At 46.2% G+C, this 144,179-nt stretch overlaps 2 protein-coding genes and 1 long non-coding RNA gene across 3 annotated transcripts; all 3 read left to right on the top strand.

Annotated features, from left to right (window-relative positions):
• Positions 1–9,313: 9,313 nt before the first annotated feature.
• LOC119965155 (grpE protein homolog 1, mitochondrial-like) lies at positions 9,314–22,759 on the top strand. The gene is made up of 4 exons (XM_038795502.1): positions 9,314–9,455; positions 12,713–12,908; positions 15,716–15,797; positions 20,936–22,759. Exons 1-4 carry the CDS (start codon positions 9,385–9,387, stop codon positions 21,301–21,303), a joined length of 717 nt encoding a protein of 238 aa, XP_038651430.1. The 5' UTR covers positions 9,314–9,384; the 3' UTR covers positions 21,304–22,759.
• Positions 22,760–82,636: 59,877 nt separating this feature from the next.
• LOC119965154 (prenylcysteine oxidase-like) lies at positions 82,637–126,368 on the top strand. The gene is made up of 6 exons (XM_038795501.1): positions 82,637–83,070; positions 84,318–84,524; positions 102,011–102,185; positions 104,372–104,583; positions 117,673–117,813; positions 125,555–126,368. Exons 1-6 carry the CDS (start codon positions 82,980–82,982, stop codon positions 126,211–126,213), a joined length of 1,485 nt encoding a protein of 494 aa, XP_038651429.1. The 5' UTR covers positions 82,637–82,979; the 3' UTR covers positions 126,214–126,368.
• A 12,100-nt stretch (positions 126,369–138,468) lies between these two features.
• On the top strand, positions 138,469–142,480 carry LOC119965153. The gene is made up of 2 exons (XR_005460442.1): positions 138,469–138,960; positions 141,781–142,480. It is a non-coding gene; the product is annotated as an uncharacterized LOC119965153 (long non-coding RNA).
• The last annotated feature ends 1,699 nt before the right edge of the window (positions 142,481–144,179 follow it).

Here is a 144,179-nt window from a genome sequence, read left to right as displayed (position 1 = left end):
ATGAATACAGTGACTCATGCTGGGGCACAGTTCTACAGGTACTTTTGCATCTCTTGCGAAATGGCCAATTTTCATCTCTTGAGAATAGTGGTCTTGTGGCACAATGATAGTATCCCTACCTCTGGACCAGAAGCTCCAAGTTCAAGTCTTATGCCAGGACCTGTTGGCCACAGAAGGATGGAACATTTCCTCACTGTCTCCAAAGGGGGAAAAAAGTATGAAGATAGCATCAGCAGATTGTTCAACCATGGGAGTGTCACAACCAGCCATTACCATCTATACCAGGGTTTTTCAAACTCCGAGTCACGACTCATGGGTGGATCGCAGGCGGGTGTGCAGAGAGTTGCGGAATGGTTGGACGTGGCTTTCCTGATCACGGGAAAAATAGCCCAACAGTCGTGACCGGCTTTTACGGATGCCGACTGCGGACAGTGCCCAATTGGCTCCGGCGTTCAAGGAGGCGGGCTGGCTCAAGGCTGGGCTTTGTGCTGGTCATGGCACGCGTGGGCAGCAGGGGCTGATGTACATCCAGGTGGCGGCACGATGCTACCTGTGGTGACTCCAGCTTGGAGCTCTGCTCTGGGGCTTTTCCTCTGCGCACTGTTTGGCTCATCTCCCACCCACCGATCGACAGTATGTGAGACAATATCTGCTTGCACTCCCATGATGTAAAGTACGGGTCAAAATTGGTCAGCAGTCTGTGCCTGTGGTGGATTCATCTGACGACGGTAACAGCAACTGGACAGAGGAGAAATTATTCAATTTTGTATCTGCCAGCAAGTAAGCATCAGGCCTGAGTGAAGGACTGGAGAAGGATTATTTTTTAATAAGGAAGAGAGGGCCAGAGACACAAACAGGCCAGGATCTAACAACTGAATCTGCTGGAGAGAGCTGCAGAGGAGAGTCCGCGACAGGATAAAGCGACAGAGCTTCAGGGCCACTGGTGAACAACCAATTAAGAAGAAACTGAAATCGAGAACAAAGCTGTATATAGATGATTTCTTGAGATATGGCTTGGTTAATTCACAGAATCACAGAAAAATACAGTGCAGAAAAGATCTTTCGGCCCATAGCCTTGGATGTTAAGATGTGCCAAATTTTCATCCATGTACGTTTTAAACAATATGAGGTAACCTGCCTCTACCACTCTCCCAGGCAGTGCATTCCAGAATGTCACCACCCTCTGGGTAAAAAAGGTTTTCCTCAAATGCCCCCTGAACCTCCCGCCCCTCACCTTGAACTTGTGTTGTCTCGTAACTGACCCTTCAGCTGCTCCCTATCCACCCTGTCCATGTCCCTCATAATCTTGTACACCTCGATCAGGTCACCCCTCTGTCTTTTCTGCTCAAGCAAATTCAACCCAAGCCTTTCCAATCTCTCTTCATAACTTAAATGTTCCATCCCAGGCAACATTCTGGTGAATCTCCTCGGCACCACCTCCAGTGCAATCACATCCTTCCGATAATGTGGGAACCAGAACTGCACACAGTACACCAGCTGTGGCCGAACCAAAGTTCTATACAGTTCCAATCAGACCTCGCTCCTTTTGTAATCTATGCCCTGATTGATAAACGGTAAGTGTTCCTTATGCCTTTTTCACCACTATATTAACCTGCCCTTCTGCCTTCAGAGGTCTAATTACAAACACACCAAGGTCTCTTTGTTCCTCAGGACTTCCCAGTGTGGTGCTATTCATTGAATATTTCCTTGTCAAAATACACCTGCTAAAGTGTGACACCTCACACTCTTCAGGTTAAATTCCATCTACCACTTTGCTGCCCATTTGACCATTCTGTTTATATCTTCCTGTAACCCAAGACATACAACCTCACTGTTAACCACCCGGGCTATCTTTGGGTCATCCGCAAACTTACTGATCCTACCTCCCACATAGTCATCTATGTCATTTATATAAATGACGAATAATGGGGGACCAAACACTGTGGTACACCACTGGGGGCGCCATGGTGGCACAGTGATTAGCACTGCTGCCTCACAGCTCCAGGAACCCGGGTTCAATTCCGGCCTCGAGTGACTGTCTGTATGGAGTTTGCACTTTCTCCCTGGGTTTCCAGTTTCCAGTTTCCTCCCACAGTCCAAAGATGTGAAGGTTAGGTGGAATAGCCACGTTAAATTGTCCCTGAGTGTTCAAAAGGTTAGGTCGGGCTACTGGGTTTATGGGGATAGGGTGGATTGTGGGCTTAAGTAGGTGCTCTTTCCAAGGGCCGGTGCAGAAATGATGGGCCAAATGGCCTCCTTCTGCACTGTAAATTCTATGATTCTATGAAACTAGCTTCCAGTCACTAAAGCAGCCACCTGTCATCACCCTCTGTTTCCTACAGCTCAACCAGCTTTGAATTCACAAGTTTCTCTGTATCCCATGTGCATTTGCCTTCTTTATAAGTCTCCCTTGTGGGACCTTGTCAAACACTTTGCTGAAATCCATGTAAATTATATCAACTGCACTACCCTCATCTACACAATTTGCCATGTGCTCAAAAAATTCAATCAAATCTGTTCAGCATGACCTCCCTCTGACAAAGCCATGCTGACAATTCCTAATCAAACCTTGCCTCACAAAGTGGTGATAGATTCTCTCCTTCAGAATTTTCTTCATTAGTTTCCCCACCACTGACATGAGACTCACTGGCCTGTAGTTCCCAGGCTTAACCCTACAGCCTTCCTTACATAGTGGGACAACATTTACAGTTCTCCTGTCCTCTAGCACCTCTCCCATGGCCAGTAAAGAATTAATAATTTGGATCAGGGCCCCTGCAATCTCCTCCCTCGCCTCCCACAGCAACCTGGGACACAATTCGTCTGGATCTGGAGATTTCTCCACTTTTAAGCCAGTCAATACCTCCAATACCTTGTGCCTCCTTATGACAACTTGCTCAATAACTTCACCGTCTCTCTCCCCAAGTTCCATATCTGCCTCTTCATTCTCTTGGGTGAAGATAGATGTGAAATATCCATTTAACACCCTTCCAATATCGTCTGGCTCCAACCACAGATTTCCCACTTGGTCCCTAATGGACCCTACTTTTTCCCTAGTTATCTACTTCCCATGAAATGAAAAATGAAATGAAAATTGCTTATTGTCACGAGTAGGCTTCAATGAAGTTACTGTGAAATCCCACATTCCGGCACCTGTCCGGGAAGGCTGGTACAGGAATCGAACCATGCTGCTGGCCTGCTTGGTCTGCTTTAAAAGCCAGCGATTTAGCCGAGTGAGCTAAACCAGCCATTGATATACTTATAGAATATCTTGGGATTTTCCTTGCTTCAGTCTGGTAGAGATTTGTCACAATCCCTTTTTACTCTCCTAATTGCTTTCTTAAGCTCCATTCTGGACTTTCTGTACTTCACTAACATCTCTGTTGATTTGCTCCTCCTGTACTTAATAAAAGCCTCTCTCTTCCCTCTCATTGTATTCTGAATATCTCTGGTCATCCATGGTTCTCTATGCTTGTTACTCCTTCCTATTACCCTAGGGGAAACATGTTGGGCCTGTACCCTCCCTATTTCTTCTTTGAACACCCCTGCCCACTGCTCTTCTGTAGGTCTCCCCACCAGTAACTTGTTCAAATCTACCTTAGCCAGATCCTGCCTTATTTAATAAAGTCTGCTCTCCCCCAATCCAAGACCTTTTACTGCAATTTGTCAAAGGATGTAGTGAGAACTTAAATCATCAGTTGAAGTCCTTAGTAGATATTTGGGCAGCAGGGTAGCATGGTGGTTAGCATAAATGCTTCACAGCTCCAGGGTCCCAGGTTCGATTCCCGGCTGGGTCACTGTCTGTGTGGAGTCTGCACGTCCTCCCCCTGTGTGCATGGGTTTCCTCCAGGTGCTCCGGTTTCCTCCCACAGTCCAAAGATGTGCGGGTTAGGTGGATTGGCCATGCTAAATTGCCCGTAGTGTCCTAATAAAAGTAAGGTTAAGGGGGGGGTTGTTGGGTTACGGGTATAGGGTGGATACGTGGGTTTGAGTAGGGTGATCATGGCTCGGCACAACATTGAGGGCCGAAGGGCCTGTTCTGTGCTGTACTGTTCTATGTTTCTATATCTAACATTGAATGACAAAGCAAGTGACATTGTGAGGACCAAGCTGACTCATCTGTCACATTAAAGGAATAAAGGCAGCATGGTGGCTCAGTGGCTAGCACTGCTGCCTCACGGCGCTGTGGTCCTCAGTTCGATCCCGGCTCTGGGTCACTCTGTGGATTTTTCATATTCTTCCCGTGTCTGCGTGGGTTTCGCGCCCACAACACAATGATGTGCAGGGTAGCTGGATTGGCCATTATCAATTGCCCCTTAATTGGAAAAAATGAATTGGATACTCTAAATTTATTTTTTAAAAAGGTAAGGATTAAGGGTGTGTTGCAAAGGACAACCAGTGATGGTTGCGAAGGTCGGCCGGCATGGAAAGTTTTGAGGATTTTAGACTTTCATTTGGCATTTCTTACTGGTTCCCCTGCATTGACCTATTAAAACCTTCAAGTCATCTCCTTCTCCATTCTCACGAAAAGCACTTACTTCCTAGTTTCCAGAGAGTGGTGACACAAAGTGATTGTGTAGGTTTCTTCCAGTGTTGACATGTGTCAGCCCTACTGACTGGCCTCATCTGATTGGTGATTGGTATTCCTGGCTGACAAAACTGGCCTGACTTCCCTTTCACTGCCCAGTAGCTGTTGCTGTTGTCAGATGCATCCAGCCCAGTCACAAATTGCTGACCACTTCCCGACCCATACTTCACATCGTGGGAGTGCAAGCAGATGTTCCGCCGGCCGTTGAGCAGCTTGATGATGGAGCCGCAGGTCACATACTGCCGGTCGGTGGCGGGGGATGAGCCAAGCATTGCGCAGAGGGCAAGCTCCAAGCTGGAGTCACCACAGTTAGCATCGCGCGCCCACTGGTCGCTCATCAGCTCCTGCCTCCCCCACAAACGGTGACCAGCACATAGTCCAGTCTTGCACCACCCCACACCCTCAAACCCCGCAGCAAATCGGATACTGTCCGCGGCCAGTATTCGTAAAAGCCGTTCATGGCCGTTGGGCACTTTTCTCCGAGATCAGGAAAACCACAGCTGTCCACTCCGCGCCCCTCCTGACACCACCCACAAATCGCGACCCTGAGTTTGAAAAATTCTGTCCTAACTCATTCATAATCCCATTCATCCATCACCACACTGATACACATTAACTCCTTCAAAATAATGTCTCAATTTTTAAAATTCTTGAATAAAAACAGGAAGTGCTGAAAATAATCAAATATTCAGCAAATCTGGCAGCATCTGTGAAGAGCAAAAAATAGAGTGAACTTTTCAAGTCCAATTTAACTCTAAGAATGATAGAATTACGAGTGTAGAAGGCCAATCAGCCCATTGAATCTGCACCAGCTCTCTGAAAGAGCACCCAGCCTAGGCCCACTCCCCCACCCTACCCCCGTAACGCCACCTAACTTGCACTAAAGGGCAATTTAGCATGGGCATTTTTCCTAACCTGCGCATCTTTAGACTGCGGGAGGAAACCGGAGCTCCCGGAGGAAACCAACAGAGACACTGGGACTGGAGAACATGCAAACTCCACACAGACAGTCCCCCAAGGCCGGAATTGAACCCGGGTTCCTGGTTCTGTGAGGTAGCAGCACTAATCACTGTGCCACCATGCCACCATCACTTCTGACAAAGTCATTCAACTTGAACTGTTGATTCTGTTTCTCTCTCTGCCAGTTTACATTGAATAAATCCTACACTCTCTTTTTATTTCAGATTTCCAGATCCTGCAGTATTTTGGTTTTACTTATAATTCTAATCTTTGTCTTCAAATCACTCCTTGGCCTTGCCCTCTTCTCTCTCTCTGTAATGTCCTCCACCCCCACAATCCTCTGCGATATCTGTGCATCTCCAATTCAGGTTTCTGTGCATCCTAAATTATAATCGTTCCACCATTGGCAGTAATGCTTTCAATTGCTGAGATCTTCAGAGCTCTGGAATTCCTTCCCTAAACTTTCTAGCTCTCTATTCCTTTCCTCCTTTAAGATGCTCTTTAAATGACCAGGTACCTGGTCATCTGGCTAAATATCTTATTCTATGACTCGGTGTCAATTTTTGTTTTATAACACTGCTGTGAACAGCCTTGGGACATTTTACAATGGTAAATGTACTATATAAATGCAAGTTACTGTTCAGTATGAACTGCGTGAGCCTCCGTGCTTCTGAGTTGAGCTGGTTTTATTATCCAGAATAATCACATGTAGAATTGGGGAGACACAGAACTGTGGGTCTATGGGTCTTTTGCCAATGTAAATAAAGCAGGTTATGGTTTTGTAGATGCCTGGAATTATACCCGATCTACCAGAATATGAACAAATACAGCGACAATATGAAAATGTTTAGTGGACAATGCAACAACCTGGACATCCATGGTTGCTGTTACTGTTTTACTCTGCAATAACCTGTTCAACCTACCTGTGCCAAGTCCCTTTTTAAGCTCTTTCCCAACCAGCACCTTTGATATTTTCTTGCATCATTGTCATGTGATGAAGAGCTCAGCACAAGTGTGTCATCGCCCTACCCTCTGTCGGCTCTCTGTACTTTCGGCCAGCAGAGTTTGCTCTGGTGTAACATCACTGAACCATCTTCTCTTGTTCTGAGTGGGTATAATCACTATTCAGTAACGGGCTAGTGTGAATGTTGGAAATAAGTAATGAAAATAGAAAATGCTGGAAATAATCAGCAGCTCAAGCAGTTTTCACGGAGAGAAAATGAATTAATGGTCTTGATTTTCAATCTGAGGTCAAGAATTCGATACTTGGATAATCTTCGGGTCCGAATTCCGTGCCACATCAGCATTGTTCCTATGACACAATCTTCAAATGTAATTGCCCTAATTGGGTCAGAGGTGACCACATTACCCAATTAATTAGTGGCATCATCCATTACCAGGATCCAGGAGGTGGCAGCCACGATGGGACTTGCGGAACAGAGGATGCTGCACCTCAGAGAGCCAGCAGCCTGAACACATACAAAAGTGTCAAACAGCCAAATGAAAGGTACCGTGCACAATTCAGCACAAGATACCCACCTCATTTTAATTTTTGAACAGAAAAAAATAATTAAATTCTGCCTGAATTAAATCCAATGGCTCTGCACTAATGTGCAGCAGACTGTTTGGATTTGGTGATTTTCAAATTGGAGATGAGCAGGCTGCCCATTTCCCCCTCCTGCCTTCCCTTTGAAAATTGTGTTGTGTTCCGGAGACAGTGGGTTGCAATGATGCTCCCCGGGAATATTTTCAAATCATGCCCAAGGCAATTGAAAGTCCAGCCCAATGTTTCAAAACTGCAAGAAGTTAAAGGTTTAAGCCTTTAAGCATGCAAAAAGTGGGTGGTGAGGGAGGGAAGAAAAAATGGAAGGCTTTTGATATGTTGGATGGCAGATGTGATTAAATGACAAAAGGGATGTGGGAGCATGACATAAAGTGGGTTAGAAGTGAACAATCAAGAAGATAAAAAAACAAATGACAGAAGGTGTGAATGACAACTGGCAGATTCTGCCTGAGAAATAGAAATGCTCGTGTCACCAAAAGTTGTTAAACTCAATGTTGAATCCAGAATGCTGCAAAGTCTCACTCTGAAAGCCGATGTACTGTTTTCTGGGCTTTTGCATTGTGCATCTTTGGAACAGTGTATGAGGCCGAGGAGGACAGAGAAGTCGGAGCTAGACTGAACAGAAGTGCTCAGCAAAGTGATGATTAAATCTGTGTTTGTTCTCTCTAATGTAAAAGAGACTTCACTGTGTGTCTCAAAGATAGCAATATATATTGCTGCATGCTGAACAGAATCGTTTTTTTTTTCAAAACGGATCCATAGGCCAGTGGCATCCTCTTAAGTTCATAAGGCCAACATTTCACATTATGAATCCCAATAAGAGAGATCCTATGGGAAGGAGAGAGGACAATAGAAGTGTGTGTGCTTGTATGTTCTAGGTCCATATAGCAAAGCCTGTTCTCCAATCATCTTGCACTGTGTCAAGGCCTTGCTCCATCAAACCTATGTGGTGGCTGTTGTGCAAAGGCCACCCTGGGTTAAAAAACTTCATACACAAACTAGAACCAGAGGACACCATCTCAGACTAAAGGGACGATTCTTTAAAACAGAGATGAGGAGGAATTTCTTGAGCCAGAGGATGGTGAATCTGTGGAACTCTTTGCCGCAGAAGGCTGTGGAGGCCAAATCACCGAGTGTCTTTAAGACAGAGATAGATAGGTTCATGATTAATAAGGGGATCAGGGGTTATGGGGAGAAGGCAGGAGAATGGGGATGAGAAAATATCAGCCATGATTGAATGGCGGAGCAGACTCAATGGGCCAAGTGGCCTAATTCTGCTCCTATGTCTTATGGTCTTATGATCTTCCACCCCTTAAAATGAAGTTCTGGACTTGAAATGTCAGAACCCTCATGGACACCCCAACAGTGACTGACCTGCACTGCTGTTGCCTGATAGCTCAGCACAAGCAAGACCTGATGGACAGGGGTAAGTTAGGTCAACAAAAAGGGTGATAGTTCCGCCTTTTTCTGCAAAGGTAAACCAGAAGAAGATTGCTGCATCCATGGGTTTGGCTTCACCATTTATAATGAAGTAGTTGTTGTTGCGGGATCAACGAAAGCCCCATGAGCCTTTGGCTCACCCTCACCCAGAATTAATGCATTACATTCCTCATACGCCCGGCACTGGAAGCTGCAGACATGTCCAAAGAAGAATTTTACTTCAGACTCTAACAATCCTCATATTTAATCTCTGATAGCAAGCTGAAACCAAGTGTCAACAGCGAAAGGAGCCATGGTAACCCCGGACACCCCACTGACCCACTGCTCCAACCACCATATCTGCCCCACCCGTGACAGGGTTTCACATTGGACTTCTCAATGACCCGATAACTCATTTTTAGTGTGGCAGCAAGTCACCCTGGATTCTGAGGGATTGCTGAAGAAGACTGTGAACCAAATTGAAAGAAGGACAGGTTGAATTGCTGTTTCGCCGGGAAGGAATGTTTGGGGCTCTGGACCCCGGGAAGGAGAATGTGAAAATAAAAGGCTGGAAATGTTCAGCATCTGTGAAGAGGTAAATGAGATTGGGGGGGGTGGGGGGTGATGATAGCTGACACGGCCGAAGGGAGCTTGTTACCAGGGATGGAGCCTGCTGCAGACGCCCGTTGCCAGGAGGCGGAGCCTGCGTTTCCTGGGGCGTGGCCTCAGTCGCTGGGAGCATTTGCGGCGAGGGCCGGGACCTCTGTCGCTAGGGGCGGGGCCTCTGTCGCTAGGGGCGAGGCCTCTGCCGCTCGGTTTTAAAGTGAGGACCGGGAGGCTGGCTCGGGGAGTCAAGATGGCGGCGACGTACCTGTCGGTGATGAGATCGAGTTGTGAGAAAGCGGTGATGTGGGTCTCGCGGAGGAGGTGAGCGACCGTGTCGCCGGGGAATCACGGAATCGGGTCGAGGGTGCGACAGCTCGGGATCCCGGCTTCTCTCCCGAGCATTGGCCCCGGGGGAAGAGATGGAGCAAGCGGGCGTGCATCCCTCGTCCAGCTCCGGGTAACCGGAGTGGGTGTCTTGTGGGGGGAGGAGGGAGCAGTTATTGCTGGGGTCTGTGTGTACTCGGAAAGCCGCCCGTGTATTTCTATCGGAGGGGTTGGGATTCCGCCTTGGCTGAGAGGAGTCAGCGGGCGGAGGTGTCAGTTGGTGAGAATTGAATTGGGTGAATTATTTTGTAAGACCAGCCTGTAGTGAGTGAGCGAGTGGTTTCCCCCCGCCACTCCCCCGCTCTGTGACCACAGGCGCTTCAGTGGGGTTTTTTGGCAGTGATCCTGCTGCAGCTGCTGCTGCTGTCGTGCTGCTCCTCACGTAGGCGCTTCAGACTCCTCCACCAGGCGGAAACCAGTCCATCCAAACGGGGGAAACAGCATTTCCCCCAAATCTAGCCCCTCGATTTCAAATTTGTTTCCATATTGCATCCTACAATTTATCCTCCGGTAACTTTGCGCTTTGCAAAATATACTCTCAAAAGTTCGACTATATTCAAAAGTTTCCTTTTGTGGGTCAAACATGGTCAATTTCTCAATACGAGCGTGTTGGCCAAATTAACGAGTAGATGGGGAGATACATACACACTAGGTCAGACCAGACATGCAACGGCTCAAAATTCCCTTCGAGTAAGCAGACAGATGTTTGTGACTGAGACTCCCTTCTGGAGCAAGTGGAGCGAACAGATAACTGTGAATGCACTGGATGTTTTTTTTTCCGTGAGCTGTTGGGGTTTTAGTTTTAGTAATTTCTGACACCAACACGTCGGGTTTTCGAATGCTCCGAAAGTTTCAAATTGAAGTGTAGATTTTGTTCTGACGGTCACTGCAGCATATCAGGGATTACGTCTGATGTGCAGCTTTGTGGTGAGATAGCCATGATATCCTACAACTAGGTAGTGGCATGGGGTCTCTTGTCTATTTGCCTTTCTAGATAGATGCATAATTCTTGCACTCAAATCTGTCTAGATTACGTACTTGAATCTTGAGATGGCTGGGGAGTGGGCGGTGGAGGAAATGTAAAATGAAAATTGCTTATTGTCACAAGTAGGCTTCAAATGAAGTTACTGTGAAAAGCCCCTCGTACCCACATTCCGGTGCCTGTTTGGGAAGGCTGGTATGGAAATTGAACCCGTGCTGCTGGCCTGCCTGGGTCTGCTTTAAAAGCCAGCTAAAAGCCCACTGTGCTAAACCAGGTTACAATTGCACCCTTTGGCTCAAGGCAAGAGCACTACAAGCTGCCGTGCAGCATGTATTTGAAGGAGAAAGCAAATTTGACAGTGTGCCCCCACTCCACCTCACCTCACATTCTGAGATCACCTAATTTAATTTAGCCTAGTTGCGTAGAATGTTCCTATCTTGTAAAAGCCATCTGTGTAGTACATTTATCAGGTAGTAAGATTCCAGTATGTGAATTTGGCACAGATACTAAAAGCTCTGATTACTATTTGGGTCAGAGGAACAACTCAAAATCTAGCTGTTTAATACCTTATAAGGCATCTAATGGTGTAAAATTACAGTGGCAGACATGGTGTATGTACATGTTTGCACGTACTTTAAAAGTCATAGCTGGTGGATGGCTCTTAAAATAAAACCAGGATATTCCAGATCAGTTCTGTTCTAACTGATTTTTAGGTGTGAAAATTACTTGTTCTCTTCTGCTGTTAAGATTTTGCTTAAATGCCTTTTTTATTTTGAGTATCCATTGTAGCTTTTTCGAACAGCAGGAATTTTTTTCTGAATTGAAACTTTAACAGCAATACCTAACACTAGTCTGTGCTGTCTGTCAGACACTTGTTCTCTCCAAATCCTTTGCCTTAATGCAAGCAGGATGTTGATATGACCCCTACAAGACCAATGTAAGCAGAAGTTTCTAATTGAATAGTAGTGAGAAGTCCAAAGAACCCATGCAGAAATAAAACTTGTTTTCAGCCGGGCAATAATAGAACTCATTGCAGTGAAGTTTTCAGCCGGACAATAATAGAACTCATTGCAATGAAGTTTTCAGCAGGAGTTCTGATGTTCAGGGTGTTGTGAATTCTTCAAATGAAAATTAATACAGGAATCCTCTTGACAAGATTTCAGCAACTGTCTGCATATTCACTCAGGAAAGGATGAGATGTTCATCAAATCATTGCAGCTGCCGGACAGCACAGTGGTGCAGTGATTAGCACTGCTGCCTCATGGCACCGAGGTCCCAGGTTTGATTCTGGGTCACTGTCCGTGTGGAGTTTGCACATTCTCCCCATGTTTGTGTGGGTTTCTCTCCCATGACCTAAAGATGTGCAGGTTGGGTGGATTGGCCATACTAAATTGCCCTTAATTGGAAAAAATAATTGGATACTTTAATTTTTTTTTAAAATGCATCCTTAAGGCATTCAATCCTAGAAATTTGTGCAATTCCAAGCCGAGGGTTGTTTTCATTAATGTTCATTATTCAAACTGGCCAGGGGCAATACTGGTTGTACTCTGGTGACCCTGAAGAATAGAGGCTGCATTCAATGTTAATGAGCTTTCAAGTGGAACAGACGGGTTGCTGGAAAATGTGGCAGTGTTTTTAACATTGCTGCTCCCTTCCCTAACTGTCTGGTATTGTAGGAATGGTGGCGAATCAAAGGATATTGACTTCCTGTGGTATGTTTCCTTCTGAATTGCCATTAAGGTAATTCAGCTCTTCAGACTTTGCACATAGCTGGGCTCTTGTGTATTTAGAAAGCAAAGGAGGTGAAATCTTTGTTCGCCTGTTAAAACACATGCGCCAAAGAGAAAATGCTGGAAAATTAATGTGCTGTTAAAACACATGTTCCCCTTCCTGGAGAAGATTTTTAAGTAAAATTACTTGGTAAGTTGAGCTACCCACATTCTCTTTAAGCGTATTGTCAAAATTTTCACAGTGATTATTGAAGTTAATTAAACACCATTTTAGTTCATATTTTTCACATGAGACTTGATTGTTCTTCATTTAAAACACATCTGTTAATATGCAATATACAACAAGCCAGTGTTGGGCAGTAAACTGTGATATTCAGACTGGTCAAATGGTGCAAGCATTCATAAAATTCAAGAACAAAGGCATAATATCAGTGAATATTATTTTAACGTCAGTTAAGTGGAATGATATGTTTGAATTCTAGGGGCTTCTTGACACTCTGTGGTAATCCTATTCAACACCAGACAGAAGAAAATCAAGATTCGGTGGATTCTGCCAAACCTCGCAAGTGTACTGCTGAAAATGCAATGCAACACAAGATGCCTTCTAATCCATGTGCTAGTCAAAAAATGCTGCAACTCCAAATGAATGAATTAGCTAAAGAACATCAGACCCTGCAGGTAAGTCTCACTTGATAGTGATTGTGACCAAAATAGAATCTGCAGCCAAGCCTCTATTTGCTACCATGTTTGTCACCTATGTGCACACACTTTTCAGTAGTGCTTAGAAATTGCTCACCTGGTGGAAAATGCAAGGCTCAACAGTAGTTTTTTCTAGAAGCTATTTGCTTATGAAGCAGTTCAATAGGTAAATTTCAAAAGTAAATCTGTCAAAGCTTAAATTTAGATATCATTTATTTAACCTATAAGTAAATGCATGAATATGTGTATGTATATATCCTTAATATAATAGTTTGCAGTTGTACTGGCTGTAAAACTGTTGACGTGGCTATTATTGCAGCTGCAAAACTGATAGCAAAGTCCGGTGTCTACATGCCTGCAGGTAAACACATCCCAGTTGTTGATTCCCTGCTCCAAATAGGGTGTACTGTTGAAAATTTTCTCCGATCTTCGAAATCACTTGATTTCCATTTTTACGTGTTTTCAAGGGCTTTTACAATGAAACTAAAGTTTCACTTTATCAAATGAGGTACAATTGGGGTTTTTGTAAAACGTCTACATTTGATTCTTCAGCTTCCACCTTAATCCCATGTGTATGTCCCAATATCTTGTTTCGCTGTCTAAAATTACCAGGAGTGCAGTATTTAATTTCTTTTACTATGAACTGAGAATTCTTCATTGTGACTTGGATTCTTGGCCTACATGATGTAATCACTTGCTGAATGCCAGATGTCCTCCTTTAGTTCACACTGTAATTAAATTAGCTTCAGGAAAGGTGAAACCCATGCCATAGATTGCTACATCTCTTGTGAGCTGATTTCTTTAATCAGTGGTGAATTCAGTCACTTGGTCACAAACCGCAAAATCCTGACGGTATTGAACAGTGTTGTATAAACAAACACCCACTATTGAACTTCCAGCCAGTGCTAGGAGTAAACCCTCCAAGATAGATTTTATTTTCAGAAATGCAAACAAATAACCCTATGCTCTTAAAATGATTTAAAGCTCATGGAGTATTCTGAGTGATATTTTATCCATTTTAGTAGTGTCGTTTTTTCTGGCTATTATGGATGATTGCCACTTTGTTAATCATCTTCCAGTGTGGACACATCTGGGGTGAGATAGAGCCTGAAGGAGAATTTGGTCAGTCAGCACTAAATCTGTGTTTTCATAATTTAATGCATTAATGGGGAACAGTTTCTTCCAAGCCTGGAAGAAATTGTCACTGCCATTCCCCCAAGCAGATTCTGAGAAATTGAAACAACTGCTTGGGTAGAAGCAAAAGCTGACCACTAGTAAAGCTGGAATGAGCAGTGGACTGAAGAGCTGGTCAAAATTCTGCACAAATTGCTGTCAAGATGTGACTGGAATTTGCAACATTAGTAGTGGCTAGGTAGGAGGGAACTGGTCACCATTATCACAGAAATTGAATCCCCAGACATGGTAGTGTTTAATTTGATCAGCTACGCATACAAGTGGCCAAGGAGATTGACTGCGATAGTAGCATTCAGTACAGTTGACCATGAAGCTTGTTTTAAATCAGTTCTTCATAAATTTTTGGCCAATAACTGGCCATAGTAATACTACTACCAATAGGAATACACAACTTTGCCCTTTTATTGTTTTAGATTTTGATTCATCTTTATTGGTATTTAGTTGCCACATGATGAATTTTGATCTATAGATCAGAATTTAAATTGAGGGATTGAAATGTAAAATTAATTTGGAAACGTGTAGTATGTTAACTATCAGCTTCCAAATATAGAAAGTGCAGATGATTTTTAACACTAGTGTGAGCAAATGTTGTTTATGATTTAAGTGTGCTGGATTATAACCTTGCATTCTAATAATTGTATTCCTGAAGCCAAATTTCAGGCCTGTATGGAACATCGGAAGTTTGGATTCTGCACCGGACCATCCGAATGCTCATTGCAGGTGACTTGCAGCATCAAGGTGGATGAGCGAGCAGGGGCTCTGATTCTTGAAGTTGAAGGTGTGTTGTCAGGAGTTTGTTGAGAACAAGCTCTTGATTCTAAACAAAGTGAAAAATGGTGGCAAACTGGGAATTGGTTGCAATCTTTTAATAAGCTACTGAATAATTGAAGTTCATCTTTGAATGGGTAGCTTGTATACTACAGCATTAATTTGTTAAATGCTCATAAATTTGTTAATTGTTCATGACCAGTGGTGGTTGATTTTTGTACATATCCCTGAATTTTCACTTGCATGCATTCTCATACTGCCCAACTTCAAAATCTCTTCCACATGGCCATTTGCCAGCCTGAACCTAACAATTTGACTGTCAGCAGTGTGGTTAAACTGGTGGAAGCCACGATCTGGTACTGTACTTGCTTAACATTCAGCAGGAAGCTGCTGGATCTGGAGCAGGTACTTAGACTTGCATTTCCTCTCCTCCACTCTGGATGCAAAGATCACTTATCCTTACAGTAGCTGTGATCAGCACAGGCAACAGATTATACATCAGATCATTTTGGTTCTATACTCCGCTTGCTTCCTAGTCATTTTGATAGTTCAATAAATTTTCCGTTTGGGCTTTCTTAGCAGCAACCTGATTTTACACTTTTATTGTTGTTCGAATATATTGTGTCCACATTCCCAATTTATCTACATAAATAATAGCTGTTTTAAAAGATGCTCAGTAAGCACATTTTTTGGAGGTGTATGTAATGGGCCTATACAGATCCTAAGTGTAATTGTTATGAAAATGAAACAATTATGCAGTTCTAGTTGTATAGTTTGAATTATTTTCAAAAATGTTTAATTTGTCTCCTGTTTGATTTTTATAGGAGAACTATAAGAAAGTTGTCGCCAGGGTTGAAGATGACAATAGAAGAATCAGAAAGTGTGTTGAAGATGCCAGGTTATACGGTGAGCAGATTTTCTAATGTGTTTGGAGTACAGTGATGAGTACAGCCTGCTACATGATGCAAACAACTCCAACCTGAATAACTTGATCAATCTTACCAAGATATGAACATTGCAATTCTTTATCATCTGTCTATCCTGGGTGGGAAGTTTGCTCTTCGGAAGGGTTTAAACTAGTTTGGCAGGGGGATGGGAACCAGAGCTATGGATCAGAGGATAGGATAGCTGTTGAACAGGGAGAAATAGTATGTAGAAAGTATATGAAGAAGGATAGACAGTTGATGGGGCAAAGTTGTACTCGGTGGAATGGGTTAAAGTGTGTTTGTTTCAGTGCAAGGAGTGTTGGGAATAAGGGAGATGAACTTAGAGCATGGATCAGTACTTGGAACTACGATGTTGTGGCCATTACGGAAGACATGGATTTCACAGAGACAGAAATGGTTGTTAAATGTTCCGGGTTTCAGATGTTTTCAGAAGAATAGGAAGGCAGGTACGAGGAGGAGGAGTGGCACTGTTAATTAGGAGAGCACCACAGCTGCAGAAAAGGAGATAGTTGAGGAGGGTTTGTCTACTGAGTCAGTATGGGTGGAAGTCCAGAAACAGGAAAGGAGCAGTCACTTTATTGGGTGTTTTCTATAGACCCCCAAATAGCAGCAGAGGGATAGAGGAACAGATTGGGTGGCAGATCTTGGGAAAAGTGCAGAAAAGTAAGAGTTGTTATCATGGGTTACTTCAACTTCCCTAAATTGACTGGAACCTCCTTGGTGCAAATGGTTTGGATGGAGCAGATTTTGTCAGGTGTGTACAGGAAGGATTCCTGACTCAATATATAGATAGGCCGGTAGGGGGAGGCCATATTGGATTGGTGCTTGGCAACGAACCAGGCCAGGTGTCAGGAGTGGGATTCTCCCAGCCCTGGACCGGGCCGGAGAATCCCCGCGAACGGGCCACGCTGCCCTGACGCCGGCACGTGATTCTCTGCAGCTGGCTCCGCAGGCTCTACGCAGCCGGCATGCCGATTCTCCGGCCCAGGTGGGCTGAGCGGCTGTAAGAAAAGCGCCAACGCCGTTCTATCCTGTTCTGGGCCGGTGGGACTTTGGTGTGGAAAGGTTGGGTGATAGCCCGGGAGGGGGGGGGGGGGGGGGGGGGGGCCTCTGATGTGGCCTGGCCCATGATCGGGGCCCACCGATTGGCGCACGGCCTCTGTGGCAGGGGGCCTCCTTTCCTACGTGCCGGCCACCGTAGTCCTGTGCCATGTTGCGTCAGGGCTGGCGCGTTGAAGGAGGCCATTGCGCATGTCCTCGTTGGTGCTGAGACAACTGCGCATGCGTGGTGCACAGTTTGCGCCAGGATCAGCAACTGGAGCGGTGTGAACCATTGGCGTGCTGGCCCCCTGTAGGGGCCAGAATTAGTCCTGGGAGCGGCCAGTTAACGCCATTGTAAAACGCAACGCCGTTTACGATGGTGTGAACACTGCCGCAGGATTGGAGAATCCTGCCCCAGATGTCTCTGTGGGAGAGCATTTCGGTGACAGTGACCACAACTCCTTGACCTTTACCATAGTCATAGAGAGGGATAGGAACACACAGTATGGGAAGGTATTTAATTGGGGGGAGGGGAAATCCTTCTGCTATTCGACAGGAGCTCTGTAGCATAAAGTAGGAACAATTATTCTTGGGGAAATGCACACCAGTAATGTGGGGATTGTTTTCGGAGCACTTGCTGCGAGTGCTGAATAGTTTTGTCCCACTGAGACGAGGTAAGGTGAAGGAGCCTTGGATGACGAGAAGTGGAGCTTCTAGTCAAGAAGAAGGAAGCTTGCATAATGTTGAGGAAACAAGGATCTGACTCGGCTCTAGAGGGTTACAAGGTAGCCAGGAAGGAACTCAAAAATGGACTGAGAGCTAGAATGGGGCATGAAAAAGCCCTGGTGGGAAGGATTAGGGAAAACCCCAAGGCGTTCTACACTTATGTGAGAAATAAGAGGATAATCAGAGTGAGAGTAGGACCGATCAGGGATAGCGGAGGGAACTTGTGCCTGGAGTCTGAGGAGATGGGTTGGGGGGGGGGGGCCTTAAGTGAATACTTTGCTTCCGTATTCACTAGAGAGAGGGACCTTGTTGCCCATGAGAACATGTGAACCAGGTTAATAGACTCAAACAGGTTGATATTAAGAAATAGGCTGTGCTGGAAACTTTGAAAAGCATCAGGATAGATAAGTCCTGGGCCTGATGGGATATACCCAAGGTTACTACGGGAAGCGAGGGAGGAGATTGCTGTGCCGTTGGCGATCTTTGCGTCCTCACACTCCACTGCAGTAGTACTGGATGATTGGAGGGAGGTGAATGTTGTTCCCCTGTTCAAGAAAGGGAATAGGGAAATCCTTGGGAATTACTGACCCATCAGTCTTGTGTCTGTGGTGAGCAAAATATTGGAAAAGATTCTGAGAGATAGGATTTATGATTATTTAGAAAAAAATAGTTTGATTTAACATAGTCAGCATGTCTTTTGTGAGGGGCAGGTCATGCCTCACGAGCCTTATTGAATTATTTGAGGATGTGACGAGACACATTGACGAAGGTCTGGCAGTGGCCGTGGTGTACATGGAATTCAGTAAGGCATTTGATAAGGTTCCCCATGGTAGGCTCATTCAGAAAGTTAGTGGGCATGGGATACAGGGAAATTTGGCTGTCTGGATACAGAATTGGTTGGCCGAAAGAAGAAGACAGCGAGTGGTAGTGGATGGAAAGTATTCCGCCTGGAGGTTGGTGACCAGTGGTGTCCCGCAAGGATCTGTTCTGGGACCTCTGCTCTTTGTGGTTTTTATAAATTACTTGGATGAGGAAGTGGAAGGGTGGATTAATAAGTTTGCCGATGACACGAAGGTTGGTGGAGTTGTAGATGGTGTTGAGGGTTGTTGCAGGTTACAACAGGACATTGACAGGATGCAGAGCTGGGCTGACCAGTGGCAGATGGAGTTCAACCGTGATAAATGTGAAGTGATTCATTTTGGAAGGTCGAATTTGAATGCTGAATACAGGGTTAAAGACAGGATTCTTGGAAGTGTGGAGGAACAGAGGGATCTTGGGATCCACGTACATAGACCTTCAAAGTTGCCACCCAGGTTGATGGGGTTGTTAAGAAGGCATATGGTGTGTTGGCTTTCATGAACAGGGGGATTGAGTTTAAGAGCCGTGAGATTTTGCTGCAGCTTTATAAAACTCTAGTTAGACCACACTTGAAATATTGTGTCCAGTTCTGGTCGCCTCATTTATAGGAAGGATGTGGAAAGGGTACAGAGGAGATTTACCAGGATGCTGCCTGGACTGGAGGGCATGTCTTATGAAGAAAGGTTGAGGTAGCTAGGGCTTTTTTCACTGGAGCAAAGAAGGCAGAGAGGTGACTTGATGGAGGTGTACAAGGTGATGAGAGACATGGGTAGCGTGGATAGCCAGAGACTTTTCTCCAGGGTGGATATGGCTGTCAGGGGAGGACATAATTTTAAGGTGATTGGAGGAAGGTATAGGGGAGATGTCAGAGATAGGTTCTTTACACAGAGCTTGGTGGGGTGTCTGGAATGCACTGCCAGCAGAGGTGTTGGAGTCAGAGTCATTAGGGACATTTTAAGCGACTCTTAGACAGGCACGTGAATGAAATGAAAATCGCTTATTGTCACAAGTAGGCTTCAAGTGAAGTTACTGTGAAAAGCCCCTAGTCGCCACATTCTTATTCCGGCGCCTGTTCGGGGAGGCTGGTATGGGAATTGCCTGGGTCTGCTTTAAAAGCCAGCGATTTAGTCCTGTGCTAAACCAGCCCATTTACAGCAGTAAATTGAAGGAGTGTAAGTTAGGTTGATCTTAGTTTAGGATAAATGGTCGACACAACATTGTGGGCTGAAGGGCCTCTACAGTGCTGTACTGTTTTATGTTCTATCTATGTTAGTTGGTTTTTGTGTTGACAGTTTGAGGCATTTAAACATATTGAGAATTTATTCCGGAACTGCAAGTTAGCATCTTCAACAGTTAATGACTGATCTATCTCTTTGTACAATGGTCAGTGCAACACAACGCAAGTAATCAATTTGTGGTAATTATAACTGTTACCAAAACCCAGCCAACTCCCAAATAAAGTGCATAGAACTCATATGATTAAACACTTCTGGATTACTTTATTGCTAAGGTTCAGGCACTGTTTTATGTATTTTAAATCAAAAACCACTAGGATTGTGAAATTATATTCCATTGGGGAATTCGGATCATGATATCAAGTTCACAAAATTTGAATCTCTTCTACCCCATTAAACTTTACCCCATAATCAATTATCTAGAACTCTTCATCCAATTCACTTTTTGGTGCACTCCCATGGCCATTCCTCTGCTTGTAAAATTGGCAATTCTTCAGCTGTAATATGGTGCATGTTTTACTACAGCAGTTCTTCAGATGTTGGTTTTGCAGGTAAATATTCACTGGCTATCCAGAGATCCTGCTCTACAATAGGGGAAACAGTGGCGTAGTGGTATTATCACTGGATCAGTAATCCAGAGACGCAGGGCAATGCTCTGGGGACCTAGGGTTTGAATTCTGCCAGGGCAGTTGGTGGAATTTGAACTCAATAAAAATCTGAAATTAAAAGTCTAATGACAACCATGAAACATTATCGATTGTTGTAATGCAAGATAGCAACGGAGCATGGCAACTCTGAGCTCTCTCCCACAGATCCTCTTCCTACATTTCTTATAACCATACTAACATGTATGGAATGATCTATCTGGCCTATGCAGAACATACCCCTACCTCTGTATACTTCACAACAAATTCAAATCCAACTTGATGCAGTACAAGCCTATGTTAGATACTCTCAGTACAGTTGAGTAAATTGAATTGGTCTACTTTTGGGGTTCTAAATTTCAAGGCTATCTTCCTGAAGAATACTCCTTTAACCTGAAGGATTTGTGCTCCTGCAGTTGGATTTGATGCATTATTTTTAGGTTGGTGAGAAATGATTTCTTGGAAATCTGAGCTTGTATTCATTACTTCCTAATTGTGGCAAGTCAGAGCATCTTGAGTGAATTTAAGTATGAAATGGAAGCTTCTATTGAATTATAATTCATATTTGTTAAATGCATATTTTTTTCATCTAGGTATTCAGAGTTTTTGTAAAGATGTTGTAGCAGTGGCTGATATATTGGAGAAGACAACAAAGGGTGTAACTCGTGAGGACCTTGCTAATTCCAATCCAACTTTGAAGAACCTCTATGAAGGCCTATGCTTGATTGATGAGAAACTGTGCAAAATATTTTCCAAGCATGGGTTGGAGAAGATGAATTCCATTGGCGTCAAGTACAACTCAGCTGAACATGAAATTGTTTTGCGTGTTCCATCTGTGGAAGCATCACCTGGTACTGTAGTAAAAATAATGAAAGAAGGGTATAAACTCCATGGCAGGATTCTAAGAACTGCACAGGTTGGGCTGGCCATTGAAGCTCAACCACATTTTAAAGAAAGATAAAACTTGACAAAACAGTCATAATGTCTATAATCTTAATTTGTAATTTATGAGTACTTTATATTATTGGATATCTTACACATCGAAAGCTATAGTATTTCCAAAAATTAAATGGCTGCTAAGATTTGAATTTGCTACAGTGCTGGGTGTGTTGGGGGGGGGGGGGGGGGTGTGGAGAGAGAAAAGAGCTGTGAAATGTGTGAAGTACATTTTCACATGAGGAAAGCTATTGGACCAGGTATTCCTATTGTACAGAAAGTTCAAATCTGTCTTGCCTAACACTGCCAAAGAACTTGATAAAAGCAAATTACTGCGAATGCTGAAATCTGGAACCAAAACAGAAAATGCTGGAAAATCTCAGCAGGTCTGGCAACATCTTCAGGGATAGAAAAGAGCTAACTTTTCAAGTCCAGATGACCGCTTTGACAAAGGGTCACCTGTACTCAACATTAGCTCTTTTCTCCCTACTGATACTGCCAAAGAACTGCTAGCTGTCACCATCTGAGTATGAGGAGTAAAGAAAGAAATTTGAGGTGGGTGCTCCTCTGTTTGTGCCTGTGCTTGGACACCCCGGTACGTTTACTACAATTTGCCACAGTGACCTGTTCTTTAAAGTGAGAAGTGGCTTGAATGCCCATTCCTGACCATCCAGAAATTCTCACTATGATGGTTTTAGATTCAACCAACTGGCAATTTCACCGTGTGGACATTATATTCGAGGCTCTCAGCAAGTATTCAATTTGCAAGGGTGTCTGGAACTATAGCTGAGTAAGGATGCTGAGAAGTGTTAGATCTGGTCAGTTAGTGACCTTCCAGAACTGTTATTAAGCCTGTGTTACGGTTTGGTAATTTTGCATGCAATGTGCAAGAGTCACCTTGGCTCTCTAAGATTGCTATGGGGAGGGGGGGGGGTTTGAAGAGGGGAAAGACTATTGTTTAAATCTATTCTGCTTCACCATGTGACTTTCATCATCTGTTGGCTTCCTGAGCTCTTGGACCTACTGGAAGCAGTCTGATCAAGAACTGGAAAATGAATCTGTCGAGCCTTTTGTCATCTTTGAGGAAATATTGAACCAGAGTTGGCGAACTTGAGTACTTCATCAGTTTTTTTTGTGCCTATATTGTAATGTTTCTGTTAGTTTCAGAGGACAAAATAATATGTTTATTACAGTATCAAACTGTAATTCTATTTATAACATACCATGACATGCAAGATTTTATTTTTTTGTAATCTTTAGTGCAGGTATGCTAGTGAAAATTGTAATATATTGGTTTGTGCATTCTTTTGTTACACTTGTCTGGACCGTCCGAGAGCCCAAAATTTTATAGAGTATGCATTATTGTAAATGAATGGAAGAGCTGGCAAAACAGTTTTTAAAAAAATGTTCACCAGAAAATGTTACTTGCAATAAACAGAAGATTAAAAGTTCTGCAATAAACAGACAATTCTTTAAAAGTTCTGCAAGCTCCTTTTGGACTTTCTGTTTTGAAGACTTGTGCTACTTTTTTCAAATATCTTAAGTAAGGAAAAAGTAGACTTTTTACTGTTTCTATTTCACCTCCATATTTTTATGCAAATTGAGCAGAATTTGTGTAATAGTTCAAGGTGATCTTTCACTGAAAACACCTGGGAAAATGACTCGTGAGGTTTGAGGGGGCAATCCTCTGCTGATTTAGTCTGACTCACCACAAAGGAGATGTTTGTGGTGGTTCGTGGTCAATAATCTGAGGTTTCAGGGCATCACTGCAAGAGTTCTTTAGGGTAGTGTCATAAGCCAAATCATCTCTTCAGCTCTATCATCACTCCTTCCACAATGTCAAGTGTGCAGTCATCACCGAATATCCCCAATGTTTAGCACATTCACAAACTGAAGCAGTCCATGCCCAAATGCAATAAGACCTATTAAGTGGCAGGTATAATTTGTGCTACAAGTGCCAGGCAATGACCATATCCACTAAGAGAATCTGGCCATTGTCCCTTGGCATTCAATGACATTACCATTGTTGTACCCCTCACTATCCTTTTTTAAATACATTTAGCGTACCCAATTCTTTTTTTTTTCCAATTAAGGGGCATTTGGCATAGCCAATTCACCTACCCTAATTTTTGGATTGTGGGGGATGAGACCCACGCAGACACCGAGAGAATGTGCAAACGCTACACAGACGATGGCCCGGGGCAGGGATCAAACCTGGGTCCTTGGTGCTGTAAGGCAGCAGTGATAGCCACTGTGTTGCCCAAGCATCTCCAGCTCTCAATATCGTGGGGTTTACTATTGGCCAGCACCTGAACTGGAGTACCCATACTGCGGCTGCAAGAGCAGGTCTGAGGCTACAAATCCTGCACAGTGAATGACTCCCAAATCCTGTCCACAATCCAATACACTACACTTGCTTGGGTGAGTGAAGGCAAAGATTTAAGGTGATTCTCAAAATCACAAAATCAATGAGCTGATGCGAGAAAACGTCATGCAGTTGGAATTTAGAATGGCCTGTCAGCCCAGGGAGCTGTAGTAATGGAAACAGTGCTTTAAATATAGGGTGTAATTTGTACTTTAAATTTTGGGTGCAATTTATCAACTTATTTAAAAATAATTGAAAATACCTTTAGTTAGGTATATAGCATTGGGTCTCAGATTAGCCATGATCATCATCATAGTGTGCAGCAGGCTTGAGGGACTGAATGGCTGCTCTCTCCCTTGGAAAAATTAGTTGATTCGGTAGTTACTTTCACAAGGCAATTAAGTAAATACTTAAGAAAAAAGTGCTAGAAAATAGGAAAGAGCCAAGGCGTGGGACTTGAATTGCTCTTTGCAAAGCTGGTGCAGGCTTGATAGGCCATCCATGTATCAATCTAGCTGCGGTGTAATATATGACTTCATATGCCATCTTTGCCTTTTCACACATGTTGGGTACTGTGTAGTTTACCCAGAAGGGTGGTATGGAGGCAGACTGGTAAGATCTTGGATCACCAGTTTTGGTCATCCACAGCCACTTCCCTAGTAAACACCAGTGACAGTCTTATTCCTTGTAACGTTAGTGGAACATATTTTGCATCTCTGAGGGGGATAGCAAAATACTCTCTGTCTATTAAAAGACTGTCATTGAAGTGGATGAAAAACCCTGCAGTATCTGTAAAACTATTAGTTCATGTAAAACCAAAAGCCACATTAAAGTGATGTGATAAAGAGATGGACATTAAAGTGGTAACACTTTTTTTTCATAATTTTAGAGTATCCAATCTTTTTTTTTCCAATTAAAGGGGCCAATTCACCTACCCTGCACATCTTTTGGGTTGTGGAATGAGACCCACACAGGCAGGGAGAATGTATAAACTCCACATGTACAGTGACCCAGGGCCAGGATTGACCTGGGACCTAAGTGCTGTGAAGCAGCAGTTCTAACCACTGCACCACCATAAAATGGTAACCCTGTTACACTTGATACACTTGCATTCCCAGATGGAAACCTAGATAAGCACTGTTAATGCTATAGCTGGCAAATTATAGACTACATCTGGGGGAGTGAGATTAGCTGCTAATATCAAAGCAGAACACCTGTCAATGTAAGGGAGTAATAGGTGGGTTGATGTTATTTACATGCCAAAACCATAGCCATGCAAATCATCGTAGAAAAGGTAGTCTGTGTTCTGTAACACGTCACTGCATATGGTGCTTTCTGAAAAATGAAAATCTTTTGTCACAAGTAGGCTTCAAATGAAGTTACTGTGAAAAGCCCCTGGTCACCACATTCTGGTGCCTGTTCGGAAGGTTGGTACGGGAATTGAACCCGCGCTGCTGGCCTGCCTTGGTATGCCTTAAAAGCCAGCTATTTAGCCCTTTGCTAAACCAGCCCCTTTCTCCATTAGTAATTGCCAATAAATATGTACGGCTGGTAAGTGAAGGAGTGAAAACATTTATACTTGTCTTTGAAAATGGTCTGGAATCCTCTGCAGGCTTTCCATTTTCTTCACAAACTCTCAAACCTGGCATATTTGTAATGGGTTTCCAAAGTGCTGACGATTGAATGAAAATGCTGGCCTGCACTAATTGGCTACCCTGTGATTGTCACTTTTGTTATGGCAAGAGATCAGAGCCCCAGGCTACTTATGGTCATATTGAACTTTTAATAAGATGAGTTTTTAAGAATAGGACATACTCGCTGAGACCGTAAAGTAAGCACTTGCTGGAATTTCTATTAAACTTGATCAACTGGTCCAGAGAGAATGGAATGTTGTACTATTTTCAGGCACAGGTTCTTCAAATGAAGAGGTGGACTGCAAAAATTGAACTGTAATCTATGGTGATAATAGAGGCTAATTGCCAACTTTGAAGATATCATATTCTGTGAGTTATATCCCAGACTCTGGACATGATGTGTGTTGAAATAAAGCAATTTCTGGGCAGACCAGTTTGTTATTTCCCTTCCTGAATACACAAGGGGGTAAAGCTCAACTGCAACCCTGGTCTGTGTGTGCTAGTCTGGTGTTGCAGTTCTACTGTACTCGTGTGTGTTGTGAAAGTCATAGCTGAAGAACATCCACTAGGCATTCCTGTGCTTACACGTATAAAGTCTCTATCTCTGATTGCTGGAAGCAAGTCACAAGGTAGGAAAACATCAGTCATAAAGGCAACCACACAACTCCTAAGCTAACTTGCAGAACCAAGAGCCCCCAAACCAATTGCTCAGCTGCCATAGTCAATGCTACCAGAATTACCGTCTAATCTTCACAGACAAACCAAAGACTTTGTATATTTTTATTTAATTTTTATTTTTGGACTCCTGTTACAGAGCAGGCTGATGTTAAATGTGAAGGTATTCCAAAGCTCAGAAGGTTAACTTGGAACGCCAGTTCCTAATGATGTCTGCATTTTTTCTGGTACAATATGAGGAATGGTGTACAACTCAGCGAGGAACAGTTCAGTTCTTGAGTGAATGATTAACAAATACTTTTTATTAACTTAAACAAAACACACAGCAAGAAGGACTATAATGCACTATGACGCTTGAGTAGACTGATGACTATACACACAAGTTTACATGGACCCCAAATACCTACTTTTACCTGAACTTTGAGACATCCCTTTTTACAAACAACGTCCAATTTTAAGTAACTTCATGAGCTAAATCCAGCAAATAATTACCACAACCAGGTCTGGGAAGTAGCCTTTCAGTTCAACAAAGGCGGAAAATGGTTGTTTCTTTTAGGAAACTATATCTGCAACTTAATAAGTTCTGATGTTAGCTGGCTCTCTTTCCTTGGCTCATGTTCTATCGATACACTATTTCTTTCCCTTTGATGTTATTCACCCTGTGAAGTTGGCTTTTGGCAGGTAGGTGTCCATTTCCTTACCTCTCCACTTTGAAGTTACCACTTCTATAACCCCATTGTTTTCTCCAGTCACATATGTAAATACGTGTTTGCCACTGATAGGTGAATTTACATCTCATCATTCCTCTGGGCATCTGCCTGTACTTTTTTTTTGTAATTTAATTTTCCACATTCTTAACACTTGAGACAATAAGCGATTTTCTTTTCATTTCATTTCACGTTCCCTCTTTTCAAAAATGAAACATCTTAATTTGTAAGATGGTTTCATTTCTCAACCATTTCTTATTGGTTCTATCTGTCAACTATCACAATTATTTAAAAACATTCATTAACATAAAATATGCCCAAGAGTATTTTCACCCAATGTTCCCAATAGTCTCTTTTACACTCAGGATAAAGCTTCTGTGATGAAATTTTGGAATGCAGTTTGACAGTCCTTCAGTTAACTTTCTTGTTCTTCAAAAGTTCTGTCAGTGAACCTATCAAACTGCTGAAGTTCAGCATGAAGGTACAATAAAACCCACTCATTCCCAGAAACCATAAAATCTCTTTTCTTCTTGTAAGTTCTGAAAAATCCCAAATAGCCTGTATGAATCTTATGGGGCCATTTGATCATTGTTAGGGCTCTCATATGAAAATTTGCAATTTGGAAGACTGTGATGGAACATGACTAAACCACAGGAGTGATAACACTGACCAATTGGTATCCTTTATGTTAAACAAACTTTAATTCAAAAACAGAATCAAGCAAAGTAATAGGATTTCAATAAAAAAATTTATAAGTTCTTAAGTAAAAGGGAAAAAACTTCAACTCGCTATCTGCATCTGCCACTGTATATTTAAATTAAGCAACCCAATACAGTTTAAATGCCACTTATAAATAAATTTAACCTAGAGTTACTTGCTTATTGGTGCAGACCTTTGGAGAGAGAGATCCTTTCAGGAACAACCTGAAAATCCTCTGTTATCAGACTAAAATCCTATAGCAGACAGCTGTTTAACTTAAAATCTTATAACAGACTGCAAAACTACAGGCAGACCTGGCTCCTCTCATCAATTACATAATCTTTATCCAAAAGTATAAAGCAGTCTTTTGCCTCCTCCCACTATGATGTACCATGACTTGTCTAGCTAGGGCTAAACAGAATCACTCCTAAATGATTTACACCTCAGGGAACATCCAAAATTTAAAAAAATGTTCCATTAGCCATCTCTCCATAGACAAGTGTATGGTTAAATTCAATGATCAACTTTCCGATGCCCTTAATCACAGCTTTAGCAGCCACACTGTCCGTATGCAACTTGCTTTTAATATTACTGCAAACAATATAATGGACAAAATATAACAATTTCTTACATTGATCACATCTCCCCCTTTAAAAAAATGAGCCAGTCATATGAAAAGTTGACTTCATTTTCCAAAGCTCTTTCAACTTTAAGCACTACTCATTGCTAAACACTATTACCCTATATGATACATCTCTCATCATATGCATGCAAATTTAAACATCAGTGTAGTCCATTAAAGGGCAGCACGGTAGCATTGTGGATAGCACAATTGCTTCACAGCTCCAGGGTCCTAGGTTCGATTCCCGGCTTGGGTCGCTGTCTGTGCGGAGTCTGCACATCCTCCCCGTGTGTGCGTGGGTTTCCTCCGGGTGCTCCGGTTTCCTCCCACAGTCCAAAGATGTGCAGTTTAGGTGGATTGGCCATGATAAATTGCCCTTAGTGTCCAAAATTGCCCTTGGTGTTGGGTTGGGTTACTGGGTTATGGGGATAGGGTGGAGGTGTTGACCTCGGGTAGGGTGCTCTTTCCAAGAGCCGGTGCAGACTCGATGGGCCGAGTGGCCTCCTTCTGCACTGTAAATTCTATGATAATCTATGATCTATGATTTCAGTCTTTCCTTCCCAACTTTGAACATTCCATTCTTCTCACATCTCAAAATCGTGACAAAGCATTGGCAATAGCATTTTCTCTTCCTGCTACGTGTAGAATTTTCAAGTTAAATGTTTGCAACAGGAAGCTCCAAGTACATAGTCTTGCGTTTCGATCTTTTAAACTTCTCAAGATACTTCAAGGAATTATGGTCTATATAAACAGATGTTTCTGATGAATTGTTAGCAGCATAAATGTCAAAATGTGCAACGCCAATACCAAACTCAATGTCTCCTTATCAATGGTCGAGTACTTCTTTTGATGAACTTTCCGTTTTCTGGAAAAATAACCAACCCATCTTTCTATACATTGGATACAGGGGAATTTTGATTATGTGAATTCAAAATTGGTTTAGTTGTAAGAGACAGAGGGTGATGACAAATGGCTGCATAAGTGACTGGAAACCAGTGTCCAATGGCATGCCATGGATCTGTGCTGGGTCCCCTATTATTCGTCATTTATATAAATGACATAGATGACTATGTGGGGGGTAAAATCAGTAAGTTTGCGGATGACACAAAGATTGGTCAGGTGGTAAATAATGAATAATATGATAATATGCTGGGATATGAATTAATGCCTGCTTATTTTCTGCTGAGATGGTGAACTTTGGACTAATAGTGACTAATAGTGACTAATGTATCTTCCAAAGACAATGGGACGAAGGGTGGCCTCTACATCCACATCTCGGACTGGCATCTCATGACCTTATGACTGGCAACTCATAACCTTATGACCTTATGTAACACGCGCAACATATGGATTGGACAAAAAGTAAACTACTGTGTAAAGAATTGATAACTAAACATGATATGAACTGCGATACTAAGCGAATTGATTGGCTGTATGTAAATGAAAATGCAAACTAATTCTGCTTTGAAAGGGTATATTAACACAGTTTTAAGCCACAGCTCAGAGAGAAAGTGTGCCGGCAGGACTAAGGAGTCCAGGGCCTTTCTCCCAGAGCTTTGCACAATAAATTGCTTGTTTTGCTCACGTTAAAGTCTACTTGTGAATATTTTTACCCAACAGTGAGGTTGAATGTCTTGGGCTACAGGAAGTTATAGATTGGATTGTCAAATGGGCATGTAAGTGGCAGATGAAATTTAACCCTGAAAAGTGTGAGCGATACACTTTGCAAGGAGTAATTTGATAAGGAATTCATTCAGTGAATGTAATGTCACCAGGAAGTTCTGAGGAACAAAGGAAACTTGGCATGTTTGTCCATAGATCTCTGAAAGGGGAATGGCAGGTTAATAGGATGGTGAAAAAGGCGTATGAGACACTTGCCTTTATCAATCAAGGCATAGATTACAAAAGCAAGGAGGTCATGTTGGAGTTGTATTGAACTTTGGTGAGGCCACAGCTGTGCGCCATTCAGATCTCCGCGTTATGGGAAGGATGTGACTACACTGGAGGGGGTGCAGCGAAGATTCACCCGGATGTTGTCTGGGATGGAACGTTTAAGTTATGAAAAGCAGTTGGACAGGCTTGAGTTGTTTTCTTTGGAGCAGAGAAGACTGAGGGGCAACCTGATTGAGGTGTACAAAATTGAGGGGCATGGACAGGGTGGATCGGGAGCAGCTGTCAACCTTAATAGAAGGGTCAGTCACTAGGGTACACAAATTCAGGGTGAGGGACAGGTGGTTTAGGGGGGATGTGAGGAACAAGCTTTTTACCCAGAGGGAGGGTGGTAGAGGCAGGTTGCCAATAAAAAGTACCTGGATGAGCACTTGGCACATCATAACATTCAAGGCTATGGGCCTAGTGCTGGTTAATAGGATTATGTAGGTAGGTCAGGTTTTTTTTCACGTGTTGGTGTAGACTCGATGGCTGAAGAGCCTTTTCTGCATGTATTTTCTGTAATTCAGTGATACTTTTGTTGTCTTCTTGTAATAGGACAGCACCGATGCTCGCATCACTCGCATCAATGGCCACCTTAATTTGCTTGTCATTATTCAATGTCGTCAAAACTGGTGTGGTGATTAACACAGTTTTCAGATTGTCAAATGTCCCTCGATATTCTGGTGGCCACTGAAATTTCCTGTGTTTTTTTTGAAAGATCACTTGGTGGAGCAACCACGTTACTAAATTTGGCACAAATGTTCTGTAGAAACATGCATCGAAAATAAAAGGAGGAGTAAGCCACTCGAGCCAACTCCGCCATTCATTATGATCATAGCTGATCATCAAGTTCAATGCCCTGATCCCGCCTTCCCCCCATATCCCTTGATCCTTTTAGCCTCAAGAGCTATACCTAACTCCTTATTTTTTAAAATATAAATTTAGAGTACTGTACCCAATTTTTAAAAAATTCCAATTAAGGGGCAATTTAGCATGGCCAATCCACCAAACCTGCACATTTTTGGGTTGTGGGGGTGAAACTCACGCAGACATGGGGAGCATATGCAAACTCCATACGGACAGTGACCCAGGGCCGGGATTCTAACCCGGGTCCTCATTGCCGTAGTCCCAGTGCTAACCACTGCGCCACATGCCACCCATCTAATTTCTTCTTAAAATTACACAACATTTTGGCCTCAGCTACTTTCTGTGTTAATGAATTCCACAGATTCACCACTCTCTGGGTGAAGAAATTCCTCTTCACCTCAGTCCTAAAGGTTTACCCCCTATCCTCAAACTAAGACCCCTAGTTCTGGACTCCCCCACCAGCAGGAACATTCTTTCTCAATCTACCCTGTCCAATCCTGTTAGAATTTTTTAGGTTTCTGAATTCTCCTCTCACTCTTCTAAACTCCAATGAATATTATCCTAACTGATTTAGTCTCTCCTCATATGACAGTCCCGCCATCCCAAGAATCAGCCTGGTAAACTTTTGCTGCACTCCCGATAAGGACACCAAAACTGCACACAATACTCCAGGTGTGGCCTTAGCAATGTCCTATAAAATTTCAGCAAAACATCACTATCCCTATGCTCAAATCCTCGCGCTATGAAGGCCAACATACCAGTTGGCTTCTTTACCGCCTGCTGTACCTGCGCGCTTACTATCAGCGACTGGTGCTTGAGGACACCAAGGTATTGCTGAGTATCCACCTCTCGCAATTCAAGTAATAATCTGCCATCCTATTTTTACTACCAAAGTGGATAAACCACATTTATCCACATTATACTGCATCTGCCATGCATATGCCCACTCACGCAGCCTGTCCAAATCCCACTGAAACATCTCTGCATCCTCCTCACAGCTCACCCTCCCACCGAACTTTGTATCATCTGCAAATTTGGAGATAATATATTTAGTTCCCTCGTCCAAATCATTAATATATAACATGAACAGTTGTGGCCCGAGCACAGATCTCTGCGGTACCCCACTAGCTACTGTCTGCCAATCGGAAAAAGACCCATTTATTCCAATGTTTTGCTCCCTGTTTGCCAACCTGCTTTCTATCCATCTCAAGACCTTACCCGTAATCCATTGTGCTTTAACAACTCATGCCTAGAAATCTTAAAACTTCTATTCTCATTGACGGTATTGGAAACTCCCTAATAACTTTAATTTTCACATTCCGTAAGCCCACCTGACCATGTCCAACTGTATGGCTTAAGAACGTGACTTGGACTTTCGCAAACTCACTTTTAGTCAAGTTTGTCACCAAGCCAGACTCCTGTAGTCAATCAAACAGTTCCTTCAAATGTCCCAAACGCTCCTTCCACGTTTGAATGAACACCACCAGGTCGCCTAGGTACAATGCACAATTCTTTAGTCCAGAAATGACCTTGTTGGTTATCTTTTGGAATGTTGCTGGCACATTCTTCATTTCAAATGGAATAGCTTTAAACTAGTACAAACTATTTGACGTTACAAAAACCAAAATTTCCAACACCATTTGGGTGCTTGCAAGTATCCTTTTAGTAAGTAAATTTTGGTAATGAAATTTGCTGCTCCCACCTTTTCAATACAGTCTTCCAAACGGGGAATAAGATACAAATCTGACTTTGTAATTGCAATGACTTTCCATAGTGCACACACAATTGTTGCAGTCAATCTGGTTTTGGTACCATCACAATAGGTGAACTCCAATCATTGCAACTCACTACAATGACATCACTCTTCAGCACGCTTTCAATCTCCTTTTAGACCTATGCCAACCTGAGTGGATACGGTCTGTATGGATGTTGGTTAATTGCAATAGAATTTCCTACATCTACATCATTGTACATCCTAGATTGTTCCCACATATAGCTCCATGAGACTGTAATTACTCTGTCAGAACACTCTGATTTTCTTCTGGAACATAACTCAGTAATTTATCCAAATTTATTATTACTTCCATATTATCCATTTGTAGCCACCTAAGATGGACACTGGGCTACAAAATGGAGAACTGCTAAGGCTGCAGGGAGAAAACAGTCTTAGCAAGGACAAGCAGTTTGCAGAAGGCTAATTAGCATTCTGCACGTACAGAAACCAGTTTATGGCCAGGTGCAGGATCTCAGCTAAAGGTGTAAATGGCAACAACGATTTGCATAGTAATGAGGTGATCCAGATCTAGGCCCACACAATAGAAACATTTGAGTTTGAATGGATACTTTGAGTGGACACCCAGACGAAACGGCACCATAAGTATCCATCACAAAGCACCATAGAGACCGCCCCACCCATCGAGAAGCGACCCTCAGATTGGGAGGTTTGGAAAATATCGATTGGGCGAAGACCCAATCGATACCTAGCAGGTGAAAGAGCCCGCCCCAAGGGGCACGGACCTCTTACCTATAAAAAGAAGGTCAAGCACATGATTCGGTCTGTTGCTTCCAGACTCCGGCCTAGGCTGTTGCATCCTGACTCCGACCCCAGCCTCCAGATCCTGTCTTTCATCACCGGCCGTTGAGCACCAGCCATCGATCAGTAAGTGCCAAAACGACGCTCGCTACGTGACCCCGGCATTGCTTATACTCTAGCCAACTATTAGTGAACAGAAGGTGCAGTCCAGAAAGGAACAAAAGGCCTTGTCCCCTGACCTTGCTGGTTCCTACTTAGATAAGTATTTAGTCGTTTAATAGTAGAAATAAGTATTAGTCTTTAGCGTATGCATGCGTATTTATTATATTGGTTATAATAAATATCAATCGTTTGAACTTACTAATCGGTGTACAGTTTTATTACTTTGAACCTGACCTTGATATACTTGTGAGGTGTCTAAATACGGCACCTGGCGACTCCAAGCAGAATTACATACACAGAGCTGTAGTAGTGTTAAGCACACGGCCTTTAAACGGAGGCGTGTTAATACACTCCAATAAACGCGTAATACACTCAAGTAAAACGTGCAACATTTAGTGGCGACATCCTGACGGGACGCGGTTACAAGTGGCACCCCCACTCCGTCGAGGACCCTGAAATTTGAATTAGAAATCTGAGTAAAGAAAAAGAAAAGAAATCACAAGTTATCAAGGTGTTCAAACGAATAAACGTAATTCGGAAGTGCGTTTAGTGCATGCGTACTAACAGGGTTGTAAGGAAAACCTGAAAGCATTTTTGTTGCGACAAACTTTCGGGAGTTTTGTGAACGGAACATAGCGTAAGCCGTACCCGTTTCGTGAGACATAACCTCAACACCCCCTGTTCCAAATTTAAGTGAGTCAGAGAAAATGGCCATGCAGGCAATGGAACGCCTCATGAATCCAGAACGGTTTGTGGTCGCAGCGACCAGCAGTAGCCGAGTAGGTCAGTGTCCCGTGTGGGAGCTGGAACTCCGCAAGTATCTGCAAGGAAAGGGATGGCCCCTTTGGAAAGAGTTCTGTATGAATGAGGAGACAGGTCCCGGAAGTATAGGACATACTTGGTAGGAGAACCTCTCTCAAATTCATAAGAAAACCCTTAGAAAAGCACGCAAGCCGATGGCAATCGTGTCCTGTTTGGCACAATTGCGAGGCACAGAGGAGGTCGTTCAGAATTAGAAGAGAGAAATCGGATGAGTAAAGTGGATGTCAGGGACATCGAGAAAGAGAATATGGAACTTAGAGTGAAGCTGGCAGAGAAAGGTAGAGAGGTGGATGATGCCAAGAGAGCACATCAGTCTTGTCTAGCCCATCTCAGCAGTTCCCAGACCCAGTACGAAAAGGCCTATCAGGACGTGCAACGTGCCGTCCTGATAAGAGAAGAATCAGAGAAGCAGGTAGAGGCTTTGCAGAGGCAATGCTCTGACCTAAAGGCAGCTTTAAGAGCACTCCATGCTGCCACCACAGAACAAAGACAGAGTACAGTAGACCATGCAAAATGCAGGAAGCAGATTGCGGAGCTGCAATCGCTGCTTTCAGTGCAAAATGGGTTCCAAAGCACCTTTGGAACGCAGTTAGATGAGGAGAATGCCCCAGACTGGAAGGAATTAAGCGAGACAGCGCAGCGTTATGTTCAGGGAACATGTGCGCCAGCAGCGCAGCAGAAAAGACAAGCACCCCAACACCCCACAGATCAGATAGTTACCGCACCAATGAATCCAGTCACCACCCAAAGGAAAGCGACCGCAGAAGGCGCACCCGATATTACCTACACCACCCCCTTAACTGTAACCCAACTCAGGGACGCGTGTGAGAAGATCACTCCGTTTCTCCCCACGAATTTTTCGCGAAAGTAAAACAACAGGCAACCATGTACGGCCTGGACGAGAGAGAGCAGGTTAAGCTCACGGTTCTGAGCTTAGACCAATCGGTTGTAGCAGCCCTCCCCGACCCACAGAACGTTGGCGGAGGCACCCTAGAGGAAATGCACACCTCCATTTTAGATGCCATAGGGTATAACCGAGGTGACCCAGTCGAAGGACTTAACAAGTGCCGACAAAAGAAAACCGAGCACCCCACAGCATTTGCAGGAAGGCTGTGGATCCATTTTAACGCAGTTTTCGGCGATTTAAATAGAGCCCATTTGAACCGTGAAAACATGGTTAAATGGATGCGCACCATAATTTCCCATGCCAAAGATGCAGGACAGTTATGACCCCTCAGAAGAGGCCCACAATGAGAAATGGGTCCTGAAAAGATTGTCCCGCGCTTGGGAGCAATCAGTTCAGGGCAGAGGCAAAGTAAAGTCCCCAGAGGAAGCTCAGGCTGCAGTGGACATTCAGGCAGTGAGAGCGCACCAAAACCCCGCATGGGTAAATGAAGGAAAGAACAGCCCTCCACAGAAGTCGCAGGAATGCTACAACTGTGGCCAGTTAGGACATTGGGCTAAGGAATGCAATGCACCCCAGAGATCACAGAGAGGCCAGCAGACAGGCACTCTGAATAGAAACAAAGCAAAGCCGATCCATAGCATAGGGATACAGTCAGGACAGACCAATGTGGACGGGACGGACTGACGGTGTTCGGGCTCCCCCACTTGGGTCTGTGACACTCTTTGGGATCAATCCGGAAGACCGGTAATCACAGCTAAGGTTAGAGGGAAGCCCATAGAGTTACTTTGGGACACAGGAGGGTTCCGCACCACGATTAATTCCACCACCACGGCACAGGCAGACACGTGGCCAACCACCTCCACCATCACACTTAGCGGTTTCACAGGACGCTTGCAGCAGGGACACATTACAGCACCCGTAGCAATCCAGCTAGGGAACATTTCCACAAAACACCCCGTCGTTTTAGTAAATCTTCCCCGGAAAGCAGAACACATACTGGGGATAGATTTTATGAATGCCCATAGCCTGTCGTTCGACCCAGTTAACCAGTGTGTCTGGCGAATGGCGAGATCAGACAGGGCACCCGCTACTCTCACAGTAGGAGAGTACGCTAATCGGATTAGCGCAGTAGGCGACTATTCATTTGACCTGACTGCACTAAACACGGACAGACAAGTAAAGGCAGTATTACACAAACACAGGACAGCATTTGCCAGTCACCGGCACGACTGCGGCAGAATGACTGGACAAATTCACGTTACCGGACCCGACCCCCGACCACAGAAACAATACAGATTTCCCCTAGAAGCAGAGGGAGAAATAGAGACGGTAATAGGTAGCTTATTGGAGCAAGGGGTACTTAGAACAGTAGCCTCAACCAATAATGCCCCTATTTGGCCAGTGAGAAAGCCCGACGGATCATGGCGTCTGACCATCGATTATCGGGAGCTCAATAAAGTAACCCCAGCAGTAGCCCCCACGGTAGCAACAAGTCCCGAGACCATGCTCAAACAGGGACTCAACTCCAAATATTTCACGGTATTGGACATTAGCAACGGCTTCTGGTCAATCCCATTGGCAAAGGCGTGCCAGTACAAATTTGCCTTCACTTTCAAAGCACAACAGTATACGTGGACATGCCTCCCACAAGGATTCCACAATTCCCCCTCCATTTTCCACCGACAGCTGGCGAATGGTTTAGAAAAATTTTCCCGCCCCGAATGTCTGGCACAGTATGTGGACGACCTACTACTGCAGACAGACACAAAGGCAGAGCACATTACGCTTCTGGCCGAGCTCCTGGAACTTTTAACCAAGATTGGATGTAAAGTTAACCCAAGAAAGGCCCAGATTTTGGAAAATAAAGTGATGTATTTGGGTACAGTCATCACACACGGCAAACGCGAGATCAAATTCAAAAGAATTGATTTGATTGTCAAATTGCCCCTTCCCCAGAATGTTTCAGCCCTCCGGTCGTTCTTAGGACTGGTTGGTTATTGTCGGAACCACATCGACGGATTCGTGACAAAGGCAGCCCCACTCTCAGACCTCCTTAAGAAAGGAGCCCCCTGGGAATGGCTTCCGCAGTATACAGCGGCTGTGGGGGAGTTAAAGAAAGCCCTTAGCGCAGCACCCGCGCTGCAAGTCCCAGACCACCTTTCCCCCTATGCAATAGAGGTAGCGAGCACAGATCTGACCCATCGGCCGTGTTACTTCAGGAACGGCACGAGCAACTAAGACCAGTGGCTTATGCCTCCCGACTTTTAGACCCAGTGGAACAAGGATTTTCAGCCTGCGAGAGGCACCTCCTTACAGTTTTCTGGGCAGTGCAATACTTCTCCTACATCACCGGACTCAACCCCATCACCATTTTGACCGAGCACACCCCCACACAGTTACTCCTAGACGGTCGACTGAAGGACGGTTCAGTTAGCCAGATTAGGGCAGCTAGGTGGACACTACTTTTACAAGGATGTGACATTACGGTAAAACGGACCCGGACACACACATTTTTAGCCGACAACCTCCAATATCCAGGACAGCCCTATGAATGTGAAATTGTAGCACCCCTACACAACACAGGACCCTTCATAGCGAAGACACCCCCCAGGAAGATAGGGAACCCAAGACAAAGCCCCCAACACACAGACACGTGTGGCCCACTACGGATATACGTGGACGGTTCATCCACGCTTTTAGATGGTGAGCGTATCACTGGATGCGGCATCTATGTCGAGGACGCGCAGGGTCGCGCACTCGAAGAAATAGCTTTAAAATTGCCAGGTCACTTAGGCGCGCAGGCAGCAGAGCTCGCGGCCATAGCTTATATAGTGGACCACCCCGATTCTTTCCCCAGCCCGGCGGACATATATTCGGGCAGTCTATATGTCTGCAACAGTCTAACAGATTTTCTACCCCTGTGGAGGACACCCCGCAGACGGGAAACCCCTTCCACCAGCCCCTTTACTCCGCCACATCCTAGACAAAGCAAAGGATAGGACTTTTGGCATTATAAAAGTTAGAAGCCACCATAGGTCATCCCCCCCGGGGAATGTAAAAGCCGACGCACTGGCTAAGGCAGGTTCCAGGCGAGGACACTTGTGGACACCCCCAGCTAGCGCACCAGCTAGTGCCCCTGTGAGCGCAGTTCAAGTCTCACAGACTGACATTAAGGATTTAGCACAGTGGTTCTCAACCGGGGTCCACATGGACCCTGGGGGTCCATGTAACATTACTGGGGGTCCACACAAAAAAAATACCGAATTGGGGGTCCACGGTGATATTTTAGTGGTCCATAGAGCAATTCTACTTCAGAACAATTGTTATTACTGAGAATTAAATTTTTACAGTAATCTACGCCATATTAAAATACTAAAAGTAGAAAAATTCATGTAGCTATGAATTTTTTATGGCAATCAAATAGAAGAAAAAAACTTTACATTTGACAGTGTTGTAAATTTAAAGTTACCTAGAACAAACGGAGTTGAAAATCACCCATCTTTTCTCAGGTAGCAGGCAGCGACCTTAGATGTTTGTTTTCATGATGAATATTCACCTTTCTCTCTCTCTCTCTCTCTCTCGCACTGACAAAGGTCAAAGAGAGATTATAATCTATCTAATTTACCTTGAACGCCTTGTAATGCATACTGAGGTGGTTATCAAAGGGGAATTGCCTTCATCGTTTTACTGAACTTTGGGACTCTATTGTCTTATTTCTGGCTAACACCCAGCTTGGAGAACAACTGCTTGCAGCTAAATGTGATGTATTTTACTTATCTGATTTATTTGAAAAAATCAATTTACTTAATAAACAGCTCCAAGGAAAACATTCTGATCTCATATCCAGTAAAGGTGCTATTACTGCTTTTCTGAGAAAACTGCAGCTGCACAAAATTAATATCAGACGTCGTGCATTTGAACAGTTTCCTTGTTTGACCTCGATTAGCAGCGATTTGCACGATGATGACCTTGCATTGTCAATTTGCAATTGGAAAATTTGCATGAAAATATGCAAGCTCTGTTTAGTGACCTACTTATGATGGATATACCAACTTGGGTGGCAATTCCTTTTGAAGTTAATGCTGCCGATGTAGACATTTCTTTACAGGAGACCCTCATTGAATTACAAAGTGATGAAATATTGCACGCAAAATTCAAAGATGGGAAGCATAATATATGGAAAACAAATGACACTGCTAAAAAGTACCCACTACTCTGGGATAAAGCTACGTTATAGCTTTTCCATCATCTTACCTTGTTGAATCAGGATTTAGTCGTGTTTTTCACTTATTTTTCTGTGGAATGGCTATGGGAGTCCACAAAAAAAAATTAAGAGGAAAAGGGGTCCATGGGTTAAAAAAGGTTGAGAACCACTGATTTAGCAGAAGCACAGAAACAGGATGAGGATCTCAGGGAGATTTTTAAAGGCAACTTTGTGCCTCAGTTTGATAAGTTTAGACACGCTCTGACCACACATGAGGGTGTGATCATCAAGGACCAGCTTTATGTGGTCCCGCAGCAGGACAGAAACCAAATGATTGCCTTGTTCCATGACGGACACGGACATCAAGGAATCGACACGACCACGAGGCACCTCAGGCAGCTCTGTTGGTGGCCTAACCTAAGGACCGATGTAACCTATTACATTGAGAATTGCCTTATTTGCGCCCAGAATAACCCGGAGAGGTATTCCAAAAAGGCACAGCTTCGGCATACTCGACCAGTTAATGGCCCCTGGACAAACCTCCAGATCGACTTTATAGGACCATTGCCCCCTTGTAGGAATGGCTATAAATACGTGCTGGTAGTAATTGATACCTTTACCAAATGGGTAGAGGCATTCCCCTCACGAACAAATACAGCTAAGACAGCTGCAAAGATCCTGACCCACCACATCTTCACGAGATGGGGTTTACCTAGAAGTATAGATTCGGACCAGGGATCTCACTTCACAGGACGTGTCATGAAGAACGTCCTGACCATATTCGGCATCAAACAAAATTTTCATATTGCGTATCACCCACAGTCCAGCGGGATTGTGGAGCGCATGAATCGGACACTAAAATCGACCGTTAGGAAAATGGTTCAAGAGAACAATTCTACATGGGATTCAGTACTCCCATTTGCACTCATGTTTATCCGAAATACGGTTTCCACATCTACAGGTTTCACCCCACACACACTCATGACCGGACGCCCTATGAAAGGTACAGAATTCCTTTTAGGACTGGACATGACTAGCCCCAAAGTGACGGCCCTCACCCATGAGAAAGCTGTTAAAGACCTAGTTGAGACTGTGAGGTCTGCACAGATCGCAGCCGCAGTTCAACTAGGGAAACGGCGCAGACAACGCACAGCCTGCTTTAACAAGAACGTACACCCCACAGAATTCCAGGTTGGGCAACAGGTAATGCTATCTGTATATAACCCCAGCAGTTTTTTGGCACCAAAATATTCCGGCCCGTATTCAATTTCAGACAAAATTAGCCCCTCAGTTTACAAGATAAAATACCCCAATGGAAAGACCGCGTGGTTCCATATTAACCAGCTAAAGGCATATGGAACACAGTCTAACCATGCACACCATGTCCTGCTAGACGCAGCAGAACACCTCGCCCCGCCCACTAGAGACACGTTTCCACCATCCCCCTCACAGACCAGTTCTTCATCGGACTCGCCCACGACTCCGCCCACTGACCACAACAGACCACGCCCTGAAACGCCCACAAGCTGCCGCAGCAGAGACAGCGATACTGACACTGACTCTGAGGACAGCCACAGCACACAACCCTACAGCCCACACTGCAGCGACTATGACCCCGACTCCAGTGACCCCATGGAAGTCACCTATATCAAATATCCAGACCCACCACCCGACCCCGACTACCCTGACAATGCCCATTCAAGTTTAGACCCAACACTTTGGCACAGGGACAATTCGTACAGACTTGTCCGTAATGACGAAAGTGACCCCCGGTCACATAATTACAAAATTGCATGCCTGATCCACACAAGGGTGTGGGATCCGGGAGAGCAGGACGACACGGTGTCTGAATCCCGATACGGCAACCCCTTTGTGACCCTGTTCACAGAGGCAGAGAAAAAGTGAGGTGTCCAGATGATGTAAAATAGGAACCGCTTGAGGGAAGCGATATCCTTTCTGATGGAACCTGCACGTATGTTTTGTCCGTGAGTTTATGTTTGTTTGTTTTAAGGTTATTGGTACAGTTGGAGGTTGGACACCTTCTTTTCAGCTGAAAAGATTGTGACCACCTCGCACGCACTTTAGCTTGTCCGCAGATACCTTTGAGAACTTCGGTTCCCAACCCAATGGTTTGATTGTGCCCTCACACGCACACTAAGTTTATCTGCAGATATCTCTGAGAACTTCAGTTCACTGTTTTCAGATGTTGGAGCATCTTGGCTCCTCCCTTGTTTTTAGGTGCCCCTCTATTCGGTGAATAGAGGCTGCAAACCCACGGTAAACACATTCTTGCCCGTTTATTCCAGGTTACTCAGGCAGTGGACAAACGGCACTGAGGACCCGCCCTGTCTGAGAACCCACTTTGGTCAGCCAAGCTCGGGTACGGCACAGCACGCCTTACCTGGGGATCCCATTCAAATCTTACCCATACGCAACCCATTCGACCTTTTGTTTCAAATTTGTTTTCATTTTTCGTTAGGTAGCCCTTCGGCCGCCATCCCACATGCTATTTACATCCAGGAACATTCAGATGGTAAATTAGCAAAGCCTGCGAGACGGCTCGCAGGAGGAAAGTTGTTAGGTGTATTCTGTTCCTAAAATTCGCTTTTGAAAAAAAAATGAGGGGAGTCACAGGGTGTGACTTGGCCAGTCATTTTAATGGGTCAATTGGAATTAGAGGACAGATACACTAACAAGTACGGATATTAAACTGTGTATTGACAGATACTGTGCTTGATCCCATAGCTTTCGAAGGACGAAAGAGGGTTCACAGCAAGGATCGGCCATACAGGAGGAAGAGAAAGAGAACGAAGAGAAGACCATGATGGAAGCCTACCTATTACTGTTAAATGTTGTATTTCTATGTGTGGAAGCAAGGCACGTTTCCCCCACAACCCCCGCCGTCAATGTTTCCCTCACACCAACTCCCCCGTGCTCAGCTCTGATCAGTGAAGTTCAGACCTGGTGCACAAAATTTATGACATGGTACTCCATGTCATACGTGATTGAATCACTGCTAGTGATTGCAATCCTCTGCATAATTGTACAGACCCTCAGGTTGAGGAAGTGGAAAAGGAGAGCCTCCCGTTCCTGCCCCTCAACCGTTTATGGAGTTCGATCCCCTATTTTTCGGTTTCATCAATCCCCCTTGCCCCTTGATGAATAAAGCACTATGTTAATAAAGGATACCCATGTATTATATTGTCCTGAACTCGACTGCCGAGTCAGGAAGTGATATGTAATGTGGTGTGAATGGATAAGGTTTTTAGACTGTAATAAAATGTTTAAAGTAAGGATAAGGATAATAGTTGTGATAGGTAAAGGTTCCCGGTTTTGGTAATGCATGTCCCCTTTGACATAGCGCCAAGTAGAGATGTCAGATTTTAAAAAATTTCTTCCCATAGTCAAGGACAGAGTAGACGCCCAGGAACTTGCTGAGGTCAGGGAACCCAAAGAGGGCACCCAGAAGCACTCGAAGCAACGTGCATAGGTGATCCTTCACAATTTTATTGTGAGGATCACAAGGAGGGAATGTAGCCACCTAAGATGGACACTGGGCTACAAAATGGAGAACTGCTAAGGCTGCAGGGAGAAAACAGTCTTAGCAAGGACAAGCAGTTTGCAGAAGGCTAATTAGCATTCTGCACGTACAGAAACCAGTTTATGGCCAGGTGCAGGATCTCAGCTAAAGGTGTAAATGGCAACAACGATTTGCATAGTAATGAGGTGATCCAGATCTAGGCCCACACAATAGAAACATTTGGGTTTGAATGGATACTTTGAGTGGACGCCCAGACGAAACGGCACCATAAGTATCCATCACAAAGCACCATAGAGACCTCCCCACCCATCGAGAAGCGACCCTCAGATTGGGAGGTTTGGAAAATATCGATTGGGAGAAGACCCAATTGATACCTAGCAGGTGAAAGAGCCCGCCCCAAGGGGCACGGACCTCTAGGACCTATAAAAAGAAGGTCAAGCACATGATTCGGTCTGTTGCTCCCAGACTCCGGCCTAGGCTGTTGCATCCTGACTCCGACCCCAGCCTCCAGATCCTGTCTTTCATCACCGGCCGTTGAGCACCAGCCATCGTTCAGTAAGTGTCAAAACAACGCTCGCTACGTGACCCCGGCATTGCTTATACTCTAGCCGACTATTAGTGAACAGAAGGTGCAGTCCAGAAAGGAACAAAAGGCCTTGTCCCCTGACCTTGCTGGTTCCTACTTAGATAAGTATTTAGTCGTTTAATAATAGAAATAAGTATTAGTCTTTAGCGTATGCATGCATATTTATTATATTGGTTATAATAAATATCAATCGTTTGAACTTACTAATCGGTGTACAGTTTTATTACTTTGAACTGTTGCACGTTTTGCTATGGGTGTAAAACGCGTTTATTGGGGTGTATTAACTTGCCTGTGTTAAAGGCCGTGTGCTTAACACCACTAGGCTCTGTCAATGTATTTTCAGCTCAGGAGTCGCCAGTTGCCATATAGACAACTCACATATATCTCAAGGTCAGGTTCAAAGTAATAAAACGATACACCGATTAGTAAGTTCCAAACAATCAATATTTATTATACAATTAGAATAAATACGCATGCACACACTAAGGGACTAAGCTATGACTAAACTAAGCAAACAGAATACTTAACTACACAGGAACAGGCAAGGTCAGGGAGCGAGGCCTTCGTCCCGGTCTTGGGCTGCAACCTTCAGAAAGCGTGCTGGTCACTGGGGGTCTAGCGGGCTTGGTTCGCGTAGCGAGCATCGTATTGGCACTTACGGTTCGGCGGCTGGTGCTCAACGGCTGGAGTCAGGATACAGGTTCAAGTTCTTGGTCAGGGCCGGAGCACGAAACAACAGACAGGACCATGTATGGGGGTCTATATTTATAGGGGTCCCCAATGTCCTTCCCTCTTCCTGATACCTCTAGGTATCGATTGGATCGCTTCCAATCGATATCTTTTGAATTCCTCCAATGTAAGGGTCTTTCTCGATGGTGGGGGCGGTTTCTATAGTGGATACTTCTGGTGCCGCTCTGTCTGGACATCCACTTAAAGTATCTTATTCAAACCCAAATGTTGCCATTGTGTGTGCCTAGATCTGGACTGCCTCATTAGTATGTAGAACGTTCTGCCATTATCACCTTTGGTTGGAGATCTTCCACCTGGCCAGAAACTGGTTTTGCTGCTTGCAAAATGCTAATGAGTGTTTGCAGGCTGTTTGCCTTGGCTAAACTGTTTTTCCCTACAGTCTTAGCAATTCTCCATTTTGTTTGGTTCAGTGTCCATTTTAGGTGGCTACAGTGGCTACAGAACCTGACCTTGATATACTTGTGAGGTGTCTAAATACGGCACCTGGCGTCTCCGAGCAGAATTACATACACAGAGCTGTAGTAGTGTTAAGCACACGGCCTTTAAACGGAGGCGTGTTAATACATTCCAATAAACGCGTAATACACTCAAGTAAAATGTGCAACACATTCTAATTTGAGGAAAGTCAAATTCAGAATGGTCTGGATTTATCTTTTCTCCCGTAGTTATAACTATAAACACACCCTCCTGTTTTCCTTCCCTGTCATGATACTTTTTGAGCATATTAACATGACAAATTCTGAGTTTTCCATCTATCTGGCATTCTTATCAAATAATTCACCTCACTCAATTTCCTTTCAATTTGATAAGACTCACTAAATATTGCTTTTAATAGTTCACCTATAACTGGTAACAACACTCGTACTTTCTCCCTGTGTTGTTCCTTGTGTCTTATTAAAGCTCGTAGTCTCAAAGTTGGAGAAGATGCTTTATTGCGAATTTGTTCTGTCTTCAGAGCTTAACTTACAGCTACCTCAAATGCTGCCTGCCTGTGTCTGTGTCCTGCTCCCAGTTCTGCCTTCCGTGAAGTGTGTCCTCACTTCCTGTCCCGGTGTATTTATAGCTCTCCCGTGCTCCCTCTAGTGCTTGTTCAGTTGTATTGCATCTACACTGATACACAATCACCACATTTCCCCTTTTTTCTTTACTTATTTTCTGTACATCGTTAAAGAAAATTGTACAAAACAGTTAGATTACTTATGATATGTGTATCTATACAAGTGATGGTGCTATTGCATATTTTACACAGCCAATTTATATTTATGAGTCCAATCTTAATAAAAACATTTATGAGTCCAAACTTGATGAATTTGTCCATTGAGTTTTTTTCTTTTTTGTTGTTGACGTGGTGATGTTGCAACTCCGTTGTGAATGTTGTCGGTGTTGTTGTTATTTTACATAACCAATACATCATCCCGAGGTGTTTGCATGGCCGAACCACTGATGTTGACTGACATGGACTTTTTTTCTGTGCTTGTGATATCGATTTAGTATGTCATCTGCCTTGAAAGCTGGTGCGCTTGCTTGTTCTGGAGCAGATGTGAGTTTGTGGGATTCCTTGTCATCCCATGGCATGTTTGTAGTCTTGTCATTGTTTTGCAGTGTGCAGTGGCATTGTCCTTCATGTGCAGAGTTGTACCATTTTGTACAAGTCGTTGTTTCATTGCTGTTGTTTCTATCGTTCCTGTCTTTGTTGTTTTCGTTGCCGTTCTTGTTGCTGTTTTTGTCGTTTCTGTCTTTGTTGTTGTCGCTATCTTTGTTATGCTTCTTGTTGGTTTTGTTGTTCTTCTTGTAGCTTTTGTCGTTGTGCTTGTAGTTTTTGTTGTTGCTGTTGTTGTTCTTGTTTCCGCAGTGCTTCTTGCGATTTTTGTTGTTCTTATCGCGCTTCATGTTGCTTTTGTTCTTGCTGTTGTTGTTCTCGTTTCTGCTGTGCTTCTTGTGGCTTTTATTTTTCTTGTTGTGCTCAATGAGTGTCCCGTGTGGATAATTTGAGTCATTGTCACAGTTATTGGCGCGAGTGTCCTTTGTGGTGTCTGTTACATTGAACGTTTCATCTAGAGAATGGTGAGAATGATCTGATGTTGCATTAATGCTGGTGACATCGGTCATTTGTGGTGGATTTGCTTCCTCTTCCTTGCTTCCTTGGTGCTCCTCTTCTGGAGTAATTTGTGGTGGATTTAATTCATCTCCTTTGCTTTCCAGGTGCTCATCTTCTGGAGTCAAGTTCTTCACAATTTAATTTTCTTGTTGGTCTTGGTGCTCCTCTTCTGGAGTCAAAATCTTCACGATTTCTATTGGCGTGGTCTCTCAGGATTCTTGGTGCTCCTCTTCTGGAGTCAATATCTTCACGATCTGTATTGATGTGGTCTCTCTGGACTCTTGGGTGGCCCTACTCTGTGCTTCTGTACAGACGAGCTGAGATCTGTCAGTCTCGCTGTGATCCTGCACCTCCTGTATGTCGAGTGTGATCACCTTGTCACTGTTTTCGCATGCAGTGGGTAGATTTACATTGTCTTCTTGATTATGTGAGCTTGGTAGACTTTCATAGCCTGCTTGCGGTTGCTCAGAAACAGCGGGTTGACCTTCATGGTCTTGTTCATACATGGTGTTCGCTAGGGAGTGTTTGCTTGCTTCCATGTTGGAGTCTTTCAACAAGCTGTCTGTGGAGGCTTGCGTCACTCTCTTTGTGGAGTCATTCTGTGCTCTCTGTGTGGCGTCGTCTTCGTCTTGGGTATTGCTGTCATCCAATGTATCGACGATCTGCCATGGCACCATGGTGTTGGATTCATCTACCACGAGTAGATTCGTGTTGAGCTTTGCAACCGTGACGCTGACGCTGTGATCAGCATATCCGAATAACTCAGCCATGTCTGAGTTGTATTGTTCGAAAAACAAATCATCTTTTTTTGTTTCGGATATTTTTTTGTTCTCTTCACTTTGGGTGGGGCAGACTGCTTTTTCCAGGGTGTTGTGAGAGTTATTTTCAACTGCTGGTTTAAGTTCAGGCGTTTTTTTGTCTTCTGAGGCAAGAAAATTTGGTTTTACAGCTTTAAGTATCTTTTCAATTTTTGGGCATTTCCCTTTTAAGTGGGCGTGGTCTGGATCCTCAGACGTCATGACGCTCGTGACGTCATGCGTAGGAATCAATCGCGCATACGCAAATCGGCCTTCCTTTACTGTGCGGTTTTGTGTCCACTGCGCCTGCGCGGCTTGTGCATGCGCATAACGATCGGCGACCAAAACGTTTTGAGACTGCGCATGCGCATAACGATCAGCAACAAGAACTTTTTTACACTGCGCATGCGCGGCTTGCGCATGCACAGAACGCCAAATGGGTGATTGTAACTGCGCATGCGCGTCTTCTGTTTCCTGCGCATACGCAGATTTTCGTTCTTTGTTCCCCAGACTGTAAAATGTGCTCCAACGCCATTTTACAGCGGATTTCAGCATTCTTTCCCTTTGAAAAGTGTAAGTTACCTTTTCCTTTCAATCTGAACTGGACCTCAGCGTTTTGTCTCTGTGAAAAATTCAAGTTACTTCTTCCTTTTGATCTCAACTGGATTTCAGCGTTTTGTCTTTGTGAGAAGTTCAAGTTACTGTTTCTTTTTGATCTGTACTTTTCACTTGCGATTTCTAGACTGAACCCTTTCTGTTCTGATAGTGATTGTTTGAGTTTTGCATCACGCAGTCTCTGTGCAGTTTGGCCTCTGAGCATACAGTGCTGTTCAAATTCCATACAGTGCTCTTCAAATTTTTTTTGTATTATTTGTAAGTTGTTGCTGTCTTCAGCTTTCGAGTATTTAAAGCCATTATATACTTTTCGAGCTGCATGTCCTGCGATGAGCAGTGCTATTTTCATTTTGTCTGAGGCTGCTGCTAAATCATTAGCTACGATATATATATCGAACACTTGTTTAAATCTTTTCCCGACATTACTTTCATTACCGGTTAGGTCCAGCTGAGGTGGGGTTCCAACCCACATCATCGAATAAGCGAGGTCTTCACAAGTCGAATGCCCGGTAGGAGTTCTTCTTGCCATTTTGGTCTTTCTTGTCTGCAGCTGAGTTGTCTTGTAGTAAGCGTCTGAAGTCACTCCTTGGTACCATGTGTTGTTCCTTGTGTCTTAATAAAGTTCGTAGTCTCAAAGTTGGAGAAGATGCTTTATTGTGAATTTGTTCTGTCTTCAGAGCTTAACTTACAGCTACCTCAAATGCTGCCTGGTTGTCCTGTTGCCAAGTCCCCCTTCTGTGAAGTGTCCTCACTTCCTGTCCCTCTGTATTTATAGCTCTCCCGTGCTCCCTCTAGTGCTTGCTCAGTTGTATTGCATCTACACTGATACACAATCACCACACTCCCCACAAATAAAATTAGGAATTTTTGATTTCTTATTCTTCCCTTTTTTATCACATGCTGTGACAATTGTACATGCTTTTTAGCCAACTCACCAGCCCTATTTAATCGCTCCCTAATGTTTGACACTTAGTCCAACAATGTAATATCAGAATTGTGACTCACCAATTTCTTCTTAACCAATTTAAATAATCCTTTGATCTCATGATCAAAAATCAATTTGAACAGACTAAATTTAGTTGATTCATTAGGTGCATCCCCATTTGCAAATAATACAAACAGAATTCCTTTATCCTCTGGATAATCCCGACCACAGGTCCTCAACAGAGAACTATAGAATTACCATAGAATTCCTATAGTGCAGAAAGAGGCCATTTGGTCCATCGAGTCTGCACCAACTCTCTGAAAGAACACCCTACTTAGGCCCACTCCCCCACCCTACCCCTGTAACTCCATAACCCCACTTGACCTGTGTATCATTGGACACTAAGAGGCAATTTAGCGTAGCCAATCAAACTAACGTGCATTTCTTTGGACTGTGGGAGGAAACCGGAGCATCCAGAAGAACACTACATAGTCATGGGGGTAAAGTGCAAACTCCACACAGCCAGTCACCCAAGGCCAGGATTGAACCAGGGTCACTTGTGCTGTGAGGAAGAAGTGCTAACCACAGTGTCATCATGCCGCCCCTATCTTTAAAGATCTTTAAAGCTCCCTGCGATTCTGGGTGATATGCAATTGATTTAAATCGCTTTACTCCAAAGTTATCCAGAACTTCAGTGAATAACTTTGATATAAAATTGGAAAATTATCTGTTTGGACTTCCTTTTGTAGTCCTTAAATGCTAAACATTTAGCTAACTCTTTTGCAGCCCTCTTAGCTGTAATATTTTGCAATGGAATGTCCTCCAGCCATCAGCAAATACTGATTCCCAGTTTTTGTCTCAATTAGTGGATTTAGATTTATCGTCATGTGTACCAATGTACAGTGAAAAGTATTGTTCTGTGCACAGTTACATTGTACCATATATGAAAAACATAAGCGATATGATAGATACACAATGTAAATACATGGACTTAGCGTGAAGCATACAGAGTGTAGTGTTACACAGTAGAGGAGATGCGTGGAGAGATCAGTTCAATCCATTAAAGGGCCATTTAGGAGTCTAGTAACAGCAAGGAAGAAGCTGTTTTTGAATCTGTCAGTGCGTGCTCTCTGAATTTTGTATCTTTTGCCTGATGGAAGAGATTATTAGAAGGAATACCCCAGATGGGAGGGGTCTTTGATTATGCTGCCCACCTTCCCGAGGTCGCGGGAGGTATAGACAGAGTCAACGAATGGGAGGCAGGTATTCGTGTGATGGACTGGGCTGTGATCACGACTCTCTGTAGTTTCTTACAGTCTTGGGCAGAGCAGCTGTCATACCAAGTTGTGATGCAACAAGATAGAACCCTTTTTATGGTGCATCTGTAAAAAATTGGTCAGAGTAAATGTGGACGTGTCAAATTTCCTTAGTTTCCTGAGGAAGTATATGCGTTGTTGTGCTTTCTTGGTCATAGCGTCGATGTGGGTGGACTAGGACAGATTTTTGGTGATGCTTCCTGAAGTCAATGACCAGCTCCTTAATTTTGTTGACATTGAGGGAGAGATTGTTGTCATTGCACCGTGCCACTAGGTTCTCTATCTCCCCTTTGTACTCAGACTCATCATTGTTTGAGATCCAACCCACTACAGTCGTGTCATCAGCAAACTTGTAGATGTAGTTGGAGCCGAATATTGCCACACAATCGTGAGTGTACAGGGAATATAGTAGGGGGCTAACTACGTAGCTTTGTGGGGCCCTGGTGTTGAGAAATATTGTGGAGGAGGTATCGTTGTTTATCCTTACTGATTGTGGTCTATGGGTCAGGAAGTTGAGGATCCAGTTGCAGAGGGAGGAGCTAAATCCTGGGTTTTGGAGTTTGGATATGAGCTTGGCTAGGATTATGAAAGGCTCCTGAAATGCTGGAACCCATATTTTATTTATTTATTTATTTTTTTAATTTAAAGTACTCAATAATTTTTTTCCAATTAAGGGACAATTTAGTGTGGCCAATCCACCTACCCGGCATATCTTTGGGTTGTGGAGGTGAGACCAACGCAGGCACGCACAGAAGGTACAAACTCCACCCAGGGCCGGGATCGAACCTAGGTCCTCAGCACCGTGAGGCAGCAGTGCCAAATACTGTGCCTACCTGCTGCCTTCGGAACACATATAAGGGTCCTGGCTTGATTACCGCTTGAGCTTATCCTATCGCCTGACATGTGTGACATATATGGCAATATTCAGTTACATCCTTATGCAGGCTAGGCCAATAAAAATGTTTTTAAATTTTTGCTTGAAGTTTCCTTACACCTAAATGCCCCCCATTGGAACCTCATACGCTTCCCGCGAAACCTCCTTTCTATAACCCACCAGGAATGCAACTTTGCTAAACTCTTGCCCTTTTCTCTTTTGCCTGAATAAGTAAAGGTCTCCACTTTATCTATTTTTTTATTATAAATTTAGACATTTCCCGCTTTTGTCTTTTCTCGCACTTTTCATTTTCTATCTTTGCTGGATTTAAAAGTGTGTTGAAAAAAGGCTTTGACCTATGAATCAACTCTTTGTCGTCAGCAAGCTCCATGGCTTTTCTTGCAGTTTTAACTCTTTGAGCCTCCACATGAGTTCTTATCACTGCAGGGAATAAATGTTTAAATTCTTCCAACAGGATTGCTTCTCTAAGGGCCTCATAGGTTTCTTCTATTTTTAATGTTCTCAACCACTTATCAAAATTATTTTGTTTAACCCTTTTAAATTCAATGTAAGTCTGTCCAAACTGTTTTCTTACATTTGAAAACTTTTGTCTGTCAGCCTCCGTGAATAACTCATAAGCACTGAATGTAGCTTTCTGCACTGTATTGTAGACCTTTCCTCTAACAAAGACACAATTCACTCGCTCTATCTACAAGTTTAGTCTGTAAGAGCAGTGTCCAAATAGCTTGCAACCAATGTATGGCTATTTTCTCAAACGTCTCTTTGGCATGATTTTTGAAATACTTTTTCTGCCTGACAATTCTTGTACATTTAAATGTGTTTCTATTTCTTCAGACACCTCAGCTTTTTTAATACCTGGAGGCAGCACGGTAGCACAAGTGGATAGCGCTGTGGCTTCACAGCGGCAGTGGGCCAGGTTCGATTACCTACTGGGTCACTGTCTGTGCGGAGTTTGCACGTTCTCCCCGTGTCTGGGCGGGTTTCCTCCGGGTGCTCCGGTTAGCAGGAGTTATTGGGTTTGGGGGGATAGGGTGGAAGTGAGGGCTTAAATGGCCACTCTTGGCCACTGCAAGAGCCAGTTTTGCAGTCACCTTATTTTAAATCACACACCTCCTCACTTGGTTCCGTGCTTTCCACACTTTCGGCTTGTTGAAAAGTCACAAATTCCCTTTACCCAAGGAATTACGCTTTTTAAGATCCCGGATGAGCTCCCAATTTTTGGTACAAACCACGCTGATACTAAATGTGAGGGTATCTCAAACCCAGAAGGGTAATTTGGAACATCAGTTCATAATGATATTTGTGTATTTCCTAGTATAATATGAGGAACAATGTAGAACCCAGTAAGGAACAGTTCAGTCATTGTGTGAACAATAAATAAAGGATATTTATTAAATTAAAAGAAAGACAAAAACACACATGACAAGAAGGACTGTCATGAAAGGCACGTGTGTATAAAAAACTCTCCCTTGGTCCCCAGCTACATACGTTTACCTGAACTCTGAGATACCCCTTTTTCCAAACAATATCCAATTTTAAGTAACTTTATCAGCTAAATCCAGCAAATAATTACCACAATCAGTTACTGTGGCCACATCTGCAAAATGTTCTTCAGGTTCAGCGAAGGTGGAAAATGGCCGTTTCTTTTGGAGACTTTATCTGCATCTTGCTGAAGTTCTACTGTTACTGTCTCTCTCTCTTTCCTTGGTTAGTGTTCCAGAGATATCTTATTTCTTTCCCTCTGATGTTATTCCCCCTGTGGAATTGGCTTTTGGCAAGTGCATGTCCATTTCCTTACCTCCCCACTTTGATGTTGCCAAGTCTATAGCCCTATTATTTTCGCTAATCACAGATGTAAAATGATAGGCAAATTCACATCTCATCATTTTTCCAGACACCTGTCTCTAATCAACTCTATGTTTTTACATTTTTTTCTTTTTTTTTAATCGTAATTTTCCCCTTTCTTAACACTTATGATTTTTCACCTGTGTATGAGTGTTGTGTTTTTATATTTTTCCCTTTCTTTTAGTAACAAATATCTCACTCTTTCTTTACCTTAAGAAAGCCTGGTTGAGTTGGTTCTTTTTAAAACATTAATACATTTGGACTGGGGAAAAGTATCCACGAGAGAAAGGGTCCTTTTTAAATTAACTTTGTTGGAATCAACCAAGAGGGTTGAATCAAGAAAGGGAGCCAGTTCATCTCTCCTCATCTGGGAGCCGAACAATTTGGTGGTATCTTGTCTGGAATCAGAACAAATTGAGAGACTTCACTTGGACACCGGTTGCATCACTTTACAAAGCATTAATCATAGAATTACCTTGATGGCTGAAAATCACACTCATCTACAATCAAATGCTCTCCTGCTCATGGTTAGCAGGGAATTACTACTGGACCTTGAGAGTAAGAATTGATGAAATAATGGCAGTGAGAGTTTTTCTCAAAATGTCCCCGACGAGCATACTCCTTGCACTCAGCCCCGCAGACAGGGCCACACATGCTGTGACATTGCCAATGCCCCTTGTAGCCATCTGGGATGGCCATTTTCAGAACACAAAATGGACGCTCACAGAGACTCTAGGGAAATGTGGACAATACTAAATGACAAGCAGGCACAGAGCCTGAATGTATATTTGGGAAGCAGTTACCAGACGGAATCGAAACCCTGGGTCGATTAACATATTGATGGCCCATCTCCGAGGAACAAAGGACTAACACTCAGGTAGTTGATACTGTTACAGACATCCCGGCGCCAGTACCCCAACCGAAAGACAAAAACAGATCAAGGCCAACGGCCACCTAAGACACGGCCAGCCATCAGGGCACCCACCCCTTTATTGGTTAAGATCAATAACAATGATCGAGAAGCTGCCCAATTAATTGGGACCAAGTTTAAGGCCCGCCTAAAAGCACGCAAATCACCTCCAAGTATAAGAAGGAACACCCACGAGAGATTTGCTCTCTTGGATTTGGCTCTCAGGCAGAGTCCCATCCACGAGCACCACAAGAAGCAAGTAAGTTCAAGGTCAACGCTCACTACCAGATGGACAACCTTAGCTGTTCTCCTGTATCTCTTCGAACCCAATGGCCTCAGGTCCGAACAACGGCCATTGTTCCTCTGACTAAGTGGGCACCTGAAGTTAAGTATAGGCGTTAGCGTTAGAGATAGTTTAGTTTGTAGTACTGTTGTGCATGAGTAGATCTTTCTGTGTGTGTAAATAAATAGTATTGACTTTGAACTAACTAACTGGCGTATTGGCTCTTTGATTGGTATTCGGGTTGAACCTTGTGGCGGTATCGAGAGATACCTGGTGACTATAAAGCAAACATAATTAGGATTAAGGAAGGCGACCATATTGACCACCATATTTATAACCAGATAAACAGAGCAACACCCTGCACATATGCTGATGGAGTAGTCTTTGGTGGGGCCCTTACGGGTTCAAAAATCTAGAGGATGTCTGTCATGGGCATCTCCTATCAGAGCAGAGGAACAAGCAGCCTACCCAGCTCTGCCAATGCCACAGGGGTAGAACCACATAGAAGTAAGAGAAAACAATTATAGTTGCACAAAGAGAATCAGAAGGGTTCTCATTACAGTTGTTACCATGTGGATTATGCTTCTTTTAATAAAGGCATGATTACATGTGACATGATAATGGTCGTGGTATTGATTGTGCTCTATATCACATGGATCCCGGGCAGCTAAAGGCTAGTGACTACCTGAAGCTCATTTAAGAGGATATAAAACTCTGAGAGACTGTAACGGGTGGATGCATGTTTGTATTGAGCAGGTTTGTTGGCAGGGGACAGAGGTTGCCTCTGCAAGGGTTGTGATGGAACAGGCAATGCTTCACCCACAGAAGTGCCTGTAGAGTAATGCTATCACCTGCCCCAAGAGCTGCAGCTTCAGAAACACTACTGCTCAGAGATGTTCAGAACATAGATGTTGGGCCTACAGAGCTTATGCTGAGAGAATTAACTCCTTCTAGGTGCTGCACTATGACTAACCTGTCAGCTCCATCCAGTTGCATGGACCCCATGGCACTGGGTAATATCACAAGTGAGATGATAGGATGATTTTCCCCTTGAAGATGTCCAAGACACTTAAAATAACTGGCACTAAGTTCCTGACCTCACACAGAATGACTGAGTTTAGGTTAAATGAACTGCTGCTATCAACATTAGACTCCGCCTTTGACTGATCTTAGACTTGCTGGTGTAACGTAAAGGGTCCATGTGAATATGTAAATGAGACAGCTCACACCATCTTGGGGAAGTGAGATAAGATCACATGACTATCATAATCAGGTTCTCTAGTAGCCCCATGACAAGGATGAAGTCTCATTCAAGATGTAGTTATTGTTTATGATTGAATAAAGTTGACATTGTTGGAGAAGATTCCGATACCCAAAAACCACCATCATTGGGTCAGATTGGGCCTGACCTCCACCACCACAATTTTGAACAACATCTCGAACACCGCTTCCCAGTACGTCTCCAACACCTCACAACCCTGACACATTGCACATGGTTTGCCGACCCCCCGCCCGCAGAGTTTGATTTTTGATTTTCATTAAGCTAATTGTGGGTGTTGGCAATTACCCATAGATGAGAAATGCAAATTATTTGAAACCTTTATTACTCCATTTGGGAGTTATTGTTTTTCAGTATCATGTCTGCACCTGAAACCTTTCACTGAATGACGACACGTATCCTGGAAGGAGTAATTTTCCACATGGATGACCTCCTAATCCATGGTTCCACAATGACAATGCACAGATGTCAAATGAAGAATATGCTCAGATCCATGAGTACTGCATCAGAGGATGGCAGGAATCCACACCACAAAATCCTATTCTGAGATAATATTTTGAGCGAAGAAGACATATCAGTGTCATGGGTGACTTGCTGATTTATGATGAGAGACTGGGTGTACCGTGTCTTCTACACCTCGAATCACTTCAGAGGTTACATCAAGGTCACTTGGGTATCACAAAGTGACATATCAGAGTGAGAACTTCTGCCTGGCAGCCAGGGCCCTTTCAATCATTACAAGAGATGATGTCCAATTGCACCATGTGCGCTATCCATCAGCAGGAGTGGATGGTGGCATCCTGATTTCCATCCAGACTGGGAATATCTCTGGATGGAGCTTTTTGAGTTCAGAGGGAACGCTTCTTAGATTGGGGTTGACTACTATTCAAGATATTGGTAAAACATCTGCATAGTCACACATCTGAGACTGTCATTACGTCATTGAAATACATTTCTTGCCACACACGGGATTCCAGGCCTTGTAATGTCTGACAACGAATTCATCAGGGAGTTCACTGAATCGGACGAGTTTATCTACATGACTAGCTTGCTGAGATGCCTGCAAAAAAACGGTGAGGCTCAAAAGGAAGTTCAGACGGTAAAGTCTGTATTAAAAAAGAACATTAAAAAAGGCATTAACCTGGCACAGCTAAGTTATCGTTCAACCCCACTCTAGAATGGGCTGGCTGCATGTAAGTTTTTAATAGGAAGGAGGCTGAGCACTCAACTTCTTATCCCTCTGGACACACTGATGCTGTATCCGACAGCAGCAGATTTGGACACGGTGAGAGAGGAGAATGAATTCCATTCTAGTCAATTGCAGAACTATAACAATAATAATAATCTTTATTGTCACAAGTAGGCTTACATTAACACTGCAATGAAGTTACTGTGAAAAGCCCCTTAGTCGCCACATTCCAGTGCCTGTTTGGGTACAGGGAGGGAGAATTCAGAATGTCCAAATTACCTAACAGCATGTCTTTCGGGACTTGTGGGAGGAAACCGGATCACCCGGAGGAAACCCACGCAGACACGGGGAAAACATGGAGACTCCACACAGACAGTGCCCCAAGTTGGGATACTGGAGCTGTGAAGCAACAGTGCTACTCACTGTGCTACTGTGCTGTCAACAGGGTGCACACGCTACCAGACCTCCAGCCTGGAGAGTCAGTGTGCATTTGTGATCAAGCTTGTCAAAGCCAAATTCTTGAGAAAACTTCACGCCTGCGATTCTAGCTTGCAGAGACATAAACAATATATACTGCCAAGGAATAGGAGTGTACTAGCTTCTACAAGGAGGCAATCTGCTGCAGTGCTGACCCATTGTTCAAGAACCTTGGAAGAATTTCTGGACGGCAAACTGGTATCCTCAGACAAATCTCATGCTGCCCAACAGAGTTTGAGAGAATGCATGGTGAGTTGGAACCCTTGATAACCTCCGAAAGAGCTGAGAGCATAGTCAGGTAGACTGGCAAAACTGCCACAGTGGTTGGGCGGAATTCTCCGCAGGGGGCCGAATTCGTGAAGGCCGTCGTGAACTCGGCCGAGGTTCACGACAGCCCGTTACGGCCCCGCTCCCGAGCTATTCACGGCCCGGAAATGGGCTAGGAGAAGGGCTGCGGGTGACACGCGTCAAATGACGCAAAAAGGCTGCAACGCCCGAATGACGCCACAATGACGCAGCTCCGCATATTAAAAACGCGCCGACTTCCGGTTGCGGCTATGACCAGCTAAGTCGCACGTTTGGCTGCTCCTGCTACAAAGGTGTTTTCGGGCCGATTGGAGGGCCCCAACGGCGCTGTAAGGACAAATCCCGGTGGGGGAAGGCTCCCTGAAGAGAACCAGACCAACTTTATGGTCGGTACCCGGAGTGGGGTGGTAAAGAGAGCAACAGCAGCTCCCAAAAAAAAGCGGGGGAAGAAGACCAAAATGGCGGCCAGTGGTGCACCCGAGGAATGGAGGAAATGGGCGGAGGAGCAGCAGGCCGCTCTCCTGCGCTTCTTTACGGAGCTGAAAATGGAGCTCTTGGAGTCAATGAATGCGACGACCACCAGGCTGATGGGAGCCCAGGCGACCCAAGAGGCGTCGATTCGGGAGCTGCAACAGGAGATGACTGCGAGGGAGGAGGAGGCCACGGTCCTCGTGGGAAAGGTAGAGGTGCACGAGGCACTCCACCTGAAATGGCAGAGCCGTTTTGAGGAGCTGGATACCCGAATGAGGCGGAAGAACCTGAGGATCTTGGGCCTGGCAGAAGGCCTGGAGGGGTCAGACCTCCCGGGATATGTAGCAGAAATGCTGAGCTCCCTGATGGGGGCAGGGGCCGTCCCTTCGCCCCTGGAGCTGGAAGAGGCCTACAGGGTCATGGCTAGGAGGCCAAGAGCAAATGAGCCCCCGAGGGCGGTGCTGGTGCGGTTCCAGCGACTCAGCGACCGTGAAAGAGTGCTGGAGTGGGCCAAGAGGGAAAGGAGCAGCAAGTGGGAGAATTCGACGGTGAGGGTCTACCAGGACTGGAGTGCGGAGGTGGCAAAGCGGCGGGCCCGGTACAACCGGACGAAGGCGGTGCTACATGCAAAACGGATCAGGTTCGGAATGCTGCAGCCAGCGCGCTTGTGGGTCACCTACAGGAACCAACACCACTATTTTGAGTCCCCAGAGGAGGCGTGGGCCTTTGTACAGGAAGAGAAACTGGACTCGAATTAGACCCAGGGGATACTTGGCGGCCGTAGCCGCTCGGGTACTTTCAGCTGAATTCTTTGTTTGGATTTTGAACTCTTGCTGTGGTTTTTCTTCTGATGTTTTTTCCCCCTTTGCCAACTTCCCTTAGTTATTGTTATTGTGGTTATTCATGGTTATTTATGGTTATTTATGCTGTTTGGTAGAGGGCGACTGTTAAGTACAATGTTATTTGTTATTTATCTGTTATTTATAATGTTAAGTTGGGGAGGCGGGACGGGGGGGGAGAGCAGATCGGGGATATGGGCTCCTAGGGGGGGTTCTTTACAGGCATGGACGGGGGTGGAACTGAAGATGGCGGGGTGGGGTGTGGCAGGGCGAAAGCGCGGGCTTTCCTCTGTTTTCCCACGCGCGGGGCAGAGGAGGGGGGGAGGGGAGGAGTGCGGGGCGTGGCTAGCAATGGCGACCTTTCCCGCGCTGGAGCGGGGCCAGGGAGGAGTGGCAAGGGGGGGAGGCCCCCCCCCCCGAGCCGGGGGGAGTCGGAGTGTGGCAGGAGCAGCCGGGTCAGCGTGAACCAGCTGACTTACGGGAGTACGATGGAGGGTACATCGCGGCTAGGAGGGGTCCTAGCCTGGGGGGGGAGGGGGGTTAGGGAGGGACACCGGGTTGCTGCTGAAAAGACCAGAAACGAGAAGTGGAGGACTGGAGAGGTGGGGGGAGGGGGACATCGCCATGGGGAGCGGGTCAGAAGGGGAGGGTCGACCCGGGGCGAGCAGGGAACAGGACATGGCTAATCGGCAGGGGAGGGGGGCAGGTCGTCCCGCGACCCGGCTGATCACTTGGAACGTGAGGGGGTTGAATGGGCCGGTCAAGAGATCAAGGGTATTCTCACACCTGAAGGGACTGAAGGCTGATGTAGCAATGTTACAGGAGACCCATTTGAAGGTAGTGGACCAGGTTCGCCTGAGAAGGGGGTGGGTGGGACAGGTGTTCCACTCTGGATTGGACGCAAAGAACCGGGGGGTGGCGATTCTGGTGGGAAAGAGGGTGTCGTTCGTGGCGGAGGAGGTGGTGGCGGATAAGGAGGGTAGGTATGTGATGGTGAAGGGTAAGCTGCAGGGGGAGAAAGTGGTGATGGTCAACGTATATGCCCCGAACTGGGATGACGCGGGTTTTATGAGGCGCCTATTGGGCCTCATTCCGGGACTGGAGGCAGGGGGCTTGATCATGGGGGGGGACTTTAACACAGTGCTGGACCCCGGGCTAGACAGATCGAGCTCAAGGACCAATAGGAGGCCGGCAGCGGCAGAAGTGCTGAGGGGGTACATGGAGCAGATGGGAGGAGTAGACCCATGGAGGTTTGGTAGGCCGAGGGCGAGGGAGTATTCCTTTTTCTCCCACGTCCATAGAGTGTACTCCAGAATCGATTTCTTCGTGTTGAGCAGGGGGCTGATCCCGAGGGTACGGGAAGCTGAGTACTCGGCCATTGCGATCTCTGATCATGCACCACATTGGGTGGATGTGGAAATGGGGGAGGCGCGGGACCAGCGCCCGCTGTGGCGGCTGGATGTGGGGCTGTTAGCGGACGACGAGGTGTGTAAAAGGGTCCGGAAGAGCATTGAGAGCTATCTGGACTTGAATGACACGGGTGAGGTGCAGGTGGGGATGGTCTGGGAGGCCCTGAAGGCAGTGATCAGGGGAGAGCTGATCTCCATAAGGGCGCACAGAGAAAGAAAGGAGAGGCAGGAGAGGGAGAGGCTGGTGGGGGAGCTATTGGAAGTGGATAGGAGATATGCGGAGGCACCAGAGGAGGGGCTGCTGGGAGAACGGCGCAGCCTGCAGGTCAAGTTCGACCTGCTGACCACCAGGAAGGCAGAGACGCAGTGGAGAAGGGCACAGGGCGCGGTTTATGAGTATGGGGAAAAGGCGAGCAGGATGCTGGCACACCAGCTTCGCAAACGAGATGCGGCTAGGGAGATTGGGGGAGTGAAGGAGAGGGGCGGGAAGGTAGTGCAGAAGGGGCAAGAAGTGAACGGGGTCTTCAGGGATTTTTACAAGGAGTTGTATCGGTCTGAGCCGCCGACGAGGAGAGGGGGAATGGAGGACTTCCTAAACAAATTGAGGTTCCCAAGGGTCCAGGAGGGGCTGGTAGAAGGGCTGGGGGCGCCAATAGGGCTAGAGGAGCTAGTCAAGGGAATAGGTCAGATGCAGGCGGGGAAGGCGCCGGGGCCAGATGGGTTCCCGGTGGAATTCTATAAGAAAAATGTGGACTTGGTGGGACCGGTACTGGTACGAGCCTTTAATGAGGCGCGAGAGGGGGGGGGTTCTGCCCCCGACAATGTCGCAGGCTCTGATCTCCCTGATATTGAAGCGGGATAAAGACCCCGTGCAGTGCGGGTCCTACAGGCCTATCTCGCTTCTGAACGTGGATGCCAAGTTGCTGGCAAAGATCCTGGCAGCTAGAATAGAGGATTGTGTGCCAGGGGTAATCCATGAGGACCAGACGGGGTTCGTGAAGGGGCGGCAGCTCAACACGAACGTGCGGAGATTGCTGAATGTAATTATGATGCCGGCAGTGGAGGGGGAGGCTGAGATAGTGGTAGCGCTGGACGCGGAGAAGGCATTCGATAGGGTGGAGTGGGAGTACCTGTGGGAGACGTTGGAACGGTTTGGGTTTGGGGAAGGCTTTATTAAGTGGGTGAAGCTGCTCTACTCGGCCCCGACGGCGAGTGTAGTGACAAACGGGAGGAGGTCGGAGTATTTCGGGCTCCACCGAGGGACCAGGCAGGGATGTCCCCTATCCCCCCTACTTTTCACACTGGCGATTGAACCGTTGGCGATGGCACTGAGGGGTTCAGGGGGGTGGAGAGGACTGACTAGGGGAGGGGAGGAACATCGAGTATCGCTGTATGCGGATGATCTACTGCTGTACGTGGCAGACCCAGAAGGGGGAATGCCGGAGATAATGGAACTATTAGCAGAGTTTGGGGACTTTTCGGGGTACAAACTAAATTTGGGCAAAAGCGAGGTTTTGTGATACACCCGGGGGACCAGGGAGAGGGTATTGGGAGACTCCCCTTCAAGCGAGCAGGAAAGAGCTTTAGGTACTTAGGGGTGCAGGTGGCAAGGAACTGGGGGACCCTCCACAAGTTGAACTTTTCCAGGCTGGTGGAACAGATGGAGGAGGAATTTAAGAGGTGGGACATGGTACCGTTGTCGCTGGCGGGGAGGGTGCAGTCAATCAAAATGACGGTCCTCCCAAGGTTCTTGTTTTTATTTCAGTGCTTGCCCATCTTCCTCCCTAGGGCCTTCTTCAAAAAGGTGACGAGTAGCATCATGAGCTACGTGTGGGCGCATGGCACCCCAAGGGTGAGGAGGGTCTTTTTGGAGCGGAGTAGGGACAGTGGAGGGCTGGCACTACCCAATCTTTCGGGGTACTACTGGGCGGCAAATGTGTCAATGGTGCGCAAGTGGATGATGGAAGGGGAGGGGGCAGCTTGGAAACGAATGGAGAGGGCGTCCTGTGGCAACACAAGCCTGGGGGCCCTAGTAACGGCACCATGGCCGCTCCCCCCCACGAGGTACACCACGAGCCCGGTGGTGGCGGCCACCCTCAAGATATGGGGGCAGTGGAGGCGACATAGGGGGGAAATGGGAGGTCTGTTGGCGGCGCCAATAAGAGGGAACCATAGATTCATCCCGGGGAACATCGACGGGGGATTTCAGAGCTGGTACAGGGTGGGCATACGGCAGCTGAAGGACCTGTTTATAGAGGGGAGGCTTGCGAGCCTGGGAGGGCTGGAGGAGAAGTTTGAGCTCCCCCCGGGAAACATGTTCAGATATTTACAAGTGAAGGCATTTGCTAGACGGCAGGTGGAGGGGTTCCCCCTGCTCCCCAGTAAGGGGGCGAGTGATAGGGTGCTCTCGGGGGTCTGGGTCGGAGGGGGGAAGATATCAGACATCTACAAGATAATGCAGGAGGCGGAAGAAGCATCAGGGGAGGAGCTGAAAGCCAAGTGGGAAGGGGAGCTGGGAGAGCAGATAGAAGACGGGACGTGGGCGGATGCACTGGAGAAGGTCAATTCTTCCTCCTCGTGTGCGAGGCTGAGCCTCATTCAATTTAAGGTGCTGCATAGAGCTCACATGACGGGGACAAGGATGAGCCGGTTCTTTGGGGGTGAGGACAGGTGTGTCAGATGTCTGGGAAGCCCAGCGAACCATGTGCATATGTTCTGGGCATGTCCGGTGCTGGAAGGGTTCTGGAAGGGGGTGGCAAGGACGGTGTCGAAGGTGGTGGGGTCCAGGGTCAAACCAGGATGGGGGCTTGCGATCTTTGGGGTCGGGGTAGAACCGGGGATACAGGAGACTAGGGAGGCCGGAATACTGGCCTTTGCGTCCCTAGTGGCTCGACGAAGGATATTAATTCAATGGAAGGACGCGAGGCCTCCAAGCGTTGAAACTTGGATTAACGATATGGCTAGCTATATTCAGCTAGAAAGGATCAAATTTGCCCTGAGAGGGTCGGTACAGGGATTCTCCAGGCGGTGGCAACCTTTCCTTGACTTTTTAGATCAGAGATAGACGTTCGGGGTCGTGGCAGCAGCAACCCGGAGGGGGGGAGGGAGGGGGGGGGGGGGGGAGGGGAGGGGGAGGGGAGGGGAGGGGGGGGGGGCAGCAAGGGTCGTGGGGGGACATGCACGACTGTAACGCGGGCAAGTCTGCTCGCTGCTCATGTCTGAAACTGTAGGCTGCCTTGTTTGTTAAGGTTGCCTGGGGGGGGGGGGGGGGGGGAGGACTGGTGCGCGCGAGAGGGCGGGCGAGGGAGGGACATTTGCCTAGAGGGATTGTGTTGTAAATAATTTAAAAATTAGTAGGGGTAAATGTTTGTATGGAAAAACTCTTTCAATAAAAATTATTTAAAAAAAAAAAAAAAAAAAACGCGCCAGCGGTCAGAAGAACGGAGGAAGCGGCGAGGATGGTCGAGCCACGGAGGTCCGCCCCACGATTCGAGGAGGCAGACATGGAGACCCTCCTCGATGCGGTTGAACACAGGAGGAGCATCATCTGCTCCAGAAGAAGGCATCGCCACCCTGCCAGTGTTGTGCGGCGGGCCTGGCGCGAGGTGGGCATGGCAGTAAGTGCTGTGGGCCACACTCATCGGTCTGGGGAGCAATGCAGAAAAAAGCTGCACGATCTCATCAGGGCTGCCAGGGTAAGTGCCAAGACGGTGCCCCCGGGTCACAACATCCCCCCCTGCCCAAGTCCCTCATCACCCTCCTCCCCCCCGGGGCACGAGGGGGAGGGCGAGGGCGAATGGGGAGCGAGAGTGAGTGGAGGGTGGTTTACAAAGTTGGCACAGACCCACGTGAGTGCTGCGACCCCCCTGGAGAGGTGCAATGGTTTTGTTACAACTTTACCCCCCAACCTTTGCGAATATGTGAATGCCCTGATGATACCTGCCAAATTGATGATCTTTCAATGCCCCCCCCCCCCCCCCCCCCCCGCAACAGGACAAGACTGCTCACAATAACCGGAGCGCAACAGGACCAGCGGGGTTCACCCATATACCACCCTCTAACCACGTTTGAACAGAGGGCACTGGACCTTGCTGAGGGGTCTTCCACCCGGGAGTTTGCGCAATGCGAGGTTGGAGGTGCAGAACCAAGTGAGACAACCTTGCATTACAACCCCCACCCCCCATCCTCTGTCCCTTCACACTCTGCACACCCCCCACCCCCATCCTCTGTCCCTTCACACTCTGCACACTCCCCCACCACCCCCAATATCATCTGTCCCTTCACACTCTGCACACTCCCCCACCACCCCCAATATCATCTGTCCCTTCACACTCTGCATACTGGACCGCCCTACGCCCGGCCGAACGTTTCTAAATAACCCCGTTTCATTCTCTTCCCTAGGACGTGCAACTGAATGACCAGCGCCGTCTACATCAAGGCACAGACCAGCATCTGCCACCACCAGCACCACCGCACCCAGGGCCGCACGCCAGAGGGTGCCAGGAGGACACATAGGGGTTAGATCCTCCCAAACCGAATCTGTGGAGCAGGAGGCGCTGAGGACGCTGACACAGGGAGAGGGAGACATGGCCTGACAACGCCCTGTGGTCGCTCATCATTGGAGCCATGACCTCGTCAATATGTCTCCAGACGAGGACCTACAGCTTGCGTCACCGCTCTCTCCAACACAATCCACCATCCCAGAGACACTCACCTCGGTTGGCCAATGTAGTGATGAGGCTCCTGGGTTACAGTCTGGTGTGCACCACACAGCTGAGCTGACACAGCAGGTGGAGGTCGGAGCAGCCGAGGGCCCGGACTGTCGGAGGGCAGGCCAGGCCCAGCATTCAGTTGGCTCCCAGATGTTTTCCGGGTTCCTGGATGTAATTGACGCACCCGCACAGCCGATGCATTTGCAAACCCAGGGACACAATGACGGATGAGGGCTGTCTTTCAGAAGCTGCAGACTCAGTTAGAGGAGTCGAACCACGTCCAGGAGCAGAGAGTGGTGCCGCTCATGGCAGCCACCCACGCCGACACCGGACGGGTGGTATCCGCGGTCGAGGCAGTGGGTGAAACGGTTTCGGCCATGGATCAGGTTCTGCAAGACGACTTCCGGTTGCAGCTATGCGGAGCTAAGCCGCACGTTCGGCAGCTCCCGCTTTAATAGGACTTGTGGGCTCTTTTAAGGGCCCCAAACGGCGCTGATTCGACGATTCCCGGTAGAGAAAGGGGTCTGGAGCAAAACCCCCGGGATTTATTGTGCGGACTCTAAGTGGGGCGAGGAGAAAAATGGCGGCAGCTCCCCTGGAAAAGCGGAGGAAGGTGGACAAAATGGCGGCCGGTGGAGCCCCTGAGTAGTGGAGGCAGTGGGCTGAGGAGCAGCAGGCGGCCCTTCTGCGCTATTTCACGGAGCTGAAAGGGGAGTTGTTGGAATCCCTGAAGGTGACGACGAGTAAGCTGCTGGAGACCTAGACAACCCAGGGTGCAGAGATACTGGAGTTGAAGCAGCAGGCCTCTGAGCGCGAGGAGGAGGTTTCGGCCCTCGTGGGGAAGGTGGAGATACACGAGGCGCTTCATAAAAAGTGGCAAGATCGGTTCGAGGAGATGGAGCTTCGGGCACGGAGGAAGAACCTGCGGATCCTGGGCCTCGAGGAGGGGCTGGAGGGGTCGGACCTGCCGGCCTATGTGGCCGTGATGTTGAACTCGCTGGTGGGGGCAGGATCCTTCCATCTGCCCCTGGAGCTGGAGGGGGCCACAGAGTACTGGCCAGGCGGCCTAAGGCGAATGAACCCCCGCGGGCGGTGCTGGTGCGGTTCCATCGATTCAGTGACCGGGGGTGTGTTCTCCGATGGGCCAAGAAGGTGAGGAGTAGTAACTGGGAGAATTCGGTAGTTCGTATCTACCAGGACTGGAGTGCGGAGGTGGCCAAGAGGAGAGCCGGGTTTAACCGGACGAAGGCGGTGCTCCACAGAAAGCAGGTGAAGTTTGGCATGCTGCCGCCTGCGCGCCTGTGAGTCACCTACAAGGACCGGCATCACTACTTTGAGTCCCCGGAGGAAGCGTGGGCCTTTGTGCAGGCTGAAAAGTTGGACTCGAACTAGAGATTGGGGGCTGTGGGAGTTTCTCTATTTTTGTATCATTTTTTATGCTGTAGCGGGTTATTCCGTTTGTTTCTGTTTTTTTTCTCGCTTTCGGACGATGTGGATTATGGTTTTGTGTTCTAAGGGGGGTACTGGGGTTTGTGGTTGATCTGTGTCTTTGTTTGTACGGAGTTGGTGGTTGGGTTGGGACTGCTGTTTGGGGGCTGCATTGGTGGGGTGGGGCAGTGTGAAAGCGCGGGCTTTTCTCTGGTTTCCCGTGCTGCAGGATGAGGGGGTGGAGCTGGTGGCGAGGGGCGTGGTTATTAGACCGGGTTTCCCGCGCTGAAGCGGTGCCAAGGAGCTGATGCAGGGGAGGAGGGGGGGACCTCATATCGGGAGGGGTCGTAGTTAGAGCGGGAGTTGCCGGGGTCAGCAGTAGTCAGCTGGCTCACGGGAGTACAGTGGAGGGAGAGTCGCGGCTAGGAGGGGTCCTAGCCAGTGGGGGGAAGGGGGGGGGGGGGGGGTATACCGGGTTGCTGCTGGATTGGCCAGGGAGGAGTTGGTGCGGGTCGGGGGGTCGGGGTGAGGTTCTATCGCCGTGGGAAACGGGCCGAATGGGTGCTGGCCAGGGGCGAGCAGTCGATGGGCTATGGCTAGTCGAAGGGGGAGGGGGGCGGGGTGCCCCCTGATCCGGCTGATTACGTGGAACGTGAGGGGGTTGAATGGGCCGGTTAAGCGGGCCCGGGTTTTTTCGCATCTGAAGGGGCTGAAGGCGGACGTGGCCATTCTCCAGGAGACCCACCCGAAGGTGGCGGACCAGGTCCGTCTGAGGAAGGGGTGGGTGGGGCATGTTTTCCACTCAGGGCTCGACTTGAAGAACCGGGGGGTGGCGATCCTGGTGGGGAAGAGGGTGGCGTTTGAGGCGTCTGAGGTTGTGGCTGATAGTGGCGGCAGATATGTGATGGTGAGCGGTAAGCTGCAGGGGGAGAGGGTGGTGTTGGTTAATGTGTACGCCCCAAATTGGGATGATGCTGGTTTTATGAGGCGTATGTTGGACCGCATTCCTGGCCTGGAGGTGGGGGGCCTGATCATGGGGGGGGGGGGACTTCAATACGATGCTGGATCCCCTACTGGATCGTTTATGGACCAGATGGGAGGAGTGGATCCCTGGAGGTTCGGCAGGCCGATGGCTCGGGAGTACTCTTTTTTCTCCCATTTGCAGTGTTTATTCCCGTATTGATTTCTTTGTTTTGAGTAGGGGACTGGTCCCGAGGGTGGAGGAGGCCAAGTATTCGGCTATTGCGATTTCGGACCATGCTCCGCATTGGGTGGATCTGGAGATGGGGGAGGTGTGGGACCAGCACCCGCTTTGGCGTCTGGACGTGGGGTTTGTAGCCACCTGAGATGGCCACTAACGAACACAAAATGGAAGACTGCAAAGAGTGCAGGGAAAACGGACATGTTAAAGAGCAAACAGCTTGCAGAGCAATTATGTATTGAGACAATTGCAGAAACCGGTTTCTGACGGCTGCAGAGACCAGGCAGCGCTGTGAATGAGAAGTCGTTAGCATATTAATGAGGTGATACCGGGCAAGTCCCAGATACAATGGACACAAATTAAGTATCAATCGATACATTCAATAGGAGGCCAGACCCAGTGGCGCCAGAGAAGCCCAGGACAATAAGTCCTAAGAACCGCCCCAGCAATCAAGGAACGGCCCTAGGATTGGGGAGTTCAAAACATATCGATTGGGAAGAGGCCCAATCGATCCCAAGCAGGTAAGGGAGTCCGCCCAAAGGGGCGCGGACTCCCTGGGACCTATAAAAGAAAGGTCCCACACATGGTTCAGTCTTCTGTCTCCGGCCTCCGGCTCCAGCCTCCAGACCCCTGTCTTCTACATCAGCCGTTGAGCAGCAGCCACCAAAACATAAGTGCCTAAACAACGACCGCTACCTGAAACCGGCATTACTGACACCCTTGCCAACTGATTCGAAGCCTGCAGACCAGAACAGAACAAAGGCCTTGTTCCCTGACCTCGCAGTTCCTTCTTAGCTAAGTATTAGTTGTTTAGTGGTAGAAGTAAGTTTAATCTTTAGCGTGTGCATGAGTGTTATTATAATTGTGTTATAATAAACTCTAATTGTTTTGGACTTACTAATTGGTGTACAGCTTTATTGCTTTGAACTTGACCTTGAAACCTGTAGCGGTGTCTTTACGGCACCTGGCGACTCCAGAGCTTAGAACGTGAAACAGAGCCAAGTGAGTGTTAAGCACACTCACCCAGAACGACCAACAGGTTGTTGGCTGATGAGGAGGTGTGTAGGAGAGTTTGGGGATGTATCGAGAGGTACCTCGAGGTCAATGATACTGGGGAGGTCCAGGTGGGGATGGTCTGGGAGGCTCTGAAGGCAGTGATTAGGGGGGAGATGATCTCCATCTGAGCCCATAGGGAGAGGGGGGAGAGGAGGGAGAGGGAGAGACTGGTGGAGGAGCTGTTGAGTGTGGATAGGAGGTACGCGAAGGCCCCGGAGGAGGGATTGCTGGGGGAGTGGCATAGCTTGCAGGCCAAGTTTGATTTATTGACCACCAGAAAGGCGGAGACACAGTGGAGGAAGGCGCAGGGAGCTGGTCAGTGGGATTGGTCTATGAGTATGGAGAGAAGGCGAGCAGGATGCTGGCGCATCAGCTTCGTAAGCGGGACGCGGCTAGGGAGATTGGTGGAGTGAAGGATAGAGATGGGAATGTGGTGCGGCAGGGGGCAGAGGTCAATGAGGTCTTTAGGGACTTTTATAGGGAACTGTACCAGTCGGAGCCGCCGGCGGTGGGAGGGGGAATGGAAAGTTTTTTGGACAGGCTCCAATTTCCAAGGGTGCAGGAGGATCAGGTGGAGGGACTGGGAGCGCCGATCGAGTTGGAGGTGCTGGTCAGTGGGATTGGCCACATGCAGTCGGGGAAGGCGCCGGGACAGGATGGGTTCCCGGTTGAATTTTATAAGAAATACGCGGACTTCTGGGCCCCCTGTTGGTTAGGACCTTCAACGAGGCATGGGAGGGGGGTGTTCTGCCCCCGACGATGTCTCGGGCGCTAATCTCCCTGATCCTGAAGTGTGATAAGGACCCCTTGCAGTGCGGTTCATACAGGCCGATTTCACTGCTGAATGTAGACGCCAAGTTGCTGGCGAAGATCTTGGCCACTAGAATAGAGGACTGTGTGCCGGGGGTGATACATGAAGATCAGACGGGTTTTGTGAAGTGGAGGCAGCTGAACACTAACGTGTGAAGGCTGCTAAATGTGATAATGATGCCGGCAGCAGAAGGAGAGGCGTAGCTTGTGGTGGCATTGGACGCGGAGAAGGCCTTTGACAGGGTTGAGTGGGGGTACTTGTGGGAGGTGTTAGAGAGGTTCGGGTTTGGGGTGGGGTTTATTAAATGGGTGAGGTTGCTGTATGAGGCCCCGATGGCGAGTGTAGCGACAAATAGGAGGAGGTCCGAGTATTTTAGGCTCCACCGTGGGACGAGGCAGGGGTGCCCCCGTCCCCCTTGCTTTTTGCGTTGGCAATTGAGTCTCTTGCCATGGCTCTCAGGGAGTCGGAGAGGTGAAGGGGTTTGGTGCGAGGTGGGGAGGAGCACCGAGTGTCGCTCTATGCGGACGACTTGCTGTTGTATGTAGCAGACCCGGTGGGGGGAATGCCCGAGGTGATGGAGATTCTTGCTGAGTTCTGGAGTTTCTCGGGATATAAATTGAACCTGGGCAAGAGTGAGCTGTTTGTCGTACACCCGGGAGATCAGGAGGAGGGGATTGGTAGGCTCCCGCTAAAGAGGGCAGCGAGGAGTTTTAGGTACCTGGGGATTCAGGTGGCTAGGAGTTGGGGGACTTTGCACAAGCTTAATTTTACTAGGTTGGTGGAGAAGATGGAGGAGGAGTTTAAAAGGTGGGACATGCTGCCGTTGTCGTTGGCGGGTAGAGTACAGTCCGTTAAAATGACGGTGCTCCCGAGGTTTTTGTTTGTGCTTCAGTGCCTCCCCATTTTCGTTCCGAGGGCCTTTTTTAGGAGGGTGAACAGCAGCATTCGGGGATTTGTTTGGGCTCCGAGGGTAAGGAGGGTCTTTTTGGAGCGGGGCAGGGATAGAGGGGGCTGGCGCTGCCCAACCTCTCTGGGTACTATTGGGCGGCTAACGTCTCGATGGTACGCAAGTGGGTAATGGATGGGGAGGGGGCAGCATGGAAATGGATGGAGATGGCGTCCTGTGGAGGCACGAGCCTGAAGGCACTGGTAACGGCGTCGCTGCCGCTCCCTCCAACGAGGTACACTACGAGCCCGGTGGTGGCGGCTACCCTCAAAATTTGGGGGCAGTGGAGGCGACACAGGGGGGAAATGGGTGGCTCATTGGAGGCCCCGCTGCGGGGGAACCACCGGTTTGTCCCAGGGAACATGGATGGCGGCTTCCTGGGGTGGCACAGGGTGGGCATTAGGAAGTTGGGAGACCTGTTTATTGACGGGAGGTTCGCGAGCCTTGGTAACTGGAGGAGAAGTTTGAGCTCCCCCCGGAGAATATGTTTAGGTACCTTCAGGTCAAGGCGTTTGCTAGGCAACAGGTGGAGGGGTTCCCTTTGCTGCCCCCGCGGGGGATAAGGGATAGGGTGCTTTCGGGGGTCTGGGTCGGGGATGGGAAGGTGTCTGACATCTACCAGGTAATGCAGGAGGTGGGGGAGGCATCGGTAGAGGAGCTGAAGGCTAAGTGGGAGGTGGAGCTGGGGAAGCAGATTGAGGAGGGGACATGGGCGGACGCCCTGGAGAGGGTGAACTCCTCCACTTCATGTGCTAGGCTTAGTCTCATCCAGTTTAAGGTGCTGCACCGGGCCTACATGTCCGGATCTAGGATGAGTAGGTTCTTTGGGGGCGAAGACAGGTGCGTCAGGTGTTCGGGGAGTCCAGCGAACCATGCCCATATGTTCTGGGCATGCCCGGCACTGGAGGAGTTCTGGAAGGGGGTGGCGAGGATGGTGTCGAGGGTGGTGGGATCCAGGGTCAAGCCAGGCTGGGGACTCGCGATATTTGGGGTTGGGGCGGAGCCGGGAGTGCAGGAGGCGGAAGAGGCCGATGTATTGGCCTTTGCGTCCCTAGTAGCTCAGCGGAGGATCTTGCTGCAGTGGAAAGATGCGAGACCTCCGAGCGTGGAGACCTGGATTAATGATATGGCGGGATTCATTCAGCTGGAGAGGGTCAAATTCACCCTGAGGGGGTCAGTACAAGAGTTCTTTAGGAGGTGGCAGCCTTTCCTTGACTTTCTGGCTCAACGATAAGGTGGTAGGTCAGCAACAGCAGCAACACCTGGAGGGGGTGAACGGGGGGGGGGGGGGGGGGGGGGGGGGGTGTTTAGGGGGATAGTGTTTAAGTTAATTTGCTTATTGTTAATTTATTTTGTTGTTTATTGGATTTGGGGGGGGTGGGGGGGTTTGTTATATGCGTTGTTACAGGTGCCGGGGGGTGTTTATTATTATTATTGTTGTTGGTATTATTGTTCTGTTGATATATATTTTTCAAAAAATTCCAATAAAAATTATTTTTTTAAAAAAAGGTTCTGCAAGATGTTGGGCTTAATGTGCACGCGTCATCCATGGCCCTGGACAGGGTTGCCCTCTCACAGGCAGCAATGCGCCAGAGCCAACATGATCTTGCCGGCGCGCTGTGGGCCCTGGCCGAGTCTCACCAGGTCATGGCCCAGTCGCAGCACGCCATGGCACAGTCCCAGCAGTCCATCGCACAGTCCCAGCAGTCAGTCGCGGAGAGCATCGACCGCCTGACACACGTGCTGGATGGCGTCGCGCACTCACAGGTTGAGGTCGCACAGTCCCTGCCGAGAATGTCTCACTCCCTGGACTCCATCTCTGCGAACCTTCGGACCCTGGTGAAGACCGTTGCAGTCCTCCAGGACTGGCAGTGCCAGGTGTCGTTGGGGCGACGGGGCACCTCCCCGCTTGCACCTCTGTCCCACAGTGAGGCCCGGGGGCCACCGGGCTCCCTGAGGGAGGAGGAGGTTCTGAGGCCCGTCCCTTTAACTCCATCACGGGACGTCCCGGAATGCTCGCCCTCCCCCGTCCCATCGCTGGTGCATCGGGTGGGCAGCGGGCAGAGCAGGGTGGCACCACGCCATCCGAGACGCTCGCAGAGCAGCCTGGTCCATCAAGGCCGGGTCGCCCCAGGAAACGAGTGCCGACGGGGAGACATGTCGAAGGGGGCGATTCGCAGCAGTCCGCCTCCACTCCTGCTGTATCATCTGGGGAATCACTTAGACGTAGTGGTAGGGTGCGTAAGGCAACAAAGAGGGACACATTGTAAGTTGGCACGGGTGAAGGGCACAGATCAGTTGTAAGGGCTAGGGCATCTGTAAATAATGTTAACCATTAGACTCACTGTTGCAACTCACTTGTAACACTGTGATTTTTCCCAGAGCCACAGGGATCGCGATGGTGACCGAGTGTCGCTGGGGTTGACGAGCGGTGAAACTTCGGTGCCGGGTGTGTAGTCCCTTCTCTCTCCCCCCCCCACCCCCACGCCCTCCCACAGCTACCCCACGCAGGCATGTGATGGAGTGTCCCTGACGAACTCAGCGACCACCGAGATGGATGGTTCAGCTATTGCCATGAGTCAGACTTTGTCTAACGATTCTGAGCTCACAGCTCATCGCAGATGGGGCTGACATCATTCAACATGGCACTGATCACACCCGCTGACACGGCCATCAATGTCGTGCCATACCGTCTGGACCCAGTGGTAAGGGTGATGTCAAAGTGGAGCAGTGTACATGGAGAGGGGGTGTGGGGGGTGTGAGGGGGGGGGGGTGGTTGGTGGCAGTTGTGTGTTGACCCTCTGCGCGACTGGCGATGCAGGTGTTAGTGTTGGTCTTCAGCGGGGACGTCGCGCGAGACGCATGAATCGTACTGCCACCAACGCGTCGCGTGCCCTCCATCCTCGCCGGGTCTGCCATGCAGCCTCCTGGGCATCACCAGCAGCCGGCTCCTGTCTGCGTGCTGCGCCCGCCACTCCACCGACCTCCTCACCCTCCTCCTCCCCCTCCTCCTCTGTGCTGGCACCACTGCCAGTGGCTTCTCCCTCCGCCTCCTCCATCAGTGCATCTCCCCTCTGCATCGCGATGTTGTGCAGCGCACAGCAGACCACGACAATACGAGCCACCCTCTCAGGCTGGTACTGCAGGGCCCCTCCGGAGCAGTCCAGGCACCTGAATCTCATCTTCAGAAGACCAAGGCAGCGCTCCACCACACCCCTGGTTGCTGAATGGGCCTCATTGTATCGGGTTTCCGTGTTGGTCTGAGGCCTCCGTATAGGCGTCATCAGCCACGTCCTCAGTGGATAACCCCTGTCGCCCAGCAACCAGCCCCTCAGCCGGGGGGGCCGTCCCTCAAACAGAGCAGGGATGTACGACTGAGCCAGAATGTAGGCATCATGCACACTCCCAGGGAACCTTGCGCACACGTTCATGACCCTCATGTGGGGGTCGCATACCACCTGGACATTCATAGAGTGAATGTCCCCCCTGCAGTCCCCCCTCCTGTTCGTGAAGACTTCCCTGTCCCCTGCAGGCGGACGCATGGCGACGTGAACACAATCGATTGTCCCCTGCACCATCGGTATCCCAGCCACATTGGCAAATCCACAAACTCGTGAATCTTGACTTGCTCAGTCCTCGGGAAAGGTGATGTAGCGATCGGCGATGGCATAGAGGGCGTCGGTCACATCCCGGATGCACCTGTGCACTGATGCCTGGGAAATCCCGGAAAAGTCCCCGCTCAGAGTCTGGAAGGAGCCGGTTGCATAAAAGTTCAGTGCAACCGTCACCTTGATGGCAACCGGGATCGCGTGTCCTCCTCCCGTTCCACGTGGGGCGAGGTGGGCCACGAGGTGACAGATGTGTGTCACCGTCTCCCTGCTCAACCGGAGTCTCCTCCTGCAGGTGATGTCCGGCATTGTGTGGAAAGAGATCGGGGCACGGTACACCCGAGGCCTCGGTCGTCGCCTTTGGCGCCCTGGCTGCACCCTCACTCTCTCCTCCTCCTCCTCCTACACCCCATGCTGCTCGCCGACGGGCAACTCAGCGGCCATTCCCTCAGCTGCAGCAGCTGGCCCCGCAGCCATTCCCTCAGCTCCTGCAGCTGGCCCCGCAGCCATTCCCTCAGCTCCTGCAGCTGGCCCCGCAGCCATTCCCTCAGCTCCTGCAGCTGGCCTCGCAGCCATTCCCTCAGCTCCTGCAGCTGGCCCCGCAGCCATTCCCTCAGCTGCAGCAGCTGGCCCCGCAGCCATCCCCTCAGCTACTGCAGCTGGCCCCGCAGCCATTCCCTCAGCTCCTGCAGCTGGCCCCGCAGCCATTCCCTCAGCTCCTGCAGCTGGCCCCGCAGCCATTCCCTCAGCTCCTGCAGCTGGCCCCGCAGCCATTCCCTCAGCTCCTGCAGCTGGCCCCGCAGCCATTCCCTCAGCTCCTGCAGCTGGCCCCGCGGCCATTCCCTCAGCTCCTGCAGCTGGCCCTGCAGCCATTCCCTCAGCTCCTGCAGCTGGCCCCGCAGCCATTCCCTCAGCTCCTGCAGCTGGCCCCGCAGCCATTCCCTCTGCTCCTGCAGCTGGCCCCGCAGCCATTCCCTCAGCTCCTGCAGCTGGCCCCGCAGCCATTCCCTCAGCTCCTGCAGCTGGCCCCGCAGCCATTCCCTCAGCTCCTGCAGCTGGCCCCGCAGCCATTCCCTCAGCTCCTGCAGCTGGCCCCGCAGCCATTCCCTCAGCTCCTGCAGCTGGCCCCGCAGCCATTCCCTCAGCTCCTGCAGCTGGCCCCGCAGCCATTCCCTCAGCTCCTGCAGCTGGCCCTGCAGCTGGCCCCGCAGCCATTCCCTCAGCTCCTGCAGCTGGCCCCGCAGCCATTCCCTCAGCTCCTGCAGCTGGCCCCGCAGCCATTCCCTCAGCTCCTGCAGCTGGCCCCGCAGCCATTCCCTCAGCTCCTGCAGCTGGCCCCGCAGCCATTCCCTCAGCTCCTGCAGCCATTCCCTCAGCTCCTGCAGCTGGCCCTGCAGCCATTCCCTCAGCTCCTGCAGCTGGCCCCGCAGCCATTCCCTCAGCTCCTGCAGCTGGCCCCGCAGCCATTCCCTCAGCTCCTGCAGCTGGCCCCGCAGCCATTCCCTCAGCTCCTGCAGCTGGCCCCGCAGCCATTCCCTCAGCTCCTGCAGCTGGCCCCGCAGCCATTCCCTCAGCTCCTGCAGCTGGCCCCGCGGCCACTATGGGATGTGGCTGTGGACGCTGCCCCATCTTCAACTGCAGTGCAGCGGCCCCGCCCACTGCGCTGAACATTGCCGTTCTGTTTGCATACATTTTGCTCACCTACAGAAGGGTGGTGGGGGCAGAGAAACGACATGTTAGACGGAGGTTATTCGACAGCTCGGCAGCCGCGTGCCATGGGATACCTGTGTGTCCCGGTGGCCTGGTCGCGCTGCTGACACGCGGCCAGCCTAACCCCTGGTCACTTTCTGCATCCAACGGGCAGTTAACTACGTCCTCCTCACCGGTGCGTCAGTGTCCTGTGGCCGTAAGCCACAGGGCAACCAGCGGCCATGTCCTCGTGCTCGTCATGCCATGGAAGGGCGGCTGACATTTTGTAACCGAGGCTGGACGAGTCACTCCCTCCCTCCATCCCACCCTCCCTCTCTCCCTCCCTCCCTCTCTCCGTCCCTCCCTCTCTCCCTCACTCCCTCCCTCTCTCCCTCCCTCCCTCCCTCTCTCCCTCTCTCTCTCTCCCTCGCTCCCTCCCTCCCTCTCTCCCTCCCTCTCTCTCTCTCCCTCCCTCCCTCCCTCTCTCCCTCCCTCCCTCCCTCCCTCTTTCCCTCCCTCCCTCCCTCCCTCTCTCCCTCCCTTCCCACCCCCCCCATCCTTCCCACCCCCACCCTTCCCACGCCCACCCCCACCCCCCACCCTTCCCCACCAGATCGACTGGCTGACGAATTTGAAAAGCAGGTGTGTCGGCCGCCGTACTCAACGTACATGCCGACGTCGGGACTTCGGCCCATCCGGGCCGGAGAATAGTGGGAGGCTGGTTTTGGCCGTTTCGGGCAAGTAGACAGATTTTTTCGCGGGAAAGGAGGTTGCAAAACTTTGCGAGTTGGGGAGAATAGCGGGAGCGTGTTGGACCGGCATCGCGGGAAAAACCGACGTGGCCCGCTATTTTTCCGGCGCGGCCTGCACCGGCGTGGGGTCGGAGAATTCCGCCCGTTGTCTTTGTAAATCAAAAACTAAGTCAGAGAGAGGCTTGGGAAGTAGATGCAGTGTAAAGGTTTAATGTGAATATATAAACGATACAGCTCGCATCATCTTGGGGAAGTAATGTAAGATCACATGATTTTGATTTGATTTGATTTATTGTCACATAGAACATAGAACAGTACAGCACAGAACAGGCCCTTCGGCCCTCGATGTTGTGCCGAGCCATGATCATCCTACTCAAACCCACATATCCACCCTATACCCGTAACCCAACAACGCTCACCCTTAACCTTACTTTTTAGGACACTACGGGCAATTTAGCATGGCCAATCCACCTAACCCACACATCTTTGGACTGTGGGAGGAAACCGGAGCACCCGGAGGAAACCCACGCACACACGGGGAGGACGTGCAGACTCCGCACAGACAGTGACCCAGCCGGGAATCGAACCTGGGACCCTGGAGCTGTGAAGCATTTATGCTAACCACCATGCTACCGTGTTTCATGTACCGAAGTATAGTGAAAAGTGTTTTTCTGCGGTCGAGGGAACGTACACAGTACGTACATAGTAGACAAAAGAATAATCAGTAGAGAACATTGAAAAATGGTACATCGACAAACAGTGATTGATTACAGTGCGGAACAAGGGGCCAAACAAAGCAAATACATGACCAAGAGCAGCATAGGGCGTCGTCAATAGTGTTCTTACAGGGAACAGATCAGTCAGAGGGGGAGTCGGTGAGGAGTCTTGTAGCTGTGGGGAAGAAGCTGTTCCTATGTCTGGATGTGCGAGTCTTCAGACTTCTGTACCTTCTGCCTGATGGAAGGATCTGGAAGAAGGCGATGCCTGGGTGGGAGGGATCTCTGATAATGCTGTCTGCTTTCCTGAGGCAGCGGGAGGTGAATAGAGAATCAATGTGGGGGTGGCAAGCTTGTGTGATGCATTGGGCTGAGTTCACCATACTCTGCAGTTTCTTGCGATCTTGGACCAAGCAGTTGCCATACCAGGCTGTGATGCAGCCGGATAGGATGCTCTTTATCACACATCTGTAGAAGTTTGTGAGAGTTGATGCAGACATGCCAAATTTCTTTAGCTTCTCTATGACTATCACGATCGGGTTCTCTCACAGTCTTGTAACAAGGATGGAGTCTCATTCCAGTCAAAGTTATTCTTTGTTACATTTTGATTAAAGTTGATGTTAAATCCTACCTTAGAAAACTTTAAGTTGCCATAGTTCCAGATGACCACAGGTTGCTTTTACCCTTTGAGGGGGAGAGCTGAGTTGATTTAACCTGAGGATTACCACACCTCAGGAGCAAGGCTGAACAGGTGGGGCCATGATGAACTAACCTCAGCTGGTACAAGAATTGAACCCATACTACTGGCTTTGCTCTGCATCCACAAACTAACTGTCCAGCCAACTGAGCAAAAGCAGCCCCCAGTTTAGTCAAAAGACTACAACTGTAGTCATTAACAACACTTTGAACACAACAATATCTAGCTGTTTTCACCCTTTACAGTGCTGAGATGAGATCAGTTTCAGTCTTCAATCACTTCCTGCTTTGCACTCGCCATCTCAAAGCTGTGGAGTTGCAGACACACTGTCTGCTCCGCCTGCTGTTCGGAAACAGGATTTAATGCTTAAAATTGCTTTTCATTGACTTTTTAAGTTGCTCAATCAGTTTCTTGCCACAGCCCCGCAAAAGGTCCAAAGGGGCAGGAAGGATCACGCTGATCGCAACCCAATGTTGTTTTCTGGAATTTTCCATCTTGGCTGCTCCCAATCCTGCCGATGTGGACTGGGAAATCATCTCTCAAAACATTTGCTTAATGACTGTAATTTTCTTATTCCCCGTGGTAATTCTTCCTATCTGCTTCAAAGGGACCCATATGTGCTTCTACTAATCTATTTTCTTTTTACGCACATAATATTTATGGTAACAAACTGATTAAATATATTCCTGGAGGTTTCATCACATGACTTGCCCCCACACTCTTGCTATTATTCAGCCAATAGATTCATCTATGTGTTACACTGCCTTCCTATGCCAATTGGAAGCAGAAAGACTTGTGGCCATTTGGATGATTCTAGACTGTCAACCAAAGCGATTTACCCCCATTTTCAATACTTTGTACAAGTACAAGATAAGTACAAGACTTTGTATCAGTACAAGAGTAACATTGAAAAATATTACTAAGAAAAGTCCTTTTTAAGATCCCAGTAATGTTTCTCCACAGTTGCCCACAGCAGTGACCTGGAGATTGATCTTCACTTCCTGGATACTCTGGGCCAATCTTGGAGTGCGAGCAATACTAAAAAAAAATCATGTTTCCAGTCTTCTTTTATGTTGCTTACTAGTATACTCTTATTCCATTTTTTCTTTATCAATTTCTTGGCCATTGTTTGCTGAATTCTAAAATGCTCCCAATCCTCGGGCACATTCCTCTTTTTGAAAACATTATAAGTCTCTCCTAATCAAACACTATCTTTAACTTCTCCAATTAGCCACTGTTAGATTACTTTTCCCTGTGTTTTAAAAAAAACTTCAAAAGTGAATGTGTAACTGATGAAAATTATGAATTATTTATTTAAATGGTTACATTGTTTATTCTCTTGCATATCTTTCAATCTAGTGTTTAAATTAATTTTTATTCATTTACGGGATCTGGACATCGTTGGTTAGGCCAGCATTTATTGCCCATCCCTAGTTGCCCTTCAGAGAGTGGGTTGCCTTCTTGAACTGCTGCAGTCCTTGGGGTGTAGGTACACCTACTGTGCTGTTGGGGAGGGAGTTCCAGGATGTTGCCCCAGCGACAGTGAAGTTGATATATTTCCAAGTCAGGGTGGTGAGTGACTTAGAGGGTAACCTCCAGGTGGTGGGGCTTCCAGGTATTTGCTGCTCATGTCCTTCTAGATGGTAGTGGTCGTGGGTTTGAAAGGTGCTGTCGGAGGAACCTTGGTGAGTTACTGCAGTGCATCTTGTAGATGGTTCACATGGCTGCCATTGTTCATTGGTGCTGGAGGGGTTGAATGTTTGTAGAAGGAGTACAAAGGCTGCTTTGTCCTGGATGGTGATGAGCTTCTTGAGTCTTGTTGGAGCTGCGCTCACCCAGGCAAGTGGAGATTATGCCATTACACTCCTGACTTGTGCCTCATAGATAGTGGACAAGCTTTGGGGAATCAGGAGATGAGTTCCCGCCGTAGGATTCCTAGCCTTTGACCTGTCCTGGTAGCCACAGTATTAATGTGGCTAGTCCAGTTCAGTTTCTGATCAATGGTAACCCCCAAGATGTTGATTGCAGGGGATTCAGCCATTGAACCAGGGGCTGGTTTAGCACAAAGGGCTAAACAGCTGGCTAGTAATACAGAACAATGCCAGAAGCGCGGGTTCAATTCCCGTACCGGCCTCACCGAACAGGTGCCGGAATGTGGCGACAAGGGGCTTTTACAGTAACTTCATTGAAGCCTACTTGTGATAATAAGTGATTATTATTATTGAATGTCAAAGGGCGGTGGTTAGATCCACTCTTGGAGGGCATGGTCATTGCTTGACACATGTGTGGCATGAATGTAACTTGTCACTTGTTAGCCCAAGCCTGGATATTGTCCAGGTCTTACTTGTATTTGGACATGAACTGCTTCATTACCTGAGGAGTCGGGTATGGAGCTGAACATTGTGCAGTCATCCGCAAACATCCCCACTTCTGACCTTATGATGGAAGGGAGGTATTAATGAAGCAGCTGAAGATGGTTGGGCCTAGGACACTACCCTGAGAAACTCCTCCAGTGATGTACTGCAGTTGAGATGATTGATCTCCAACCACTACAACCGTCTTCCTTTGTGCCAGGTATGACTCCAATCAATGGAGAGTTTGTTGCCTGATTCCCATTGACTCCAGTTAAGCTCGGGCTCATTGGTGCCATACTCGGTCAAATGCAAACTTGATGCCGAGGGCAGTCACTCTCACCTCACCTCTGGCATTCAGCTCTTTTGTCCATGTTTGAACCAAGGCTGTATTGAGGTTGGACGTTGAGTGACCCTAGCGGAACCCAAACTGAGCGCCCATGAGCAGGTTAATGCTGAGTAAGTGCTGCTTGACAGCACTGTTGATGACTCCTCTCATCACTTTGTTGATGATGGAGTAGACTGATAAGAGTGGTAATTGTCTGGGTTGATTTGTTCTATTTCTTGTGTACAAGGACACATGTGGGCAATTTTCCACATTGCTGGATAGATTTTTTTTTTCAAAAAAATATACTTTATTCATAAAATTTATCATAAACTTTACAGAACATTTCAAATTGTCTTGACTGTGCATTTCCATCTGAGTTACATTCATTTGTCTTTCTTCAATTCAATTGGGATAACGTTACACACGTATCCTACAATAAGTTACAGTTCTTTCTTAAATATTTACATTGTTTTGCTTCTTTCATACATTGTGGTATTGAAGACCCGGGCCGAGCGGTTTTACACTGTTACCAACCCCTCGGTGTACATTTGTTGGTAAGACCTTACACTGTGGTCTTTCCCCATTGCGCCTTGGCGGCAGCTGCCCCAAGCTTGAGTGCGTCCCTCAGCACGTAGTCCTGGACCTTGGAATGTGCCAGTCTGCAACACTCGGTCGAGGACAGTTCTTTGCACTGGAAGATCAGCAAGTTTCGGGCAGACCAAAGAGCGTCTTTCACCGAGTTGATGACCTTCCAGCAGCAGTTGATATTTGTTTCGGTGTGTGTCCCTGGAAACAGTCCGTAGAGCACAGAGTCCTGTGTTACAGAGCTGCTCGGGATGAACCTTGACAGATACCACTGCATCTCACTCCAGACCTGCTTTGCAAAGGCACATTCCACAAGGAGGTGTGTGACTGTCTCATTTCCCCCACATCCACTCCGAGGGCAGCGTGCATTGATGCTGAGCCTTCGGGTGTACATGAAGAATCTGACAGGGAGGGCCCTTCTCACCACCAGCCAAGCTAGGTCTTGGTGCTTGTTTGAAAGTTCTGGTGATGAGGCATTCTGCCAGATGGCTCTGACAGTCTGCTCAGGGAACCATCCAACGTCCTCCACAGTCTCCTTTTCTCTGAGGGTCTCGAGGACATTACGTGCTGACCACTGCTTCATTGCTTTGTGGTCAAAGGTGTTTTTCTTCAAAAACTTTTCCATGAAGGACAGGTGTTTCGGCACGGTCCAACTACTTGGAGCGTTCCGCGGCAATGAGGCCAGGCCCATCCTTCACAACACCGGGGACAGGTAGAACCTCAGTATGGAGTGACACTTGGTGTTTGCATACCCGGGGTCTACGCACAGCTTGATGCAGTTGCACACAAAGGTGGCCATCAGGATGAGGGCGGCGTTGGGTACGTTCCTCCCTCCTTTATGTAGAGGCTTGTACATTATGTCTCTTCAGACCCGGTCCATCTTGGATCTCCAAATGAATTTGAAGATGGCCCGGGTGACTGCTGCGGCATAGGTCCGAGTGTTGGGCCAGACCTGCGCCACGTACAGTAACACCGAGAGTACCTCACACCTGATGACCAGGGTTTTGCCCGCAATGGAGAGGGAGCGTTGCTCCCACCAGCCCAGTTTCTGTTTTGCTTTAGCAATGCGTTCCTCCCAGTTTTTGGTGCATGCCCCAGCCGCTCCGAACCATATCCCCGAACCATATCCCAGCACCTTCAGGTAATCTGACCTGACTGTGAAGGGGACAAAGGATCGGTCGGCCCAGTTCCCAAACAACATGGCCTCACTCTTGCCGCGGTTTACCTTGGCTCCTGAGGCCAGTTCAAACTGGTGCTGGATAGATGCCAGCGTTGGAGTTGTACTGGAACAGTTTGGCCAGGGGTGTGGCCTGTTCTGGAGCAAATTTCCCTATGTTCCTCATGGTTACACTTTTCAGATTTAAACTCCTGGAGACTTAAATTTGTACATGCAAACAAGAGGCCTGTTTGAGGCCTGTTGTTCAAATTTGACTTGCCATCGAGAGAGCAAACTCCTTCAAAGCTGTTATGAAGGAAATGTTACATTTTGATCTGCCATGAATTTGGTCTTGTTGCATGAATATATAAATGATGAACAAGTGGGTGATTCTCGAAGACCTAGATCTATTTAAATAATTTATTGGTTTATTTGTCGCAGATCACCAAAACTGAAGAGGGGGGGGGGGGGGGGGGGGTGGGGGGTAGCGGGGTGAATATTAGAAGGTTGTTGGGGTATTGTACATGTAAATGGTTTGACCAATGGAAAATGAATGACTCAGGACGATCAAGCCTGGATTTCCTGTAGAGGGAAGGCCTTTCTCAGCGAGTCCCGTGTCTTGGTCCATGGTGCGGGATTCGGCAAAGCCCGGCAAATGGTGCAAGGAATCCGATGGACCAGATCATGTACAGCTGAGCTGAAGGGACACCGACGAACCTGGCAAACCGGCGAAACGATCCCCTTCGTCATTTCTGGACAAAGTGAACATGGTGGTAGGCGGAGTGCCCAAGCCCAAAATTCAGGAGGGGGGCGAGAGCGCTGATGTTGGGAGTTTTGTAATCCGGCTCCGGGGTTTTGGAGCAGCCGCCTGCAGAGCCCTTGGTGGAGCAGTGCTGAGAGTTGACACTGTATCAATGTCGGCTCGGCAGCCTCAGCCATCTCCTCGCTGCTGCGCCCTCCTCACTGCTTCGCACCGGTGACTGAAGTTTTGGACTCGGTGCGGAAATGGCTGGTGCTGCCGCCCTAACCTTCACGTTACTGATCAGCTTTGCAGTCACGCCATGCCATCAGGAAGAAGCGCCCCCTAAAAGAATAGGTAAGATTTGTGATTGGGGAAGTGCTTTTACTGCGGGAGCTGTATGTAACACGTTTTATGTTGCATATTGTTCCAGCTTGGATTGACAGGGCTCTGCGCTACTTTAATGTACCAAGTTATACCGAGAGTGGTAACCTCTATACTAGTGATACTAAACCTGCTATCTATTGATAACCAAGTAACGTCCCTCTGGCAAAAAATTATATGCATTTTCATGAATGCTCGAAAAATGAGGAAAGGTCCTATCATTTGCAAAATCGATATATTAGAAATGTAGGCAATGGATACCATGCATCATTATATTAGATTGACTTGGCATAATGTATTGTATCCTGTAATTTTTAAGAATAAGGGATGGCAAATATGCCCCAAAACGAGCATAACACTTCAGACCAGTATTCTTATTTCCTCGTTTAACTTTTTTTTCCTTCTGAGACTATGTGGAATTGATCAAAGTTTCTGACTTAATGCTATTTTGAAAGCTTCTCGTTTGATGTAATTTGAATGAGTTTATGAATCCCAAGACCTGACTAGTGGCTGTGATACTGTTAGGATTTTATGTTCTCTGATTCCTGCCGCAGTCAGATGATTATGCATTGAAAGTGTATTATCATCTTTGCCTCATGCATAAAAAAACAATTGGAAGACCTGCAGGGAAATTTCCAAGCGAGGTTTCGAAGCCACAGGAAGGGTTTGAAAGAATATTTAAAATGATATGTTGCGTTGGAGGCAAGATTAGTTCTATATGGCCGTTGTTGTTGGTATGGCAAATGTGGGATGGCAAATGGGATAAATTCCTGGTTCATTTTGATTTTAGATTTACTGTTTATTCATCCAAGTCCAGAGTGAAGCCAGTTTTGTTCACGACCTTGAGATAATTGGAATTGTGTAAATTTGGTGCAATGCCAAATCTCTCTTTTATTGTTATTGTTAAGAGTTGGAAAAATATATTACGCAATGCTAAAATGTCAATTGAAATTCAGTACATAAATTGAAAACCCGGAGTGAGAAAAGGCCATATAGTCTGTCGAGTCCTTGCCAAACCTGTGATATGTGATGTGCCACTTTGGTACATTTTATTATCGAAGTTTTCTATAAGGATGATAATTTTTCTGATGCTGATCTGATGCACTAATGAATAAAGTGATTTTGTTTCAGTACATTCTTAAAAGTACTGCCATAGCCAAAATAAGTATTTAGATGCAATACACTGGAATTGCATTTACCTATTTTGTTGTCTTCCACAGCTATAATAGGTGCAGGAATTGGAGGATCTTCAGCTGCCTATTTCCTTAGACGGGAGTTTGGCCATAATGTTAAAGTCGATGTCTATGAAAAGGGCACTGTTGGAGGCCGTCTAGCTACGGTTACTGTCAATGGTCTACAGTATGAGATTGGCGGCTCAGTCATTCACCCACTCAATCTTCACATGCAAGAATTTGTCCAACATTTAGGTAACGTTATGTTTAATTATTCATTTTCCAAAGGTTTCAGGATGTTTTTTTGACAAGTAGCAAAGCTGAGATCTGCACAAATCTGAATTAATTATGAAATGGTTTTCTTTGAGGTATAGTGTAACATGATGTTAATTCTGGGAATGAAATACGTAGCCACTTGCCTCACTGTACTGTCAAGTCTAGTTAGAATCTGTTCCAAAGATTTTTCCGAGGAATGCCCATTTGCCAACCACAGAGGAGTATTCATTCCTTATGTGCAGTAGGCTGGCATGGTTTGCTTTATTATTAAAAGGGGGTGAATAGTGTGGAGTCATCTGTAGACTGTCCTACTGCTGAATTTATGATGAAGGGAAAGTTCATGCTGAAGAATGTTAGTTGGAGCATACTAGCTTAAGGATTCTTGTGTATACTACCTTAAGGACTCTTGTTATGCCTTGGGCTTGCAATAGGTGGCTTCTTATGTGCATGTGAATTTTCCTGGATGTCGGGTCTGACCCTCAATGACTTGATTATTGCTAGGCTCTCCTTGTTGCCATACTCTTATCAAGTGCAGTTGTGATGTTGAGGTGTGTATTTAAGTTTAAGACACTGGTTTCAGAGTTTCCAAATGTTTTGCATTTAAACTGAATGTGAAGTTCCATCATGTTATGATCCCCAAATAATTTATTTTCAAACTTATACAGACGTCAAATAGAGACTCTCCCATCGGTACGAAGCCGGATGCCAACCAAACTCTTTTGGCAAAAGGACAGTGTTTTAATCCACTTTGCCCGGCAGAGATGAGAAGCTTTTTTCAACAAATTTTCAAAGCCTCTTTGCTTGTTATTTCCTCAGTTTCATGAAAATTTCAAAGCCTTGACTATGACTCCTCATTTGTTCGGGACATAGTGGACACTGGGTGAGTGGGTATTGGGAATCCATGGGCATAGTGGAAGATGTAATGGAAAGGGCATGAGGGGTGTGACTAGGGACCTAACAACCATGGAGACGGTATCTAATATCCCAGAGAAACAAGGCGGGCCTTCTGAGCAGCCAACCTTGCCATCCACATATTTCTCTGACTGCCTCAGGCCTGATCTGAGATTTGGCAGACCAGAACCTTGCCTGCCCACATCTCATGGCGACAAAAATATTGTGGAGCGAGTGGATATGACAGCCTTGTGATTGCGATGTTGGAAATGACCAAACTCTCGGTTCCCAACAGTGAGGAGAGGATCCGGCTCTTTTTTCATACGAGTAATCGTAAAATCATAGGATCAACAGTGCAGAAGGAGGCCATTTGGCCCATGGAAATAACGCCCTACTTAAGCTCACACCTTCACCCTATCCCATCAACCCAGTAACCCCACCTAACGTTTTTAGATTCTTTTTTAAATTTAGAATATCCAATTAATTTTTTCTAATTAATGGGCAATTTAGTGTGGCCAACACACCTAGCCTGCACATCTTTGGGTTGTGAGGCCGAAACCCACGCAAACACGGGGAGAATGTGCAAACTCCACACGGACAGTGACCCAGAGCCGGGATCAAACCTGGGACCTCGGCGCCATGAGGAAGCAGGGCTAACCCACTGTGCCACCGTGCTGCCTACCTTTTTGGATTCTAAGGGGCAATTTAGCATGGGCAATCCACCTAACCTGCACATCTTTGGATGATGGGAGGAAATCGAAGCTCCCGGAGGAACTATGCAAACACATGGAGAAAGTACAAACTCCACACACACCCAAGGCTGAAATTGAACCCCGGGTCTCTGGACCTTTGAGGCAGCAGTGCTAACCACAGTGCCACCATGGACTGGAGGTATACATACAGTTCCTTACCAAGACATTCTTGTGTATCTGATTTTCACGTTCATACCATAGCCACACTCCCTCTTCCAATATACGTCTTCTATTTTTTTTAGCCCAGCTGTTCCTGACTTCTGGTGTTCCTCAATCTTTGCTCCATTGTATCAGTACTTTTTAATTTATGGGTGAAGCAACACATTGAATGTGTGTATTCCTGTAATCCCATACCACTTAATTTTCTAATCTGAACTATGTGGCTGTAAAGAGAAGGACAAGTGGAATCCAGACGTTTACTGGAAGAAGGGGATGGGAAAAGGAGCAGATACTTGCCACCATATTACCAATCTGATTCGGAATGGCACAGATGAAAATTTTTTTTTTCCAGTACTCAAATCTGTTTTTCCAATTAAGGGGCATCTTACCTTGCCACATCTTTGGGTTGTGGAGGTGAGACCCAGGCAGACACGGGAAGAATGTGCAAACTCCACACGGACAGTGACCCAGGGCCGGGATTGAACCCGGATCCTGAGTGCCGTGAGGCAGCAGTCCTAACCACTGCGCCACAGTGCCACTCGAGTGGCACAGATGAAGCAATTATGGAGAGTTTTTAGTGCACCCAATTTTTTTTTCAATTAATGGGCAATGTAGCGTGGCCAATTCACCAGCCCTGCACATCTTTTTAGGTTGTGGGGTGAGATCACGCAGACATGAGGAGAATGTCCAAACTCCACAGGACAGTGACCCGGGGCCGGGTTCGAATCCGGGTCCTCGGCGTCATGAGGCAGCAGTGCTAAACACTGCGCCACCGTGCTGCCCAATTGGAGAGAGAATTTGAGAATGGACTTCCTGAGAGAAAGGATAAGGAAGAGAAAAACAAAATAGCCAGCTGGTTAGCTACCATCTGCAGAGAGGAAAAAACGAGTTGTATTTCAGATCGATGACCTTTTGTCAGAACAGGGAAAGCTTCCTGGTGCAGCAGTTTTTACGCAAGTTCAGAGGGAAGGAAAGGGGATGGAGTTTCCAGTTGTTTCTTATACGCTGATCCAGTGAAGTTCAACGAATAGCTCCTCATCTTTTGACCAGGAACTTTCAACTCCAGTCTTGACGAATGTTATAATTTCAGATGATGACCTCCACTCCCATTTTTTTCATAAGCAACTGTTGGTCATGGGTCTGCTGTTGTCATTACAGTTCCTCTTGAATTGTCCTTTTGTTTCTTTACAGGTCCCATTGCCACTCCCCCTCACCTTGCACCATCACCCCGTTTATCATTTAATCTCACCTGCCTTTCCCCCTCATTCCTTCCAGCATATCACAAATCCCCTTTGTCCATTCCTTCTCTCTCCACTTTTCCCTGCCTCTGTACTTGATAAAAAACTAGTACACCTTCAATATTTTCCGGTTCAAATGAAAGAGCCTTGACCTGAAACCTTAATTGTCTTTGCAGATTCTTCTGAGCTGTTGATTATTTCCTGCATTTTCCCTCTGCATCCCAGATTTCTAGCTTCTGTGTTTTTTTGCGTTCATTAGTGAGAGTTGACTTGCAATGTCCTGCATGGATTTGTATGTTAGCAGGACCTGGAAGAGGAAGCTGTTACAATTATGAGGTTTTAAAAATTATGTTCTGCGACTGTTATCTTTAAATTAATGTTAAAATGAAGGGTAAAATAATGTTTTGAATTCGCTAGGCCTTGGTGGTTTGCTTGTTGGTGATCAAAAGAAGGGTAACATTGATGGCGCAAGATATTTACCCTTGGAGTCAATGGAAGCATAGTGGGGGAAATCAATCCCCGGCGATTTGCAGAGACAAAGAAGCGGAATGCTTTGTGTACCACCGGAAGGGCCATTTGAGGAACAGATGCAAGAGTAAGCAGAACCTGTCTAGTAGCAATAGAATGAACAGTTCAGCATCAGTACATAGCGTTGAAGATTTTTCTCAGTGATCGGAATGTTCTTCAGATGAATAACATGAAAACAGCCTCCATTACAATGGTGTTATTGGTCAATAGCAGACCATTAAGAATGGAAGTGGACTCTGAAGCAGCTGCTAACGTAGTAGGGGAGCAAACTTACAGATATCTTCGAGAAAGTGTTCAGGCTGCAGAACACATCAGCTGGATTGGCTACCTACGCAAAGGAGGCCATTAAGATAGTAGGGAGGGCTGAAACGCCTGTGAACTATGGGTGGCAATCTACCCAGCTTCCATTAATCTTTGGGGCGGCACATGGCACAGTGGTTAGCACTGCTGCCAATGGTGCTGAGGACTCTGGTTCGAATCCCGGCCCTGGGTCACTGTCCGTGTGGAGTTTGCACATTCTCCTCATGTCTGCGTGGGTTTTGCCCCCACAACCCAAAAATGTGCAGGTTATGGCCATGCTAAACTGTCCGTTAATTGGAAAAAAATAATTGTTTACTCTAAATAATTTTTTTTTAATTTTAAAAGCAACTTCCACTAACCATGGCTTCTGGGCAAGGACCAAGTCTTGGGCCATGACTGATTCCAAGAAATTAAATTCAACTGGTTGGAGATTTTTAGAATTAAGGAAGGGGATCTACATGACGTGCTTTAGAAGTATCAGGGCGTCTTGGAAAATCTAAAGGCTTAAAGGTAAAAATTCATATAGACCCAGGAGCCGCCCCAAAACTTTAAGGGCTAGAACAGAGCCTTCTGCTTGTTGGAGATCGAGTCCGAGCTGAAAAGGCTTGAAGAACTGCGCGTCATCCAGCCAGTCCAGTTGGCAGAATGGGCAGCCCCCATCTTGCCTGTGGTAAAACTGTGTAAAACAGTCTACATCTGTGTTTTCTATAAATGAACAATAAACCAAGCAGCAAAGCTGGACAGATATCCTACTCCAAAGATAGAGGATTTAAATGCAAGACTGGCTGGAGGACACTCGTCTACGAAATTGGATATGAGCCATGCAATTCAACAGTTGAGTTAGATGATGCTTCCAGAGCTACCTGACTATCAACACCCATAAGGGATTATGTCAGATTACACACTTTTCCTTCGGCGTTTTATCAGCTTGCGCCATAGTTCAAAGAACCATGGAAAGTTTATTACAGGGCTTGTGCATGTCGTCGTATATTGGAGTGATGTACCGATTACTGGTGCAACCAAAGAAGAACACTTGGCTCATCTAGAAAGAAGTACTGAGAAGATTTCAGGAGGCGGGAATATGCCTAAAAAGAGAAATGCACTTTTCAGGCCTGTGAAGTAGCTTACCCCTGTTACCGTGTGGATGCTCAGGATTATTTCCTATGCAGGACAAAATAAAGGCAATAAAGGACGCACCGGCCCATAAGAACACCTCCGAGCTCAAATCATTCCTGACGATGTTAATTATTACGGGTGTTTCCTTCCAAATCCGTCAACACTATGCTCTCCTTTATACATCCTACTGAAGAAACATCAGGATGGTTCTGGAAAGCACCACAAATAGAAGCATTTGATAAGGTCGAGCAACTATTTAATTCATCTTGCCTACTGGTACATTTTGACCCATCCCAAGAAGGTCGTGTTAATCTGTGATGCTTCCCCATACAGCGTTGGGGCAATTTTATCTTGCACAATGACTGATGGGTCTGAGAAATCTATTGCATACATGTCAAGAACCCTTTCAGGAGTTGGGAAAACCTATTCACAGACAGAAAAAGAGGGACCACCTATTGTGTGTGGAGTGAAAAAAGTTTCACCAGTTCAAGGAGGACGAGGCTATCCCGCCAATTGCATCAGCTAGGATTCAGCGTGGGCATTGATCTTGTCAGCCTATGAAGATACATTTGAATGCCGACCAGGGACACAGCCAATGCTGACACCCTTGGTCGCCTTCCACTGCCAGAGAGTACACCACTCCCCTCAGTGCTGCAAGAAATCACGATGGTCATGAACTTGCTCGATACTTTGCAAATAAAATTATGGACCAGCAGAGACCCGCTGTTATCAAAGATAAGGCACAAAATATTAGTAGGTTGGCAGAATGAGAGGATTTCCGAAGATATAAAGCCATATCGCACCAGGAAAGAAGAGCTAAGCTGTGAAGATGGCAGCATCATATGGGGAGTGAGAGTAATTGTCCCTGTGCAGAGTTGCATCGTGTTCACCCGGCGTGTCAAAAATGATGCTTTCCAGAAGCTATGTTTGGTGGCCAGGCATCGAGGCCGATATGAGAGATTAGTGAAGCATTGGTTTCAGTGCCAGTTACAGCATAAGCTACCTGCTACAGCCCCTTTTTGTTCCCTTGGGAATGGCCAGGTTGACCATGCATACGGGTCCACATAGATTATGTAGGACCACTTTTGGCAAGATGTTTCTACGATTGATAGACGTTCATTCCAAATGGTTGGAAGTATTAATTGCACAAGTGCACATGCCACAGTTGAGAAGCTTAGCCCGTGTTTCGCCCTCCATGGATTACCTGAAATGCTTGTATCAGACAATGGAATGGGATCTACAAGCATTGAATTTCATGTCTTCAAATGGGATAAAACACACCAGAACACATCATCCCTCGTCCAATGGATTGGTTGAGTGGGCAATCCAACCTTACAAGGCCGGCTTAAAGAAACAATCAGCTGTATCTTTGGAAACAAAAATAGCTTGGTTCATCTTGGCGCACAGGATCACCCTGCACTCGACGACAGGTGTATCTCCAGTAGAACTATTGATGGGTAGACGTTTAAGGACCAGGCTAAGCCTGGTGTTTCCTAATTTAGCGGGGAGGTTAGAGGCAAGATAGAGGATTACATGATTCAACTAAAGATTGGAGTTCTATGAAGAATTGGAGTTCTATGTAGAATTCTTGGAATTCTATGAAGACATTTCGAGCAAGGTAGACAAAGGGGACCCAGTGGATGTGGTGTACCTAGATTTCCAAAAGGCTTTTGACAAGGTACCGCACAAGAGGCTGCTGCATAAGATAAGGATGCATGGTGTTAAGGGTAGAGTACGAGCATGGCTAGAGGATTGGTTGTCTAACAGGAAACAAAGAGTGGGAATAAATGAGTGCTATTCTGGCTGGCAATCAGTGACGAGTGGTGTGCCTCAGGGATCGGTGTTGGGACCACAATTATTTACAATTTACATAGACGATTTGGAGTTGGGAACTACGTGTAAGGTATCCAAGTTTGCAGATGACACGAAGGTGTGTGGCAGAGCACAGTGAACTGAGGACTGTAAAACCTTACAGAGGAACATTGACTAATTGAATGAGTGGGCAAAGGTCTGGCAGATGGAGTATAATGTCAATAAGTGTGAAGTCATGCATTTTGGTAGAAGTAACAATAGAACGGATTATTACTTAAATGGTAAAAAGCTGCAGCATGCTGCTATGCAGAGGGACCTGGGTGTATTTGTGTATGAGTCACAGAAGGTTGGTCTGCAGGTGTAACAAGTAATTAGGAAGGCAAATGGAATTTTGTCCTTCATTGCGAAGGGGATTGAGTTTAAAAGTAGAGAGGTAATGTTGCACTTGTGCAAGGTGCTGGTAAGGCCACACCTGGAGTACTGTGTGCAGTTTTGGTCTCCACACTTGAGAAAGGATGTGCTGGCACTAGAAGGGGTGCAGAGGAGGTTCACTAGGCTGATTCCGGAGTTGAGGGGATTATGAGGAGAGGCTGAGTAGATTGGGATTATATTCACTGGAATTCAGAAGGTTGAGGGGGATCTAATAGAAACATATAAAATTTTGAAGGGAATATATAAGATAGAAGTAGAAAGGATGTTTCCACTGGTAGGTGAAAGTAGGACAAGAGGGCATAGCCTCAAGATTAGGGGGAGCAGATTTAGGACTGAATCAAGGAGGACCTTCTTCACTCAGAGGGTGATCAAAGTATGGAATTCCCTACCGAAAGGAGTAGTAGATGCTACTTCATTGAATATATTTAAAGATAGGGTAGATGTTTTTTTGAAAAATAAAGGAATTACTGGATATGGCGAGAATGCGGGTAAGTGGTTCTGAGACCACGAAAAGGTCGTCTGGGAGACAGCCGTGATCTTATAGAATGGCGGAGTAGGCTCGAAGGGCCGGACGGTCTACTTCTGCTCCTAGTTCTTATGTTCTTTAGATGCAAGATCGTTCAAAATGGTTGACTCCGTTTGTGGGAAATTGCAGATGTAACTCAGGCTGGGTTCCAGGAATTTTGTGGCCAAGACAGGACTGTTATTTTATGAAGTGAGTACAGGACAGGATTTTGAAGAAACATGTGGACCATCTGCATGAATGAGAGAGCAGTGAAACTTCCAATCGGCCTGTGACAGGCAGAGGTTGAAGCATCAGAAGAGAGACCTAGTGTGGCAGTTTCTCCTGAAAAGTACCCCAACAGAAGCATCCCAGTCAGGGGAGTTGCACGAGCAAAAGAAAGCCAACAGAGACTGAGATTTTGATGGATCGATTAAAAAATATTCATTATTGAAAATTATGGGGAACTGTATATGTCAACTATTATTCTGTATACTAATGAACTTGGAAGGGGCTGGCCCCTTTAAGAAGTGATCTTCTGAAGGATCATGTGACCCACTTGTCCAATCGGTACCTCTCGCGTGGGATCACTCGAGTGTAGGCCTTTTGCTCAATTCGATCCAGAAGGCAAACGTGCAGCATCTTGGCTGCACTACACTGTAACTAGCATGTTGTGCAAATACATGTTCATTGTACCTAACTGTTGAAGCCAAGTTACTACAGCCTCCTATCCCTTTGGAAGAAAAATGAAATTAAAATATCCACAAACATGACATGAAGCAACTCTCATTAATACAAACTTAGAAAAATAAAAACCCCCACTTTAGCAACAGAATGTGTTTCACATGGGGAAATGTACTTGTCTGTATAAATGTATTTTACAAATACAATTATAAATACATTTGTTTAGAAAAGCCATTTTCAGCCTCCTCTTTCCAATTTTACTTGACACATCAATAAAGAAGTAGAAGAGTTGTTGGTGTGCCCACCGCCATTCCCAACTTGATAGGACTGGGATACGTTTGGAACTGTCTCTGTTTATTACCCCATGGTTAACTTGAAAGCTGAATGTGGTCTCTCTAAATGCCTATTAAACACTGCCAATGGCATAAAATGACATTTATCGCTGGTTAAAGCTGAAATAGTAAGTCTGCTGTGACTCTTGTGTTCCATGTCTATATCATAGGGTGCGATTTAACGAAAAACGTTCCGGGTGTCACTTTGAGAGCGATTTCCTGCGTGTTTCCTGACAGCTGCGATGGCAAGATTGCAGTCAGTGGGCCAAAGATGCGCCCCAGTGAGCTTCACGCCGGTACCGGCTGTCTCGCCAGCTGATGCACCAGACTTTCGCCCAGCAGCTCCTCGCTAATTAGGGGGAGCTACTTTTAAATGCTCCCTCATAACTCTCTCCCAGTCAGCACAGGAGCATGGCACCACGCAGACTTGGTCCACGCTGCGGGGATGCCAACCTGGCCATTCGTCTGGACACTGTGGAGGCGTGACAGGACATCCTGTTCACCAGAGGGAGCCAGAGAACAAGCAGCAGGGTTGCCAATGCCGCCTGGGAGACAGTGGCAGCATCGATCAGGTTGGGCAGCGTGACCAGGAGGACTGCCATAAAGTGCAGGAAGAAGACCAACAACCTCCACTGAAGTGCAGGGTTAAGTGAACACCGACCCCCGGCATAAGTATGCCTGCTATCCTCCTAATCTCTGACCCCAACCCCCCTCCCCCAAACCCAACAAGTCAACAGCCACCTCATACCCTTCCCGCATTCGATCACTGCCCTTGTGCCCCAGCACACCCTGACACCCATCAGCACATCACCTCCATGTCCAGGTGCGGTGCCCACACATGCCACCTGCCATAGACTCCCCCAGATGCATTAAGTGCATGGCTCACAATGCCCCCTCTCTGTCCCCGCAGGGGAAGTTAGCCCATAATAGGAGTGAAGGAGCCCAGACAGGCAGTGGAGTTCCGAATATCGGAGTCCTCACCCCCTTGAGGAACTGCCCTGGAGATCTCTGGGTTGACCGACAGCGAGGTTGGCCTGCGCTGCAGAGGTGAGGAAACGCTGCCCCATCACCCAGATGACATGTCTCAAGTGAGTTTTGCATGGCAGCAAAGTGGTTAGCACTACAGCTTCACAGCTCCAGGGTCCAAGGTTCGATTCCCAGCTTGGGTCACTGTCTGTGCGGAGTCTACACATTCTACCCCTGTCTGCGTGGATTTCCTCCGGGTGCCCCGGTTTCCTCCCACAAGTCCCGAAAGACGTCCTTTAGGTAATTTGGACATTCTGAATTCTCTCTTCTGTACCCGAACAGGCGCCTGAATGTGGTGACTAGGGGCTTTTCACAGTAACTTCATTGCAGTGTTAATGTAAGTCTACTTGTGACAATAAAGATTATTATTCTATTGTCAGTCAAAACTATCCTTCCCTCTCACTGACCACATGTTCATTAGAGAACACCCCGGAGGAGAACGCCAAGGAGACCATCATTGAGGAGTCACAGCTGTCATCCCCACCTTCCACCAGCTCAGTGACACACACCTCTGCGGGCAACACTAGCGGACAAGCTTCTGGGGCACAATCTGGTGAGCACCACACAGATGCTGTTGCACGTCAGGTGGAGATTGAGGAGGGGATGTCAATGACACTCCGGTGGATCTATAGCCGATGGAGGAGTCCCAAAGACTATAGGCGCAGGAGATGGCCCCTGCAATGTGTGGCACTGAGGCCAACACTGCTAGGTTGGCAACAGCAGTGGAAAGCCTGGAGCACTATGTCTGTGCCTTGAGTGGTCGTGTCCAGCGGCGCTGGGGCCCTCTTGTTCCAGGCCCTCCAGAGGATGTCTGCCAAGGACATCAAAGGCCATAGGACGTGAAAAGCAGCAGGCTGCCTCCATCTCTGATGTGAATCCTGGGGACACACCTATACATAGTGGTCGAGCAAGAAAGATCAAGAAGATTGAGAATCATTCAGTGGGCACGGAGGCGGGGGCAGTATCTGTAGCTCGGGGCAATGGAAGTTCCAAATGTTCACCATTAAACATGTAACACCTGATGCATGTGAAGCCTCTGCCACATTATTCTCCACAGCGGGCCTGTCGCATCTCCACCCCCCGACACCCAGTGGTCCAAGATTAAGAGCCTCCGATGCAGACCCCGTTGAGAGGATGGGTGTGAGCGCACTGTCAGCAGAAAGACAGGAGTCCGTCTTTGGCATAAACTGAGGAGCACCAGAGATTACCCTCTTGTATATTGACACGGTGAAAGTGCCCACACAGGCCCATCACCCTGGGACAATGTTACACAGACCCTTGGAGGGTGCAACAGGGTAGTTGGGGTGGGTGGGGGGGGGGGGGTGAGATGGGATGAGATGGGAGAGTCCAGGAATGGGCGTAAAAGATGGTGATAGGGGCGGAGGGGAGAAAAGAGAGTGAGCTGATGGACAAAGCCTCGTATGAGAAGCGGGCGAGGATGTGGGCTTCCCTTGCCCTCCCGGCATACAGGACCTTTGCCGCCGCCTGTCCTCCATTCTCTGGCTGCTCCCGTGGGTCCTCCCTGGGCTTGTGGCTGCTCCCATGGGTCCTCCCTGGGCTTGTTCTCCAGACCCTCTTTTTGTCTGGGCTCCCCCCTCCTGCTCCAGTAGGTTGTCTGCTGCTGTGCCAGGTTGTGGAGTGCACAGTAGACCACTACAAAGCAGGAGACCCTCTGGGACCACTACAAAGCAGGAGACCCTCTGGGGGGGGTCTGTTACAGTGAATTCTGAGCAGGCCGATGCACCGCGCAATGACGATATGGGTGGCAAAGTGGGCTTTGTTATTTTAGGTCCTTGCCTCGGTCTCTGGCCTCCGCACTGGCATCATCAGCCAGGACCTCAGCGAATATCCCTTATCCCTCAAGAGCCAACCCATCATCTTGGGGTGATTCTTAATGCCAGGGATCTCTGAGTGGTCATAGTTATAGAGTCCACAGTGCAGAAGGAGGCCATTCGGCCCATCGAATCTGCACCTGCCCTTGGAAAGAGCACCCCCATTTAAGCCCACACCATCCCCATAACCCCACCTAACCTTTTTTTGGACACAAAGGACAATTTAGCTTGGCCAATCCACCTAACCTGCATATCTTTGGATAGTGGAAGAAGCCGGAGCACCCAGAGGAAACCCATGCAGAGACGGGGAGAACGGGTAGACTCCGCACAGACAGTGACCCACGCCGGAATCGAACCCTGGAGCTGTGAAGCCACAGTGCTAACCACTATGTTACCGTGCCTGCCCTAGAGTGTAGCTGTCTTTCCACGCTCGCTGGGAAGCCTGCACATACATACAGGATCCAGAGGTGTTGGTCGCACACAAGTTGAACATTCGGGGAGTGGAACCCCTTCCTGTTAATGAAAGGTTCTTCCTGATGCCCAAGTGCGTGCACGGCGACATGAGTACCATCTATTACTTGCTGGACCTGTGGCATCCTGGCGATGGAGGAGAAGCCTGCTGCCCAGGCATCTTGATGGGCATGGTCCAGCTCAAAGTTAATATAGTCAACTTCCCGGGCGTACAGGGCAGCCGTGTCCTCATGGATGCACTTGTGGGCTGTAGCTTGGGAAATTCTGCACAAGTACCCGCTGGACCCCTGGAATGAACTGGTGTCATAACCGTTCAGGGCTGCGGTGACCTTCACAGCCACTGGAAGCGGGTGTCCTCTTGCTACACAGGGGCCAGGTCCGCGAGGACAGGGCACAGGTGCTGCACCGTCTCCTTTTTGAGACTGAGTCTCTGGCACATGCTGTCTGTCATGTCCTTGTATGGCCAATGACGCGTTTAGGCCTTGGCTGTTGCCGGCATCCCCCTCTGGGTCCCTCCTCGGCCTGATGGGCGGCCGCGTCTGTGGGGTGTACGACATCCCCCTGTACGTAGGGTGCCGCCTTCAGCCTGCGTCAGCGCAGCTGCCATCTCTGGTGTCTGGCCGTGTGGACTGCCACCAGCACGGCGAGGGCTGCCGCTGTGGGGTCGACAAAACCATCCATTTTGGTACCTGTAAGGAATTGGAGAAAGAGAGAGACTGACAATCAGTTTGGGCCTGGGTATCTCACCTCCCCCACCCTTGTATGTCCAGCCTTCTCTCAGTACCATCCACCGAGCTAGTTGTGATAGAAAACCTTGATCTGCACACTAACCCCTGGCCATGGTAGGAGCCCATAGATTCCAGACCCCAAACCCCTGCAGGGAACACTAGGGAGACCATGCTCAGGTGCCCTCCCCTGATCCAGGATTGCAGGTCCTCATCAATATGGAGGATCTTTGCTGTTCGGTCATTTTACTTATCAGTCACTGTCCATGAGCCTCCATTGTACTGGCCTCCTTATGTGGCTTAATTTTATCGGAAACAACGTTCCGTATTCACTGCCATTCAAGGTGCAGCAAAACAGTCTTGACATCCAGCGTGCTGAACTCGCCGCGACGTGTTAGTCGACATGCAGCATTCACTACACTCACAATAAAATCACGAGGAATGTGCAAAAGCATTTCTTCAGCACCTTCATTGAATTGCTCATTTGGATCAATCCATCTCTCTCTCTCTCAACTCCTGATGCTCCCAGCATTAGACTCCTCAGCAGGGAAAACGCGCACCAACCACAGAGCACGCCAGAAGAGAGAAAGAGGTCACTTTCCCCTTCTCCAGCCCAGGTAGCAGGTCATCTTACCACCCTCCCTGTCTTTACTCCAGGCTGCAAAAGCAAAGAGGCGGCAGCAAACAAACATTTGCAGCAAGCAAACAAACATTTGGGCAGCACGGTAGCATGGTGGTTAGCATAAATGCTTCACAGCTCCAGGGTCCCAGGTTCGATTCCCGGCTGGGTCACTGTCTGTGCGGAGTCTGCACGTCCTCCACGTGTGTGCGTGGGTTTCCTCCGGGTGCTCCGGTTTCCTCCCACAGTCCAAAGATGTGCGGGTTAGGTGGATTGGCCATGCTAAATTGCCCGTAGTGTCCTAAAAAGTAAGGTTAAGGGGGGGTTGTTGGGTTACGGGTATAGGGTGGATACGTGGGTTTGAGCAGGGTGATCATTGCTCGGCACAACACCGAGGGTCGAAGGGCCTGTTCTGTGCTGTACTGTTCTAATACAGCCTCCAGGCAGCTGCAAGCAGCAAACACCGCTCATTCATACCAATCTGCCTCTCTCTCCCTCTTCAAGCTCCCAGCCATAGACCCCTCAGCATGTGCAAAATCGAACCAACACATTGCATTCCAGAAGAGAGAAAGTGTTCCCTTCCTCTTCTCCAGCCCAGGAAGCAGATCATCTTCCCATTTTCTCTTTCTTCACTCCAGGCCACAAAAAAATGAAGGAAGCAGCAAAAGCAGCCTCCAGGCATTTGCAGCCACAAGCAGCAAACACAACCTGCAACATCATTTGAGAATATTTTGTTTATTAAATGGTCAACAGTAACAAAGATTTGAAAATCAACAATGTAACATTCTACATATCATACTAACCATTAAACAACAAGGAAACATTAACATTCCAGATTGGTACAAATACAAAGCTATTTCAGCTCATTTTCACAAAAAGAATAAAATACACCGCGTCACCTCTTGCAGGTTCCTCAACAGAAATGGGGGGATAGGACTGAGAATGTGTTATCATGCCCAGAACTTTGTCATAGAAATGATCTGTCCATCAATATGTGACTTGTTCCACGTATCAGTGCCATTCGGGAGCCACAGCTGTGCAATCTCCCCCCCAACATGGCCCAATCTCACGGGAACCAAATCTTGGCAACCACATATTCCCCTGGAGCTCAATGTGGAGTTGAACATCCTGGCCTTCCAGCATGTCTAACCCATGGTGATGTGCCAGTTACAGGCGGCACTCACCACACCAGCAACAAAAGCATCAGCAATCTGCGAAAGCATTTCTTCAACGGTGCCATCAGGTGGCCTATTTGGAACAATCTCACGCACCAGAACCCACAGCATCTTCTTTGGCATCGTTGAGAAAAATTGCCCTTCTTTACGGCGACAGAAAAGGAACAAAACAGCAATAGCAGCCTCCTGGCATTTGCAGCCACAAACAGTAGCAAGCAACAAACGCAACCTGCAGCTGTGAAGTGCTCATATTTTTTTATTTTTAAAAAATAATTTTATTAAGGTTTTCACAAAATATAAACAACAAAACAATATTAACAGAATAACCATTGTAAAAACCCAAGAACAACACCCACCCCCCCTATAAAAGCAACTATTAAATCGAAAAGTGAAGTGCTCATATAACTAACAACGCCGATTCCTTATTGGTCTTCAGCAGTACAGCTAGGGGCTGTACAGAGACAAAGGGAGTTAAATTGACCTTCAGCAGATAACGAAGAACAAGGCCGTGTCCTGGAAGAGATTATTAGGGCAGACCGGCAACAGCTGTAGTTTCCCCTGTTATAGGTATAAACAATATTGGAGGGTGGCTTGTGGACCCTGCAGACGCGAAGCCCCTCACTCCTCCTCTCTTTTCCCCCCCCCCCCTCCCAAAACACAGGGATGAACCCCTATGACGCCTGACCACCCGCCGCAGATCCCAATTTTGGCCCTTCCCACTATTTAACCGGCGTGCCTAGATCCTTGCCAGGTGCAATTTGGCCGTTAAATCGCACCCAAAGTCAGGATAATGATGGTTTTTATCTGGATATGTGATGAGGCTACATAAATCTGCACTATTTATGTTTGCACATTTAATGAAACAACTAAAGTTTATAACAGTGCAAGAACTTAGAATCATAATCCCTACAGCACAGAAGGAGGCCATTTGGCTGATAGAGTCTGCACCAACCCTGCGAAAGAGCACACATATCCACTTCCCCCGAACCCCCATAATCACAGTCACAGATATAGGGTGAGAGGCGGTAGAAACAGGGGCTGTTTAGCTCACGACTAAATCGCTGGCTTTGAAAGCAGACCAAGGCAAGCCAGCAGCACGGTTCGATTCCCGTAACAGCCTCCCCGAACAGGCGCCGGAATGTGGCGACTAGGGGCTTTTCACAGTAACTTCATTTGAAGCCTACTCGTGACAATAAGCGATTTTCATTTCATTTCATTTAGAACTGAGATGGGGAGGAACAACTTCTCGCAGAGGGTGGTGAATTTGTGGAACTTGCTGCCCCATAGTGCGATGGAATCTGAGTCATTAACTGGTTTAAAGAAGGAGATAGATATATTTCTGACTTTAAAAAAAAATGGGTTAAAGGGATATAGGGAACAGGTAAGAATGTGGATTTGAGACCAGGAAGAGCTCAACCATGATCATATTGAATGGCGGAGTAGGCTCCAAGGGCTGAATTGCCTTCTTCTGCTCCTAATTCCTGTATTCCGTAACCTAATCTGTGCACCCTTGGACACTAAGGGGCAATTTATTATGGCGAATTCACCTAACCCACATATCTTTGGACTTGGGGACGACATCTGAACAAAACCTTTGTCTGGGTGGTGATTCATGTGAATATATAAAGCACAATACAATAGAAAAGCAATTTGGATTTGCATAGGAATTTTTTTTAATATTTGTAGCAGTGGTACAACGAAACTCATTTGAAATTTAAATTTCAGTGCTGAATGGTACTATTTTACATCCACTGAATTGCAAAATCCCTCAATTGTAAGTTTAAAAAAAAATATAAAGCTGCAATATTAGATTTTATCATTCTCATTCATATTCGAATCACACTCTACACTAACTAAATTCTTACAGAATACACTCTGTTCAAGATCAAGTGATAATCCATGCAGATATCGTTAATAAGGATTTTAGATGATGGAGACAGTACTTTTAAAATTACGTTTCTTTGGCTTTGAGGCCGGGACGATGGCACAATAGTTAGCACTGCTGTCTTACAGTACCAGGGACCCGAGTTGGGTGACTGTGTGGAGTTTGCATGTTCTCCCCATGTCTGAGTGGGTTTCCTCCGGGTGCTCCGGTTTCCTCCCAGTCCAAAGATGTGCAGGTTAGATGGATTGGCCATGCTAAGTTGCCTCTTGGAGCTCAGAGGTTAGGGATAGTTACAGGGACAGGGCAGGGGATTGGGCCTAGGCAGGGTGCTGTTTTGGAGGTTCGGTGCAGACTTGATGGGCCGAATGGCCTCCTTTTGCACCGTAGAAATTCTATGATTCTATGACGAACCAATAAAGGTTGTCAGCAAAGATTGTTAACTAAATGTACCCCTCCTTCCCCCGGAAATGCAACGTTTGCTTTGTTTTCCCCCCCATTAATTTCTCATTCCATCGCTATTTCTGCTCCTGGAAATCCTGAATCCCTGCCCGTGTTTGATTTTTACAGGTGCCAGGTCCCCTTTCACTCCTAACAATTTATTATGTGCCGGCCTAGACACAGCCTTTCATCAGGCTCCGTCCTGCTTTAATTGATTTCCGGCACATGATTTCCAATAGTGCACTGAATAGAAACCAGATATTCTGACTGATCTACCCCCACTCTCAATCCTAGTCCATGCTGCTGAAGTCAATTGTAAAAACTCTGCGACCATCTCTCTAAGATTAAACCTGGAACTTCATTTAGCCTGTATCATTCCGCTACTCGCTGACTTACTCATCTGAGCCATTAGGAAACCCTTTAATTATAAGACGCACTTTGCCAGAGGTCCAAATGTAGCTTGTAAAAGGTTGATTTTAAAAACATAAGTTCTTATTGGGGTGATTTGTTGGTTCTTAGTCTTTCCACTCTTTCTATCTCTGTCCCAGGTCTGAGACACAGAAGAGGCGTTCCAGAGAAAGTAGCACTCTTCAATGGGGAGCAGTTTGTGTTTGAAGAGACAGACTGGTACCTTCAAGATCTATTTAAAATGTGGTGGCGGTATGGCTTTGGTTTACTGCGTCTGCAGATGTGGGTGGAGGAGATATTGGAGAAGTTCATGAGGTACTGCACATTGTGTAATTCATATATTGTTGTTTCAGCATAGCATTACTCATTAATCATCCGTGAGAGGACAATCCTCAATCCTCCCCGAACAGGCGCCGGAATGTGGTGACTAGGGGCTTTTTACAGTAACTTCATTTGAAGCCTAGTTGTGACAATAAGCGATTTTCATTTTTTTAAATCTGAAACCTACAATTCATTAGTTAAGGGACACATTGAAACCGTTAGTTGACGGACAATCAGCAACATGATCCACCTGTTTCATTGTTATTGTGAAACTTATCTATTCATATTTATTGCATCTTTCATGACTTCAGAATATCCCAAAGCATTTTTGCAACCTGAGAATTATTTTAATGTAGGAAGCTCAGTTGCCAATTGGTGTACAAGAATATCCCACAAATATCAGTGAAATAAACTTCCCTATCATCTGATTCAGGTATTGGTTTACAGCAGAACATTGCTCTCGGTCAGTGTGCAATCTGTTGTAAAATGTTTCTGTTTTGAAAATTAGCTTTATTCTGTTTCCTTGTACAGCCACAAACAATTGTGCCAGGAGCTTTGGAGTCTACAGCAAATGAGAACATAGTTCACGCATTTGACCCCCAGTAGGCACAAACTCAGATATGGAGTAAAACTCTTGTCCGTTGTCGCTCAAGGGTTCTAAAGTTAATTAAATAATGCTCTCACTGTTGCTATCACTCAGATCAGCTAACCCCCACCAGTGTTCGTACTTTTAAATCTCTTGGTAGGATACCTTATCAGCACATTGACGATTTTTGTGTTTTTTCATATAAATACCATTAACTTTCATTCTGTACTGCTAATTCTTGGCTTTATAGCTGCCACAATATAGTGATCCAGGGCAATGCATTTGTAAGCCACACAAAAATTCACAATTGCTCTGATGATATTTTGATAGCAATCCACGAGGTCCCAAATATGTCCAAGCCCCAGCCTTGTGGGAATTTTTTCTGTATAGCCGTCTGGTCACCTGCCTCTACATAAAGAGTGACCGGGAATGCCGTTCCATATGTTTCCGGTTTCCGCTGCTAGGCACTTAGTTGAAACCTGTTGTATGATCAGCACTGGTACACCCGATCTCGTCAGACATATCTGTCCGTAAAAAAAAGTGCAGTGCACCTGATGGCCCAGGGTCTGCAGAAGGGGCAAAAACATTTTGACAGAAGTTTTACAGAGGCTCCTTTGTAAGGGGGCTGTTTAGGGTACACAGATTGCCCCCTCCCCCTTTTGCAGCAGGCCCGCTACCATGAGCGATCCAGGGATGTTTGGTTGCATAGAGGGGGCTGGCATACACCTGTGGCTCCAAACCCCGCTCTTGTAGCCAGAAAAAGTCAGTAATGAAGTTCCCAAAGTAGACGTGATTCCTGCAAAACTGCAAGGATAGTGCTCCTGTGAATTTTCTAGTTCGTTTGTCACTTTTATAATTAAGAAAACGATTTTCTGAGATGTTATTTTTGATGCCTTACTACAGTTGACTTTTAAAGCGCAGTTTAAGGCAGCCCATTTTTCTGTTGCGCTGAGCTACAATCTACAATTGCACAACTTGGTGAGATCGTCAACTTGCTTTTGTTATGTTGGACATACCAACTGAAGACTAGGGTACTTCTCAGAATGATGAAAGAGAAATTTAATACACCCAAGGATTAATCAAACCTGTGAAGACAGTATTGTGAAATGATAGTTGTTTCATGAAGCAAGCATGCATGTGGTTGTGGAAGCAGCCTCTGTGTCTCACTGGAGCTAACTTTTCTCTCTTCACCTAATTTTCTTCCATTACCCTTTGCTGCCCTGAAAACAATTGACATGGGTTGCATCACTCTACCTTGCACATAAGATCATTGTTCATTTATGAGCAGATACTGAATTGATAGGAGATGGCACAATTGAGCTTAGTGCTATATAGACACTTGATACCAGAACAGCTATGTTCCCAGGGAAAGCAAGTCCATAGCATCTACTGAAATAATTATCGGCAGTATTTTAAAAAATAATACTGGGCATCTCTTGCCAGCTGATGAATGAAACTTGGTGGTTTGTTTTAAATGCTTTCACATTAGTCCCTTTAATGCCTGCCAATCAATAAGTAGGAATTTTCTCAAGATGTGAGAAAAGGAGTAGTGCACAAAAGAAGTGTTTAACCCTATGTTGTCATTGTGGGGCAGGATCTACAAGTACCAATCCCATGGCTACGCGTTCAGCACGGTGGAGGAAATGCTGCAGGCATTGGGCGGGGAGCGTTTCATTAACATGACACAGCGATCTGTGGCAGAGACTCTGCAGGAATTGGGGATCTCGCAACGCCTCACTGATGAAGTAGTCACTGCTATTATGAGAGCAAACTATGGTCAGTCAGTAACCATTCCTGCATTTGTTGGTATGTACCTCTTTAATCTTTGTACACGGTTAATCAACATATCATAATTTTGTAAGAATGAATACATATAAAACATGCATATTTACAGGGGAATAAATACTGGACATTGTTGTCATTCAAATAATTGCTGCTGGCTGGATTTGTTTTAATTATCTGGTTGCTTGATAAATCAGTAGCTACTGCTCTTTAAATTTCTTAATAAGAAAGACCTGCAGCCATTTCACAGTTAGTTTTCCATAAAAGGAGAGGTCCCCTATTACAACTGTGTGACGGGATGTGTTGGACTGTGAAATGCTGTACGGTCTGTATTGCCACAGTGAATATTGGTGAAATTATTTTCATGTATTACATAGCTCTAGCATTTTCCTGTACCTTGCCTGTTTTATAATACATTTCTTTACATTTCGGATCAGCTGCAATGTTATCCGACCTTTTAAATGCTTGAGTTTCTTCTTTATAAACTGAGTTTGGCACATCTAGAAGCAATTCATGCTTCTCCCTTTTTGAGGTGAGCAGTTATTTCCTGAAATATTCACAGCAGAAATTTCTGCCAGAAATATATTAGCAGGTCTCTCTGTGTTGTGTGATTTAAGTTTATACAGCCATTCTCCAGGCTGTGTCTGTACAGTTATAAAATTTCTCCTTTCTACAGGTTAAATTCAAAGAAGAAAAGGATGAAATGTGGTGTCGTCCGTCCCCCCCCCCCCCCCCCCAAGAAAAACACACACACATTACAATTTTCCATCTACATCTTTTGAGTCCATGCCGTGACTGAATTCAGTTTTACACCATGTGCTTGTTGTATTATTTTCATTTTGTATGTACATAGGATTATTTTTTTCGTGAAAATCAAAAAAGAAAAAGGCGCACATTTGGATGGCTGTGAAATGTTGCAGTTCAAGAACATGTTTAAGACTCGTTACCATTTGTGTTTGCATAATGCAGATTCAGAGACATGCCAAGCAAGTTTATAATGTGAACATACTTCGAATCTTAGAATTGCCGCAGGTAAATAAAGGTTCCAATAACTATGGCTGTTGCAGCTTTGTACACATGAACTATAAACAGTCAGTGCTACTAAAAGTAATACATCCTTTAATTAGTCACAGTGCGACTAAAAGTAATACATCCAGTAATGGCATACTGACCTCATGTTATTGTGCTGTTGGTTCAGCTTACTTGAGGCAATTGACACATGTAAGGTATTTTTTAAAGAAGGGATAATTTAAAGTAACGCACACCACTTTCTGTTGAGAGAGGTTTTTGAGCAAGCTATTCCCAGGCTTCTGCCAATAATGTGAAGCAAATTGCTTCTATTTACAGTCCAGAGCACCAATTCATCCTCCCTTTTTCGTGCTTCCCATGGCTGATCCCGTTCCCACCGTGCTTCCCTGCATGTGTGTGCATGGGTTTTCTCCGGGTGCTCCGGTTTCCTCCCACAGTCCAAAGATGTGCGGGTTAGGTGGATTGGCCATGATAAATTGCCCGTAGTGTCCTAAAAAGTAAGGTTAAGGGGTGGGGGGTTGTTGGGTTACGGGTATAGGGTGGATACGTGGGTTTGAGTAGGGTGATCATGGCTCGGCACAACATCGAGGGCCGAAGGGCCTGTTCTGTGCTGTACTGTTCTATGTTCTATGAGGGCCGGAGGGCCTGTTCTGTGCTGTACTGTTCTATGCTAGAACTGGGATTGGAAACTGGGGAAAGATGCTCCTTTCCACTACTTCATGCTGCTCCACAGGGTGCCAGTTACTTTAATATGGATTTAATAATTTGGAGTAAACTATGAACAACTACTTGCGGATTATTGAACAAGCATGTTTGCCAGATAAATTCATGGTCCCATACTTAACTACTTTGGAGTAGTACACAGGCAGATGTCTGAAAGTGTTTTGGTCTGTGCAGGTAAAATATTGTTGAACAACTGCAAGGGCCGGAGAAGGAGGGTTGGCCTTGTGTACTTGCACACTTTGTTTTGTGAGCTGTTTGTTTTTTCTGTAGTAATATTTTAGACCGAGAAGGAATTCGGTGTGTTTTCTTCTCCCCTGGATGTGCCATCCCTTCCAATTTTTCGCCAACACTTTTTCATTGTTTTATTCCCCTTCACTAGAACTGCAGGGAAACACTCCAGATTTTTGGTTTTGCCACCCGCACAAGAACAAATGCAGGATGGAAAGGGTCAACGCTGGCTGACCTTATGTCTAGCCAGTCTTTGTTTGCCCAGTAATAAATATCTGTCAGTAAACTGGGAAACTCAAAAGGGATGCTTCATGGCCTGCCTGCCTGTTCCTCTCGGGGTCAAATGTGAGTCACACTGGGCTGTCAATCAAGCTTACTTCATTGGCACTAACTAATCGGAGTTGAATGAACATCATTTTCCTCCCTTTAGCATTATTGAGAAGTAAAATTTTTCTTTTTGTAACAAAAATTTACAATCGGACATTCCCCACTTCCCATCCCTCTCTGTTTCCAGGATATGTGCATGTCCTGTGGTTAACAGGACAAACAGCTAACCTGTCGCCAAACTACTTCCAGTGGGGCGGAGAACCAGCTGCCAAAAGCTGCGCAGCAGCAGCGCCACACAGCTATTGTTCAGCTCTTTGTTATTTTTTATTTTGCCCCCCCCGTGGTGCCTCAGTAAAAAGACCTACTGAGTGTTTCATTTCGTCCCATAGTCTGTACTAACACATCAGGTGATGGTGACTGCTGGGACTTCACTGTAGCAGGGTGGAAATCTTGTGACACGGCGATACTGTCCCTACCTTTGGACCAGAAGCTCCGGGTTCGAGCCCAACGCTGGGACCTATTGACCATGGAAGGACTGTTCATAATGCAGTTCAGGCTGATAATCGGCTCGGGAATCCTCCAACCATTTCCCTACTATTCCCAAAGGGGGGAAAAAAGAAGTGTGAAGATATGCTTAAAGAAAACTATAGCAGCAAACTGCAGTCAACTAAGGAGTGAATGGGCAGCACAGTGGCGCAGTGGTTAGCATTGCTGCCTCACGGGGCCGAGGTCACAGGTTCGATCCCAGCTCTGGGTCACTGTCGGTGTGGAGTTTGTGCCTTCTCCCCGTGTTTGCGTGGGTTTCGCTCCCACAACCCAAAGCTGTGCAGGTGGATTGACCTCGCTAAATTGCCCCTTAATAGGAAAAAATGAATGGGTGCTCTCAATTTATTTAAAAAAAAGGAATGGATGCCATTTTATCCATTTTACAGTGATGCACTCTTGAAGTACTAATATGCCAAAACGTAATGCATTTTTCTTTCTTTACCCTCTCTCCTACCAGTAGAAGCAATGAAAATTTGTTCAGGGAGAGGAAAATCATATGAAACTATCAAATCCAACATTGTTAGAAAGCTGGTTTTGGATAATCGAAAAATGTAGGGCGGAGAATCGGCACCATTTGCGTGGTGCTGGTCAAGGCCGCTGTACACGGCCGGGCCACTGATTCTCTGGGCCTAGCGGCCGTGCGGAAAAAGCTGAGTCCTGCCGGCGTCGTCCACACCTGGTCGCTGCCGGCGGGAACTCTGCGCGAAGGGTCGGGGGGCGGCCTGTGGAGGTGGGGGGGGGGAGGCCTCCGAAGGGGTCTAGCCCGCGATTGGGGCTCACCGATCGGCGGGCTGGCCTCTTTTGTTGCGCTTCCGGCCCCAGAACCCCCGTGCCATGTTGCGTCGGGGCCGGAGCGTTCTGTAAGCCTACTGCGCATGCGTGGGTTGGTGCCGCCGGGGCCAGAATCGTTACTGCCCATACCCATTTCGTGCCCTCGTGAAACGCGACAGCGTTCACGACGGCACAGACACTTAGTCCCGTAATCGGTGAATCACGCCCGTGTTCTCTTCCATGGTACTTCCCTGGAAATGTTTGCTCCGATATTTTCTGAAGAGGAATGCACACTGCACCAGTGGAGGACTTTGGTTACTAACAGCTTTAGAAAGTATGATTACAAGCGTGCTTTGAGGGGTTAACTGTTCGACAGATTACAGGTAGCCTGAAAGCAGCAAGCACTTTATTTTCTTTTAGATTATGAGAATATTACTATTACTTAGAAATATGATGGGCTGAATCTAGACAATTCTTCCGGTGAGTAAAAAGCTGGTTTCAAGTGGAACAGATATTATTGGAAATGCGTGCGTTGGAAAAATCGATCAACCCCTGTACAGAAATGACTGCTAAATATTCAGTCATGAACCATTCTGACCAAGGTCGGAAGGTTAAAAGTTACGCTTTTCTCTTTAAATGGCAGGTTTGTTAGCTTGTGTAATTATTTTAGATTTGCAACAATATTTTGTATTCAGCACCTTTTAAAAGTATTCATAGTCGCATGTCACGTCTTGCGACTATTATTACAAAAAAATTGATATGGAACTACGTCACTGTGGCTGTCCGTCAGTGTGAGGATTTCTGCTCAGGATTGTGGATTTCTGCCGTGGGTCTTCAGGCTGATTCTCGATCCACAGATCTTTGGGCGCACGGGGCTTGTTTGCCAGCAGCTAGAACATGGATGAAGCTCTCCTCCGTGATTTGGTGCCAAAAGCACGTAATTGGATGGTGCTTGAGGTCACGTGTACGTGCAGGACATATGACCTTGTCACTGCTGCTGTTTCTGGCTGGGAGACTACACAGTGCCTCATTTCCTTTCACTTAAAAGGCGGTGGCAGCTCCATTCTCAATTTAAAAGCAGGTAGCAGCCATGAGGCAGCAGTGCTAACTTCTGCGATATAAATGAGGGAAGTGTAGAACTTTAAAAGAACATTGACAAGTTGGTGGAATAGGCCAACAAGTGGAAGATGAAATTTAAGTAGATACATAATAAATACATAATATATATATTCCGTCACAGTGGTTAGCACTGATGCCTCATGGCACCAAGGGCCCGGGTTCAATCCAACCCTGAGTCACTGTCCATGTGTGCATTTCTCCCCCGATCAGGACCACTGCAGGAACTCCGTGACTGACTGGTCCCGACCCACACTTTGAAAAACCCTGATATAGATTGTCTGTACTTGGAAGTTAATATGACACCAAGGCCAAATGAGATGCAGCCAGCAGTACTGAAGGAATTGTGAGTGAAAATTGCAGAGGCAGTGGCAATAATTTTTCAGTAAGAAGTCTTACAACACCAGGTTAAAGTCCAACAGGTTTGTTTCAAACACGAGCTTTCGGAGCACTGCTCCTTCCTCGGGTGAATGAAGAAGTATGTTCCAGAAACATTTATATAGACAAAGTCAAAGATGCCAGACCATGCTTGGAATGCGAGCATTTGCGGGTAATCAAATCTTTACAGATCCAGAGATGGGGTAACCCCAGGTTAAAGAGGTGTGAATTGTCTCAAGCCAGGACAGTTGGTAGGATTTTGCAAGTCCAGGCCAGATGGTGGGGGGTGAATGTAATGCGACATGAATCCAAGATCCCGGTTGAGGCCGCACTCATGCGTGCGGAACTTGGCTATAAGTTTCTGCTCAGCAATTCTGCGACACTCGACAATGCAGAATTGCTGAGCAGAAACTTCATTCACCTGAGGAAGGAGCAGTGCTCCGAAAGCTCGTGTTTGAAACAAACCTGTTGGACTTTAACCTGGTGTTGTAAGACTTCTTACTGTGCTCACCCCAGTCCAACGCCGGCATCTCCACATAATAATTTTTCAGTCTTCCTTTTACTCTTTTTAGTGGTGCCAGAGGATTGGAGAATTGAAAATGTTACAACCGTGTTCAAAAAAGGTTGCAAAAGTCCAGCAACTATAGGCCAGTTAGTTTAACCTCAGTAGTGGGGATGTTTCTGGAAGCCATAATTCAGGGCAAAGTCATAGTCACAGGGGCAAATGTGGGGTAATTCTGGAAAACTAGCACCGATTAGTTCAGGACAAATAGTGTATAATTAACTTAAGTTTCTTTTACACGGAGGGTTGATGAAGGTAATGCTGTTGATGTGGTCTACATAGACTTCAAACAGGCATTTGATAAAGTGTCACAGAACAGACTAATGGGCGGCACGGTAGTGTAGTGGTTAGCACTGTTGCTTCACAGCGCCAATGTCCCAGGTTCGATTCCCGGCTTAGGTCACTGTGTGTGCGGAGTCTGCACGTTCTCCCTGTGTCTGCATGAGTTTCCTCCGGGTGCTCCGGTTTCCTCCCACAAGTCCCAAAAAACATGCTGTTAGGTGAATTTGACATTCTGATTCTCCCTCTTGTGTTCCCGAACAGGGCCGGAATGTGGCGACTAGGGGCTTTTCACAGTAACTTCATTGCAGTATTAGTGTAAGCCTACTTGTGACAATAAAGATTATTATGAATAAAGTTCGAGTTTATGGAATAAAAGAACAGTAGCAACAAGGATACAAAATAGGCTGATGGACAGGAAACAGAATAGTGGTGAATGATAGTTAGTTGGACCGGAGGGAGTTTTATAGTGCCGTTCCCTGGGGATCGGTGTTCAGACCCCTGCTCTTCCTGATATATATTAATTACCCAGACATTGGTGTACAGGACACAATTTGAAAATTTATGGATGCTATGAAACCATGGAAATGTTATGAACCATTATGAGGGAAGTGTAGAACTTCAAAAGAACGTAGACAAGTTGGTGGAATAGGCCGACAAGTGGAACATGAAATTTAAGAGTGTGCGTGTGTATATATTTAATATATACATATATATTATTAAATTCTCCCCGTGTCTGTGTGCGTTTCGCCCCCACAACCCAAAGATGTGTAGAGTAGGTGGACACACTAAATTGCCCCTTAATTGGATTTTTTTTAATTTAAAAAAAAGATGTGGCAGGACAAGTTGAGAGAGTGGTTAATGAAGTAAAATGGCATCATATGCTTTAGCAACAGGGACATAGAATGCAAAAGCAAAGAATTTCTGTTACACTTATAAAACACTGGTTAGGCCTTGGCTGGAATATTGCATTCTATCCTAGGAACCAACTTTAGGAAGGATATGTAGACGTTGGGGTGCATCCCAGCAAAATCCGTCTCCAGGCCACCAGGGAGACAAAGGCCAAAATATCGGGCTGCCCCCCCCCCCCCCCCCCCCCCCCCCCCTCCCTCCCCCAGGCCCCGGATCTTCCGATATCCCAAATATTATGAATTCTGGACTCTGAGTCACCCTCCCTTCCAGGACCTCTGACATGGTGTCTGCAAATCCCTGCCAGAATACCCTCCACCTCAGACACGCCCAGAACATATGTACATGATTCACCGGGCTTCCCCCATAGTGTCCGCACCTATCTCCACTTCCTTTAAAAACCTACTCATCCGGGCCTCAGTCATATGAAGCCTATGGACCATCTTAAACTGGATCAGACTAAGCCTGGCACATGACGAGGATGAATTGACTCTCCTCAAGGCCTTTTCCCACAGTCCGATTTCCAACTCTTCCTCCCACTTCCTCTTCACTTCCCCGATTTGGACTCCTTCCCGCTCCATCAATTCCTCCGAGACCCTCCCCTTCCCAACCCCCGTTTTTGACATTACCTTATCCTGTAGTCCCCTCGGGGAGGCGAGGGAAGCTTAGAACCTGCCTCCGGACATAATCCCGTACCTGCAGGTATCGAAACCCATTCCCACCCGTCAATCAAACTCCTCTAAAGGCTCGGGAAACCTACCTGAATGAAGAGACCCCCAAATCTCTCAATCCCTCCCGCTGCCACCTCCTAAAGCCCCCATCCAGCCCCCCGAAACAAAACGGTGATTGTCACAGATCAGTGACCACACTGACACCCCCTCCAATCTCGTGCTGTCTCTAACAAGTTCTGAATATTATTGACTTTTGGAGGAACTAAGTATACAATGATTGGCTGGTTTAGCACACTGGGCTAAATTGCTGGCTTTTAAAGCAGACCAAGGCAGGCCAGCAGCACCGTTCAATTCCCGTACCAGCCTCCCCGAACAAGCGCCGGAATGTGGCGACTAGGGGCTTTTCACAGTAACTTAATTGAAGCCTACCCGTGACAATAAGCGATTTTCATTTCATTTCAATTACACACATGCTAAGGGTCACATTTTACAATACAAGACTGGAGACCTCAATGTGTTACAGGCTTTAAGCTTCGATTTAAAAGCTGGCGAAGCTTTGAATTCCAAAGTATCTATAAACATCACTCTTTTTATGCATTTATTGCACTCTAGCTACTTTGAAAATCTGCATGTTTCAAAATACTTCTTCATAAAACCAGTTGAACGTCCTTTAACAAGAATAACATGACACACTTCCTGATTTTCAAGATTTATGACAGGTACCTTCTCATGCCTAAAACTAACAAAAGTTTGTTCTCTTGCTTAATCTCTTATCAGCAAAGTCTATCCCTGACTGTTCAGTGCCATTACAGTAATTTATTTGCTGAAGCTCTCTGACTGAAGTTTATTTTAAACTGTCCCAACAGAAACGTACTTAATTGGCAAAAGCTAAAAAAAAATAATTAAGTTCCCTTGCAGGTTAACGTCTCTTATTAACTGGGACTTGTATTTGTAAATGTATATGTAGTAATAACAACTTCCCCATTTCATGCAAACATTTCACCACTGAGTTAAAACTGATATAATCTGGGTTCGTATTGAAAATGTCCCAATCTCTCCCATGCTGTCAGAACATGTTTCTGGTTAAATTATAAATAGTTTTCGATGTTTTAAAAAAAAAATTAACTGAGTGTTCACGATTAATCAAACTCTCCCACGGCTTCACAGCTCCAGGGTCCCAGGTTCGATTCCCGGCTTGGGTCTGCACGTTCTCCCCGTGTCTGCGCGGGTTTCTTCCGGGTGCTCTGGTTTCCTCCCACAGTCCAAAGATGTGCAGGTTAGGTGGATTGGCCATGCTAAATTGCCCTTGGTGTCCATCAAGGTTAGGTGGGATTACTGGGTTGCGGGGATGAGGTGGAGGTGTGGGCTCAAGTAAGGTACTCTTTCCAAGGGCTGGTGCAGACTCGATGGGCCGAATGGCCACTTCTGCACTGTAAATTCTATGATTAATCAAACTATCCCAGGTCACATAGTTCCTGCAGTGACAAATTGGATGGGGGAAGGAAAGGAACTTGAGTATGAACACCATCATCAGGCATTGAGCGTGGACAACAGATTCGAATCGGAATGTAAAAAGTTTATATTCTCCCTTTATGACTTTGCATCAATGACTTTTATGAAGAGAAACCCTGTCACAAGTGACAGAACCTCAGTATTCCCATTTGGATATTCAGGCCTTATTCACCCTGTACCTCGAACTCCTTTCCAACAGACAGTGCTGCATACAAAACAATCAGAGCATGATTCTCTCCAATCACACAGCGGGTCATGGATAAAGTTGATTCTTAGAAAATTTGAACTTGACTGGCTGACCATGCTGAACTGGGTTCTTAACATTAACATGTCAGTGCTCCTGCTGGCTAGTACTGTATATGATGTTCAGCTGACAGTAAGAGGAGCTACACCCTAACCAGGACCTTGGCCTCAATAGTAATTATTTGCAAATTTATGGCCAGTTCCCAACTGGGAGACTTGGCAGGGTTTGGTTTGTCTTGGCTCGGGAAAGAGGTTTTGAAGCACCACGTCTGCCGGTTTCACCCCGCAGCCCAATTTTGCAGCTTCTAAATTAATCTTTTGTACAGACACCATTTGAATATAAAGAAGTAGTTGGTTTCAGTTGGTGAATTCATTCCATTTGACTTCCCAGTCATCTACAAGCTAATCATTTCTATATGAAGATAAACTGCAGAAATGTGCTATGGTCAGATGCAGGATGGAGCCTTGCATTCAGTCATCTTGTAAGGAGATGATTGTAAGGAATATTATATTTATTAATCAGTATGTTGGGGTGGTATGGTGGCACAGTGGTTAGCTGCCTCACGGCGCTGGGGACCCGGGTTATTTCCCGGCCCCGGGTCACTGTCCGTGTGGAATTTACACATTTTCCTCGTGTTTGCGTGGAACTCGCCCTCACAACCCAAAGATGTGCAGGGCTGGTGGATTGGCCATGCTAAATTGCCCCTTAATTGGAAATGAAAAAGAATTGGATACTCTAAATTTATTTTTTAAAAGTTAAAAAAATTAATCAGTATAGTGTAAATTAGTTATATTTGTATTTTTTTCAGTCAATGAAATAGCTCACGAATTGCTCTCAAAGTTAGCAAGAGAGAATTTCAATTTTGTTACACATGTCCTTTAGGGAAGGAAATCTGTCATCCTTACCTGGTCTGGCCTACATGTGACTCCAGACCCACAGCAACGTGGTTGACTCTTAAATACCTTCAGGGGTGGGCAATAAATGCTGGATTAGCTAGCACGCCCACGTCTCATGAATGAATGAATAAAGAAAAAAAATAAAATCTGGCTCCACAGATAACATTTCTTGTGCTGATCTTTGAATGTACAGATTGTATTCCCGTACCAGCCTCCCCGAACAGGCGTCGGAATGTGGCGACTAGGGGCTTTTCACAGTAACTTCATTGAAGCCTACTTGTGACAATAGGGTTCAGCCAACACTTGTTTTCCCTGGAAACTCGGTGGGGCTACACAATCATCTTCCATAATCAGTGCTGAAATTTTAATTGCAAGGCTAAAGTTTAAGTGAACAATGAAAAGAACTGAGAGCTTTTTAAACTTCTTTTAATCACCACCTAAAACTGAAGCCTAAACTTACAATGACGATGGTAGCTGGTAGAGGAATTAAAATGGAATCACTGGGGTATGAAATTATTGTGGGGGACTTAGCAAACTAATTAGAATTGTGAGATGTACAATGTCCAAGAAAAAAATGAATTTTCTATTTTTCACTAATTTTATGCAATATCGTCCCCACCAGTTTAAAGTTGTTGACTATTGGGGAGGTAGAGTCCTATAAACAGCTTCCACTTTCTCGCTAAGGTGCTGTTCATCCTGTGCAGAGCAAGCTGGCCCAGTACTTGTCTCATTTTCACACATTGCACCTTTAGAGTAGGGCTCATTGAATAACGGTAAGCTGCAAACCTAATTGATATTTATTTCCCCCGCTCCCTAGACCAAATAGCAGCGCCCAACCTGAGATCAACCCACTCCACAAAGATTGGAGATAGACCCGGACAACTTCCTCAGTCATTTTGCCTTCATTTCTCAGAAGGCTACCGGGGATGCTACTACATTTTGCAATGCTAGACTAGGGCGTGAATCTCCCAAAACATTTTGAAGTAAATTTGTGGCGGGTTTTTCAGGGAGAACCGGCGAGTTCCCCACTGCTATTCAATGACACTTGGGGCGCGATTCTGCTGTTGCGTTGCGTTCAAGGGAGAGCACAATACGGCCGGAGAATCCCGGAAATAATAAGTCTTCCAGTGAGCCTCCCGACAGCCTCTCGAGACTCTCCGGAGTCCTGTGAGACGTCGGAGTCGGAACCCCGTCCCAAATGGGCGAGACCAAATGAGTCACAGAAGTAGGTTGAAAACCTACTTATGACCTACTCACACAGGATCCATCAGTTCTTCAGCCTCACCAGGGTGATTGCAGCCAGGAGCCGGTCATTGTTGGTCCACACGAAAGTGGACCAGGTTAAACACCACACAGCGGAGGTCGCCCGAGCTATTGGAGACCCCTGGGTGGTCAGGGAAGTGCAGGGCGGCTCCCTGGCATTCTCCCTGGAATGGGGGCATCTTGGCACTTCCCAGCTGGCACCTTGGGACTTGCACCCAGGTACTGCCAAGCCAGCAGGAGCACTGCCTGGGTAGCGGTGCATGGGTCTCTGAGTGCCAAGGTGTACTGCCAAGGACCAGGGGTTGAGGGGGGCCATGTCCTTAAAATGAGGGTGATGGGGGGTTTGAAGGGTTCAACAGTGCAGGGCAGGCAAGTAGGGCCTCTGGGATGTTGGAGGGATGATGGGTGGGAAACCTGGAAGGGAGGGGGTTGCTGTAAGGGGTCATTGGGGGTCCTGAACAGTGGGGACTCCCAGGGACCCCATAGTGGGTGTCTTCACTTGGGGCATGTGGGCCATGTGTATAGGGTGGGGGGGGGGGGGGTGACATTGCCCATGGATGAGGGCTGTGGGGGTCCCACGAGCTCACTTAGAGATCGGGGCACCCTTTCAAAGTGGCGGCCCGATCTCAGAGTTCAGCTTGCAGTACTAAAAAAAATTCTAAGTGTGGGCTAAACCGGTGAGAAACACCCCAGGGCCCCAAAAAGTGGCGAAGTGTCATTGAATAGCAGTGGGAAACTTGTCGACAAAGCCGGTGGGAAACTCCCTGAAAAATCCACCACAAATTAACTTAGAAATGTTTGGGGAGAATTGCACCCCTAGTCACTTTTTTGGGCCCTGGGGAGTTTCTTACCGGTTTAGCCCACACCTGGGGCTGAATTCTCTCACCCCGCCCACCACAAAAATGCCATGGGCGAGCCGTATACATAGGGATCTCCATTGACCTCGGGCGGGATTCTCCGTTGCCAGGTGAACGCGGCCGGAGAATTCCGCCCTTAGAATTTTTTTAGCACTTAATATCTGTAGGGTGTTCCTAACCAGACAGGTGGACGGATGAAGGACTGGCAGGGTTAGATGGGTGTCTGATTTTACCCCTTGCCCCATGTTACTCTCCACAAAATAGAGTGAAAAGCCTCAAAACGACATAACTATTTGTTAATCCTTAATACCTTACTGGGGCTTTCACTAGAGGCAAGCGGTCTTTAAAATGTTCACTTTTGCAGGCAGAATCTAATGCCTCTGTCAATCCCCGAGGTGAGCTCTTGAGGTGGGGCATTGTTTTGATCAGACAGGAAGATCCCTGATTAAGGGAAGCAGGCATCAGAAAGGGGGAGTATGCAGAGAGTTTCTTCGCTGCCCTTTCCCCCCGGCCCATCCCGCCACTGCTTGCCCTTCTCCAGCGATCTAACCATGATCCCTGGTGCAGACAACCGTATTACCAAAGGCAGCCACTTCTCTTGATGGCACTACCATTAATGGAGAGCTCCTGGACTCTGATTTGGCCTTCTGAGGTGAGTTGAAAATCTTGTAACATTGGCCTGCTGACGAGTGAAAGCTCGCCATGCTCTTTCTTCATTGACCATCTGTTAGAATTGCTTTGCTTTTCTGAAAGGTAAATTGAAGTTGAACAGGATATTCTCATTTTTTTTCTCTTTGTACAGGCGCAGTATCGGTAGCAGGGGTCCAGGCTGGCCTTTGGGCTGTGGAAGGAGGGAACAAACTGGTTTGTTCCCAGTTACTTGATTCAGTAAAAGCCCATATTGTCCACACGACAGTGACTTCAATTTCTCTGCAGCCTTCAGGTAAGAAAAGAAGGCATCGTATTTCCTGCAGACACTTTGGTTGCCTACAATTGGATGAAAATAATAATTGAAACATCCAGTAACTGGTCAATCATCCATGAGGGCCCAACTGCAAAAGGACAGACAGCTGTTCTTTTCTCCTTTATCAACAAGGTCTGCTGCTACAGTATTAACTGCGTTTTGGTACATTATTATCATGTACAAACTACTACATGTGTCTGCCATTTGCAAACTAGGATGAAGTGGACCTTTAACTTGATGACCTTAAATCATGGTTTGAGATTGGTATCTCTTCCCCCTCCTGATATTTATTTTTTAATGAGGGAGTGAAAAAGATTAACCAACATTGTACGTTATAATCACACTGGTGCAGAGGTACAGGAAAATCTGCGCAAAACTGATACATCACAGAAATTCCACATTTGAACAAAATCCCCCTGGGGACTGTGTCCCATGTAGAGTTAGAAATTATCATTCCATGGAAACAGTTTGTTTTGAATTATTTGACAGAATATATCTTAAAAAAAGAAATTAAGCCAATTCGTTTAGTATGTTTACTCTACTGATAAGGGCAAAACATAGAAGTCCAAAGGCTAAAAATGAAGTTTGTATGGCACATTCCATTGCTGAGAAATTTGACAGTGTAAAATCAGACGCCATTATGGCAGAAATTCTCAATCACAACACCCCTTCCTACCCCCCATCCTGCTTTCCTCATACTGATTAATGCAGAAAATAAGCTTGAGCATGTGGCATAGATAAGACGCTCCTGAAGTACCTGTTCCTGAAACTTAGGAAAATACCCTATTCAAATATTGTTTATTTTACAGCTACTCCTCTAGAACACAACATCCTGACCCAACTGTTTTTGCATCCTTTGAAGTCTTATTGATTACTGGCTTTCTGTACAATACTTAATACAATATTTGTCTGCCTATTTTATTACATCCTGAAGTCCTGTCTATCCAACACCCATGTGCTCCTGGTTATGCAACACCTTGATTTTTTTAATTCCCATCTTTTTGTTCAGATCCCTCCATGAGCCTCACCATTTCCTATCTCTTTAATCTCCAGTGGTCTTTTGTGCATCTTCTATTTTTAATGCCCTGCCATTGGTGGCCATGTCATCTGCTGCTGAGGCCCTAATTTCTGTTGTTACCTCACTAGCCTGTCTTTCCTGCTTTGAGACATTCCTTAAAACCTATTCCTTTGATCAAACTTTTGGTCATCTGTCATGTGGATCAGTATCAAATGGTGTTTCACAGTGCACACTGTGACATTTTTTATTTCCTAATATAACTTCCAATATAATTGAAAGTTGCGATAATTAATTATTCATACTTGATCTCTTTCGAACCACGTATTCCTTGTGCAGATATTTATCTTGTATAATGCTCTGATAGTTGGAGCAGGAGACATCAAAGCCATCCTGTTTATTTTGGAGAGTCTGTTGCTCCAAGATGTAAATAGGTTTTACTGACTGTCAGCCCTTATTTCTCTAGAATGCCCAACATCTGGTTGTTAGCAACCAGGCCAAAATTGATCTTGATGACACCCAGAGCTGGATTAAATTTAAATTCCTACAGATGGAAGAAGTTCACCTGAAGGGCAGTGGACAGAGGGTTAAGGAAATAAAGGAATTCATAAAGCTGCAAACAAAAAAGCAAACTTTCCAAGTAAAATTTGAACATATTGTTCCTTTCCAGGTTTATCCTTTAACTCGGAAATAAGTTAACACTTTGAGGCTGCAAAATCTGCCCCCAATCACTTTCTTCTAAAAAGGTATTTTGTTACAAACATATATCAAAACAGGTTACAATACATAAACACCCTGAGAAACATACTTCCCAGCAATCAACTATGCAGTCTGTACAAATGTATACAGATCCCTCACCTTGACCAGCCCCGCATCCCTCCACCTCCTGTACACACTATTCACCCACCCCCCAGCTCAAACTCAGGATTCTCGCACAGCGGCATTAACACCGACACCCCCTTCCACCTTAAAATGCCTCCTCAACTGATTCCGTATCTTCACCGTGGACGACGCCACCGGGCTCCCTGAATACCTACTCGGAGCCATTGGCAATGCTGCCATCACCATAGCCCTCAAACTGGACCCCTTACAAGATTCCTCCTCCATCCTAACCCACTCTACCCCTTCTCCTTCCCACCATCGCCGAACATTATCCACTTTCGGCGTCCAAAAGTAATGAAATGGGTTCGGCAACACCAACCCCCCCCCCCCCCCCCCCCCCCCCGCTGTTTCTGTAGCAGGGTCCTTCCGACCCTCAGCACCTTCCCTGCCCATACAAAGTCCGAAATTATCATGTCCAATTTCCGAAAAAAGGCTTTTGGTATAAAGATTGGGAGAGCCTGAAAAATAAACAAGATCCTCGGCAGAATATTGATTTTCACCACTTGTACCCTCCCATTAACATCAGCAGCAGTGTATCCCACCTATTAAGGCCCTCCCTGGCTTCCTCCACCAGCTTCATTACGTTCCACTAATGGAACCCTGTCCATTCCCTCACTACCTGAATCCCCAAATACCTAAACCTATCCCTCGCTACTGTAAATGGCATTACCCTCCTAAATTAGCCAGCTGTGCCGCTCATTCACTGGGAAACCTCGCTTTTTCCTACATTCAGTTTATACTCGAGAACCCTCCAAACCTCCCCAGCAGGCCCATAATCCTTCCCATAGTCTCCAGCGATCCGAAACATACAGCAACAGGTCATTGGCATAGAGCAACGCCCGATGTTCCCTCTGTCCCCTCATAATCCCCTGCCACTCCGCCGACCCCCTGAGATCCATCGCCAACAGCTCTATGGCCAGTGCAAACAGTAACGGCGACAGTGACTTCCCCTGCCCAAATCACTTTCTGGCCCCTCACCAAGTGCCTGTCGTTCCTCGAGGAGTCTTTGATATTTCAGTGACAGCTGTTTAACTCCAAGAAGCATCACAGTTGGCATTTCCCTTGGGTTCATCCAGTGCAGCACACAAATTCATTGGATGCCGAGAGCAAAGTGGGAACTCCTTCCCTAACAGCACAGTGGGTGTACCTACAACACAGGCACTGCATTGGTTCACGAAGGCGGCTCGCCGCTACCTCCTCGAGGGCAATTAGGGGTGGGCCGTAAGTGCTGGCCTAGCTAGCGATGCTCACATCCTAAGAATGGATATAAAATATAAAATGTGCTGAGGTTGTTTCTGTCACAATAATGGTGTCATCCAGGGACATTCTTACAGCAACTGCTAAGAGCTGTGGTATTATAAGAACTCAAAAGCCAATCATCACGGTGAGGAAATGTGAAAGGTACCACGTAATGGAGAATCGAGACAGTTTTCTTTTTATTTCAAAGAAGTATGTTCCCTGCTGTAAAGCTGAACCATAAGGAACAAAAGGTTAAAGTTCATTTGTAAGAATTGTACGGTGGAATTGGAAGTGATCCTGAAGCATTTGTCAACGGTGCAGCAGGAAAAGTTGCACACCAGCTTGGGTCAATTGCTAATCTTCTCGTTTCCTGAATCAAAGTTATGATTCAATACATGTCCCAGGTCTTGAACAGATTAAACCAGACTGGTATTTCTAAAACAGTACTGGGTACAAGATCTCAACGACCTTTACAGGTAAATTTTAAAGTTTCCAAGGCGCTATACAAAGAGCAGTGGTGAGTTCCACCATTGTTCTGACCAACATTCTCCCTTCAGTTCCTACCAAAATGAAACAGAGATATGCTGTTTAAATCCCCGCTGCTGTGTGCAAAGCCATTGCTGTGTTTCCCCACATAGTGTTCAAAGTGCTTTAGATGTTCCAGTGGGGTTCAATGACATCACCGTGGTTAGCACTGCTGCCTCAGTGTCTGGGACCCGGTTCAATTCCAGCCTCAGGTGACTGTGTGGAGTTTGTACTTTCTCCCCGTGTCTACGTGGGTTTTCTCCGGGTGCTCCGGTTTCCTCCCACAGTCCAAAGATGTGCATGATGTGGAGATGCCGGCGTTGGACTGGGGTGAGCACAGTAAGAAGTCTTACAACACCAGGTTAAAGTCCAACAGGTTTGTTTCAAACACGAGCTTTCGGAGCACGGCTCCTGAAGGAGCCGTGCTCCGAAAGCTCGTGTTTGAAACAAACCTGTTGGACTTTAACCTGGTGTTGTAAGACTTCTTACAAAGATGTGCAGGTCAGGTGGATTGGTCTTGCTAAAATTGCCCCTTATTGTTCAGGGATGTGCAGGTTAGGTGGGGTTACAGGGATGGGGCAGGAGGGTGGGCCTAGGTAGGGTGCCCTTTCAGAGGTTCAGTGCAGACTCAATGGGTCAAATGGCCTCCTTCTGCATTGGTAGGGGTTCTATGGTAATATAAATGTAAGCTTTCTTCCTTTGGAGAGAGATTTTTGACTAAGCTAAGATTTACCTGAGGAAGAGGAAAAGATTACGAGGTTGAAATCATATTTTGGAGGCAAGTTTGAAACATCAGCCCAGTAATCTCACACATCAGAGCAAATAATACTTTGGAGATGAGCTCATAATATCAACCCAGTAATCATACACATTGTGACTGAGGGCATATGTAGTTAGAAAGCCAAAATTAATACCTTTAATATGCAAAGCTGGGGTAGATATGTGCAGCACATGTAATTAAGCCATATCATAGAATTTACAGTGCAGAAGATGGCCATTCAGCCCATCGAGTCTGCATCAGCCCTTGGAAAGTATGTTCCCTGCTGTAAAGCTGAACCATAAGCCCACACTTACACCCTATCCCCATAACCCAGTAACCCACCTAACCCTTTGGACAGTAAGGAGCAATTTAGCATGGCCAATCCACCTAACCTGCACATTTTTGGACTATGGAAGGAAACGGAGCACTCGGAGGAAACCAATGAAATGAAATGAAAATTGCTTATTGTCACGAGTAGGCTTCAATGAAGTTACTGTGAAAAGCCCCTAGTCGCCACATTCCGGCGCCTGTTCGGGGAGGCTGATACGGGAATTGAACCGTGCTGCTGGCCTGCCTTGGTCTGCTTTAAAAGCCAGTGATTTAGCCCAGTGTGCTAAACCAGTCCCTATGCAGATACAGGGAGAACGTGCAAACGCCACACAGTCACCCAAGGCCAGAATTAAACCTGGGACCCTGGAGTTGTGAGGTAGCAGTGCTAACCACTGTGCCACACTTTGACTATCCAGGATGTAATAAACGAACTGTATCAGGTCTTGCAGATCATTTCAGTGGCAATGCTTTTTCCCATGCTCAAAGAGTGTCAACCCACTGGAAGCAAAGTCGTGAGACCGGCCAGTCCAGCAAAAAGAAACATCCCATCCCTCCCATGTCACCAAATATCATGAAGTGGCTCAGCAAGTTGGAGGAATCATTGAACCGTTTCCCACACTCAGAATAAGGGGAATGGCCTCTCCCCAGTGGGAACTCGCTGGTGCTTCGGCAGATAGGTTGACCGAGTGAATCCCTCCCCACACTTGGAGCAGTTAAATGGTCTCTCTCCGGTATGAACTCGCTGGTGTATCAGCAGACTGGATGAATCAGTGAAGGCCTTTGCACACTCCAAGCAGGTGAATGGCCTCTCCCCTGTATGAACTCGCTGATGTCTCAGCAGCTTGGTCAAGTGAGTGAATTCTTTCCCACACTCAGAGCAGGTAAACGGCCTCACCCCTGTGTGAACCCGCTGATGTGTCAACAGGTCGGATGAAGGAGTAAATCACTTCTCGCAGTCAGAGCAGATGAACGGTTTCTCCCCTGTATGAACCCCCTGGTGTGTCAACTGGAGGGGCAACCGAGTGAATCCCTTCCCAGTCAGAGCAGGTGAATGTCCTCCCCATTGTGAACTCACTGGTGTGTCAGCAGGTTGGATGTGGAGTTTGTTGCATTTCAAACATCAAAATAGTGTAGACAAATGTAGCTTTAAAAAAAATTAATACTTTGTTGGATGCTGCTGTAATATTCCAGTCAATATGAAACTTAATTAGATATCGCCTTCTGGATGCTCTTTTGCACCGAGGCTTCCAAAATCCCGCAGAGGACATCTATGGAGCTCTGTTAAGAGCCTCGGCTGTAGAAATTGAGCGCTATTGTAACTTTCAGTGACACTGGCAGTGGATGCCCTCCAACTCCCCGTGTTGCCAAACCCAAACAAGGTGGAATATGTGGCCAACTAGTTCCCTGGACATACGTAGTCTTTGGTGGCACTGATTCTCGGACATCTGCAGGTTGTTTGGTGCTGTCTGTAGACCCTGGGTCCAGCAAGGTGCCTCCGCATGATGGCTTTCTGGGGTTCATCCTCTGCGATGGGAGCAGGCCCCGCCACCCCTTCCTCTTTGCGATTCTCCACCTGCCTTTGATGTGCCAGACGCCTCCATTGATATCCTCTTTTCTCCTGCCCATGAACGAGAAGAATGACGGCGAGTTCACCAAGCTCCATGTTCTGTACGTTCTCCTCACCGCAGTGTCAAAGAGAGAGATTTGATGGTTAGCATTTGTCTCTTAAGGACTACTCTTTGCCCATTCATCGTCTGAAGCTGCCTCTCAAAGCCCACTGACTCGTATCCTGGCCACATTGATTCCCAGTCCTTACTTTGTATTCTGCTTTAGTGAGACCCCACACCACATTTGCCACCATGCTGCATCCTGAGCTCTCATCTCAGGCACAGACATTGCCCAAAGCTTCACTCCAAGGCCTTGGGCTCAACCAGTTCTATGGTGGGCACTTGTCAATACGCACCTCAGCACACAGTCAAGGAATAGGAGCGCTCTCCTCGGGCAGTGTGCCATTACCAACCCTATAAGGGAATAAAGTTGCTTAGCCCATTGGCCAATGGTACAGGCACACCATAGCAGTTAGTAGTTTTGGAAGTCAGTGAGTCACGGGTTAAATGCTGAGCAGCAAGCAGTGACACTCACACACAAATGGTGCTTGAGTTAGCATAATTACATGACTAGTTTGACCTGAATGGTCTCGGCTACAACGGAATACTGATCACTGTTGTATATTTCCATTAGCCGTACCCTTGTCAGCATCCCACCTCCAGAAGGACCCCACCCACCCCAGATTTGAGCAGAACTATCAGACCATAATAATTTCCCACCCACACCCGTAGGCTTCCCATCCCTTTACTCTTTGAGGCACTTCCAAGAAACTCCTGTCCCAGGCTTCCCTTCCTATTGTGACGTCCTTCCAAACGGCCTGTAGGCAGCAATAGAAGACAACCTCAGGAACGGCGCTTTTTACACTTGATGGGAGAAAAATAGCAATCCTCAGCAGAGACTGGAAAGTGGAAGGAACTATTTTGTCCCTTTCAGAACAGAGCAGGGTCCAAAGAAAAATTGATTTGGGGTCTTGGGAGAGTGACCCAAGTGTGCCACACTCCAGATTGTTACAATTATGAGGTTAAATAAGATTATTATAGTTATGGATTGCAGCTTCAAATTTAGGGTGAATGAAGGGGGTCAGAATAATGATTGACATTTGGCTGCCTCAAGATGTGCAAGACCCATGTGTTGACGGACAGTAGCACAAAATGATAATTGAGCAGCAGAAGCAGCAAGCAGGATTCGTGGATTGAATGACCATTCTTGGGATTCCTATTGCCATTTACCAGTGCACCGTTTATGCTTTTTTGAAAAGAAAGAGTCAGGTTTGGTCCTTGTGGGATGGATGAAGGAAAAATGTATTTGCAAAATTCAGTCTCTGTATTACCATAAATAATTTTAAAACTTTCTTTCTCTAGGAGATAAAGCCCTTTACCAAGTGAAGTATGAAAACGAAGATGAAGGCGGTTATAATTTCTATGACATTGTAGTCATTGCAACTCCTTTACATCAGGAAACTACAAATATCACCTTCAGTGACTTGACACCACCAGTCACAGAGTTTCCTGGTCGCTACCAACATATGATTGTGTCTATAGTGCATGGTTACCTTAATTCCTCATATTTTGGGTTCCCGGATCCCAAACTCTTTCCATTTGCAGCAATTGTAACCACAGACAGCCCAAAGCTTTTTATGTTTAGTACAGCCAGTATTAGTCCAGTGAATGTCACCAGTAATTATAGAAGGAAACAACCGCAGGAAGCTGCGGTATGGAAGGTCTTCTCACCGTCCCCTCTCACCAAAGAGCAACTGAAGACACTCTTTCGTTCATACTACTCTGTCCAAGTCACTGATTGGCTGGCATATCCTCAATACACGTCAGCGAAAGGAATCCCTCCGATAATTCTACATGACAACCTGTATTATTTGAATGGTATAGAATGGACAGCGAGTAGCATGGAGATGAGTGCCATTGCTGCTAAAAATATAGCTCTGTTAGGGTATAATCGCTGGCACCAACAACTGGATAAGATTGATCAGAAAGATTTGGAACATAAAATCAAAACTGAACTGTGAGGGAGCAAGAGCACAAACGGTCTGATGCTGAATGAACAGCCAGATTGTATACTGTACTTGAATTTGAACTCTGAATGCAACAGTTACAGCTTCTATCATTTTAATCTGATTGCAATGAAGTATTGAATTAAATGGACCCTGTTTCTGATTGCGAACCTGTTGCAATGATTTATTTTTAAAGTTGTGAAATATTCGTTTTTTAAAAAATAAGTTACTATAATGCTCAGGAGTCCCGAGAAGGTAAATTAAATAACATTTAATTTGTAAACATAAAGGGCCGCAACATGGCTTACGGTTCGCAGGTCCCAGTTGGGACTACCGGAAGTGACGGTCCTTGTCCGGGTCGGCTTTTAAAGAATTTGCGAGTCACAATGGGCGGACCTCCACCCACTAGCGGGGAAGCTTGTATTCTATAAGTCCCACGGGAGAATCAATCAATGTGCCCCTGTGGGTCTCATGAGGGGTATTATAGTTACTGTCTCAAATGCTTTTGTGATTTGAAAAGGGGAGGTTACAATGCAAAGTTTATTGTTTTGGGGAGAACATTTAGATTAATGATGTCATGATTAGAGGTCAAAACAGAAAATGCTGGAAATACTCATCTCGTCAGAAGCACCTAAGGGACTTTAATTTTTTTTTGTTAGTATTGTTTCATAAAACGTTTAGTGGCAAGGCCAGCATTGTTGCCCATCGTAATTGCCATTGAGAAGGTGGTGATGAGCTGAAGGGATTGCCACAATTTTGATCTATTGGCAGGGAAGAAATGGCAATATAGTTGTGGTTTAGAGAGCAACATGCAGGTGGTGGTGTTCCCATGCATCTGTTGCCCTTGTCCTTCAGGTGGTAGAGGTTGAGGGTTTGGAAGGTGCTGTTGAAGAAGCCTTAATGAGTTGTTGCAGTGCATCTTGTAAATGGTGTACACTGGTCTTCATAGAATTTACAGTGCAGAAGGAAGTCAATTGGCCCATCAAGTCTGCACCGGCCCTTAGAAAGAGCATCCTACCCAAGCCCACACCTCCACCCTATCCCCACACCTCCACTCTATCCCCGTAACCCCAACTAACCTTTTTTGGACACCAAGGGCAATTTAGCATTGCCAATCCACCTAACCTGCACATCTTTGGACAATGGGAGGAAACCAGAGCACCCGAAGAAACCCACGGAGACATGGGGAGAATGTGCAGACTCTGCACACAGTGACCCAAGCCAGGAATCAAACCTAGGACCCTGGAGATGTGAAGCTACTGTGCTACCGTGCTGCCACTGCGAGTGGTGGAGGGAGTGGATGTTTAAATAGATGGATGGGGTGCCAGTCAAGAGGACTGCTTTGTCTGGATGGTGTTAAACTTCGGGGTTGTTATTGGAGCTGCACTCATCCAGGCAGATGGAGTATTCCATCACACTCCTGACTTCCTTTTAGATGTGAACAGGCTTCAAGAGGTGAGTTACTAGCCTCAGAATTCCCAGCCTCTGCACAGATCCTTCTCCACAGATGCGGCCTGATTTGCTGAGTATGTTAGCATTTTCTGTTTTTGTTTCTTTTCCAGCATCTGCAGTTTTTTTTTTGCTTCTTAATCATGAATGGGATTACCTACCTCAGGAAAAAAAATCACCAGTTCCCAGCTATTGCCTTGAACCCTACTTTGTTGCCATTGCCAGTCAATGTGTAATTCAACCAACAAAACAAACAGCCAGAGAAAACCAATTTAAGATGATTGACAAAGGAAGCAGCAACAAGAGGAAAAGCTTTTATTACGCAGTGAGTAGGATCTGAAAGGGACTGTCTGAGAGTGCAGTGGCGACAGATTCATTGGGGGTTCTCAAAAGAGAATCAGATAATAAACTGAAGAGAAAAACATTGCTGGGTGTGGAAGTCGGTGAGTTCTTGTAGAGGGCTGCCAAGGACAAAACAGGCCAAATGGCTTTTTTCTGCCCTGCAACGATACCATGCTTTGTTACCCAGTGCACCATATAGAATGACAGAACAGATTTCCCCAACCCCTCCAAGATACACCGCTCCCACTCTATTCAGGTTGGACCCCCCAAGATTCCTCCAAACACTAATTGTACCTAAAACAATCTGAGATGCCAATGGAGGTAAAGTACACCTCTGAAAGAAAGGTAGCTATTTTATCCTGGTCTTTTGTGACATGGGAGGATAAAGGCTAGGTCACCTGGAGAATAAGATTAGATTATGAAGGGACCTTAAATGGGGAGAAAAATCCTGATCAAAAACAGGTACATGATATTGTTTGAAGTACTTATCTCATGTCACAGTTACAAGACACATGAATAAATGGTGCAACCATTTCTGTTTGGGCAGTTTATCAGTATGAATCCCCAAAGCCTCTTCAAAGTGCACGACTAGCACTTTTGATTTTAAAGTGCAGTCAGTCTGTTTTTCCACCAGTTTTTACTCAGTTAAATCTCAAGACACTTTTAACAACATTGTTTGGCTCTCTTGAGATCCTAAAACCATACCTCATGTGCGTTAACATTTTGCATGGCGTTTCTTCAACTCAAGGTCTCAGATAGTAATTACTATTTAAAATGAGAGCAAATGTTATAGTCCATACAGTACAGAAGAGGCCCTTCGGCCCATCGTGTCTGTACTGATTAAAATACACGATCTACGCTAATCCCACCTTCCAATACATGTCCCATAGCCTTAAATGTTATCCATGATGTGGAGATGCCGGCGTTGGACTGGGGTGAGCACAGTAAGAAGTCTTACAACACCAGGTTAAAGTCCAACAGGTTTGTTTCAAACACGAGCTTTCGGAGCACGGCTCCTTCTTCAGGTGAATGGAAAGGCTTGTTCCAGAAATGTTTATATAGACACAGTCAGAGATGCCCCGGAATGCGAGCACCTGCAGGCAATCAAATCATCAAAGATGCAGAGAGAGAGGTAACTCCAGGTTAAAGAGGTGTGAATTGTCCCAAGCCAGTTCAGTCGGTAGGCCTCTGCAAGTCCAGGCTTGTTGGTGGGGGCCGAATGTAATGCGACATGAATCCCAGATCCCGGTTGAGTCCGCATTCATGCGTGCGGAACTTAGCTATAAGTTTTTGCTCAGCAATTTTGCGTTGTCGCGTCTCCTGAAGGCCTCCTTGTAGAATGCTGACCCGGAGATCAGAGGCTGAATGTCCTTGACTGCTGAAGTGTTCCCCAACTGGAAGGGAACACTGGAAGGGGCGACTATCAACAGGCAGGACTGTTCCCTTCCAGTTGGGGAACACTTCAGCAGTCAAGGACATTCAGCCTCTGATCTCCGGGTCAGCATTCTACAAGGAGGCCTTCAGGAGACGCGACAACGCAAAATTGCTGAGCAAAAACTTATAGCTAAGTTCCGCACGCATGAATGCGGACTCAACCGGGATCTGGGATTCATGTCACATTACATTCGGCCCCCACCAACAAGCCTGGACTTGCAGAGGCCTACCGACTGAACTGGCTTGGGACAATTCACACCTCTTTAACCTGGAGTTACCTCTCTCTCTGCATCTTTGATGATTTGATTGCCTGCAGGTGCTCGCATTCCGGGGCATCTCTGACTGTGTCTATATAAACATTTCTGGAACAAGCCTTTCCATTCACCTGAAGAAGGAGCCGTGCTCCGAAAGCTCGTGTTTGAAACAAACCTGTTGGACTTTAACCTGGTGTTGTAAGACTTCTTACTTAAATGTTATGACATTGAAAGTGCTCATCCACATCCTTTCAAAGGTTGTGAGGCTTTCTGCCTCTACTATCCTCACGTGCAGTGCATTCCAGATTCCCACCATCCTCTGGATGAAACAGCCTTTCCTCAAATCCCCTCTAAACCTGCCCCTCACCTTAAAATTATGCCCCCTCATTATTGACTTCAACTGAGGGGAAGAGCTGCTTCCTATCCACCCTGCCATACTCCTTAATGTTATACATCCCAATCGGGTGCTCCTGTTGTAGAATGCGAAATAAGTAAAATTGCAACAATACAACAATTCACTTTTGCTTAAACCTGCAAATGGCATTGCTCAATTAGATCTGACTTGTCAATATATTTCTGTAAAATGTAAATAATCTGAGTTTTGAACTATCTTTGTGGGAATGGTGGATGCTTTATTTAAAATCCTGACAGCGGGCGAGAGAGGATGTTAAACATAGACAACAGGTTTGTTTCTGAAAGGTTCTGCACCAAAATATGTAGTCCTGAGCCATACAGAGTAAGACAGTCCCAGATTGGGGATAAAATGTGCCATTCTGATGTTGACAAAGTATTTAAACCCTGGCACAGTGTTCACAAACGTGCTACTAATGTTTAGTAAAGTGGCTAGAGAAAGGATTGCTAGTATTGGAAGATCTTCACAACTCAATGCAATTTATGTTTTAGTAAATGTTTCCTCAGTGTGAAAATGTTTGACTGTCATCATGTGTTAATGAATTGGTGGTATAATTCTGCTGTGTGTTATAATAAATCCCAGTTTTTTTTCTGAGAACCAGAAATATTTTCTGATCATTAAAATAGATGGTTAGTTACATGAGAAGAAAAATGAGATTGATGCCAGAATTCTGTTTTCTGAGCCACAAGTATTGTTGAATGAAACCAACACAGCTAAGAGCATCCAAAATGTTTATTTTCAATCTCTTGCAAACTCTGCTTAGAGCTAGAGAGTATTTCTTCCCACTTCGAAGTGCGATCTGTCCTTTTCACCATTGTATAACGCGTCTCTGAATGTCAAAGACTGGCTTTACTAAGGGAAATGTGGATTTGTCTTTGAAGGGTTTGCTTATTGTATTGTAAGACTGTGATTCAAATAAAGTTTACTGATTATGAATACTGTTGTTACTATTTTAAAAAAAAAAATTAGAGTCCCCAATTAAGGGGCAATTTATTGTGGCCAATCAGTCTACCCTGCACATCTTCTTGGGTTGTGGGGGTGAAACACACGTAGACACAGGGAGAATGTGCAAACTTCACACAGTAACCGGGGCGGGATCGAACCCGGGTCCTCAGCGCCGTGAGGCAGCAGTACTAACCACTGCGCTACTGTGCTGCCCAAGGATACTGCTGCAGTCTGCGACTAAATATGCTTTTATTGTTGATTGATCCTCTGCCTCACAGTGCCATTTGCTTTTCAAGCAGATTGGAATGTAATACTTGAAAGTTATTTTGGATCACTGGGACACTAATACATTTTCCCAATGGCTGATTATAGTGAAACGTGCCCCTGACTAATGGTGCCTCTAGAAAATGATTGGGGATGTTCCATCAATGTGTTTACTTTTTTTCAAAGAAATACACTTCATCAGAAAATTTGTAAAAGTATGTCAAACAATAGTTCAAATTTGACATAAAATGCTAAACTGATCAGCTTGTTTCAATACATTGCGTGAGGTGTCTCACTACACGTGCAAGACATATTTACAAGGAACATTTAAATTTCATATCAAACATTTTCTGGTACAAACAAGCCCTGGGATGTTTCAGTTCCTCCAATGTGCATAATGGTGGAATGGTCTTAGACAGTAGCCATTGCAAAATGCAATGCTTTCAGTTTTAATATTATCAAACTAATTGAATACCTGCACATCCTATCCTCATTTGATGACTATGCACACATTATTTTCCCACAGGGTTGCAGGATAGTGATCAGCAATGGAAACCTCCCTGAGGTTTTTTTTGCATATCCCCTAGTCCAAATGATTAAGACAATTAAAAAGTCTATTGCTGCCCTGGTTGAGTTAATCAAACCTGGAATTGAAGGAGTTAAACTGGCATTTATTTTTGAGGAAATCAGATTGCCAAGCCTTTGCAACTCATGAAGCGACAACAGTATTATGGGCTAGCTTCTCCAGCGGTGGGATCCTCCATTTCGCCAGCAGTACATTGATGCCCGCGGATTTCCTGTTGGCATGAGGGAGCCCACAATGGGAAACCCCATTGCCCGGCTGCTGGGAATGAGAATCACGCTGCTGGCAAGGTTCGCTGCTCCAAAAAACGGGTGCGGTGGGTTGGAGGTTCCCGCCCGGTCTGTTTTAAACTCAATTCAGGGGCTGGATTCTCTGATTCCCGATGGCGAAATCGCGTTCTGTGACAGGGCGGAGAATCCCCGATTACGGCGAAATTGGGGACGGAGGCGCTTTCCCGATGCTCCATCCTCTGAAAAGCAGCATGCTCTAGTAGTACGCCGCACGCCGTATCCACGGCCTCTGTACGCTGGCTGAGGCCCGCCCCGCGATACTCCGTCCTCGAACGGCCGAGTTTGCGACGGGGTGGGTTGCCTGTGGTCTCGGCCGTCAGGAACGCAGCGTGATGACTGCGGACTTAGTAGGGGGACAGTGCGAGCTGGCCGAAGGGGAGGGGGGGACTATTTTGTGGACCAGGTCCGCGGGCTGGTCCGCCATGAAGCCCGGCACAGCCGCTGCAGTGCACATGCGCGGCCATGGGCCCAGCAATTCTCTGAGGCGTATCGGCAGCTAGAGCCGGGTGCTTTACACTGCCTCCCTGCTAGCCCCAAGAAAAACGGGGAATTAGTGGCCATTTTGCTCCAGTTTTCCTGGCGTAACCGTTTTCACACCGGCGTGGGGACATAGTCTCCAAATCAGAGAATCCAATATTTTGGACGACTAATTGTCATAACAAATTTGAAGGTTTCTGCTGGTTTTCTATTTTTGGTTTAACCAAACATTAATCTTAATATTGTAATTGAAAATATGGAAAGATGTGTCATTTGAAACATGGAAGTCTGGCAATACCTGATCCAAGAGAAACATGAGAGAATACAGGGAAAGATCCCACAAAGGGTTCACAGCAGCTGCAAAGAGCAGGATTATAAAATGCAGATTCCTTCTTCCAAACAGGCTTCGCAAACAAACAGGATTTTTGTATGAAGCTAAAAACAATGGCTCACACCTTCATTGAAATTAACCAGTTTAGTAAGCATCTGGAAAAGCATGAATGAGGGTTTCAGTTGAGTTAGGAGATAAATGTAATCCTTTCAAGTTATAACCAAGTGGAGTTTTAGCATAACACTAAAAGCAATGATTCACACCTTCATTGAAGTAAAATCAGCAGATAGAAAAGAATGACTAGGGGGTCAAATACATAGGTGCGAAGCTCTGCTGAAGTCAGGTTAATTAAAGAAAACTGGAGACAACCTGTCTACAAGAACACAAATTAGTCCCAAATCAAAGTCAAAATTATGAGCTGGGGACACAATTCAATAATAAAACTATAGAAATGACAGGAATTGAAAGTAACACCCCTTTGAAATCAAAGCATTTTGAACATCACAAAGGAAACAATGTAATCAGAGATCTATGAGCTCAGGTCATGTCAAAATGAATACTTAGTCGTGTTAGAAAAAAATAGATTAAAAGTACCTTTTACAATCCAAGTGAAATAAAAGTTACTTTTCAATAAAGTCATAAAAACTTAATAACTGTTAGAAAAATATATGAACCCTGAGAAAGGTGCAGAGAAGCAAGCAGAGTCAGCTTACAGTCAGCTCGGTCATGGGAAAGGGATAGAGCAAAGCAGCCGAGCTAAAACAGCTAATACATCTAAGGAAGACCAGAATTTAAAGAGGAGGCAGAGTCAGCTCAGAGACAGCCAGTAGAGCCAGCTCTCACAGCTCGGTACATGGGAAAGATAGGACATAGCAACCAAGCTCACCAGAGAATACAACTAAAGAAGACCAGATTTTAAAAAAGACGATTCATTGTCAAGTTGGGCCTGAAGATCCCTTCAACCAATCAGAAGGATCCAGAAGCAAGCTCTTTTTACCTTTCTAAAGACAGTGATTGCAGATTTTAAAAGAAAAAATATAATAATAAAATAACTTAAAAGTTTTAACCTGAAACAGTGGTTATTCCAAAGTCTACCTTACTTACTTAGCAATGTGGGACCCAGGATCGTGCTACTAAGTGGTAAGTAGATGAAATCTTCTGTGACGGTATGGGTTATACTGGGGGATAACTTGAAAATATAGTTTGTCCTGAATAGCACCCACCGAAGCCTGCACAGGAGTCAGGGAGTGAGAATCCCTGTTCACCATTTAGAATGTCGGCCCTTTTTGGTATAGGGGGATTTCTAAGAATAATGGTGAGTTTTCAACAACAATATATAATTTGAAGTTTCATGATTCATACAAAGTACAATAGTTTAGTGTATAAAAGGGCTTTTGAAATTGGCCTTGAAAGGTTTCAGCAGGGTTAAGTCACAAAACACACCACATAAACATGCATCTACTATCTACATTTAAGCATCAAAAATTTAAATAAATGCTCAGTTTCCTCACTTCTTAAGATTTTGCATGAATTTTTCACACATGTGGAGAATACTAGTACTAAAATAGTGAGATGTACAACTTACATTGACACTGTTAGTCCTTTGACAATGCTAATATATACCTGGTTTGCAAGTGGTCCAGCATCATTTGTACTATACAGCTCTCTTATGGCCTGTTACAGTTCCCCCACCACCACCTTGTTGAACTCGCATAGTCTCAGAAAGCTTGCCAATACTGGAGGCAGGCCAGAGGTTCTTTTCTGAACCTAAATCATTGCTGCTGTGATGCTGAATGAAAGGAAGTGTAGAAAACTAAGCCAGACAATGGAATTGGAAGTGGTAATACCGAAATGACAAAATATGTTAAATAAAGGATGACCTTGTATTTAAAGGTCAAAGGATCTTTCACACTCTGAAGATGCCCTAAAGTGTGTCACAAGTCAATTAATTAACTTTGTTATTCAGCAGACATTTCATGCACAGCAAAGCCCCACATCAGTAATGATGTATAAGATGTCAGGAATCGGAAAGTTAATGTGATTAACCGTGAATTTCAGATGAAAATAAAAGAACAGTAACAACACTAGCAGGCACCTAGAGGAATAATGCGATATGATTTTCTCAATAACAAGATTAGCAGGAGTCTAGAGACACTAAGTTGCAAATGGCCATATCAAAAACATTGGACCCGATCCTACCAATAAAATAAAATAGAGGCCGTTTGGGTGGGTTTAGAGGGAAGTGCCTGGAAGGACCCTGTTATCTAATGGCACTCTTGTATTTTCGGGCCCTGACGGGTCGCCCACCCCAAGGTCGCACTTAGCATAATTTTGTGCGCTGAGGAGTTCCGGTGAGTGGAGCTCCTCAATACATGAAGTGATTGGGGCGCCATTTTTAAATGACGCTCTGATCCCTCGACCCCGTGATGTGTCCCCCCAACTCACCTATACCTGGTAGTTGGGAGGGGGGGCTCTGATCACCTGGAGACCCACCCCCTTAAGTGCCGTTCCACCTGTTCCCCATTTGTGAGGACTAATGCTAAATGACACAAGGCTGGGGGGAGGGGTCTTTGTGTGGCTGGTAGATCCCGGGAGCTTGGCGTCGGCAGAATTTAGTGACCTTTTAAACTCACTTAACTCTGAATATCTTGGTCCCTTCCATTGTCGGTGTGATCCAAATCCTGAGATCCTGCAAGGTGTAATGAATGCTGGGGTTCCAGAAGAGGCCGCTCCCAGGATCTACTGGCCGTGTCCCCTCCTGTCCAAAGATGTGCAGGGTAGGTGGGTTGGCAATGCTAAATTGCCCCTTTGTGTCCAAAAGGTTAGGTAGGGTTACTGGATTACGAGGAAGGCGTGGAGGCGTGGGCTGGTGCAGTCTCGATGGGCCGAATGCCTCCTTCCGCGCTGTAGATTTTATGATTCTATGATTCTCGCAAAACGTGGCCAGTAAATCGAGCCCATTGGTTACCAGAGATCAGTGGGGCTGTGCAAATGATAACTTCTAAAGACAAGGAATTTGAGCGAGGTAGACAGCAGAATACACAGAGGGGAATATCAAAGAGATTGAACAGTATAACTGCTAGCACCCTCAATGGGGAAGCAGGCAATCCAACAGTTAAATACAAGTCACTAAGAACCAGTGATCTGAGCCACGGAGGCCTGTTCCAATTAACATTTAGAGCCACAGCAGATTGCGTATATTCTCTAAAAGATGCAATTTCATGCCTTTGCTGAACAAGGAAGAGACATTTTCCTAGATTTGGCCAACTAAGCGGTATTGTGTGGTAACTATTAACTGGATTTGACCTATAGGGTTATTAAAATTGGATGTTGTTTGGGAAAAGAGGTTTAGGGAATGTGGGTATATTTTGAGAACAAGAGGTAAATTCAGATAAAAGTGTGTTTAGTTATTCATATACTAAGTGTCATAATGTATATTAGTCTTGTGTTTTTTCTTTTACTTTAATAAATATTCTTTATTAATTGTTCACACAACGATAGGACTGGTTCCTCACTCGGTTGCACATTGTTCCTCACATTATTCAAAACAAAAATGCACCACTAAGAATCAGTGTTTCAAGATATCCTTTGGGGTTTTCAGACAGTCTCGCAGGTAACATCAGGGGGGATTCTTCACAAAGGTCAGTGAATCTGATTTTTGGTACTGTTGATTATATATAAATACTAGACAATGGGAGAACTCCATTGCTGTTCTTTGAAAAGTGCCATAAACTTTTACATTAACCTAAGAAGGCAGGTGATATCTCAATTAAGCACTTCTTGCAAAACACAACGATTCAGTACCGAACTGAAAAATCAGCCTAAAACAGGGGTTGTCAACTTGTGGTCGACAGACCTCTCAGGGTCCTAGAAGGGATTTCTGTTGGAGACCACTTGTAACATGGTTGGACAGGTTCCTCTGCACACTGGCATTCAACTCAACTCTTCCAAAAATGTTGTGACAGAATTGGGAGCTACTTTACCTGTCAAGACTTTCTTTGGTCTCTTGAAAATCTTCATTGTGGTCATCCAGTTTCTGTACACAGGCACTCAGATCAGCAGGAGCTTCACCTCACTACTGGAGGAACACAACTTCTTTGTCCCCGTCAATTATGATAATTAACTTCTATGGGTTTGACTCAGAAAACATTTTTGATTGCTTCAATGTTCAGTGCCCATTCTCTGTGTTTAACTGTTAAATGGAATCATACAGTGCAGAAGAAGCCCTTCAGCCCATCGAGTCTGTGCCGCCAAAACTACACGAAATCTACACTAATCCCATTTTCCAGCACTTGGCCCATAGCCTTGAATCTTATGACATTTCAAGTGCTCATCCATGCACTTTTTAAAAGTTGAGAGGTTTCACACCTCTACTACCCTCCCAGGCAGTGCATTCCAGACTCCTACCACCCTCTGGGCGAAAACATTTTTCTTCAAATTCCCTTAAAGCTTCTGCCCCTCACCTTAAAATTATGCCCCCTTGTTATTGACCTTTCAATTAAGCGGAACAGCTGCTTCCTATCCACCCTGTCCATACCCATCATAGATCATAGAATTTACAGTGCAGAAGGAGGCCATTCAGCCCATCAAGTCTACACCGGCTCTTGGAAACGGAACCCTACCCAAGGTCCACACCTCCACCCAATCCCCATAACCCAGTAACCCCACCCAACACTTATAATCTTATACATCCAAAGCAGGTCCCTCAGCCTTCTCTGCTCTAAAGAAAACAACCTGAGCCTATGCTGTTGCTCGTTATGCTTTCCCTTAATTTGCTCTGTTTTAATTACCTTTGCTCTAGAGTCGCCAGGAATCTTTCTGATACCACCACAGGGTTCAAAGCCAAGTACTGATCAATAACTCAATACACCAGATAGTAAGTTTGAAATCAATACACATTTATTATACACACAGTCAATTATTACTCATGCATAAACTATTTGCTAAACTACAACTGCTACTAAAAGCCTATACTTAGCTTCGAGTGGCCCACCAGGTCAGAGGAACAATGGCCGCTGTCCGGTTCTGATACTGCTGGCTTCAAACTGGTACGGAATAGTAGCTAGGAGCGTCTATCTCATAGCGTGCATTGACCTGAGACTTACTTGGTTGATGCAGCTGTTAGGCAGGTCTCTCCTCACTGAGAGCCAAGGCCAAGAAGAACGAACTGAACTTGGGGATGCTATCTTATAGCCCCCAGGGGTTTCGCCCCCTTTTGGGCGGACCCTGGACTTGGTCCCAATTAATTGGACCATGTCCCAATCGTTCTTATCGATTTCTCCAATACCGGAGGTGTTCCCTGATCGTTGGGCGGGCCCTATGTGTCCGTTGGCCTGCCTTTGTCTTAGCTCCCGCTGGCGCCGGGGAGTCTGGCTTTGTCTCGATTGTTTTAATGTTGCTTTTTGTCCCTGGAGATAGCCCATTAATATGTTAATGGCTATTGGTTTCAGTTCTGTCTGGGTTCTGTAAGGTATATTTCTGCAGCTGCTTCTAGCTCTGACTAAGGAGGGCGATGGGGGTGGCGGTTTAGATAACATTTATGTTAGCAACAGTACTGTGAGTGGGCAGCTATGTAACCCGCCCAAGGCTATTGCGCGCGGAACAACCTTTATCAGTGTGTGTAACTTGAGGCTCGGCAGAATGCGCCTTCTCCAGCCATAACTCAGATGGCTGTACGTGTTACAATCCTAGAGTAAAAAACTATTTGATTGAAGCCTTACTGTGTCGACTCACTCATTGAACTGAGATTTTGCCTAACAAATTGGTGACCCCGACGTTGGGGGGGAGTCGAACACAACTCCGTTTAAGATCGCAGAGACAATTAAAAGCCGGCTAAAAAGAAGGTACGGAGTCAAACCTGTTAAATCAAAACTCCAAAATTGAAATTTTAAATTGTGTAATAATTGTCTCAGTGATTGAAAAAGGAGACAAAAATAGAAGACGACCATAGCCGGACGTCAAACGCCTTGGGATTGTGACACGTAAGTGTTAAGTTGAACTTAAAAGTCCTTAAGGTGTAAGATTAATGATTTCCTTCGACCAAATATTAGTGATAATATTTACCTAAAGTCTTTACTTAAAAAACTGTCAGATATCAGAAGTAGAGTGAGAAGGAAATAGAATTATTACCTTCGACCAAATATTAGTGATAATATTTACTCAAAGTCTTTACTTAAAAAACTGTCAGATTTCAGAAGTAGAGTGAGAAGGAAGTAGAGGACATGTTATTACCTTCGACCAAATATTAGTGATAATATTTACTCAAAGTCTTTACTTAAAAAACTGTCAGATCTCAGAAGTAGAGTGAGAAGGAAGTAGAGTTTTAGAATCGGAAAATTGTTTTGTTGCCTTGTGACAAGAGGACATTACCTTCGACCAAATATTAGTGATAATATTTACTCAAAGTCTTTACTTAAAAAACTGTCAGATCTCAGAAGTAGAGTGAGAAGGAAGTAGAGTTTTAGAATCGGATAATTGTTTTGTTGCCTGAGAGATCTGTCACGTGAAGGTCGGGCATTGAAAACAAAACAGTTTTGGATCTATTATCACCGGTTCATAAGAGACTTGAAATATAAATGTCCGCATTTGAAAACAAAACAGTTTTGGATCTATTATCACCGGTTCATAAGAGACTTGAAATATAAATGTCCGGTAACATTAGCGCGCGAAAAGAGCATAAAAATTTAGAAGAAAAATGGCCACTGGGGGAAAACTAATGCATTAAAATTGGGTATAAAATTGACAGAGAAAGAAATAGTTAAAACAGCCAACGTCTTAAAAAAAAAAGGACGGCACATATTGGAAAATAACCAAGTCATTAGGCTATCCGCCTTGAATCTGTATATTAATCCATGTGAGTTTAAGCTATATTCAGGCCTTTGTGTGAATATTTTCACCCCTAACATTTAGTGTAAGTCTGGAAGGATTTGCTGAGCTGGATGCCGCTCGAGCCGGTGGACAAGGCGAGTAGTCAAACCTTTGACCGCCTAAAATTAGAATCACTTGGCAAGGCGGACAGACGGTGAGGTAACATCCAATAAATCTAGTATCAAGGCCAAATGAGTAAAAAAGTCAGTTTAAAACATTTGGGTTTTTGAAGAGCAAACTACTCTGGTAAAAAAAAAACAATGATAAAAGATGGGTGTGATTTCTGTGGAACAGTGAAAAATGGTGAGAATCACAGAAGTAAAGATAAGACAAATAAAGTTCTAAGCACAAATGATAAATTAAACCTTCATACCATTTGGAAGACAGGCTGGTTTAAAGGAATTGAGCTCTAACTCCTTTAAGCATGTCAATAAAACGAGTAAAGATACTGCAGTAGGTTCTGCAAACTAGCATAAAGACCTCACAAAACTGCCAACAATTACGGCTAACGACTGTCCCAGAATGTCCCAAGGAGAGAAAAAAAAATCAAATTAAGTGAAGTCCAAAAGATCAGAAAGGGGCTAAAGCACTCAATTAGTTTTGTTCAGGAATGTCTGAGGATGACTAACCCCCCTCCCAAAACAAAAAAATGGGGAGGAAAATCAATACAAGGTTACGGTTAGAAACTTAAGAATGGATACATGTCGAGAATAACTTCAGATCGTTTCAAGCCGTCCAGATAAATTCAGCAGTAATTCAACTCACTTGAAATAAAAGAAAAATAAACATCCAGTAATGTCTCTTTCCAAAAACCAGTTAAATAACGAACATTGAAAATTGAAAGAAAGGATGGGTAATGTCTAAGGTCGCATAACGGATGGAGATGGCATCATGCCAAGTTCTCCACCACTTTTGATTCTGTACAAAAATTTAACCATTTCAGCAAGCAGGTCATCTGCACAAAGAAATATACATCTCTAAGAAAAGCTAATGCCTCTAAAATTAATCAGTAGAAATTGACTTAAATGGAATGACACAGATAAAGTTTTTGAAGGAGAATGAAAAATTTTGTTCAGTATTTTAATTTTGTTCCATTTTAGAGAAAGAGAGAGAGAGAGTTTTAGGCATCTAAATTTGAAAGCTTCAAATTGTCTACGCATTGTCTTTAAAGATTATAGTTTGAGTACAGTTAACAATTTTTTTTCTTTTCAAAGGCTATAATTTTAATCAGGGTGCAAAATCACGTATGTAAAAATAAGAAAATATTAGTTTTATGGTGTTCAGTGGAGGTTAGGATAGTTGAAATACATATGACAAATATGATCAAGCCGGTGTTTCATTAGTTCAGGGTTAAAACTTCCCTGACACAAAAAATCATCAGTAGGGTGAAACTAAACTGTCTCACAAAGCAGATGTTTTAATTATGAGATTGCAGAATGACTTATAAACAACAGATGGGTAAATGAAATATGTCCATGAGTTTCAATAACATATTGTGTTCCCTGAAAAACTTGATAACGGGAATTTGGCAGCACTCCAACTTTTACTCCCAGCCATTTGAGTGAAAAATTTAAAAACAAGTTTAGAGATGCGAATGGCATCATTCCAATTTATGCACCCACTATACGCCCCTTTTTGTCTCTGCAAGACAGTCAACCCTTTCAACAAGCTTTTGTGTGTAATCCAGAAGATGTCTTGACACTCCCATGCTGGTTTGCCTGCGAGTTCTGGCCTTTTAAATTCTGATAAAGTAATGAACAGTCCACACAGCTGAAGATGCTTTTTAATTGGAACTTACAAATCTTAAGTTTTGAATTTTCACCCTCTTAACGACCCAGGACCCAAGACCAACCCGGAGTGGGTGCAAACATGGGAAGATAGGGAAATTGAAATGAGTCAATATATCAAAATGCTCGGTAACATGGTCACTTTAGTTTCGCAACAGGTGAACAACGCGGCCGGTGACAGAGAAGAAGGACAGGAGAGTCCGATAAAAGAAGGGGACCTGGTGTGTATCAGAAAACCCGGAAAAATCCCGTGGGCTGAGGGCATTCGCCAACCGGGAGGAACTACCTCCTAGAAGAATACTTAGAAGCTGAAATGTGAAACTGGGGGGGGGAAGGGAACGAAAGAAAAACGCGCGGGTTATAAGGGGCAAGGCAAAAATTGTATGTAATGTACACCGCCCCTGGGAAGGACTTGAGACTCCGGCGGGTCGAGCCAAGAGGATTGGGGGGGTCCTCACCTACCAGAGACCTCAGGACCCAACCAGGCGGTATAGAACGCTTGGCAAAAAGGGTTTTTTATTTTTATTTTTGCGCGCGTTTCAAAACATAGGGGGCGCGGGAAGTAATTGTTGTCCTCATAAGAGGACAAAGGAGGGATTGTAAGGTATATTTCTGCAGCTGCTTCTAGCTCTGACTAAGGAGGGCGATGGGGGTGGCGGTTTAGATAACATTTATGTTAGCAACAGTACTGTGAGTGGGCAGCTATGTAACCCGCCCAAGGCCATTGCGCGCGGAACAACCTTTATCAGTGTGTGTAACTTGAGGCTCGGCAGAATGCGCCTTCTCCAGCCATAACTCAGATGGCTGTACGTGTTACAATCCTAGAGTAAAAAACTATTTGATTGAAGCCTTACTGTGTCGACTCACTCATTGAACTGAGATTTTGCCTAACAGTTCTGCAAATCTTAATACACAGGAAACCTTGCACCTGCTTGTGTTCTCTGTAGTTGTCCAATTTTCCCTACACTCCTTATGAGTGTCCATTTTGAAATTGTGACGTGGCCACCCCAGGTGGCGACAATGCAGCCTTTCTTCATAGCTCAGATACTCTAGCCCAGGCATTATGCTGGTGAATCTCCTCTGCACCCTCTCCAGTGCAATCACATCCTTCCTATAGTGAGGCACCGAGAACCGCACACAGTATTCCAGCTGTGGCCGAACCAAAGTTTAGCACAGCTCCAACATAACCTCCCTTCTCTTATAATCTATGCCGTCAAGGGAGTTCGAATTTTTGAAACCTGATGGGGGTGGGAAAATCAATGGGTTGGTTAACATTGCTTGGGCTGAGGAAATGCAGTCTTCCTTTCAGTCCATTCCTTCCCCTCATGCGGCGCCACCTTGAGTCAATTGAAAGTTGGTCACATGGGTGAAATGAGTCTGTTTTCCCCTCATTAATCTTGTAGCTGACCTGGAGTTGGAGATGGGGCACCATCAATGGACAGTTGCCTTGGATGGTGCAGAAGCCGAATGGAATTAAAGAACCTTGATACTCTCTGTGCCTGCAACAAGGCTGTAACCTATGTTGCGGTTTGATATTGAGATGAGAGGAAGTGGGGCTTTGAGACTAATTGTAACATCATTACTGCCCCAAAGAACTCAGACCTGGTAAGTCAACACAGACCTGGAGCCAAATGCAGGCACTTTCATGCTCTATAAGATTCAGAATCACATTGGGAGGTGCATCTACAAATAGAAAGAGTGGGAAAAGAAGTAGAAAGATACTTGGCCAGTCTCATAGCCTGCAGCAAGCTTGCAATAATTAGGACCAGCGTGATTCTGTCCTTCAATGTCTTCAGAACGAGTTAATAAAGTAGCTGAAGTGTATTTAGGTTTTCCACCTACCTCAGTCTCGGAGCTTTATATTCATGGCTCAGTATATCTTTGACAGATAGGTGAGCTGGGTCTGGATGCCCGTATCCCCTAAGTTGATACTGTGAACTATTTGTGAAGGGGTGTGGAGGAGGAAAGGAATGGGGGTGGAGGGAGGGGGCAGGGTTTGCTGCTGCTGCCACTAAAGGATTAATGGTGATGAGATCAAATGGACAAAGTCACTCAGTCCTGTTAATTTGTCCACTCCAGTTGTGCCATCTTCTCTTACTGCTGTGGTTAGATTGAATCGCCAGTTCTCACTACTGTGTTGTGGTTTGGTATTGAGTTACAGAGGGGCGCTGAGTTTTTAATTTCACTGGGAGAGGGGTTCCTCAAAAGCAAAAATAATGAGAATCACTGGCCTAGTATGTGTGGCCATCTAAAATGGCCGCCTGCAAAGGATAATGGGAATTGTGGGCAGGTTGGGACACAGACCATACACGACCCCTGTGTATTGTGCAGAGGAAACCAGACCTACACAGAGACTTGCTCCTGCTGAAGGTCAATCACCGATTTCCCCAGGACAATGGGACACAGATTGAAACATAGCAGCAGTAACAGACCCGGGGGCACCTATTTACCTTATTTTGGAGTGCCTACGTGCCTTGGACGATAACAACTAGGACCCGCCCAGCTATCAAGGTACCCGCCCCTAATTGGCCAGAATCGATTAGGTT

Source organism: Scyliorhinus canicula, chromosome 4, assembly GCF_902713615.1.
Source record: "Scyliorhinus canicula chromosome 4, sScyCan1.1, whole genome shotgun sequence".
Taxonomy (NCBI): Eukaryota; Metazoa; Chordata; class Chondrichthyes; order Carcharhiniformes; family Scyliorhinidae; genus Scyliorhinus; species Scyliorhinus canicula.
The sequence above is the reverse complement of the archived record's forward strand: the minus strand, read 5'-3'. Positions and strand labels throughout refer to the sequence as shown.

Excerpts from the sequence above, each read along its gene's own strand:
- LOC119965154 (XM_038795501.1), top strand. The coding sequence starts at position 82,980 with ATGGCTGGTGCTGCCGCCCTAACCTTCACGTTACTGATCAGCTTTGCA. Across the intron at positions 84,525-102,010 it reads AGAATTTGTCCAACATTTAG|GTCTGAGACACAGAAGAGGC; the intron begins GTAACGTTATGT and ends TCTCTGTCCCAG. Across the intron at positions 102,186-104,371 it reads ATATTGGAGAAGTTCATGAG|GATCTACAAGTACCAATCCC; the intron begins GTACTGCACATT and ends ATTGTGGGGCAG.
- LOC119965155 (XM_038795502.1), top strand. The coding sequence starts at position 9,385 with ATGGCGGCGACGTACCTGTCGGTGATGAGATCGAGTTGTGAGAAAGCG. Across the intron at positions 9,456-12,712 it reads ATGTGGGTCTCGCGGAGGAG|GGGCTTCTTGACACTCTGTG; the intron begins GTGAGCGACCGT and ends TTTGAATTCTAG. Across the intron at positions 12,909-15,715 it reads AAGAACATCAGACCCTGCAG|GAGAACTATAAGAAAGTTGT; the intron begins GTAAGTCTCACT and ends TGATTTTTATAG.